General features: G+C 37.5%; 1 protein-coding gene across 2 annotated transcripts; it reads left to right on the top strand.

Moving 5' to 3' along the window:
* The first annotated feature begins 60,479 nt into the window (after window positions 1–60,479).
* nsmaf (neutral sphingomyelinase (N-SMase) activation associated factor) lies at window positions 60,480–130,663 on the top strand. 2 transcript variants are annotated; one of them, XM_039754556.1, is made up of 31 exons: window positions 60,486–60,798; window positions 64,492–64,572; window positions 65,084–65,162; window positions 66,951–67,018; window positions 67,100–67,136; window positions 68,222–68,272; window positions 68,863–68,934; window positions 73,070–73,117; window positions 73,222–73,274; window positions 75,819–75,948; window positions 76,075–76,146; window positions 78,839–78,947; window positions 85,472–85,648; window positions 87,081–87,160; window positions 89,895–89,985; window positions 96,883–96,946; window positions 102,388–102,439; window positions 103,910–104,030; window positions 105,554–105,685; window positions 108,483–108,525; window positions 110,835–111,001; window positions 114,249–114,360; window positions 115,184–115,242; window positions 115,321–115,388; window positions 115,833–115,900; window positions 116,611–116,734; window positions 123,940–124,020; window positions 125,462–125,612; window positions 128,100–128,202; window positions 128,944–129,053; window positions 130,272–130,663. In XM_039754556.1, the coding sequence occupies exons 1-31, from the start codon at window positions 60,761–60,763 to the stop codon at window positions 130,364–130,366; spliced, it is 2,736 nt and encodes a 911-aa protein (XP_039610490.1). In that variant the 5' UTR covers window positions 60,486–60,760; the 3' UTR covers window positions 130,367–130,663. The 2 variants fall into 2 exon arrangements, with proteins under 2 accessions (XP_039610491.1, XP_039610490.1); XM_039754557.1 differs by lacking the exons at window positions 123,940–124,020; window positions 125,462–125,612; window positions 128,100–128,202; window positions 128,944–129,053; window positions 130,272–130,663 and having other exon boundaries at window positions 60,480–60,798; window positions 116,625–116,733.
* The last annotated feature ends 13,516 nt before the right edge of the window (window positions 130,664–144,179 follow it).

Genomic DNA, 144,179 nt, shown 5'->3' with positions numbered 1-144,179 from the left:
TACTGTTCCTGTGTGGTTTCTCTTTCTTTTTTAGATTCACATCCCTGATGCAGCTTTATCAAATACACTGTAATTAGCCACATATCATTAATAAATTTAAAGTATTTCATTGTAATCAACCTGTTACAACATAAAGGTCCACGGAATGGCCAAACTATTCTGAATACCACAGCAGCTTTAGCATTGTTACTCTCAGAGCACCACTCAGTATATTTTAACCCTCTGTATCTGAATGTGGAATGTGGACATGGCCCGGATACAGACAAGCAGACATGTTCTTTTTCCACCACCACACATTTATTTACAAATATCCTATTTACAAAGTCCAAAAGTGCACACAAACCCCCCAAAGTCCAGGCCACACAACGCCTTTCTTCGGGCTGCCACCAAACTCTCCTCTGCTTCGTCCTGCTTCCACCCGACTCCAGCCTCGAATGAAGGGAGGCAGCCCCTTTTATCCGCACACAGATGAGCTTCAGGTGTTCCCCGCCAATCTCCCGCTGACTCGCCCCAGTGTGGCGGAAGTGCCGGCTGTTCTCCCGGAAGCTCTCCGGGTGTCCCTGCTTCTCTTCCCCCAGCACTTCCTGGTGTAGTGGAAGTGCTGAGGTCCAGGATTCCCAAAGCATTGGGGCGCCCCCTGGCGGTGACCACGGGCCCCTACAGGGCTGGGCTTCCAAGCCCTCTACACGTGGCCCCCAAAGAAACCAGGGTGGCGGCCCACGAAATGATCCAGGGTGGGCGTAGACCCTCTTCTGGTCCTTCAAGGTCGTCGCCCCTGGCATCCCTGACAGGAATCACAGCTCTACATTAGCTGATCGGAAAGTTCTATGGTGGGTTGTGTCAAAAGCACAAACGATTATCAGGATACAGCATCTACCCTGAAGAACATTTATAGCTCACGATGCCTCAGCCATATACACAGTCTATTTGAACTTCACACATTCGGCAAATGCTCCAGAGCCTTTTCTATAGGGACCACAAGGTTCAGAAACAAGTTTCATCCCAACAGGTACAAATGCACTCAATTAGTCCATCAAGTGTTCTTGGTAGAACTGGTTGCACTTAGAATTACAATTACCTCACTGTAAACTTGCTCTACAGTTGTAATGTTGCAGAACCTGAGCCACTTTATGAACCATTTACACTATCTGCACTATATGTATTTACAGGTGATGACGACTGGCTTCTAACTCAGTTTAGATTTCCAAGAGCTACCTTCTTGGAGCTCTTGATATCATTTCTTAAAATGAAATGCATTAAAATATGTATATTATATTATACAGAAACATTTTTTACTTAATTTAAATAATGCACACTGTTAATAATTAAACGTGTGGGCACGGTGGCGCAGCAATAATGATGAGCTGGCACCCTGTCCAGGGATTGGCACTGCTTCGCACTGTATGCTTGCTGGGTTCTGGATGGATAGATGGATGAATGGAATAATTAAACATGTACTACAAAGATATTTCAATGTTCCTTAAATGTTTTGAAGAATCTGTGTTGTAAGCTTACAGATGTTGTGACGTTTATTAAAGAACTTATTGTATGGCGATTGGTTACGTCGAGAAAGACAAGGAAGGACAGGAAAAGGGGGTTGGTACGTTTGAAAGAGACTGTACTGCTGCATTAAATTATTTCACCGAGAGTTGCAAACGTACCAGCAAGCATCTTGCAGGAGGCAGGAACAATCTCTGGATGGGACACCAGCTCATCGATACCACTGCGCAACCATGCCCCCATATTTAATACATGCTTTAATTAATTTCATCATGAACATAATATTAAGTATACGTATATCTTAGTATTTAAATTGTTCAGAGAGCTATAATATCATGAATGTAATGTATTCTGTGTCCTTTCAGTTTAAGAGAAAGCCTATTTAAGAAGCACATACTGATTCACAAACAAATAGCACATACAGTAAAAAGCATTTAATGTGCTACTTTAGTTACGATGGGATCTGAGAAACTCTAGTAAATTTAACATTGATTTTAAGATTAAGTTTACGATGCTCTACTTTAATGACAAAATAAACTACAAGATTAAAGAGGACATTTCAACCTTTTTTTTCCTCTGTACACTTGCTGAAATTCTTTTTTTCACATTCTTTTTGCCATTGTTTTTTAACTAAACACTGAACGGGGAATGTGATATTAATATTGATTTGCATATTAAAATATGACTGCGGTGGGCTGGCGCCCTGCCCGGGGTTTGTTTCCTGCCATGCGCCCTATGTTGGCTGGGATTGGCTCCAGCAGACCCCTGTGACCTTGTAGTTAGGTTATAGTGTGTTGGATAATGGATGGATAATAAAATATGATAAATTTTGGGAGGAGTCAGGGTGGGGCGGCAGGCACATGCACATGTGTTACTTTTCATGCTGACTGGAATTCATGGAGCTGAAATGTGTGGAAGTTTGCTTACGCACGGTTTTGTACATTTTTTGTGTGTACGCATATCTCCACTTTTATTCATATGCCATATTTTAGTGTGAGTTCTATGCACGGCCTTATGTATGAAGCCTCAGGTCTCTTAAGAAATGCATATTAACGCATCCTTGCACATTTGCAGAAGGTCTTAAAGGAAGAACTGGAACAAATGAAACAACTTGGAATTGTACAGCCTTCGGTGAGTGCATGGTGAAGTCCCATTTCGTGAAACCTGAGGCCTGTGCCAATGCACTGTAATGCTATTTGGTTTACATGATTCAGCTGCCAATTTCCAACGCCTGTTAGACAAATTGCTGCTGGGAGCAGAAACCTACAGTATGCTAGAGCCCAGAAAAGTCAGTTATAGCTAAGGAAGAGGTGCAGTACCTGGGTTACACTTTAGGGGTGGTATCATCCATCCTCAAGCTGATAAAGTGGCTGCCATCCAGAACTGTCTGTAGCCTGAAATTAATGACAGGTCTGGTCCTTTCTGGAACTGGTAGCATGGTATTGTCAGTTCATACCAGATTTTTGAAGTATTGCTGCACCCTTAACCGACCTACTGAAAAATAAGTCCCCAAGAAATATCAAGTGGACAGAGAAATGTGAATATGCTTTTAATACATTGAAAAAACTCTTCTGTGAAAAGTCACTGTCCCGACTTTAACAAACCTTTTGTTTTACAGGTTGATGCCTCAGGGTAAGGTTTGAGTACAGCCTTAACACTAGAATCCCTAGCCACATGAAATTTCTTTGCACTTCTCCATTAGTGTCTTTTGTTTTGTAAATGTGTCGAGCAGCACAAGCAGGCAAAAAGTACCCCAAGCTCAAGTCTTGTTTATCTTGGTTTGAGGTGCCTGAAGTTGTATAGGGTAAATAATATATTATTATTTGGAGCAAATGCACTTAATTGTATTCCATGTCTACAATGATGTATGTAAATGTAGGATGACACATATTACATGTCTACACATGTAGTTTGTCAGCATACCCTTATTGATCAAACACAGGAAGCTCTGCAGTCTACTTGTCACTTTACACTGTTGGGAGATAAGTAAATAAATCAAGGTAAATATGTAACTGCTTCTGCTATTTGACACATTTACAAAACAAAAGATGCTAATTGAGAGGTGCAAAGGAATTTTAGGTGGCCCGATATTACAAGTTTTTTCATAGGCTTCAGGGATTCTATTATTAATGCTGAGGGAAGAAGAAGAAAGGAGACCTATTTTGTTTATCAGTCGAAAGCTGTTTGATAGAGAAAAGAAATATGTGGTGTTGGAAAAGGAAAGACTATCTAGTAAACTGGCTATTGATAGTTTAAAATATTACCTTTTGTCAACAGAATTTGTTGTTGTGACTGACCATAGATCTTTGCAATGGATGTGACGCATAAGACTTTAAAATACACATGTGGCACGTTGGTATTTATTCTTCCAACGTTATAGATTTCAGGTGCGCTTTGTGTTGGAAAAGAAAAATCCCAGTCATGGTCCCAATCATGCAAACTGTAATCTTGAGGGGGAGGGTGTGTGGTAATATACGACTCCTTGTATTACCAGTTTAAGTTGAGGTAACATTAAACTGAACACTATTGTTCATAAGTGTAAAGGTACGCCAGGGTAAGGGAAGGGCCCTTGATTTTTGGGTGTTAAAGGAGCTGCTGCAGGAATGCAGGACTGTCTCCGTGGATGCACGCTGTGAGGCACAGTGGGTCTGGGCACACATGGAGTCGGTATAATGGCCAGTATGGGCTTCTCCACATGTGTTCAGCTTCACATGACTCTGTCCTCACAGCCTGCCCATCTCAGGCAGTTTAAGGTACGGTGCTCCTGGACAAAAAAAAGCTGCCATCTGGATTTATAATTGAGGTTGAGTCAGAGATGGGGGTCCCATATTCTAAGTAAGTAATGAGTACTTGCTGGAGTATCAGCAACTGGTGTGCTTAAGCTCAGCAGTTGGCTGTCCATAGAGCTTGTGCATGCACAGCAATGGTTTGATTTTAAATAGAAAAGTAAACGTTGCACATGGCGTGGACATGCCAACATCTACCTGGATAGGTGCGTGGGGCAGAGGTGGGGCGGCAGATTGGGTGGATAATCTTGCTGGTTATATTTAAGGAGTTGCTGACCAACAGAGGCTGTCAGTGGACCTAAAGGTGAGGTAGGATTAGAAGGATTAGAGCTATAGAAGGAGGAGTTGTTTTACTTGATGGCATTGTAAATATTTTCTTAATTCTTTTTGTACATATGTATCTCCGAGAGATGGTTTTGGTGGAGGTATATATACATTTTTGGCTTTGGGATAGTTTTTCTTTTGGGATTGGTGCAATTGTTTTTTCTTTTTGTATACCTGCATATATACATAAAGTAGATATTTCTTGTACATATTTTTATGTGATTTATTTTGTCTCTATTTTTTCTCCCTTTTGAGAAGTTACCTATACCAGAGACAAAGAAGGAATTCTGCCTTTTATTTTTGGAACTTGTGTATGTAGTTTTTGTATAGAGAACTGAGGAGTGCACTGTATATACTGTAAATACACACCTTTTTTTGATGGAGTGTCAGCGCAGAAAGACTGTGATACAAAGCTCACCTGACACTACTGTGTTTTTGTTGTACAACACTCTTGTAAATAAAGTTGCACCTTTCATCCTTCAATTATGGATCTGTGTCTCTTCTCTCCTCTGATCCTGTTTGGCAGATGTCCAGAGCATACGTTGGGACCACTTTCTCACTACACAGGATATCACACTGAGATGTTTTTTATAGTCAGCTTCTCAAGGTATTCCTGCTCCCTTGGGCAGATCTCAGCCACCAGAGACGCATTGCCTTCTGAGGTCCAGACCCTGGGATCGCTACACAGTATTTGAATGCATTTAAATGACAGTTATGCCAGACACTTTGAGATTAAGCAAAACCTTAGCTATTCTGCCACAGAAAACGTTGGGGAATGGTTTTAATGAGGATGAATCAGGAGATGAAACACAGTCCAAAGTCTTGCAAAGTTTCAAACCAAGAAGTCTAAGTGATCTGTTGTTAAGTCTAATTAAATAACCAGTGATCAAATTGAAAATAAAATTAAGCCCTAAGTCATAACCAGAAGGTTAATAAACAAGATGCACTCGCTACTAAAGATTTTTATTCAGACCTTGGATAACCAGGAAGTCTTTGAGCAGACCTCTATACTCTCTAACCTCATTACAGGATGAAACCTCTGGTCGTCTTGCATAGCAAGGCAGCTAGCAACAGTACACAACCTAAACTCAAAATGAGGGCACCCACATAAAACAAAATGGCATGATGTTAAAATATAATAAGTCATTGAATAAAAGCATTTACAAAAAATGTCATCAAAATGGGCTTTAGCCACCTTCAAATCTTTTACATGAACCAGAATGTCCAAGAAAAAAACAACAACCAAGCTATGTAACTATGTTTGTAGTTTCCACTTCTACAAGGTGTGATCAAAAGCAACCACAACAGCGCAAGTAAAGAAACTCACGAAAGAGGACTTCCAGAACTGCTTCAGAAAGAGACAAGAACGACGGGATATGTGTTTTTGAAACTGTACTGTGTAAAAAAAAGGATGACTCAATAGTAGGCTACATTACTTCCTCATCAATTGTCATCATAGCCATGAAGAAAAAAATGATAACAGATCAAGCAATGATTATATTCTTGAGTTACATTATTTGTAATTAGTCCTAGCAATTTTATTTCTCTACAGCCATCAGAAGAACACAAAGACAATAGCACTGTACCAATTTCAACAACAACAACAACATTTATTTATATAGCACATTTTTATACAAAAAAATGTAGCTCAAAGTGCTTTACATAATGAAGAATAGAAGAATAAAAGACACAGTTAGAAAATAAAATAAGTCAACATTAATTAACATAGAATAAGAGTAAGGTCCGATGGCCAGGGTGGACAGAAAAAACAAAAAAAAAAAACTCCAGGTGGCTGGGGAAAAAAATAAAATCTGTAGAGATTCCAGACCATGAGACCGCCCAGTCCCCTCTGGGCATTCTACCTCACATAAATGAAACAGTCCTCTTTGGATTTAGGGTTCTCACGGAAGAACTTGATGATGATGGTCACGTAGACTTCTGGCTTTCAGTCCATCAATGTTGGAGCATCATGATGCTTTGAGTAGGTGGTGGTGGCACAGGCCGCCACCACAAAAAAAACGGACAAAGAAACGGAAGAGAGAGTAGGGGTCAGTACGGGTTTTAGAGTCACCATGAATAGTTATTATGAAGAATTGAACATACAGAGTATCAGGATTAAGTTAAAGTGAAGTTATGAGAAGGCCATATTAAAGTAATGTGTTTTCAGCAGTGTTTTAAACTGCTCCACTGTATCAGCCTGGTGAATTCCTATTGGCAGGCTATTCCAGATTTTAGGTGCATAACAGCAGAAGGCCGCCTCACCACTTCTTTTAAGTTTTGCTTTTGTAATTGTAAGGAGACACTCATTTGAGGATCTGAGGTTACGATATGGAATATAACGTGTCAGGCATTCTGATATATAAGATGGAGCGAGATTATTTAAGGCTTTATAAACCATAAGCAGAATTTTAAAGTCAATTCTGAAAGACACAAGTAACCAGTGTAGTGACATCAAAACTGGAGAAAACTGTTCCTTGACCATCCCATCAGATTCATCACTTTTTATATGTTGAAAAATTAAGTAAAATGGTAATTTATTACATTTTACTTATCACTGTACTTTCTTTTTGTGGTGTAATGAGTTTTATTAAAAAAAAGTATTATACGTTTGCGTTTTAAATGTTCCAACTATAATGTTTTCATTAAAATAGGCAGATATGTTTTAATAGCTCATCTTTCAAATCCAAAACAAAAGGTATAAAACCACTCTTACTGTTGTAATATTTATTATAGTGCTCATTTTTATAATTTTGACATACACGTAATTTGTCCTTGCATGTCTGAATACTTACATTGGTATTTTGTATTCTGTATTTTGGATTGTGAGTTTTTATATCATGACATTCTTTATGAAATTTACACTAGATATGCCTATTGCTGGTCACGGGACATATTTTGTCATTGTGCCCCACCTATAAAAGATGCACAAATCTTGGCACATGTGTATTTGATCTCTTTGTTTTCAATGCCTGTTTCCTACCATGAATCCAACTACTCCAGTTGCACTTCCGCCTCCTAGTTACACCTTTTCATTTCTGCTTGTGGGCTTTACCTCACAATTATTAACACTCACATGATAAATATTTCTCATTGTAACACAATTATTTGCATATGCTTCTCTTGCCAATTACCTTTCCAAACTCAGAGAATTTAACCTTTCTTCTGGTAAACATGTTTCTGAAAGTGAATGTTTGCAGTCTACAAGTGTATATAAAATTGTGCCTGACACTGCAAACATTAGTATGCCTGCCTCTAATAAAGGTGAATGCAATATGGTAAATGTAGTAACTTATGGGGTGGCTGTAAAATGGTAGCAAATATAGAACATTTCCTTTTCCACTCTTAGAATGGAGGAAGATACTCACAAAGAACCATCATATCATTTCTGCTGCAACTGTGAAAGTCCCACTAATTCCACTCCAGTTGCTATTTAAATGTGACAGAGGCCAAATTCTGGCTTTCATTTGAAAACAGAGGAAGCATCTACAAAGATCAATTTCCTAATGCAAATGCTCAGATGATCACAACATTCCTTCTCCTGGTTTATATAATCACAAAATTTCGGATAATCACCAAATTTATGTTGATGACCTGAACGTACAGCAGCATAATCTCAGGAGTAGGAGGGCAATGCATTAAAAGTAACTTGTGTTGGGTAGTCTGATGACTTTTTAAAATAACGAGTAACCTAATGGAATATTTATTTTAATGAAGTAAAAACATCTGCATTATTGTTATCCCAGAAGTACTGGTATGCTGTTCCTTTGAAGGGCTCACTCGTACTGCCAAGCAGAAAAAAGTGTGCTGCATGCAATCCAGATACAGAAAAATATTAATAAATTGTCAGTTTAGTCTTCATCAAGTTATCTGCTTAAAGACATGTTGAAGCAGTGTGATTGGGATATGCAGTGGCCAGTGTTCATACTGTGAATCTTTAGAGGCTCAGTTCAGGAATGTAAAAAAGGGATGGAGCTTATTTATTTCACACTACATGAATGACTAAACACAGGAAAATGTTTGGCTGTTTTCTTGTCAGTCTAATGAAGGTTCATATATGGGTTCAGGATTTAATAACAAATGCTGGGCAGTCAAGTGTGTGAAATGTGCAGTTTTTCATACAAATAAAGAAAAAACATAACTATATAACATATTTAGTTACATTTTTAAGTAATGAGTATTGTAACTAAGCTACTACACTGTTAGAGAGAAACAGCCTCAAGGCTTGTTTTTAGATCCATAGTGGTCATTGATGATCTTTTTTTAAAAGCTTTTCTATCACATCTGAGTGTTTTACCAAAGGAGAATATGAGGTTTCTGCCTTAACCGGACTACTCACCTTATACCAGTTTTCAGTGTGCAGGTAAATGTACTCATTGATGCACTATTGTCAGTGCTTGGATGTTATGGGTGAATTGCTAATTGTAGTTTATATCTCTCCAATATAAAATTCTGAAACAAATATTCATTGAAGAATTAAAATCTATGTTGATGTCCACAAGCAGCTGGCATGACAACGACTTAATAACTTGCATTGGGCATCTGTTCTGTTGTCAGAATCAGGTGTAAAATTGAAAATATACAAGCTTGCCAATGCATTTTAAAAATGTGAGGTTTTCAAAATGTAAGACATTGCACAGCACTCTCTGAGATACCACAATGAAAACTGAATTTTTCCAAAAAATCTTGAGGAATAAATGTAGCAAAGTTCAACAAAATCAGTCCACTGAGTTCCGAGTTGTTGCGTTAAGACAGACAGATGGAGAAACAGACAGTATAACACACAAACATAATGATGACAATAGGTGGTCTTGAATTTTTCACAGACATACCTAAAAAAGATAGGAATGACCAATTAGGAATTATTGAGAACAATACTTTAGTTTCTGAACAATATTTTAGTTTATCAATATATGCTTTTTTTGCCATCTGTGACAGATGTTAATGATTAATTCCCGCATCTTCACTGCAGCTGCAAAATTATTCTAAAAACATCACTAAAAACAAAAGAATACCAAAATGTACCAAAAATACTGAAATGTACTGTACTGCTGCCCCATAAAGCTTTTCAGTTGGCTATACTTAATGAGTTTAATTATTATAAAAAAAATCATCTTTGGCGGTCTATTTTTCAAAAACACGGAATTGAATATCCAGACTTCTCTCTTTTAAGACTTCATGTCATGTGAGTTCTTTTGAAGCAAGGCATTTAACTGTCTAATGTGTTGTGGTGAAACTCAAATGAAAGCTCAGGTAGTTCTGTGGTATTCACTTTCTGAAATGCTATTCCTATGTTTGTGCAAATCTGTTTTAGTTTCTTTAATTAACTGAAGCTATTGTGTTTTCCACACTGCACTCAAACAATGGTATTCTCTTCCTTCTTTATGACATACATATTACAGATGTACGTTATGACCTATTTCTGTCATTTACCATTCAGTTTTCTTCATTCCATCTGTTTACTGCATTTGGTGCATTTCAACACAATATCTGATTGCTTTTGAGGTGTGAAGTTCTAAGCTGTTTTGTTAAGTAGTCCGATATAATGCCTGCTATGAAAAAACAAAGCCTGCTTTAATGACAGACTCTGCCTAAAATTTTCCTTGTACATTTATGAGCAATACAGTATATGTATAGTAACATGAATGCAATTGTATATAACTAACTTAATAAATCACATACAGCATTACACTTACACATAGAAAATGCAACATATAATTGTACAAACAACTGTGAGTGACAGAGTAGAGATTTAGATGTAAGGAAAAATACATGCATAATATATTATATACTTTAAAGCATATTGAATACCCACCGCACTGATAATACCATGCAAGCAGGGAAGATTGAAGAGTTTTCAAGTTTCCCTTATATACAGTATCATCCCGGGGACAAATAAAGATCTATCTATCTATCTATCTATCTATCTATCTATCTATCTATCTATCTATCTATCTATCTATCTATCTATCTATCTATCTATCTATCTATCTATCCTTACTGATATACATTAAGTATAGCATATTTAGTCTCATCAGGTTATTCAGATTTTTAGACATTTTTAAGAGTTTTACTTATCGTTTTGTTCTCTTTGTGTCTCTTCTTGTCCACCTTTTCCTTTTCTTCATCCCATCCCCTGCACTGGAAGTTTGTGTTTTCTTCCACATACAGTAAGTGACTACTACTGACTATTGCTTTATGTGGATAAAGCAGTAGTTCATGCTGACAAGTGGACTTTTGTCCTCTCTATACATGAAGAACAGTTCTGGGGAATATTACTGCAAGTCATCACTTTACATATCCTCTTTAATTCTGTTCCATGTCACATAAAGCAAATGGAAAAAAACATGTCTTTTAAATCATCATTTTAAATTTTCTGCTAAATGGGCCACTACCTTCATAAATACCCCATGACCATTATAAATATATTAGAACTTGACAATATTAATCCGATCAGTTATAATAATAGCAGAAAGATGATGATAATAAGGGAGCCTAATGTGTATGAAGTGCTTTTTAAATGGTTATATTATAGTATGCTATAATGTGAACTGACTTTCATTTGATAATTTATCCACTGGTTTCTTGTACTTTAATAGGAATAATCTATCCAGAAAATGATATGACTGCTCTCTGGACAGTTTAAATATATCAGATGGACGGCATTTTCGTTATTAAAAATGCTTCTTGGGTCTCCATATTTAGTAAGTGAACATTTAGACAACGTCCATTACATACCACATGCTATAGATATCCATGAATTAATGATGAACTAGAAACCGTCACTGAAGCAGTAAAACACTACTTATGAAAACAGCAAGCATAAGAAACTAAAAGAAATAAGCAGGAAATAACTTAACTAAAATATAACATATTTCAAATATGAAATAATTAGATGAATGAATGAAGCTGAGAAATAACATCAACAAAGTAAACTTGTATTGAAACTTCAAAACAAACTAAAAAAATCTAGAATTATAGAAAAAAATTCTTTGTCTGGGGTACATAAACATAGAAAAACACATATACAGTAAAAGTGTGGCCATGTCATGCATGTGTGTTAGAGGACTTCCTCACAGGTTCAGTCGAGGTAATGAGACGAGACAGGACGCTGCTGCTAACCTTGAGTTTTCCTTCTTTCCAAAGAGCCCCAAGAAGCAGCCCAAGGAAGGCATTTGACTCCACCCCTTCTGGTCTAACTGCCAAAAAACCCAAGGTGTCCTGGAAGGAGGCATCATTATTGGCTAGAGCAACCTCCTGGACAGAGCTCCACTAGAAGTGACTGCAACTCTCTACCCTTCTTTACGATGGGTACCCTTCTTTATGAACAAATTTTATTTTATTTTTTTCATTGTCCACAGACAATAAAAAGGACAACCCAGTTGGTGTCCCAAAGTTTCTTTTTGCTGTCTGGAGAATAGTCATTTCTGCCCCCGGCCACAGCCATTAACCAACAAACAAGGGATGGGCCAAGAAATAAAAACAAAAAAACATATAAACAAGGAAGTATGAAATAGAGTTGTAATTCGAAAAAGTACATAACTGAGTGTAAACAAAATACAGCCCCATAATGTCCATTATCTTGTGTTCTTGTTGTATCAAGCCCTTTTGTTTTGATGATGTGCTATATCCTAACAGATACCTGTTTCAAAAAGTTAACCCTGAGTTGTGTTAAGCCTTGAGTATTTTCTTCTGTAATGTTCAACTGTTTGGTAGTGTTGTACTGTTTAAAGTAGTCAACAGCCTTACTTGAGTAAAAGCAGAGATACCTTTCTGAAAAGTGTCCTGTGTTGGACTGCAGTTACAGTATACATATTTTGTGCTCTGTTGTTGTTTTTGTTAATTCTGAAAAATACTTTCTCATGTCTTGATGTTATTTCTGTTAAATGTACAGTATATATGACATTATAATGATATCTTTTTAAGTGTATTGATGTTCCAATGTTCTTTGTGGTTGGGGCCAAACAAAGATGAACTACCATGGCATCTCCACTCCTGGGCTCTCTCTGAGGCTAGTTAAACTAAGTGAATATTCCTGGAAATGAGAATCATTTGTTTTTTAAGGGGTTTGTAAGTTTTGCGTTTTCTGGCTTAGATTTTCTGGATTTCATTTTTACAAGTGAGAGGTCGCAGATCACCTTTTCTCTCATGGGGCTTTCTTTAAAGATCTTGCATTTTATAGTTGTTTTTCCTGCTCCTCAGTTTTCCAGATGAAGCAAGCAGGTTGACTTGGGACCTGGCTGAAGTTGAGGTTGCCTCTGTAGGACAGACCAAGTAAGCTTCTGACCTTCTTCCCAGCTTATTTTGCAGGCCTCATTCCTATTTTGTTCTGGAGGAAACTCCATTTAATAAAAAAGTAACTCAAGTAAAATTATGATTTGCCCATGAGCAAACTATTTAAGTAGAAATGTTTAGTTTTACCATGTATTTATGTACACGTACATGTAGGATCTCTCCTATTTTAAACACCAATCCATCTATCCTTTTTGGAAAACCACTTAGTAGTGGTGACTGAGTAGGGTCAGTGAAGAACCAGAACCTTCCCCAGGAGGCATCAGATGTAAGGCTGGAAACAGCCCTGGACAGGGAGCCAATCCATAGCTATGTCAACACACACACACACACACACACACACACACACACACACATATATCAGGGATCAATCTAACCTGCAGGTCTTTAGACTGTGGGAAGAAACCACAGCACCTAGACAAAACCCATGTAAACATGGGGCAATCATACAACCTCCACCATGTAGTAAGCATCCCAAGATGTGAACTCTAGTTTCCTTCTTGCAAGCCAGCAGTGCTACCACTGAGCCACCCCCTTGTTTTTATGTATAGTCAAAGTTTTTATAGACTTAAAATAATTTAGACTAGGCCTACCTTCTTTTTTCTTGTGATTTGTATTACAATCACTAGAATATGAGCCAAGTAACTGCAATTAGAAGCAGTGGCATTGAGCATAAACATACATCTTAATGATTATATGTTAATTTAATAGGTAGGCACTAATAGGATAGGAACACAATACTCTCCCACTTTTTGAAGGAAGTAATCCATTCCTGACAATCCCTTTGTAAAGTCAATTTTTGCAATGTGAACACTTAACTAAAATTAATTTTAATGGAAAAAAGTTTTTTTAGCATTCCCTGGTTTCAAAACTTGATCCCAATTTTTGTTCAAATAACGTTAAACTACATGAAGATTGTCAGAATTAGTTTAATTACCTAGACTTTATCATTTCTAGCTTCACATTCAAAGGAATGGCCTTTCAGTTTTTTCAGTTAGCTTTTTCAACTAATTCACAATCTTCTTTGAAGCTGTGACACCAGGTTATTGCTAACGGGCATGTGCCAAAATTTGTGAAAAGGTGAGTGCACCTCAGTATGTGAATGCACAAGCCTATCTTGGTGCAATCTGTGGATCAACCTGCCCTGTTCAACAGAAAACCGTGAGGACAGCATTGGAAAATAGCAGCATCACTCTAGCCGCTGTTGTAATAACTGACAATGGAGATTACGTGTCACCAATGTCCAACTCTGCTTCATTCTGCAGGCTGCAGTAAGGTGTACTTCAAGCATAAGCGTCGATAATCAGGAGTTACTACCAGTGGAGCGCCTTTGAAAATTATCTCAGATTTGTGATATACACACATTTTTTCAAAGAAAGGGAAGACTAACTTTGTAAAAAAAACCAACATTGTGTGTATTTGAGTAGCCCCACTGTTTCTGTTTAAATATTGAATTAGTTGATATGTCAAATACAATGTACTGTATATTGGAGCAAAAGTCAGTTTATGTTTGAAAGTGTAGTAAGCAGACAGAAAATTTTATATTGAAGTTAAGTACAAATTTAGTGCTAAGAGCATGAATCAATGCACCCAAGCTGCCTTGTGTCAACAATCCAGGCTGATTGTGATGATGTAATGGAGTACAGAATATTATCTTGGCACAATCTGGGACCATTAATACCAAGTAATCATTGCTTGAATGACATGGCCTATCTGAGTATTGTTGCTGACTATGTGAATCCCTTGAAGGCCACAATTCAACCATCTTCTAATGGCTACTTTCACCATGATAATGTGCCATGTCACAAAGCAAAAGTCATTTCAAACTGTCTTAAGAACATGACAATGAGTGCAGTGTTCTTCAGCGGCCTTTCCAGTCACCAGACCTGAATCCAGTAAAATACCTTTAGAATGAGGTAGAGTACAGAAGCTCTGAACCACACAGTGAAAAAAAATTATAGGATAACCCTTATCTCATACGTACGTGAAAAAATCTCGTACGTACAAGATACTTTCATGCGTGCGAGATGTTTTCCGCGTGAGATACTTTCACGTACGGATGAGATACTTTTACGTACGTACGAGATGTTTTCACGTACATACGCGATAAACTTAGATTAAAATATTACAAAAGTGTGCTTCGGGGCTTCCTAATTACGACTTACCAAGGCTGTGGCGCTTCAGTTTGACGTCACTTCCAGCGCTTGTTGCGGTGATATAAAAAAGCAGATGGATGGGTTTTTATTTATTAAAGGAGTGTGGGATGGTTAGAGTTGGGTTTAACAGCAGCATGCAATACCTACGTCAGGTAATGCCCAGAACGTCAGTCACGAAATGCCCATCGCATACCCTATTACACTATGGTTAAGAGTAGGCTTGGAGGAGGGTAAGGGTTTAGTTTACAGGTATTCGTCTGCACCTCCTGGGAAACAATTTGGTGCGTACAACTTACCATCTCGTGCCCACCACTTACCATACCCTGCGCACCAGGTTCTTTAAAGTCGCACCTGCCAATATTGCGTGTGCGCTGCATACTTTCAGATGAGCACCAAATGCCGTTGCGTGCTAGTGTACATCATTTTCTGGAAACAGGACATATCACTGAACAGTCTGATGTTTTCCTCACACAGTTGCAGTCCACAGAAGTGAATATTGGCAAGGCAGGCTATGCATTCAAGCCCAGATCGTTAAATCCGTGAAGCAGCACCGCTAACCAATGCACTCATTTATAGTAAAAGGAAATTACATTAGTTAGCCATTTACTTTCTAGCCCGCAGCTTGTTATTCGCACAAGTTATGAAAGGAATTCATATTTCACTTATTTAGTGCGTGTGAAGTTTACCCAGTTCAATGCAGGTTCACTAATTTAATTCTCTGGTAAACCTGGCACACTCGATCGCATATCTGAACTAATGAACTGTGTGATTTAACGTGCATCTAAAGAGTTAAATCCAAATCGGGCCACTGTAAGTCCTGCTGTTTTCAGACAAGAAATGTACCCTTGTTAAAAAAGCCAAACTTGAATATCCTAGTGAAATCCACTGGCAAACCTGACACATCGGTCACCCGTTGCATCGTGCAAAACGATCTGCGATCTTTAAAAGTACAGCAGAGATCTAAATCGTGTTTCGGCGGATTTTTATTGTCACATATTTGACAAGATGGATCCCTAAGTTAAATGCCACTAAATACGTGAAATATGAACTCCTTTCGTAACTTGTGCGAATAACAAGCTGCGGGCTAGTAAGTAAATGGCTAACTAATGTAATTTCCTTTTACTATAAATTAGTGCATTGGTTAGCGGTGCTGCTTCGCAGATTTCATCAGACTGTTCAGTGATATGTCCTGTTTCCAGAAAATGATGTACAGTAGCACTAGATGGCATTTTGTGCTCATCTGAAAGAATGCAGTGCACACGCAGTATTGGCAGATGCGACCTTAAAAGTGCCTGGTGCGCAGGCTATGGTAAGTGGTGGGCACAAGATAGTAAGTTGTACGCACAAAAGTGTTTCCCAGGAAGAAAAAAAACACCAGATCTCTTCAGTTGCTCCGTACGAGTGTGCAGACGAATACCTGTAAACATATAGCACGTAACTAAACCGTTACCCTCCCACAAGCCTAATTTTAACCATAGTGTAACGGGGTATACGATGGGCATTTCGTGACTGACGTTCTGGGCATTACCTAACGTAGGTAATGCAAGCTGCTGTTAAACCCAACTCTAACCATCCCACACCCCTTTAATAAATTAAAGCCCATCCATCTGTTTTTTTAGCCCCATGGCCTTGGTAAGGTCATAATTTGGAAGCCCCGAAGCACACTTTTGTAATATTTTAATCTAAGTTTATCTCATACATACATGAAAGTATCTCGTGCGTACGTGAAAATATCTCGTACGTACGAGATGTTTTCACGTACGTACAAGATAAGGGTTATCCCATAATTTTTTTCACTGTGCGGTTCAGAGCTTCCGTAGAAGAGAGATTCACAGCATGAATATGCAGCTGACAAATCTGCAGAATTAAAATGAAGTAGACATGTCAACATAGATCAGAACCTTCAAGGAAAGTTTTCGGCATCTTGTAGAAACTGTACTATGAAGAACTGAAGTTATTTTGAGAGCAAAAGGAGTGAAACCATCACAAGAAGCCATATTTGACTTTATGATGTGGCACCATGCATGTTCTAAAGTATATACAATTCTTCTGATATAGGAAACCACATGAATGCAATTCAGGGCCCATACTACACATAATTGTTTCTAATCAGCAGATACTAGAATCTGGTGAGATTCTCCTCTAACTTTATGTTTCTCTGTCTCTAATATGGCTCAAAATCTGCTGTGATCTTTTGTTTAGCTTTAAGCAACACTGTTTCTTTTGTTTTCATTTATAGTGAGATGTGTAGCAGATTTAGATGTTAATATGTAGTGCCCCTGAAGCAGCCTCTGGTACTTTGTTCATAACCCCATTAGAAACATTGACCATACAGAGTACTTGAATTCATTATAGTTCCTCAGGTCTTCATTAAATAATTTCTCAAACTAATAAAATATAATATCAAATGTGATGTAAATAAAATAAAATACATTTCTGTTCTTTTATTAATTTTTTTTAAATGATTCATTATGAATAAAGAACATTATGTACCATTATGACATTAAATTATTAATGTTACTAGTATGGTATATGCAGATAAAAACACTACAGGAAACAGGATTAGCACCTAATAATAAATTTGGTAAAGTATAAAAGGTATAAATCAACTTAACAAAACCACCATATGTTTTTAAATTACTACAAAAAGATCTGACAGATTTTAAATGATGACTACATGAAACACAATAGACCTTTTCATGCAGCTGAAACATTTTAGTCAAAAGCTTTATCAGCAGTAGGCAGAAAAGGCTGACAATTTCAAAAAAGAACCATAATTATTGTGAAAGGAAAATGAACCAATTGATAAAGGACTGAAACAGGTATAACACTCTAAATTTCCACAAAAAATAAAAAAAGTTTTAAAAGAAAAAAACAGAAAGTGGACGTGACAAAATAAGTTTGATGAGCTAATATGCTAAAAGAGCACTAAATGAATTTAAACAACTATAATGTGCAAAATACCATAATGTAATGAATTATAATTACTTTTTATGGTTCTATTGTCGATTTTTTCTCAATAAAATAAAAATATGCACTTTGTAAAAACAAAAACAATATTATATGGGGATTTCAGTTAGCTAATAAATAATAATCAGATGTTTTGAAATTGTGGGTTCCTGGGACAATTGTTATGTATCATATGTAAACAATAGTCTGTTTGATTACTGCTGTGTTTCTGTTGTTCCTAGAAAAATCTCAAGGTTGTCATTCCAAGGCATTCAGTGACAGTGCCACCACCTGGTTTCGAGTGCATTTACCAGTAGATGATCCCAGAAGTGGTCTCCTGTACGCACATGCGTGACACAGGTTTAAAGTGAGCCTCTGACATCATCAAGCAGGGACCATATGCACAAAAGTACACGATTTCACAATATTTTACACAAGTTCACAATTTTTACAGTCTAAATTAAATTTGATGTCACTTCTCAGAATGAAGATTATATTTAAGAATAACCACATAAGTATTTTTCCTGATTTCTCTCCTTCAACAGCTGCTAAACGTGGCACATTTTACAGCATTAAACAGCACGTACACAAAGCCAAAATCAGATACAACCTCTTGTGTCCTGCTAAATTGAGAGTGGATATTCAAGACAAGCTCTACATTTTTAGGTCTCTGGATGAAGCAGAAAAAGAACTAAGAAAACTGAGCCAGACACTTTTTGAAATACAATTGTGAGTAAAATAGTGTCCTGGCAATGCAAAGAAGATTTTACCTGCAATTTGGTTTATTCGCATTCGCATTATTATACATTCTGTTTCCTTCTCGGCTCTTTTTACGTTTTAATTACAATTATATATTTTTTTCTTTTCGCTCCAAAGGGGACTGTTTAACATCACACCATTGGTTTATTGTATTAGTATTACCATACATTATCTGCTTCTCCAAGGATACTGTTTAACATCATTTCATGGGTTTATTCTTTCAGGACTGTTTTAAGATTGAACTCTAGGTTTATGGTATTTGGCCTGTATTGCCAATAGATATCTTTACTTTAATCCTTCCACACTACTGCTGGGGGGCTTGCTTCATTTTTTGCTCTGTCTCTAGGTATGTCATAGGGCTGGGACTTTGTGAAGTGTGATCTAGGCTCATATGAAGGGTGGCAAAATGGGGGGGGGCTGAAGGGGGGGAGGAGAGCAAGCTATTTTTAATTTATCCTTTTTACCCCCACAATTGTAAGTGCCAACACAACAATAGGCTTCATAGCAAAAACTCTTGGCAAAATTGGAAATTAAGGTTAAAGCTATCTTATGTAATAACGTACCACCTTAATTTAAAACAATAAAATCTCAACAAAAGTTCAATGTGGCAATGTGTCTATGACCAAACTGTGAACTTTGTGAGCTGGAATGTCAAAGGTATCAATCACAAATTAAAGAGAAAGAAAGTATTCTCTTACCCAAGAAGTCTTCATGCCAAGACAGTATTTTAACAGGAGACCAACTTATTAAGTAAGGATCAGTTTTGGTTGCAAAGAGATTGGAATGGCCAAATATTCCACTCCAGCTATACAAAGAAAACTGAAGGTGTGGGAATTTTAATAGACAGAACAGTTTCATTTGTAGTATCAGATGTAGTATCTGTATTGCAATATGTGATCATTATGGATAATTTATTTAATTGTAAAGTGATTCTGATTTACATCTACACACCCAATGTGGATCAGAAAGACTTCATCCAAAACGTATCTGCATTCATTCCTAATGCGAACATTCATGGCCGGAAACTTTAACTGTGTTTTAATACCAGACCTGGATAGGTCTTCTGACACAGGGGCAATAATATCAAACACAGTAAAAACATTTACACAGTGTCACAGACGTGCGCATGGGAGGCAGCTAAAGGGCTTGAATATTGACCAGGGGGTGGCGAGGTGCACTGACTTTTTCTCTCAATGCTCTGCAGACCATTCACAGGAAATTCCACACAGTTCTGGCAGTCGTGATGATGTCACTTCCTGCCCAACCAACGTCACTTTCTGTTTCCGGCGCCTGTGATGATGTCACTTCCAGTTCCATTGCCCATGATGACATCACTTCTGGTTCTGCCACCCATGATGACTTCACTTAATGTCCAGACCTTTAAAGTCGCCATCTTTGCCACATATCATCAGTTCTGTTTTGGACTTTGAACAAGACAAAACTCTACAAAATCCAAAATTTTCCAGCCAGGGCATAATATACGGGTGGCTACCCCAAAACTTTTTTGTACATTCTTGTGACAACAGTTTGTAATTGATCATATCTTATCAGACCCTTGGAGGTTTCTAAATCCAAACTCAAGAACATATTCCTTCTTCTCACCAGTACATCATTGTTACTCAAGAATTGATTATTTCATTGTACATTACAATTTTTTGCCCACAATCAAATACAAGTACAACACTATTGTTATCTCCAATCATGCCCCCTGATTATGGAGCTCAAATCGTTATGCCCTACATACTCATCTCGCAGCAGGCGTCTTAATCGCCTGGTATTAGCTGATGAGAACTCTATAGAATTTATATCCAAGCAAATTGATTTTTTTTAGAGACAAATACATCCTCAGAGGTCTCTGCAGGAATACTCTGGGAAACTCTGAAGGCATTTTTAATAGGACAGATTATTTCATATCTCTCCCACAAAAATAAATCAGAAAATAAGAAGGCATCAGAGTTAATCAGTGAAATTACCAGAATAGATCAAAAACACACTAGGTACCCAAATTAAGCACTTTACAGGAAAAGACAGTCTTTGCAATCAGAACTCAACTTCTTCACAACAAAAGAAACAGAACAACTCATACTTAATTTGTAACATTATTACTATGAACACAGAGTAGCTCAGCAAATCCACAAGCAGGGAGTTTGCATTGCAATACCAGTAACTACCAACACAGACAGAGGAAAAATCATTGACCATAAAAAAATTGAATGCACACATTTACTATAAGCCTTATATTCTACTCAGTTTAAAGAAGACAACACGCAATCTTATGTGTTTTTCAATGCATTACAGATACCATAACTAGATGCTGTCAGTGCAGAGGAATTGGATAAACCTCTAACACTCTCAGAATTACTAGACACTGTAAACTCACTTCAGATTAGGAAAGCAGCAGGCTCTGATGGCTACCCTGCCGAACTTTATAAAACATTTTCAATCAAGTTAGCTCCCCTTTATTAGCAACATTTATAGAAGCCAGAAACAATCAAATTCTACCTCAAACTTTTTGCCAAGTATTAATTAACATATTTTCTAAGAAAAACAAGGATTTATAACAATGTGCATCATAAAGACCAAACTTCTGAATAATGGCGTTAAGATACTCTCCAAAGTTCTAGCTAGAAGGATTGAGAAAGTGCTTCCTTTGGTAATATCACAAGCCCAAACTGCACTAACGTCTAACAGATTTAATATGCTGGTTTGTCCACAGTCTGCTGCCATAAGCAAATCATTGGTTACCCAAAGCAGAGAAGTTTCGCAACTGTGCTATGCCATGAAACCATCAAATTATTAGAGGTTAAGTAACTGTTGAGTTGGGAGCCTACAACACACTCAAGAACTTTTGATAGAAAAGGTGAGTGAGAAATAGGCCACACATTTTTAAGACAGTCAGCATCAAGGGGTGGTTAACACAAACCCAATGTCAAGGGATGTATTTGTTATTGTTGTAAAAGTTGGGATTATGGCATGAAGGCTGGATTTAAGATGTGTGGTGGGGATAGGATCCAGTACACAAGTAGTTGGCCTCATCTTACAAAGTAGGTCATTAACAAATACAGATATGACTGATGAAAATTTACAAAAATACTGGATGGAGTGTGAAAGATGTAATTGGTTGATGGATTTGTGTTAATTGAATTATTCAATTTTTAATTTTACTATGGACAAAGTGGATTTTTTCACAACTTCAGTAGAGGAGGTAATTGGACCAGATGTAGATAGAGGTAGTTTATTAACTACAGAGAACAAAACCCTCAGGTTATCATAGCCATGTCTTGTTATTCTGCCATAATGCATGTTCTTGGCTGCAGTTATTGCATCTCTAAAAGCCCTTTGATGGTCAGAGAAAGCCTGGATGTGTATGGTGAGGACAGACTTACGTGATATTCATTCAAGGTGTCAGCCAGACTGTAATTCTAAATTACACCATGGAGCTGAACACTTAAGAGAAGTCTGCTTATTTTTTAAAGGAAATGTTTTATCTAGTGCTGAATGAAGGGCTGAGTTATATGCAGAGAGAGCAGGGGAAAACAGAAAAAGATCAGAAATGGATCCAGCAAGGAGAGAGGGACAAATATTGTTAATTTTTCTGAAAGACAATTGAAATTTACAGGTAATAAAGAGGTAATGAGACAATGAAAAGTACTGCTTTATGATCAGAGGGTCCAAAATCACTGCTATAAGTGATGCCAACAGATAAGCCAGATATATAGGGTGGTCCACATCTAATTATGCAATTTTCATTATGCTACAACTTATTAAGTTTATTACATAGAAAATCACCCAAAAAATCCCATGCCATCGAGAAGTGTGCGAACTGACAACATGAAGAATTGTCTTTGCACCAGAGTGGAATCGTCCCTGCATAAATCAAAGTCATCCAGACAATCTGGATCTGCATAATTAGATCTGGACAACCCTGTACATATCAGGTCTAATATATGACCTCCCCAGAGTGGGCAGGAAAATCATGCAAAATGAGACCTTTTATTGGCTAACTGAACAGATTTCAATATGCAAGCATTTGAGTCAGCTCAGGCACCTTCTTTAGGCAAGATGTTGAAATCACCAAGAAGAATGACTCTCTGGGAAAGGGAACTTAAATGGGTTAATAGTTCAGTCAGATCAAATAAGAAAGACCCATTTTATTTTGGGGGATGATAGAGAACAACAAGTCAGATAGGACCAGATTTTGTTATTAGTTTAAGAACCAGACACTTGAAAGACAATGGACAATCAAATTGGATTCTTTTGATTTTTAACCCAGATATAACACTTACTGTGAACCCTCCACCTTGTCTTCAGCTGCAAACCACTGTGAAATAAATATATCTGGATGGTGTCAACTCCATAAGAGACATAAATTGGTTTGGTTTTTGCTAAATTTCTGTTAAGCATAGCATATCACGGTTGTAGTCTATAATGAATTCTGATAGCACCAATGTTTTGCCATTAAGGAATCTTGTGTTAAACAATGCAATATTACATAGTGAGGATTTATAACCAGAGTTTATTTTAGCATATTACAAATTTGGCACCCTGACCCCCTTATTGTCAAACCCATGAGTAGGACAGCATATTCCTGAACCAATGATAGATAGATAGATAGATAGATAGATAGATAGATAGATAGATAGATAGATAGATAGATAGATAGATAGATAGATAGATACTTTATTAATCCCCAAGGGGAAATTCACATACTCCAGCAGCAGCATACTGATAAAAAAAACAATATTAAATTAAAGAGTGATAAAAATGCAGGTATAACAGTCAGTAACTTTGTATAATGTTAACATTTACCCCCCGGGGTAGAATTGAAGAATCGCATGCTGTGGGGAAGGAACGATCTCCTCAGTCTGGCAGTGGAGCAGGACAGTGATAACAGTCTGTCACTGAAGGTGCTCCTCTGTCTGGAGATGACACTGTTCAGTGGATGCAATGGATTCTCCATGATTGACAGAAGCCTGCTCAGCGCCCGTCACTCTGCCACAGATGTCAAACTGTCCAGCTCCGTGCCTACAATAGAGCCTGCCTTCCTCACCAATTTGTCCAGGCATGAGGCATCCCTCTTCTTTATGCTGCCTCCCCAGTACACCACCGCATAGAAGAGGGTGCTTGCCACAACTGTCTGATAGAACATCTGCAGCATCTTATTGCAGATGTTGAAGGACGCCAGCCTTTTAAGAAAGTATAGTCGGCTCTGTCCTTTCTTGCACAGAGAATCAGTATTGGCAGTCCAGTTCAATTTATCATCCAGCTGCAACTTTCCATTGGTGGTGACCTAACCTGAGATGCAAATATTTCGGGCACTGCACAATACCAGTGTCTTTTAGGACATTCCAGTCTGAACATATGCTCTGCCACAGGAGTATTTCAGCATAGCAGAAAGCCAAAACTTATCTGATAATAATAAAGCATTCTTCAGCAGCACAGCACAGCAAAGAAGGTGAGATGGGTGGGGTGGGGTGGCAAAAATGAGCAGCGATAGCAACACAGCAAAAATCCAGTAGAAGCACAGACTGATACCACTGGACGACTGATCCATTAAAAAAGCTGGAAATATTATAAGATGCACATGAAGATAATTATCAGAATTTAGATGTTCCAATGTAAAACCATATATACATATAACTGTGGGTATTACAGGTGTGCTCTACCACCACATGCCAGATGGGTGTGAACATCCGGTTGGACACATATAAAGGAAATCTCCAACAATCCAGTATATCCATTTTAATTAAGAAAACAGAATATTCCCAGTTCCGAGATCTCCACGATACAAAGAAAATGTTCACAAATCAGGAATCAGGCAGGAGCAGGCAGTCAAAAGAAAGTTTCATCCAGTGAAACACAAAAAGATTCAAATCAGTTGTCCCTGAGACTGTGAACTAAGTCAAGGCAAAGCCCTGTGGTATAGCGGGTCCACAGCTCCCGTTAAAAGGGACACTTTTAAAATAAATAATCACTGTACTCGTGGCTTAGCAAGGGGACGTGGTGGTGTGGCCTAAATGTTCCTGAGGAGTTTGTGACGTGGGTGTTTCTCACCTAAGTGCACAGATGAGAAATGGTCCGCATCTGTAATTGTTCCCAGGAGCTGCTGATTGCCATGACTGCCACAACCTCTTCATAAATAGAAGTGCGAGTCAGCTAAAGGAGAGAAATGAAAGAAAGAAACGGAGGTTGCAGGAGTGTGGAGGGAGAAAGAAGGCAGGAAGCAGCAGCAGCAGCAGCAGGAGAAAGCCAGTGCAGGAGAGCAAGCGACTGCAGCTGACCATGAAGCTTGGGTGTTTGGCCCAAACCCGAGGAGCAGAAGTAGTGGTTGCTCCCGCTGAGTTTATTTTGAAGAGCGGGAGTGACCGGAAGGCAGATGACTATCCACGTAAGGCCGCGGAAGGCAGCGGGAGTCAGGACTTGGGATGTGCATTCCCCAGCATGGGCGCCCTGGTCGCTGTGGAACCCAAGTCGCTGTTTGGAGGAGCCTAATGTAGCCAGAGGTCGGTGAGGCAATCAGAACAGCCGAAGCAGGCAGAGCAGGTCAGCTGCAGCTAGGGTGACTCCCCTGTTGCGGGGCCCATTTGGTAGAAGCAGGGGATCCGCCAGCAGTAGTAGAAGGATGCACCAGATTGTTAAAAGGATAGCTTCCAGCCGTTATTTTAACCTCGTTGTTTTAAAGATTTTTTCTAATAGATTTTAACCTCCACTTTTCACTTCTGTTTTTACTGGATTATTTATTTAATGAATTTGATGGTACTGCACTAATTATTTGGACACTTTGTTTTTATTGTTGTTGTTTTTAATAAAAGCACTTGACACTTTTGTGCACCATCTCCTTGCTCCATTGTTGTGCCTCACTGCGAGCTCATCGGTGACATTACCAATGGCGTTGGGTTCAAGGGCTCCCGGACAGAAGAAAGGAGCATGCAGCGAACCCACATCGTCACAAGCCCATATAAAATAAATCCAAAAAATCAAAATGGAAAGTAATCAATTGCATCCATGAACTATACATACAGTAAGAGAAAGTGAAAGTAGTGCAAAAAATGCAAGGTTAATAAATTAAAAAAAAGTGCTGTTAACAGGGTGGAGTATCAGCAACGTGCGTGCGACAGCATTCCTGTATTTTAGGCTTCGCAGTAATGAATAGGCATCCCACCCAGGGTTTGCTCCTAACTCAGACTCGTTAGTTCCAGGGTTATCTTTGGTTCCTCCATTATTGAGATTATTGTCTGTAACGCAGTATTATTGTTTCAGGAGAATTTCTAGAGTACTTATTTTTCTGAAAACAAATAGTTGCTATTCCTAAAACCGGTAAGTTGCAGAAAGAACTTATGCCCATCTAGCCAGCCACAGTTACTGCATTTTGATAACACAATTTTTCATTGGAAAATCTAAATCTGTAACTCCAGCTCAGGGATGAGAATAAAAGCTACTTGATTTCTGTTTCTGATATAATTTTGTTGTAGTTTTACTCCAGTCTCAGTTGCACAAATTAGTGACTTGGAAATATACCACATGGAAAAAAGAGACAACTTATCTAGTGTATCCTCTCATTAACAGAGTAGATAATTACAAGATATTCAGATTTAAGCAGTAGTGTTGATGGCAGCTGCTCCCAAAACAATTCCTCAAGAGGGTTTAATATCTTTATCTGTTGAAGTGATTAAGGCATCAAAACCATGTCAAGATCATAGTATGATTAATACCTTCAAGGGTGGGAATTCGCTGCTGGGAGGCACATTCATGCCACAAAAGCTATAGAACTGTCTACTTGATATTTTAATAGGTAATTTAATTTTGGTTAAAATTCATGGATTATTTTACTTGAACCAAAGGGGCCTGAACAGCTCCACACACAAAGCATAGTTGGAGAGAGGTTGATATGCTATATTTTAAAATGGGATTTCTCCAATATGTTCCAAAACACAAAAAAGCAGTACATTAAAATAAATGCCCCCGAACCTGAATTGTATTAAGTGTTTTTGGAGAATTTAATGTTGTGCTTCAAAAATAAATTAATAAACCATACTATAGAAGGATTTTTCAACACAGAATAAGTAAAAATGTAGAATATTTTTTTATTTGTGTACTTTAGGTATTATCTTTAACAACAGATACATTAATATGACAATATTTCACAACTTCTAAAATTCAGCCAATCTATTTATAACATTTGAGTATTAATAAATGTATTAAAAAAGTTGGGTTTCATTTGACCTGGGGAAGCACACAAGAGTTAGGGAGGCATACGTATATGTAGGTTAGGTTTTAGGACAGGTCAGGTATATAATTTCACATAAAAGTACGGAATGGACAATAGTGTTAATAAAAATATACAAGACAGTAGGTTTGCAAAATACTTAGTGGTAATCAAGGGTCCTGTTTGTGCTCTATTATTAGACTCTGCTACTATATAATATACAACTAGGTATGTGTAATGCTATCACTTATGATATGCATATTTTATACAGTCAAATCACAGCATACACAGATACACAATTTCCAGAAAAAAGCAACACTACCTTGTTGTTCTGGCTAGCACCACAGAGATTGGTCACTTTTCAAAATGTATATGCAGTTTTTTACAGGACAACACAGGCTGCCAACTCACTCACTATAGCACATTTATCCTTGAGTGCTGGAGGAGGTTAGTGAGTACATATTGTGAGATCCTGGCACCCCTGGTACACCACAATGGGTGCTCGACAATCCCCCAACTGCTCTGCGCACTGAAACTGTCCTAAAACCGGCAGGGGTGGTTGTCCGCTGATGGTTCAACTGCAAGTTTGTAAGATCACCGTGTAAAGTGTCTGTTGCCTGATGGATTATACAGGGAACATGTTAAACCGGCCACTGACCTGGCCTTGCTCTCTTTCTGCCTTCTCTCTTATGCAGAAAGGATATCTGTTCTTTTAATCTGAGAAGGGAGCTAATGCTGAATGACCACCAACATCACTGCTTGTGTGCTATGTGTGCTTAAGTGACAGCTCTCATTTGAATAAATGCTTTGAGAATGTTCCTGTCTTCACAACAATAAAGCTGATTTTCTCGGAAACCTGGACTCACCTCCAGGTTCTCTCTTGTGCAAGTCTATGACCCACACAGCACAATACATAAACCCTTGAAAAAATTTCTGCACACTGGGAAAATTCCTAAAGACTGCAGGCTAGGTAATTTTGACCTCTTGTATAAAAATGGTGATTGGGGTAATCCAGGTAAATATAGGCCTATAAGCATAATGTGTATCACAGGTAAATTAATGGAAACTATTATTAGTGAAGGCTCCAGCAGCAAATAGCAAGCAGAGGAGTTTTAGCAAATACTCAAAATGGGTTTAGATGGCAAAAGCAGTGTTTTCTATGGGGAAGAAACAAATGCATACAATAAGATAGGTGTATATGAAATTATTAACTGGATTTTCAGAAGGTATGGTTGATAGAAAGTAAGGTTAATAAGGTACCACATGAAAGGCTAGTGATCAAACTAAAAGAAGTGGTAATTTATGGCATGGTCTGCAGGTGGGTACAAAATTGCAGCTTAAACACAGGAAGCAAAGGACTACGGTGAGGGGACCTTTTTCAGAATTAGGTGATGTTAAAAGTGGTGTCCCTTGTGAATCAGTGCTGGGGCAGCTGCTCTTTTTAATGTACATAGACAATCTAGACAACAATGCAGTTATTCAGCTGGCTACATTTGCAGATGGTACCAAACTAGCTGGGAGAGCAGCTGATGTAAAATCAGATAAATTGTTACTGAGGGACTTGGACAGCCTACAGTCTTGGGAAGATTTGTGGCAGATGAAATTTAATATAAGCAAAAGTATTACACATACGAAGTAAAAATGGTTAGATTTGAATACACAATGGGAGGTCTCAAACTTCAAATTACATCTTATGAAAAGGGTCATCACTATCTTCCTTCAGGCAGTGTACAGAAGTGATCAAGAAAGTTAATAGCACAAGTAAAGGGAGGTTCTGCTTATGCACTAGTCAGGACCTGGAATACTGTGTAGAATTCTTGTCTCCATGTTACATAAAGGACATAGCAACACAAGACAAAGTCCAGAAAAGAACAACTAGATGGCGCCCATTGTGGCTGATGTCTTTGTGTACTCCTTCTGCAACCATCTTTATTCGTTTGTCTTAGTAGTTGTTTTTAAATTTTTAGATGTGTGTACCTCATCTGCACTGAACACTTATGGGACACAGGGAACATTGTTAGTGACTGGTAATCAACAACCTCACAATATTATTCTTAACTTGCTGGGTCAGGACTATTTCCTCCAATGGAAGAAAAATGCCTAGTGAAAAATATAGTCAGAGGAAAGAGTGAGGACAGAGAGGTGGGTTACATGCTAAGCTGAAGGCTAGGGCCAGCAGATCAACTCTCCACAGCCATCTGCTTGCTAATGTTTGATCTCGTGAAAATAAGAACCAGGATTACATCCTGGCGAGAAGTGAGAGACTGTGCTACATGCTGATCTTCACTGAAACCTAGTTATCCAGACAATATCCTGGAATCAGCTGTTCACCTGCATACTCGCTTCATTCATTGCAGGGACTGCATGGCGGTATCTGGCAAACTCAAAGGTGAGAGAATTTGCCTTTATATTAACATCTGATAGTGCTCAGAGGTGCAGACTGTCAGTAGTAGAGTACTGTACCTAATGCTGAAATGCAGACCCTTTTGTTTACCCGAGGGGTTTACTGCTGTGTTCATTCTGTCTGTTTACATTCCTCCTTATGCAGACCCCAGTGCTACCATGGGGACATTGTATTAGGTTATAAACACACAAGAAAACAAACACGCTGATGCAGTATTTATAGTGGCTGGTGACATTAACCACTGTAACATAAGGACTGTGATGCCAGCACACCAACAGCACATTACTTTTCCTACACAGGAGAAAATCTCACTGGATCATTGGGAATTGTCTCTGTATTCCACTATCCGGTACAAAGGAGGCTCCTCAAACAAGTTCCCACTGTAAGGAAAACAGTTAAAGTGTGGACAGAAGAATCTGAGCAGCAGCTTCAGGACTTTCTCAGTGTACTCACTGGGATGTTTTTAAGACAGTTGCCATGAATGAGGATGGCACTGTTAACCTGGAGGAATACAGTTTAGTAGTTTCCAGCTAGATAAGCAGTTGCACTGATTTTATTGTGCCCTTCAAACACATCTGGTCATATCTAAGCAATAAACTATGGATTCATTCCGAGGTCCGCCCCACGCTTCATTCTCACTCCAAGGCATATGACTCGGGCAATGCCAGCGAGTACAAAAAATCTAGATATGATCTACGCAGAGCTTGAAATACAGGCTTAAACTCGAAGGTCACTACACTACTGCTGACTTGGAGTATGTGGCAGGGATTGGGAAATATCACAGATTACAGAGACAGAAGTAGAGGGTTGACTACTGACAGCCATTTCTCTTTGAATGAGTTCAACGAATTCTATGCTCACTTTCAGGCCCACAACAATGAGTTAAATGGCCAGATTTCACACAAATGTTTGTTATGTTCTTTACTTTGGCCACTAGGTGGAGATAGTGAAGAGGGATAAGAGAGTGTTACGAAAACGAGAGAGTTCGGAGGACTAATTGTTTTTCCTGTTGTTGCTTCCAGCTCTTGAATTAAAGCTTTAACTTTTGGCACTGAGTCCCTTCATTTTATCCTCTGACAACTTAACAAATTGGCGACAATATACTTACTTGCTTCTTTGCACTTTGAGCTACTGTTTGTATGAAAATGTGCTATATAAATAAATGTTGTTGTTGTTGTTCTACTGGTCTACAATGGCTGTTGCTGCTACTCCTTTTCCTCCAACATTTCTGCCATGTCCGGGTGAACCTGCTGTACAGTTCGAAATGTGTCTGAAAATGTTCAGTAACTACATGCTGGTTCTTGGTGCATCAGGAGATGAATGGCCAGAAGCACACAAGAAGGCTCTTCTCCATCATTGTCTGGTAACAGAAGGTCAGAGATTGTTTTACACGCTTCCAAATCAAAGTATGTCCATGGAGGATGCCATTACGGCTTTACGAGCTAACTTTGCTCCACGGAGAAATGTTGTTGCTGAGCAGCATGCTTTTAGAAAACACACTCAGGCTGCTAATGAAACCATTTCACAGTATGTAGCCGCACTATGTGACTTGGCAGTTAAATGTGAGTTTGACACTAAACTGGATGAAATGTTACGAGATCAGTTGGTGGAACACGTGATAAGTCATCTCATACGCGAAAGCTTACTTTTAGAAGCTAACTTGACTTTGGATAAAGCTATTACGATTGCTACACAAATTGAAGCTGCTGGTGAGTAGGCAAAGTTTATTTCGGGAGATGGACCAGTGCCAGTACAAACTTCACACACTAAACCTGCGTCTGCTGCTGGCCGCCGCTGCAATAGACCTTTCAAGCCTCCACGAGTTTCACAACCTAAAGCTACTGCGCCTCCTGCAGCCTCTGTTCGTACTTGCTATCGCTGCGGATCTGAAAAGCATCTTGCAAATGATAAAAACTGTCCTGCTGCTTCTGCTAAATGTAAAAACTGTCAAAAGACTGGTCATTTTGCTTGGGTTTGCCGTTCTCCACAAACATGCTCTGTGCAAGAAATTGCCTTACCTGAGCTTCAGATCCTTTACTTAAGTGAACATTCAGCAGCCGATAGACTCCGTTGCAGTGTCAAAATGAAAACGTCAACTGCTACTGCGCTCATAGATCTAACTGTGGATTCTGGATCATCTGTATCCATTTTGCCTAAATGTATATATGATGCAAACTTTCAAGGAGAACCTTTACTGCCACCTTCAGTTAAGCTAGGGACTTATTCACGTTCTCCATTCCCTGTGCTTGGTTGCTTACCTGTTACTGTGTCCAAAGATGATGTTACATGCTCTACTTCAGTCTTCATAGTGGAGTATGGGACTGCTTTGTTAAAAATGGTTTTAATAAAGGGTCTACATTTGTGTTTTAATGGCAGTACTGTCTTACCATGTGCTACCACAAACTCTATTCCTGTCATGCGTCTTTCTACAGCTCCATACATAAAGTTAAAGTATTAGACTCTGTTACCCCAGTACGACAAAAATGACGTCGTTTACCACTGTCAATTCGGCATGATGTCAGTGCAAAGCTAAATCGCCTTCTTCAAGCAGGTATTATTGAAAGCATTGATGCCTCTCCCTGGGTCTAGCCCATTGTTGTGGTCCAAAAGTGGACTGGAGATATCCGTATGTGTGTTGACTTGCGAGAACCAAATAAAGCTATTATTACAGACAGCTTTCCTCTTCCTCACATTGATGAAATGCTCTCATTGCTGAGAGGAACAACAGTGTTCTCCACTATTGATTTAGAAAATGCATACTTTCAGCTTTTGCTTCACGAAGAGAGCCGTGATCTGACTGCTTTTATTACTCATGAAGGACTGTTCAGGTTCTGCCGGGTGCCATATGGGTTAGCAACTGCTCCATCTGCTTTTCAAAAGATGCTCGCTACAATCTTGCAGGGGTTGCCAAATGCTGCAAACTACTTAGATGATATAATTTTGTGGGGACGAGCACAAGCTGACCATGATCAGACACTTCAAGCAGTTCTTAAACACATAAAAGATACAGGATTGCAGTTAAATGAATCAAAATGTCATTTTAATCAGTCCAGTCTGCGTTTTCTGGGTCATACTGTTACAGCACAAGGGATAAAACCTGATCAAGAGCATTGTGCTGCACTTCTTCATGCTCCAAGTCCAACTGATGTTACCAAGTTACGTTCATTCCTTGGATTTGCATCTTGGTATAATAAGTTTATCCCAAATTTTGCCACTATTGTAGAACCCTTACACGCCTGCCTCCGCCAAGATACGCAGTTTTCCTGGCCTGAAGAAGCTCAACACAGCTTTCTGTCAGTGAAACAGTTGCTAATTGACAGTCCAGCTCTGGTCTTATTTGACCCTGATTTGCCTACTATAGGTTCCACTGACTTGTCTGATTATGGGCTCGGAGCTGTCCTTGCTCAAGTCCAACCTGACCATACGGAGCGGACTGTTGCCTTTGTGTCTAGGACTCTTACTGCTGCTGAAAGGAAATATTTTACAGTAGAAAAAGAAGCTCTTGGAAATGTGTGGGCTGTTGAAAAATGGAGGACTTACTTGTGGGGTCGTAAATTTGTCCTCCGTACTGATCATCAAGCGTTGACCACTCTACTCTCCTCAAAAGGGACTGATTGTGCAGGCATGCGGATTGCATGCTAGGCAGCACGACTGTTTCAACTTTACTGTTGCTTACCATCCTGGGTCACAGAATTACATTGCTGATTGTCTCTCTCGCTTGCCCTTACCTGCTGCTGCTGAGGACATTTCTGCAACTGAAACTGAGTTTGTGGCAATGTTGTCTCCTTCTCTGACTGTCCTCTCACCTGGTAAGTTTGCTTCTGCTTCTGCCTCTTGCAGTGAGTTGTCTGCTCTGCGAAATCAGATTACCTGTGGTTGGCCTTCTTCTCTTAATGCAGTTGACACAGTTCTGAGTCCATATCTCAGATTACAAGATGAATTTAGTGCACAAAACGAGTTTGTGTTCCGTGGTTTCCATCTCATTGCTCCTGTTTCTCTGTGCCATACCTTGGTAGTGCTTGCTCATGAAGGTCATCAAGGCATTGTGAGAACTAAACAGCGTCTGCGTGAGCTATACTGGTGGCCAGGTATAGATGATATGGTTGCAGCTCAAGTTAAAAATTGTCTGTTGTTCCAGTCATCGGACAAGACAGCTAATCCTTCTGCTGCACCTTTACAACCTGTTCCATTTCCATTTGAACCCTGGCAAAAGTTGGCCATAGATATAGTGGGTCCATTTGAAACAGCTGTCTGGAATTGTCGTTATGCTATAACCCTATTGATTATCATAGCAAGTGGCCAGAAGTCGCCTTCACTGCTTCTGTCACTACTCAGAATGTTATAGATTTCCTCACTTCGGTCTTTAGCAGATTTGGAAATCCACATGCCATAGTGTCAGATAATGGATGTCAATTCACAACAACAGACTTTGCAGCATTTCTGAAAGAAAGAAATATACAACACGTGCATACTTCAGTATACCATTCAGCTGCAAATGGTGCCATTGAAATATGTCATTGTGTTCTCTGCATCCAATCTGCTATCTTACAAGCCAAAACAATTCCTTCAGGTATATCGTGCAACACCACATGCTACTACTGGAGTTTCTCCTTTTGAATTGCTTCATGGCCCGAAAATGCAAACACGCCTCAATGTCCTTCCTCCTCCTATTGCTTGCAAGGCCGATAATGATACTGTTGGTAAGAGAGTTTCTTCCCTTCAACAGAAAATGTATAGATACCAGACATGGTGCACAGATTCCTGTTTTTCAAAAAGGGGACAAGGTGCGTATTCGGAATCCAATACATGTTCCAAAAGCACACCCAAGATTTTCAGAGCCTGTGGAAATTACAAAAAATATTGGTCCATGTACTTACCTTTTGGCAGATGGAAAAAAATGGCATTCTTCCCATTTATCTAAGTCAAATACATCTGTGCCAAGTGATGCCTCAGGGAATGCTACAGTGGAATTACCACCCCAGTCTACATTGACATCAATACCTGGGGTTTCTGACATTCCTCCAGCTCGTAAAGAAGATACCCTCATTGGCTTGAGGACTTTGTTACATAGATTTGAATGTTTGATGTAATTCAGTGATCATTAGAATGCTAGTGATGTTTACCTACTGTAATTGTACTATTCTTAAGTAAAGGGGGAATATGTTATGTTCTTTACTTTGGCCACTAGGTGGAGATAGTGAAGAGGGATAAGAGACTGTTACGAAAACGAGAGAGTTCAGAGGACTAATTGTTTTTCCTGTTGTTGTTTCCAGTTCTTGAACTTTTGGCACTGAGCCTCTTCATTTTATCCTCTGACAACTTAACAATGTTACAAGGTTTTTCTTAATGCAATACTATAGACACATGGAGTAAACAGCCAGCTAAAGGCCTACTTTCTCATGTATGACTGATACAGTAAAAGAAGGCCATGAATAACTCCGTATAGTGACTATGGAATGACAATGCATAGCTAAATGGCCGTGCTGCTTCACATAAAGCTGTATTATTATCAGTGTTGAGGGCACTGTAACAAGCAAAGGCAACTACCCGGTGATATAAGAGGGCCAGAATGTTGAGCTGAAAAACATGGGTGTATGCTGAAGGATTTGATACCAAAACCAAATAAACAATTACTCCCTGAACAGCTTCATCAATGGCACTTACTGGTAAAGAAAGTATGGGCTACTAAAGGACATTACTGTTAAAAAGGTGGACTTTCAAAAAAGCAAAGAACACATGCATATGAACTAATCAAAAATGAATATATTGACTTACATTTAACCTGTTGAATTTCATGAAAACTACTACAATTTAGTATATAAGGAGCAAATGTAGAATTTCAGTTTGTAAAGACATTGTTGCAAATAGAGAATGAAGTGGCTTTGACAAGAAAACAGCCATCAGCTGCAAGCCAGTATCTAAAGCAGAGGAGGATGAAAGAAGAGCCTAATGCCACTGATGCATCTAGATGTCTGTCTTGCCCTTTTGGGAAGTATCCTCAAATATTTAGCTGCATGTGTTGATTAAACATAAAGCTTTGCTAGTATTTGTGAGAATGTTAATTCTGAATTCTTTTGAAAAAATTATCAAGACTATATTTGAATAGGAGTATATAAGCTCTTGTCTGTCATTACTTTCTTGTCTTGGGTACTATGAGAAGTACAGTCATTACGTTTAAGGAGTCTGAGAGGTGTGACTCTGTGTGCTTACAGGGTGAAGGTCAGGTCACCATGGGGTCTGGAGGTAGGAGTCTCAGATAAGGTACTATCCCTGGTAAGTGGGGTGCTAATTAATTATGGGAGATAAACAGAGAAACACCACTGCGATGACTCATATTTAGCTCAACATTTATAAGAACAAATTTTAGAACGCAACACTCTCTTCAGTACACTTCTAGTTTTTATAAACTTTTGACTAAAGTAGTAGGGCTTTGAGATACAGCATAACTGTTCATCCGTCTCTTTCCCACAGCTAAGCATTCAAGAAAGGGTAAGCTGACTGTGATGTCACACAAAAATCCCACACTGTTGCATTAAATGAAAAAGGCTGTAAAATGAAGACATTCAGAAAACCTTTAAATGAACAAAGAGCAGCCAGCTTCTTTTGTGTTATACATTTGTCTCCTATGTCTTGTATTCCAGCTTTCCTGTTACTATATAATCAGCTATCATATTTCTATAATCTATGTGTACATGAATAGATTGTATAATTCTGTTATTTTAATTACCTTGACATAGGTCTAACGGCCTGGGAAGCCCCATCTACAGAGAAAGGTATGGAAATAACATGTTCCCCCTACTGAAAAATCTAATTAATTATTTGCACTGCAATTGATGCATTGTTCTTTCTTTCACATTTTCCAACATTTATATATACAGTATTTATTATATTTGAGATACAGTAGTTTTGTCATGTGTGCATCTGTTAAGTACTGTTTAATTATTGTAGTTTTAACAGAATATCAATAATGATTAATTACTTTAATTGAGTGTAATATATTTTCTGATGTGGTGAATCATCCCAAAGGTTACACACACAGACAAACATACACACACAGACAACACACACGCGCACACACACACACACACACACTAACACCTCAAGACGGTCATAGTAATGAACTTAGAGCTGCTCGAAATTATATTTAAGAATGTGATACCTCAGAATTAAAAAATCTTCTACAGTATGTATTGATATGTGCTATATGTTCTCTAGATTGTTGTGTGTGGAGATAAGATCAGCCAAGGGTGCCAAAATATGTTGTCACTAGCAATATTGTAATAATTAAGTTTGCATGAAGTGCTAGGCACTTTACATTAGAATCACCGTTATGATTATAATCAATACGCATTAATATGAGCCAGATTCTACACAAAGGTTGTTAAATGAGCATCTAAATATAATTAGTCTATTCCGCACATATTTTAAATAAAAAGTTTTAAAATGATCTTTATGGTATGTATGAGAATTTTAAATGGCTGAAGAAACAATCTTAAAGTTGAAGGTCAAGATACTTATGTGGGCGAGGGTGACTAATGCTGACATTTGAAGTGCATGGCTCTTTTAATTATAAACTGTCAAGTGGAATATTTCTGAAATCTGAAACAATCAAAATACTCAACCTAAAATCACAACTGAGATATTTTTAACATAATTAAGCAAATAACTCTGCTTACTGACTAATCCAACATAATCAGTGAAATCTTTTGAGTTTAGAAAATCATGCCAATCAAAATGAAAATGGTATTGCTACTTTAAACAAAATATTTTAGCCAAATAAGCTTTTGTTAGTAATTATGTGTCAATTTGCCCAAAATACTTTTTATTTTCATGAAGGCCCTAGCTTATCCAGGCTGCCTCAAGCACAAGGCAGCTGACAATTTTGAATGGGGTGCAATTCTAAGACACAATTACACACACACAACTATAAACACTCATACTTGGCCAATATAGAATTACCAATTAACCCAATTAAACAACTAGGCACAGGCACCAGGCTAGAAGTCAAAACCTGTGTCCTGGGCTGTTAGGCAAAAACACTAACTGCTTTACCACTAGGGATGCTAATATAATAGATATTCATGTACTGTAGCAATCATTAAATTAGTAAAAAAAAAAACAAAAAAAACATAATTGCTAATGAGGTAATCAACCTAATTTTAAACTGGTGAGGTTTATTTTGATAATTGCTGTGACAAATGTCCCAATATAAAACTTGAGCTGTAATTTCTTTTTCTAACCCTCTTATAAACTTAACAGTCACAGGAAGCTGATGCATATAAAAACAGCATTGGGTACAAGGCACAAACCAATAATGGATGAGGTGACAGACTAGAAGATAAGGTTAGGTACTTTTAGCTGTGGACAATGGGTGTCCCTCAGAACTCAGTCCTTAGATAGGCCCCTTGTCCCCACTCCCACTTGGTAGTCTCCACCCTCTTTTTACTTTCACCTCTAGGCTTCTCTCCAATCACTCCGTTACTTTTCATATCACTCTGAAGACAAGCTGTTCATGAAACTTGGGATACTGGTCTGTCTGTTGTTCTGGAAATTGCGGGTTAGGGTTAGAACATAAGGAATTTGACAAATGAGAGGAGAACATTCTGTCTATTAAGCTTATTTGTTTATCTAATAGCTAGGCTGGCCCAATTCCTCATCCAGATACTTCTTAAAGGTTGTCAAGGTTTCTGCTTCAACTACAAGTCTCAGTAGTTGGTTCCAGATTCCCACATCTCTTTGCCTAAAGAAGTGTTTTCTGTCTTTAGTTAATAATGTACTTCTCCTTAATTGCCACTGGTGTTCTCAAATTGAACATTAAATTCAAATAATTCTGCTGGATCAATTTTATCAATACCTTTGAAAAGTTTGAAGACCTATCAGAGCACACACTCCTGCACATACCAACAATCACTTATACAGTGTCAATCGTGAGTTCCCAATCCAGGGGAGAGAGAAAAAAGTGGGGTAACTGAAGAAAGAAACAAACCTACCCACACTTATTGAACTTGCCAGGATTCTACTCTAGTCTTCAGCAGCTATGAGGCAACTGCACTAAAAACTGCATTTGCAACATACTGTAAAATTACATGTTTTCATGTCACCAAAATATAATGTACAAGATGAGTATTATATTGTTATAAATACGTATGAAAATGAACTGAAAATAAAGCTTTTTTTTTTAAGCAGAAAAAAACTATTGAAACAACATATTATAAAATGTAATACTAACAAGAAATTCAGCCTGATTTATACTGTTTATTTTTATATGCTACTTGTAACATATATAATAATCGTTACATTACATTTATTTTGTAGAAATGCAATTTTCAGTAAGACTCTTTCATCTCTTAAATTATGATTTTAATGTTCATATACCTCAGAACCTATTAAATAAATCAATTAAATGGAAAAATTAGGTACAGAAAAATAATAAATTGCTTTGACTGTAATTGAATAAGAAAAATAATGATTCGACTTTAGATATTTTTGCCCCAAATTTCATTTCATAAACTGCAGGCTACTGCCATCTGGTGTGATTCTTAAGAAATTCTGTGAATTGAAAATAACATTCCGAAAAAAGCTGATGTACTACAATCTGACAAGTGTATTTTGTTAGATATAATTTTGTTTTGTATTGCACTTTGCAATCCAGCTCAGTGTTGTGTGCTACTAGTGACTTGTGTGTGCTTTTTTTGAGGGGTTGGCTTATTGTTTTAAGTTTTGGTGGAGTTGCAACAAAGTACAGATGAACTGATTAGTGTGTGTTGGAATGTGAAATCATATTATTTATTTTCTTTGGTTCAGTTCAATGACAAATCATTTTTTTTAATATTTGAAAGGGTGCAAAGTTGTTTAAAGAAGAAAATTTTCCTTATTTTACTTAGAGAAAAGCCACGCAAAATGACACCTTTTATTCGCTAACTAAAAAGATTACAATATGCAAGCTTTTGAGGCAACTCAGGCCCCTTCTTCAGGCAAGATGTATAGATTACAGCTTGCATATTGTAATCTTTTTAGTTAGCCAATAAAAGGTGCCATTTTGCTTGGCTTTTCTCTACATTCATAATGGCTAACACGGTACAACAACCTAGTACTTATTTTACACTAGCAAAATACTAGCGCTTCGCAGCGGTGAAGTACTGCCTTAAAATTTTTATTAGGAAGAAAATTAAACCTTTTTAAACTGAGGGAAAATATACCAATAATTATTTGTTAAGGATCTCTTTGTATACCACATTGTCAGTTCGGCCCTCCGGTTGTAATATGACCAAGCTGTGCACTGAGCTTACTCTTGAGCATGCAACATACAGTTGGCCATGTAAAAAGTTGCTGCTGTCATAATTGGTTTGAGTTTCATGGTTTGTTTCAATTACGACAGTATTTGCAGGACTTGTGTTGAAGTGACATTCGGCATCTGTCAAGCGTTATAAGCATACAACCAGTTTCATCGATAACTTCACATCCAGCTTTTGAGAGTTTAAACATTCATAAACATCAAACTGTCCACTACTGAAATTGTCACCTGTGAATCCAAGATGTTTAAGAGGCATTGGCGGTTGTTGAAAGGTGTAAAATATTTGGCCATTTCGGTACACTTGAAAGCGACAATCGAACAATTCACCGGCAGTCATCAACTCACATGCAGAACCATAGGTGAAGGGCTTAAGCATTTCACTCTCTATAGTGCTCCTGTGTAGTATAATTATCTCCTGTACCGTCATCAGTCCACACCTTGAACCTGTCCCAGTCATTCAATACATTAGACACAATGTTCCTCCGGATATCAAGAGTGAGTCTGATATGGCCGTGCAATATGTAACAAAGAGAATGGAAAAGGCAGGTGCCATCTCCGGGCATGGAAACCGCTCGGTAGGTGACAGTTCTTTGATCGATGGTGATCACCTCGATAGACATGTTAATGGGGGTACGGTTGGAACGATAAAGGAAATGGGTACCTGAACAATGTAAAGTAAGTCTAAAATACTTACACAATAACTATAATCGTAATAAGCGAACAATAAAACGCGGAGAAGCCGTGGATTAAATAAAAAGGCTGTAGTTATCAGCAGGGAGACGTGAATCCTGTGGCGAAGCAAGGAAGGGAATGTAGAGACCAGAGCAACAGAAGGCCTTATATAGGCAGGCAGCCAACAACGTGGCAGGCGTTGGGATGGGGGACCCAACGCCGCCTCACACGGTGACCGAGCTGCAGGCTATGGACGTATATATATGTACGTAAGTAGGATTCAGTTAGCGTTGGGAACCCACGTACCAAATTTGTTGAAGATGGGCCCATAAGTAACAAAGACCGTTGGAAAGTTCAATATGGTGGCTGACAGTGGCGTCATACCACCGAAATAAGTACTGTCACAAGAACGAGACATTGACAGATAAAGAGTTGGGGCAGCCACCCGTATATTGTGGTATCCTGGCTGCAAAAGTCGTTTTTCTTAGTAAAATATAGGGCACTGAAGTGCATACAACCGAGTCCAAAACAAGACTGAGGAAACAAAGGAAAAGGGGCAGGTTTTAAAGGGGGAGACAGGAAGTGAGGTCGTATGGATCTGGCACGTGGTCTTCCACCATTGGCTCAGAGGCGGAGGTGACATCAGAGGGACTGGAGCTGGTGTGGCCGACTTCCATTGGCTCAGTCCCGGAAGTGATGTCAGGAGATCCAGGTGAAATCCCCCGGGGATGGTCTACAGGCAAGGGAGAAAAGAGTCAGTGCACTCTGCCACACCCGGCATGCCTCCAACTGCCTTCACTCAAGCCCTTTAGCTGCCTCCCATGCGCGTGTGTGACAAGGCCCCCTTAGCCCAGACCCGGCGGGTCGGGCGACCCTAACCGAGAGGTCGTGAACCCGAAAGAGCATCAGCGTTGGCGTGGAGAGCGCCCCGACGATGAACGAGCGAAAACTTGTACGGCTGCAGGTCAAGAAACCACCGGGTGACCCGCGGATTCGACTCCTTGTGGAGGGCCATCCACTGTAGGGGTGCATGGTCCGTGACAAGGGTGAATTCCCGCCCAACAGGTAGTACCTCAGCTGAGTAATCGCCCATTTAATCGCCAGAGCCTCCCTCTCCACCGCAGCATACCTGGTCTCCCGGTCCAACAGTTTCCGCTCAGGAACATGATGGGGTGCTCCACACCATCGACGCTTTGGCTCAGCACGGCCCAGGCCTGTGTCCGAAGCGTCCGTCTGGAGGATGAAAGGCAAAGAAAAGTTAGGTGCCATCAAAACAGGTGTGGACGTAAGGGCCTGCTTTAAGTCACCAAATGCAGCGCCTGTTTTTTCAGTCCATGCCACAATGTTCGGGGCCCTCTTCTTTGTTAAATCAGTCAACGCGCCGCTCTCTCCAAAACCGGGTACAAACCGGCGGTAGTACCCGCTAACCGAAAGGCTTGGACCTGCCGCTTGGTTCATGGACGGGCCATTTCAGAATGGCATCAATTTTGGAGCACTGTGGCCTTACGGTACCCGACCCACCAGGTAGCCTAAATATTTGGCCTCGCTTAATCCGAAGAAGCATTTCCTGGGATTAATCCGGAGCCCGGCCTCACCAAGTGTCCGTAATACCGCTTGGACATGCTGTAGGTGTTCCTTCCATGTGCTGGAATAGATGACCACGTCATCCAGGTAGGCAGCACTGTATGAGTTATGAGGCCGAAGCACTTTGTCCACCAGACGCTGAAAGGTTGCTGGAGCCCCGTGTAACCCAAATGGAAGGACACGATACTGCCAGTGTCCGCTAGGGGTACTAAAACCGGGTTTTACCTTCGGAGTCCGTTAAAGGAACCTGCCAGTACCCTTTCGTCATGTCAAGTGTGGTCAGGTATTGAGCCTGTCCAAGCCTCTCGAGGAGGTCGTCCACGCGTGGCATTGGATAAGCATCAAATTGGGAGACTTGATTAAGCCGACGGAAGTCATTGCAGAACCTCCAACTTCCGCCAGGCTTACCGACGAGCACAATGGGGCTGGACCAGGGACTATAACTTTCCTCAATCACACCTAGCTCCAGCATGCGCTTGATCTCAAGCTCCACTTCAGCCTTTTTTGCCTCGGGAAGACGATACGGGCGTTCTCGGACAACAACCCCGGGCTCTGTCACGATGTTGTGCTCAATCAGAGAGGTCCTTCCGGGGTTCTCACTGACTACCTCCCAACGGTCCGGATAACTGTTTCCAGCTCCTGCCGCTGTCTGGGACTTAAGTCCGGGCCGAAGTTAAGGTCGTGTGTGTGAGCGAAGAGTGAGCGGGGCTGGCCGGAGGAGGGATCGGGGTCCCTGTCCTTCCACGGTTTCAGCAGGTTCACATGATAAACCGCTCCTTTGGCCGACGATTGGGTTGACTCACCAAATAGTCGACCAGTCCCTTCCTCTCCTTAACTTCAGTAGGGGCCCTGCCAGTGGGCAAGCAATTTAGAGTGGGAGGTAGGCACTAGGACCATGACCCGATCTCCGGGCGGAACTCCCAAGAGACGTGCGCGGTTGTAGTACCGGCCTGTGCTGCTTGAGCCTCCTCCATGTGACTTTTAAGGACAGGCCGAATCTTTCCAAATCTCCAGTATGTTTGTGGAGGGAAGAGCCTCTTCTTCCCAGCCTTCTTTCAAAATATCTAATATGCCCCGAGGTTGTCGCCCGTACAGTAGTTCAAAGGGGAGAACCCCGTGGAGGCTTGTGGGACTTCCGATAGGCAAAAGGACGAGGGGAGGAGCTGATCCCAGTTCCTTCCATCCTCGCTGACCACCTTACGCAGCATTTGCTTGAGAGTTTGATTAAACCTCTCTACTAATCCGCCGGTTTGAGGATGATACACGAGGTCTTTAAATGCTTTATTTTCAGTAATCTGGCAGTCTCCTTGAACGTTTCCGAGGTGAAGGGGGTCCCCTGGTCTGTCAAGACTTCTTTGGGGATCCCCACGCGCGCGAATACCCCTAGTAATTCCCGTGCGATGGCTTTAGAGGTAGCTGAGCGCAACGGAACAGCTTCGGGTATCGTGTAGCGTAATCCACGAGGACTAAAATGTACTTGTGTCCTCGGGCTGAGGGCTCCAGGGTCCCACCAGGTCGACCCGATTCTGTGGAAGGGAACGCCAATCAGTGGAATAGGAATGAGAGGAGCACGGTCCCTCCTAGGAATTTGTCGCAGTTGACACTCCGGGCAGGAAGCGCAAAAGCGGCTAACCTCCTCATTAATTCCTGGCCAGTAGAAACGGAGCTTGATCCGCTCCAGAGTTTTTTCGGTGCCCAGGTGGCCACCTAGGAGGTGGGCGTGTGCTAGCTCACAGACCTGCCGCCGGAAGGTACGCGGCACTAGCAGCAGCCTCGTCTCCTGCCCGTCATGCATTGCTACACGGTAAAGGAGGTCATTATCTAGCACAAAGTAGGGGCCCTGTGGCATCGACTGATTAGTGCGCTGGCCATTGACAAGGACCACTGCATTTTTTACAAACTTCAGGGAGTCATCATTCCATTGCTCCCTCCTAAAAGAAGCCGGCGCTTTAAATTGGAACCGCAACACGGAGAGAGGGTCAGCGTCGACCTCAATGGGCGTGGTTTCCTCCCGCTCCGCGCGGCGTTGGTGGATGACGTGTTAGCCCGCGGCGGCCGGAGTTGCCACGCCAGTCAGGGCGACTGCCGTCTCTCTCTGCCGGCTGATTACACGGCGTGGAGGCAGCTTGAGACGGGTTATCTCCGTCCATAACGAGGCCCAAATTAACCCCGGAGTGGTATGTGTCTCACCGCTTTTGATTTTAGACCAGTCCGCCCTAGTATCACCGGGTGTGGAGGATCAGGTAGGACGCTACGGTGAGTTTACTGAACTGACCCTCCGTAACTGATGACACAGCGGCGGACCTGTACCAGCGGATGTCTCCGTGGACACAGGTTATACCGGTCTTAAATTTAGCCACTGTTGCGGTTGCACAAAGCGGCGGGCAACAATGAAATGTTGCTGCCGGAGTCGAACAAACCTGTGGTCTTGTGTCCGCTGGACGATCACCACGCCAGTATGTGGGACCGCCAACGGATTAGCCAGAGCACACCAACCCTCCTCACCCTCCACCTGCATTCCTCCTTGCCTCCAAGCGGTTTGCGCGCTGCCCCGGACGCCATACGGCTCCGGATTGTACAGGGTGGGGCTAGGTCTTGGAACGCACTCGCTGAGTTTGACATGAGGACGGTTCTGCTCCCCAGAGTGTGAGGCCGCCCTCTGCGCTCCATAAGCTCTATGAGCTCAGACATGTTCTTAAACGCTGCCCCAAACCGGCTGGGTGAAGCCACGGGAAGCGCTTCCAGGAGCAGATAGCAAGCTACCTGCTCTATTATTTGGTAGGGCGTGTTTTCAAATGGCCGTAGCCAATGCCCTACCATTGCCCATAAGGACCAGGCTTGTTTGTTGGTTGGCCGTCAGGGTCCAACCTCCATTTTTATTTTATTCACCTGCCAGTCTGGGGCACCCCTAGGTGGTAAATGGGGCTTTGGTTTCGCAGGGAGGCAGGCACTCCTCCCCAAGAGAGCATACTGAGTCCCTTTGCCTCCCTCCAGGGCAGCCCAATTCTGTGAGCCCCACCCGCACACTCCCTGGCCACTCCAGATGGCTAGTTATGAGTGCGGAGCGGAGCCCGCACCGGTCACGCCAACCACGGGCACCCTCCCCGCCTGAATACTCGGCCCCGGCACGCTCCCACCTGGGTATATTGCAGGTCCTGTCCCCTTCTCCTCCGGGACTTCTCCATCCTGCCGACTACGCCACTGTCACAAGAACGAGACATTGACAGATAAAGAGTTGGGGCAGCCACCCGTATATTGTGGTATCCTGGCTGCAAAAGTCGTTTTTCTTAGTAAAATATAGGGCACTGAAGTGCATACAACCGAGTCCAAAACAAGACTGAGGAAACAAAGGAAAAGGGGCAGGTTTTAAAGGGGGAGACAGGAAGTGAGGTCGTATGGATCTGGCACGTGGTCTTCCACCATTGGCTCAGTAGCGGAGGTGACATCAGAGGGACTGGAGCTGGTGTGGCCGACTTCCATTGGCTCAGTCCCGGAAGTGATGTCAGGAGATCCAGGTGAAATCCCCCGGGGATGGTCTACAGGCAAGGGAGAAAAAGAGTCAGTGCACTCTGCCACACCCCGGCATGCCTCCGAACTGCCTTCACTCAAGCCCTTTAGCTGCCTCCCATGCGCACGTGTGTGACAGTACGTACATTGGTTTTGGTTAGCACAGGAAAGCCGCCTACCAAATTTCGTGAAGATGGGGTCAGCCTTCTACCTACACGGGAAGTTGGAGAATTAGTGATGTTGGAAAGTTCAATATGGCGGCCGACAGTGGCGTCATACCACCGAAATAAGTATGTACATCAATTTCGGTTAGCGTGGGGAAGCCGCCTACCAAATTTCGTGAAGATGGGGCCATAAATAAGAAAGTTCAACATGGCGGACATTGTCGACTGTTATGACCGTTACGTGTAGAATTTCGATATCAAACCTGCTTAACTTTTGTAAGTAAGCTGTAAGGAATAAGCCTGCCAAATTTCAGCCTTCTACCTACACGGGAAGTTGGAGAATTAGTGAGTGAGTGAGTGAGTGAGTGAGTGAGTGAGTGAGTGAGTGAGTGAGTGAGTGAGTGAGTGAGTGAGTGAGTGAGCGAGTCAGTCAGTCAGTCAGTCAGTCAGTCAGTTAGTGAGGGCTTTGCCTTTTATTAGTATAGATACTAATTAATGCTGCAATAGTAATATATATATATACAGAAGTAGAAGAATTGCAGAATACTGTCTGTTCGGTTATTAGAGTTTTATTTTCTCAATGCATGAAGAATTTAGGAAAGTTAAAGATCCAATTTTTTCAACTGTGTACACTCTTAAAGTTACTGCTCCATTTCATATATGAATAGTGTTCATGCTGAAAAAATACTTTCATGTAGATTTGTTTTTATTTTTGCTGAATGTTTTGATCATAGCAAAACACAGTCAGACTTGTTTAATCTAATTCAGGGTCATGAGGGGCTTGAGACTGTCTTAACAACATTGGGATTATGGCAGCAATCAACCCCTGAATGGAGCGCCAGTCCTTTGTAGAATCCACATGTACTCACTTATATACTGTATAGACTCAAATAGGGTCAAATTGGAAATATCCAGAGAAAATCTCTACTGTGATAGACAGAGGACATTTAGACCTCTGACAAAGTAATACAACAACCAGGTAAGAGATCCAAATACAGCAGCTCTAACCATTGCATTGCCAAAGTTAGAAAAGTTCATGTTAAGTTTTAGTGTTCCTCTGCAGTGTTTTTCCAACTACATCAGAAATATTCAGTTCCTATGATTTTTTTGTATTCAGGTCTCCACAACATACTCTTGTTTAATTAGTTGATACATTAAAACTGGCTGGAAGTGTTTCTATTTTACAAAATATACAGTGCCTTTGGAGAGTATTCAGACAACTTCAATTTTTTCATATTTTGCAATTTTGCAGCCTTATGCTAAAATTATGTATTTTGTCCGCCATCAAACTACACATAATATCCAGAATGATAATGTATATCCAGGATTTTAGGAATTTTTCACATTTATTAAAAATAAAAAACTGAAATCTTACAATGACATAATTATTCAGACCAAGGACACTTGAAATTTCAATCAGATGCATTTCATTCTATTGATTATTACTGAAATGTTTCAGCACCTTGTTTGGAGTCCACCTGTGATCAATTCCATTAATTGTTCACAATTAGGAAAGCCACATCCCTGCCTATAGAAGCTTCCACATTTGACAATGTGTATTAGAGCAAAAAGCAAGCCATGAGCATAAAGGGATTGCCTGCAGACCTTAGAGGTGGATTGTGTCAAGGCACAGACCTGAGGAAGGCTCCAAAAACTTTTGCACCATTTAAGGTTCTCAAGAACACAGTGGCCTCCATAATTCTTAAATGGAATAAGCCCAGCCAGAGCTCAGACTGGAACCCAACTGGAGATCTCCAGAGAGACCAGTATTGCAAGCGTATTCTTAGTTTAACTATTTTGTGCACTTTTCTAAAGTAAGCATGGTATTCTGGGTGCCTTTTTAGGGTTTTTCAGACACAAGGAATCAATTTCTGCAGTTTTGTTTTTGCCCAAAGGTTTTATTAACACTAGAATCCCTGAAGCCTATGAAGAAAACGTAATCCCAGCCCACCTTAAATTCCTCTCCATCAGCGTGTTTTGTTTTGTAAATGTGTCAATCAGCACAAGCAGCAAGCAGCCAGCTGTCCCTGTCAAACCAAGGCTCCTTATCTGTGTTTGAGCTGCCTGGAGTTGTAAATAATACAGTATATCGTTATTTGGAATACAGTACACGCATTTCATGTGTGTTCTGTGTCTACAAAGATCTGGGTAAGTATAGGATGAAAGGAATAAATGCGAGGCAAGAAATGCTGAACACATACCTTAAGCAGAAACTTTTTCCATGTTATATTAATAATGACGTGAAGTGTATAATGTGTGAAGACATTCAATCATTCAATTTACATGTTGCTGTCAACGACTTACAAACCCAAGCTCAAAAGCTCATACGTATTCCTGGATGATGGAGAGGTACAGTATGAGCTACTGCCTTATAACTGAAAGGTTGCAGGTTCAAGTTCCGGGACACCATGTTTTGAGTAGTGAGCTGCTATTATTATTATTATTATTATTACTATAATATAATAAAAACATACATTTGATTTGAGTCTGTAACACCGTAACTGTAACACTGTATATTTTGGATACTTGTAAAAGTTAGCGCTTTTTTTATAATTCAGTTTTATTCTCTCAGTGACGTTCACGTAGTACAACGAACTTGCCTTTCCCTCTCTGAGTTGATGTGGCTTATCTACATTCTTTTCACAAGATCAACGATGACCATAGTTGGTACTGTGATTGATGCCTGCTCAGAACTATTTGTTGTACTAGCAATCAAAGATACAATGTCCTGTGACCACTATCAGACTGGACAAAAGCAGAACCATGACAACAGACAGCTTCTTCACAGCACTTTTGCTGGTTAATAGACTACTGAACTGCAATGCAACACTGCTTGGCACCATAATTAAAATGGGACTTCTCCCTGCAGCTAAAGTTTTGAACAATTCGCCACGCTAGTGTTTAGATCTGGCAGTGTTATGCTGACAATGTATGTGACCAAAAAGAAGAAGCCTTTGATTTCAGTCTGTAATACCTGGTGTAAAGTTTTGCTACCTGCAAAAGATATCGTTGAAAGCAGACACACAAACGCTGGTGAATCGTGTCTGCTTGGTATCTTGTTGTCATTTGAATTTTTTGTTATTCAGTATTATTCTTGAATAAAAACACACTTGTTTCATTATACCTTTTCAAAAGTGTTTATTTTATATTCCAATAATCATTTGGATGAGATTGAATCTATCTCTGCCTCACTTGCACACACACACACACACACACACATTCATACATGAAAACGAATGTCACTATTTGAAAATGCTATGCCATTTGAAATTGAGTTTTCATTTGAACATGGTTTTTTATTTGATCTTGCCTGTACTGTAAGAAGTCTGTCTGCATTTTCAGTATCATGCACCATAACGCGGAGTACACTGGGTTCTTGGTCCCCTCACTGACCAATGCCCATCTTGCCTAGTTACTTAGTTTGGCTGGATGGCCAATTCTAGGATGAGTTACGGTGGTTCCAAACATCTTTCATTTCATAGTTATTGAGACCACTGTGCTTCTGGGAGCACTCAAAGGTTTTGAAATAATTTTATACCCTTGCCCTGATCTATGCCTTACCTTGATTTGATTATGGAGGTCTACAGAGAGTTCCTTCAACTTCATGGTTTTGTTCTTGTCCTGACTTTCAATGTGAATTGTGGCACCTTATATATAGTGTGGGTCTTACTAAATGATTTCCAATCAATTGAATTTGCCACCAGGGGCATCTAGTCGAGTTCTAGACACATCTCCAGGAGAATTTAAACAAACAATGAAACTGACTACAACTTCAAGTGCCACAGAAAGGGTCTGCATACTTCTATAAATGAGAGATCTCAGTATTTGACTTTTGTTAAATTTTAAAACCTTTCTAAAAAACCGTTGTCACTTTGTTATTATTGGTTATTGAATGTTGTGCATTGATGGGCAAAAATGGAAAATGTATAAATTTAAAATTAAATCTATAACACAATAAAGTATGTACAAAGTGAAGGCGTCTCTTTGAATCTACTGCATTTTAATACTTTTGTGACTGTATTCTAGTACAATATGTTAATAGATTTTCATTTAGTATATTTTTATTGCATTAGTCAACTGATATCAATCTCTCTCTGTCTCTCTCTCTCACTCACTCCCTCTTATGACTGATCATCCACGATTCCTTCCACACAGCTCTAGTGATATTTTTTTCTGCTGCACCCCCTGCCTGCACATTCATGCTATCAGCTCTGCTCCACTCCATTCACATGGAGTCAGAGGCAACACCATTACACTCAGTTTCTACAACTCTGTGAGCTGAGTTGATTCAAGCCAAAGTCTTTCCCAAGATCACCAACAGCCATGTACTAAGGCCAATGGATTTAAGCAGAGTAGTCACATACATTCTTCTTTATAATTGTGTGATGTCTTCATCTTTCAGTCACTCACACACCACCTGCATGTGCATGGCTTCTTGGCATGGCTCTGTCCTTTCTGACAGCAGCTGTTTACCAGATCCATGTGGCTCCAAATTTTCATGCAAAAAATACTAATAATGATACAACATTCTCCAACCCACTTAATTTAATTAATGGTTGCTTGGGTTGGCAGAGCTTATCTCGACAGCATTGGGTACAAAGCAGGAACCAACACTGGATGATATACCAGTCCAAAATGGAGCCCACTTATGCACACCCATATCCAAACTAAGGGTAATTTTAAGTTGCTAATAAGCCTAACTGACATGACTTTGGGAATGGAGGAGGTAACCTGGAGTAGCAAGAGAAAAGCACATATAGACTGGGGAACAATTTGCAAACTTCACACAGACAAACTACTGGGTGTAGGATTTGAAACCATTATGCTGTTCAGCAGGTATCAATCACATTCCCACCCTGTTAGTTTTATAGTTTTTTTAAATGTCTTTCTTTCCTAATTTGGCAAACATATGTTACATTCATCTTAAGATTTGGCCATTTATTTTGATTCTTATTTTAAAAGTTATCTGACCAAACATTGTATTGAATTCCAAATGGTGCAGTCGTCACAACTGTTCTACTCCATTTAAAGTTCACTTGCACTGCCAGAAATTGCAACATCACTGAGGTGGAATTTGATTTTCACCAAAATTGAAATGCATAATGCTTACGGCAGGTGACCTGTCTTTCAGCAGCCCATTGGATGAATCTTACCAGTACACATCATTCACAAGCAAATAATAGTCCAGTAGGGGCAGTCTTCATTGAGCCACTCATAATTCTGCTGATCTTTCAAATGCCTTTAAAATGGCTGTTGGTTTAATATGTATAACATCTGTGTTCAAATGCAGAAATTGCTCTTTGCTTGTGCAATACTAAAGAGTAAGTTCATAACAGTGTTTTTGTTGTATATTTTATCAATTTAGTAACAATGTGTTTCTTTGTGTATACATAGTATTATATTTTTATAGTGTTAATTCACATTGTGTGTGTTCCAAGATTGTTATTTCTTTTTGCTTGCTGAACCTCATTAAGCTGAGATTTCACCAACAAGCCAGTAATATGATAAGCTAATTTTCAGGGTTTTTGCTGAATCAATGATTTAACATGTTTTCCAACCACACTCCGTAATTAAACAGTCTGTGGTTAAAAACAATGCATTGTTTTAAGTTAACTGTCAGTAAAGTTTTGTAATTTGGCTTCCTCTGGCAAAGTTTACAATCACAGCCTGAGTAAAACAGCAATTAGCAACAGTAAATAGAACAATAAGTATAAAGTGATGTCACACTAACATTAAATGGCATAAGACCAACAATTAGTCACTCTCTGTGTGACTTTAGCCTGAAATGAATCTGAATATGATGCCTCAGAATTCAAAGGCTTGTATGGTGTCCAAAGACATTTTTCTACAGTGGTCAGTTTAGTTTCAGTTTGGAACAAAGTGAAGAAAACACTCAGTGCAAAGAACGCCTGGGGTTGTACTAGGGACCATGCTGGCTGGAGAAAAGCTTACCAATAAAGAAATTAGAGAAAAAAGTGCACAGTGACAAATGACTGCAAGAAAATCCACACAATAACAAATACGCTCACATTCAATATGCCAACTTGCCTTTTCAGCCAGGAATTTGCATGCAAAACTTTCCAGTACAGTTTATGGTTTTATTTTCCTATCTCCAATAGTTGCCAAAGTGCAAGAATTTTAATTTAGTAGACACTTACAAAAGAAACAAAAAGGTTTGTCTGCACAATAAAATGTTATTAACTTTTATTCTTGTGCCTTCTAATGACATGATTGCTCCAGAGCTGGAGACGTACAAATCAAGATATATCCTGCTTAATCACCACCTGCAACAGTAAATATCAACAGATGGATGGGTGCCACTTTTAGACTTTTTGTAAATGATTGTACATTCAGTGGTAATATTTTGTAAATTGCAAAGTATACATTAACCTTTTTACTTACATGAATTTATGTTTTCTCTCCATTGTGTATAATGTTTCTTCTTGTGTTGCAATTTTTTTTTTTTTTTATTTAAAAAAATATATCTTTCTAGTCCCCTCTAGGTTTTGAATGTTGCAATGCAGAAACATTTAATCGTCAAGCAGGCTGAGAAGACTAAATATGCATGATGCGCATCGCTATGCTCAAAAACATCGCCAGGACACTACAGCCAAAATTTGAGGAATGCTGGTATTCTGTACCAGTGCATACTGACCCACTGCAAGGACTAGTATTATGCCAATTCATATGTGTGTACTGTATATGTAATGGAGAAATTATTACTAATGTGAGATTACGTTACCTTAAATGTTTTAAAATTACGCCAAGCACTTGTCATTGCACAATTTTGTCCCACACTTGAGCCAGAAACCATGGTCATAAGTTGCTAAATGCTGGAGTCATGGGTTAAAGAGCTAACAATTGCACATTTATGGGACATTTTTGGAAAACACTTTAATCCTACCTATCTTCCTGCCTCAATTCAGGCTCAGTTAAACAAGATCTTCAAACAGGTGTGGAACAACTCCCAACATGAAAGTATCCACACTATCAGTGACTTCTTGACAATGGAGTATATGACACTTAAAATTGGTTATTTATTGCAACAAAAATCTGAATATGTGCCTGAGAACTATGTGTATGTAACAATTTGCATCAAACTTGGTATAAAGAGAACTATACCTTCCTTGTGTTGCAGTTTCTATTTTCTCCAGAAACATCCTCTCAAACCATGCCATGCAGTATTGGCAGCAGTGCTAACATTGCTCCACCCTGATGCTCTAATGATCTGATATATACCGTATGAGAAAAAACACATTGTAGAAATATCACTTACTGTTTTATAAGTGTAGGTTGTTTCTGGTGTGTGTTTTTGCAAAATGTTTTGATTACATTTATTTGTAAGTATTTATGATGAAGGTGTTTGGCATGAGGACAAAGATTTTATACAAGTTCCACTGTTTGATTAAAATGAACATTTATGGTGAAATAGTTTCTCATCATTAAAACAGAGTACTGTGGAAATGATTAATATTCATACCTTTAAACTTTACAAATTCAAAATGATACAATGATTTTATGCCACAATTTATGTCCCTATTGGAGTCAAAATAAATTCTGGAATTATTAAAGATGGCATTTACGTAATTTCTAAGAGACTGTTGATTTTAATTAGACATTTTTTCTATTGAAAGTTGAAATTTATTCTATTAAAATAGGCTAATGACAAGCAGAATAATGAAAAATAAAAAAGTACAATATACTATATTTTGACATGGTCTGCTCCACCTTGTGCCAAATGAATTTGGAGCACAAGGTAAACAATTGAAAGGGGAAATGACAACTCTGCATTCCTTAAAGTCTATTCTATTTTCCTTTCAGGAAGGAGCCAGAGGTGTGTCATTCCAGACACGGCCAAAGGGACCCAATACTGCAAAGGTCAAGAAGGGGAATTCCCTGTGCACACACATGTCCCAAGCTGGATATAAAGTTGAATGCGAGCACTGAAAAAGTCAGTTCTCACAGACCACTGTAAAGAGCAGAATTCAGTCTGAGATACTGCTTTAGGTACCATTTTAGTTCTTTATTTAGAGGCATTGTCTAATGACTCTGCTGTGAAGCAGACATGAAATGATTGAGAAATTATGCAAATACACACATTCAGCATGCCTGAATTTAAGAGATATATTCATGTTATAGTCTTCAGGTTTACTAAGCCCCTCAGAGTGGCCATAATGTGCAGTACCCCATTTTCCTAAAGAAACCACAGAGCATGCTTTATAGAATGAATGAATATGGTGACAAAGCATTTACATTAATGATGTAAAGCAGTTTCTAAAGGAACTACCATTTATCCGCCCTTGTATTTTCAATACACACTTTTTCCACTCCAGGAGATTATTCCAGAGGCTGCATTTAATTGCCTTACTTGATTTTAATCTAGGTTTTTGTTTTTTACTTTTATTTTATTAATCGGCTTTCCCTGTTTCATTGACTGCACCTTCAAAAACATATATTGCAGAACTCTTAGATCCCCTTAAATTCTAAAATATGCATACTTCTGCTAGTTAATTCACAATAGTCTATTCAGTTTCTGTTTTTTCACTTCCTTTTAATTTACTTCCTTGCAAGTAATATTAAATTCTTAATTGATTTGACATACAGACAGTAGAATGAATAACAGTAAAAGTAAATGCTTTATAATCATTAAAAAACCTGTTTGAATAGAACCTTTCTACCTCTGCAGAACCTGGGCTGGAATAAAGGCAAGACGGACAGAGGGAGAAACAACACTGCCATGTATTGAAATGGGATCATTCACACGATTATTGCAAACAAGACCTGAAATTGCAATCTGTATTAATAAGCCCAACTAGTTTTGCAGCCAACACCAAAAGAATGCATACATCTCCATTAACTAAAACAATCCATCCATTTTCTTAACCTGCTTTAGGGTCATGGGAAGAAGAAACTATTCTGGCAGTGTTGGGTACAAGGATGGGAAAACACCTGAATAGAATACCAGTCTATCACATTGTACACTGACATTTGCACATAGTGGACTAACGTAGTGTGGCAAATTAACCTTACACACATGCCTTTGAGTCTAAAAAGGAGTATGTACAGACTCATATCTAATAATTACTGAGATTGGAACAGAACCCAGTCCACCTGAGCTTTGAGGGGGAATTCTGTAATCACTAAAACTAGTACAGCAATGCTGTATGTCGCTAACAGATACTAGATATTTTACTTAGTTCTTCATTAGTATATCTTTAGGCAAGTTTATTAAATCTTTACAGGTAATATTTCATAATAAGGTTCTATGCATTATATTACATAATCTATTTGTGTTCGCAATTGACATTAAAAGTGCTTGTCATATAGTAAACATGCTCTCACCTATGTATGAAATGAAAAGTATTGCTATACAATTAAGGAAGGGAATATTGTTTATGATACTGCACTTCTTTTTCTGCCACTAGGGGTCTGCATTGCATTACAGTCTGTTAACTCTAAAACCAAAAATACTGAATTCCTGAGATAGCTTATATGTTTAGGACAAATTATAGCTAAAAAATAAACATATACTTCATGTTGAATATATTAATTAAAATAAACATAGATAGATGTTATTAATTAAAAATGTTCCTTTGGCCATGTGAATACAAGGGTATTTAAATTCCATGTGGTAGTGTACAATATAATATAATATAATATAATATAATATAATATAATATAATATAATATAATATAATATAATATAATATAATATTTTGTACAATTACAGTCTTTACTTTTAAAGCTATAAAAGGGTTGTTCTTCCACCTACCTTAATGACCTGATTATTCTGTACACCCCAGGCTAAAATAGGAAGGAGACTGCTGGCTCCAAAACTGTGGAATGGTTTACCCCTGAATGTTAGGATGGAAACCTCATAGCCTGTTTTTAAATCACCCCTTAAAACTTACTTTATTCCCTGGCTTTTAACTCAGTTTGAGAATTGTTTGTTCACTATTTGTCCTAATTTTAAAATTGTCTATCATTTGTTTTGTTCATTGTTATTTAAATTCTTACTTTTTTGTATTACCTGGTACATGGTTTGTACAGCCCTTTAAGTTCAACTCCTTAATGTAGGGTACCATTGTGATGGTGAAGTGCTGTCATCACAATTAATCATCATATGACAATAAGAATAAAAAAAGATAGCTGATAATATAATTTAAGTAACACAGGATAAAGTTGTACTTTGGCAATTTTTTATGGTGACAAAAACATTCTGTACCCTTTTGAAGGGGTGCCAGGCTGGCAAGAGGTTATCAGAGATAAGGGCACTCATAGAATGGCACAAGAGAAGAGCAGGCCCCAATAATGGAAGGAGAAAAAAACTCTGTGTATGGCAGTGCTGGAATTCAGTAAGCACCAGGAAGCACAACATCCTTTATGTGTGAACTGCATGAAAATGAGAGACATATGACCTAGGCAGAGGTTGTCAATGCTCAAACATGATGTTAGACAGCAGGCATTCCAGCAATTTGTAAGGATGTGTGACTTTTTTTTCTAAAATATTGAATAAAGCTAGAGGAAAATTATCAGAAGTGGTAACACTGCCCGATGGCCAACAGATGCATGATCTCAAAGGGGAACACATACTGTATGACAGTAATGTCCCTTTAACAAAGCAGGTGATTGACCAATAATGAGATTATAGAAATTATTTTTGAATTTTCAGTAACAACATGCTGAAACATGTGATTGTGGTGGGTTTCCCCTACAGTAACAGCAAGCTACTATATACTGTAGATAGATTAGATTACTGTATTTCCTTTTGGATTTAAGCAAGGGAGGGTGGCTAGTGTTTTTTTATCATTGGGTCTCCCATTTTATCTTTTGTGAGTTTATGATGTGAATGTATGATGTAAGCATAGAATAAACAATCTGCGTTGTTATTTGTTATTTATTTCTGTGAGCCCTAGAAGCGAACATTTAGTAAAAATTTAACAAATTTCAAGCCCAAGGTTATGGACCAAAAAAAAGTAATTACTAAAAGGGTGAAACATTAACTCATTAAACAATCCTAAGTCATAACAAAAATGTCTTTGTTGACAGATGATTATTTCTTCACCTTAATCATGAAATAATAGAGACATTTTCTGCTGTTTTCTTTGTAGCATACTTGAGAATGTGCTATATATTATATTTTGGCTCTAATTACATAGATAACAGTAGGTTTATCTCTTGCATTTCTCTGCTGAATATGTGCAAATATAAACTTATAATGAGAGATAATACAGATTAACTATTTGTTTAGTGATAATACCTGTATTTTCTGTGTAATTGTTATCTACCAATGTTTTCTAATGAACTAACTGACAGCAATACACAATGATCTTATATCTCATTTTAGTTTTTTTTTAGACTAGGTCCTTCTAAGAGATTTTATGTGTGACTTTGTGAAAATTTTATAAGGCACACTTAAAGGGGCCTTCATACAGAACAAAAAAGGGGGAAGTTAGAGAACCCATGCAGTGGCACTAGAAGTTTTTTTTTAAGAAAGGAGTGCTGCTGGTAACAGAAAGTGAAATTTTGATGTCAATAGATGTTGACATGACTGGCAGAAATATGGTCAACTTTGACTTTGTCTATGTAAGTTATGAACTGAACATATGCACAAAAATCACGTTCATACAACACATTTATAGTGTCTTGTTTTACACAAACTTCCCACAAACTTATAATAATAATAATAATAATAATAATAATAACAACTTGTTCACTATGAAAGGCATCTCCACTACAAAAAAAGTAAAAATAAATAATAAAAAAAAAGATTATGACATCTTAGCAAAATCACAAATTAAAGAGGTCACTGCATGCAGAAGCAGTAACCAGTACAGATTTGTAGGGCCCTATGAACTCTGTTTATTTTTTCTCATTTTCACTAAAAAAAAGTATCTATATAAAAAGAGAATGAGAAAGAGAGAGAGAGAAATCCACAGAGGGAGAAAATGAATCACATATCTTCAAATAGTCTTTTATTCCTGAGCCTTTGACACCTGTCAGGTATCATCATCAGAGGAAAATGATTTGACATACAGGAATCAAGTCAATAAATAGCAAATGAGGAAGGGGGACAGGTGATGGTAAGAGGGGTGGATTAGGGAGGTGGAGTTCAGAGGGTGTTAGTCTTCAAGTCTTTTTTTTTTATTTGGATGTTCTTCTTTTTAAACTTACATATGCTGGGCTTGATTTTATATATATACAGGAAGATTCACTCAAAAGAGGCCCCAAATATTCTGTAATAACTCTCACTAGGATGAAGCAATCTGAACGAAAGTGCAAAGTGCTCCTTAGTATATGGAGCTTCGAAGAAGCTGGGATGTTCCTGCATCAGAGCGATGAGGTGGACGCCAGATAGCCATTGCGACTTTTAACCTCCATTTTCAACTTCTGGGTGCATACCGACCATATCCCTTTGCTCAGTTGCTCGACTTCTCATCATGATGGTGGTGTACAGTATTGATCAGCGCATCTTCATGGTGCGAACCTATTGGGTCACCCATTCGTTTAAACAATGTCAGTTTCAACTGGATGATCGTGAGTTAATGGAAGGCTACTTCCAGCAAGATAGAGCAAGGTGTCACACATCGGCAAGGAACATGGCAGAAACATGTCCTTCTTTGACAACAGGGTAAGTTTAAAGGGGCAATGGCCACCACGGTTGTCAGATCTAACACCACCAGACTTCTTCCTTGTGGTATGTTCAAAGGAAAAGTGTATCGTACAAGCCTGATGTGATCTGACCTCCACGTTGAATGCATCCGTCACTCCTACTGCAGACCTCACCATTGTCACACTTCCCTCGTACATATCCTGTACACTCCCGACTTCCTCATATTATACTACAACTCTTCTCGAGGCATTCTGTCATATGTTTTCTCCAGGTCCACAAAAACATAATGCAACAGCTTCTGGCCTTCGTTGTATTACTCCATCAACACCCTCAGAGCAAACACTGCATCTGTTGTGCTCTTTCTTGGCATGAAACCATACTGCTGCTCACTAATCATCACCTCTCTTCTTACCTGAGCTTCCACTACTCTTTCCCATAACTTCATGCTGTAGCTCATCAATTTTTTTATCCCACTGTAGTTACTACAGCTCTGCAAATTCCCCTTATTCTTAAACATCGGTACCAGTACATTTCTTCTCCTCAGGCATCCTCTCACTTTTCAAGATTCATTAAACAATCTAGTTAAAAACCCCACTGCCATCTTTCCTAAACACCTCCATGCTTCCACAGGTATGTCATCTGGACCAACGGCCTTTCCATTTTTCATCCTCTTCATAGCTGTCCTTACTTCCTAACCTAATCCTATGCACTTCCTGATTCATTATCTCCGCATCATCCAACCTTCTCTCTCTCTTATTCTCTTCATTCATCAGCCTTTTGAAGTACTCTTTCCATCTTCTCAACACAATCTTCTCACTGGAGGAGACTTCCTAATGTTTGAACAAAATTTAACCTTAACATGTTTCCAACTGTGTCCCTGTGTTCTTGATGAACTCATTTTGAAGTAATAATCTCGATCTACTGTACTAATTTCTTTCATAATTTTGGATACTTCATACATGTCAAATCTTCTTTAGCATACACTGAAAAGACTCAGCTCTTGTAATCTTTCCTTATACAGGTAACTCTGAGAATCAACCTGGTCACTCGTCGGCTTTAATAGCACATCATAACGCTTCAGCATAAAATACTTGAACTGGTTTCACCAAATTGTCAAGGTATTAATTAATGTATATGTGAGTATAGTCTGTGAAGTGCTGGCTGTGCTCTTGATTTGGATTATGTGGGTTTGATAAATAAATCGTGAAGGTTTATTAAGATTCAATTAAGCTTCCTTAATATAAGGTGTTGTTACCTGGTAGTTATTCCTAAAATAGGTTATGCATGCAATAAAGTGTTACTAATTTTGACCAACGGATGTGCATGTTAATACAATTACGTAAAACCAACTGGTAAAAGCTTGGCATTTTTGTGTTGGGAGTGTAACTTCATTAACATAAGGTGACCAGAATTTTTTGGGCCAATCCAGGGACATGGTGGGGCTACTCCCATGTTCCATGATTGAAGTTCTCTCACCACTACCGATGAAAAACTTTGAGTTGCACAAGCTGCAGATCACAACAGAAGCATGCGGGGTCGGACGCAAATACGAAAATTCACGTTGAAGCCTATCATTGAACTGACACTTCCTTTTAGCACTCATGTTGAATCACAGGGATCACTGCGCCAAAATGTAGAAACAACAGCTGGAAGAAAAGAGCCGCCACGCTTCTCTCGCATCCAGAAGCAAGCCACGCGTAGACACAGCCACAGGCAGAGGCAGAGCACGGCGTGCCTCTCTTAGAATCTACAGATCACGAGTAGGGACTCTAAACACTACAGAGTACAAAGCGAAAGCTTATCACGTGATTTTTTGCCAAAAATGCAGGATGCGGTAAAGCATAATCGCCGTCAAAACACCGCGCATGCGCGCCGAGTTCAAATTATCGTGGTGATGAGATACATTCAAAAAAGTGAACCAGCTGAAACGGGGACATGTTTATGAGTGGGGACAGTTGTCCGAAAACGGGGACGGATGGTCACCTTAATTAACAGCATATCACTAATGCATTTACAAGATAACATGACTATGATATACCAGTATACATTTAACTCCTTAACAGCCCAATATTACAAATAAACATTTGTCACTGCAGTAGCTAAGTCACTTTTGAATTGCTTTCTACGACATACTACGCATTACATTTAGTTGATAATGAATGGATTTAAAATTGTATATCCGTTTTTTTTTACTATTATTGAAAATATGGATTACGCAGATGTGACTTATGCCGTCTCAAGTATATTTCCCGTTGTAGCTCACCAGCACATAATGTGCACTAAAGCTGAAAACTCATTTGTGAATAAATGACGTTATCTTACTTCAAATGCTTTTTTTCCGACTTGTTTTTAATATGCACTTCTTTCCCATCTTCTGGCTCAGAACTGCGCATTCTCAGGCTGGCTAACGGGAAAGCCTCGCGCATAACTTGGCTGCTTGCACTTTTAACTTTTCTATCATAAACACTTCAGCCAGTAGCCGGCTCTCATTAAGCGGTTCATTTCCTTATTTACTTTGTGAACTCCGTTTACAGATGCCCGTGGTTGCGTCCAATGGCTTTTGTAAAGAAGAAGCTGGGAACCAAGGAAAGGTTTGGACACGTTTTATATTGGGTTATTTAGGTTTGTATTTAACTTTTGCAAATTTCCCTTTGCATCGCCCTGTGGGAAGGCAAGATCAAGGGTTTGACAGTCGAGCTCGGCGGCCGCGTGACCGCTCTACTTCCGGATGGAGTGCTGTGAGTTCGAGCTGAAAAATACTCGGCCCTCCTGGACTGTCGGGCAACAGCAGGCCAGCGGGGGTATTTGCGCGACAGAAGGATGTGCTGTAGGTTAATGTCATCATCAAAAAGAAGTATTCGTATTTCAGCCGAGACGTCTGTTTGTACAAGCTCAGCCACGATAAGCTCTTTGCTGAATAACGTTTGCGTTTATTGGACAGCAGTCACCTGCTGTACCGGCAAGAAACACTCGAATTCAACAATTTCCTGACAGCTGTTATATTGAAAATCTTAGTATGATACAATATATTGCTAAACATGAGGCGTTTTGTAGTTAAATTTTTATATCGTATTTTCGGTATGAGCGCAATTATAGAGATCTCCCATGAATAATTTAGATATTTCAGACAAATAGTACATTGGACTTATGCGGATAACCCAGATGTTAACCACGCATAAGCTTGTCCAGCGGCATGTGAAATCTGAGTACATATGACCTGCAAATTCCGATTATCCTCTAATTCTTTACAAATCCAATTCACTGTGCTTTTTAACTATTACATATAATACGAATGTTATTTTATAACTAAAAATGAATCTTATGTGAAAGTCCTAGTTTGGCTTCAGACTTCCCCTTGACTTTCACTTCATTTTTGTTTGTTTTCCTAAATCTGAACAAAGCCTAATAGATGTAAGGTTTGAATGCATGTTATTTTTTAAATCAAGCAACAGTGACAAATTACAGGTTCCTTTTTAAAATCAAACGTTTGCGATAATGATAAATTGGGACCTCCTTTTGGAGTTTTCCATAAAATACTATCCAATGCAGTCATAAAAGTATTTGTCCCCACTTTAAACATATGCCGCATAATTGCAAGATTTTTGGAATCTTATGCAAACTATCTTCAGTGCTTTTTATGGTGAAATTATCAATTTAAATTTTTTTGCCTTTTTTAGAACTGTTCCACAGTTCATGATTAGTTTTCATTTATGTGGTGTTGGGTGTGCATAGACAGAAAACTAATCTTATGTACTGAAATTAAGGCATAATAAATACACCTGACCCTTTTTAAAAAATACCTTTGTGCTCTTTGAAGGTTAGAAGTGGACAGTATACATCTGACTGTACAGTTCATAATAGATTATTTTTATGTCATTGTTCTTTATATTAGAAATAAACTGCTTGATTATCCTTAATTTTGAATATGTATGTGTAGTAGAGGTACTAGTAATCGTAGTAGTATTGTGACTTGTACAGTGTACAATAAAAGTCACACATCACCAAGCTCTGGCACCATGATTAAGTGATTAACTATAATGTATGCTACCCTGCTTAATCCATACCAGGGTTGTGGGGTTTGCTGGAGCCTATCCCGGCTTACACAGGGCTCAAGGCAGGAGCAAACCCAATTCACCTAATATGTATGTCTTTGGACGATGGGAGGAAACCCATGCAAACACAGGCAGAACATGCAAATTCCGTGCCGGGTGGAATCCTGGTCTCCTTACTGTGAGACAGCAGTACTGCCACTGGCCACCCATTTACATACTGGGTTTGTTAAATATTTCATATGAATGTAAGTAGCATCTACATTTACCATACTGTAGAGATGAGTTAATTTTCTGTATCTTTGTTTTTAAGTTTTTTGCCAACTTTTTTATTTGTTTAATGTTACTTTAGCCAGTGGTTTTCATGTTTAGTCATGGGGCCCACTGAAGCTGCAGGTTTTCTTCCCCAACTGTTTTAAAATCAGTGAGTCATTTTTACCTGTATATACTGTACATTATCTCATTGTGTAGTTCGCCTACACTTGTAAAAAAAATATATAATTGTGTTTTGCTATGGATTTGAATGCTTAACTCTGTGTTGTGATTTTATTTTTGAATAGTTTTGTTTTATGTAACAGTTGCTCTGTTAATGTATCCAAATACGGTACTGAAAATTGTTACTGTGCCTTTCAGAATACGGAAAGTGAGCTGGGCGCAGCTAATTAAACACCCATCCATCCATCCATTATCCAACCCGCTATATCCTAACTACAGGGTCATGGGGATCTGCTGGAGCCAATCCCAGGCAACACAGGGCACAAGGAAGGAAACAAACCCCTGGAAGGGCGCCGGCCCACTGCAGCTAATTAAGCATAACATTACAAATATTCTTTTTTTTTTTTTTTTTAATTTTTATTTATTAATTTTATTACAATCAATACATAGCAATCAAGTTTTTACAAAAAAAGAATTATGCTAAGAACAGATCGATCCCCACCCTTGAGAGAGAGAGCAAGCCAAACGGTGTAAAATTTAAGGCTTGTAAAAATACCTAAATTAATAAATTCTCTGTGCTTTATAAACTTATTTTAAAATATTACTGATTACATCCTGCCATGTTTTGAAAAAAGTCTGTACAGATCCTCTAACTGAGTATTTGATTTTTTCCAATTTTAAATAATATAACACATCAGTTTCCCACTGACTTAAAAGAGGAGAGTTTGGGTTCTTCCAGTTTATCAGAATAAGTCTGCGTGCCAACAGTGTAGTGAATGCAATCACAATTTGTTTGTCCTTCTCCACTTTAAGACCCTCTGGAAGAACCCCAAACAAACATTACAAATATTCATTCATTCATTACAAATATTCAGTCATCTTAATATAATTCTAGTCGAAATATGAGGCACAAGGTTAGAGTCAACCCCACACATGGCATAATTCCATTGAGGTCCAAACACATGCACAGATTCATACAGGGAAGATTTACAATCCTCACTTAACCTGCTATGCATATCTTTTAAGATGTGGGAAGGAAACCAGAGTATCCAGAGGAAAATCAATGTGGACAGAGAGAGAATGTGCAAAGTCTACACAGGTAGTGAATGGGCTTAGAATTTAAACCTGGGACACTATTTTATATGAAAGTAAATGGCAAATCCCCATTCCTTTTTGTCCCACATATTTAGAAGCTGTCTGCCATGAACACTTACATTGTTATATTACATTTATGTCTTTACCATGGCATCCCATCCAGGACTGGTTCTTGTCTTATACTCCATGTTTCCTGGACAAGTGCTTGAACAGTTTGCCTTTAGCCATATAATTGACTAAGTAAATTATGAAAGAATGTTTGAATTAAATTTGTTAAAGCATTTATGTAAAGCAACCTGAAAGGCAATAATGGACAGTTTACATATCTCTCCAATTTGAGCATAGGCAGGTTTTAATGACTTGCCTGGTTCAAACACTAATCTGCTCTGGGTTGTCCTGCAAAACACTTCAGCCCCTGTGGTAAACATTTGTGCCTTCCAGTGATATTCTTGCTAATAGTGCTAAAGCAGACAGATAAATGGATGACAATACAGTGGGTCTATGTGGAGAAAATTATTTCTAAAGCACATTTTGTAAACACTTAGACTATATCTGCATGATACTTAATCACCTAGTAGTAGGAAAGGTTCCCTTTGGAAAAGGGACACAATATAATGTTGAATCATTTTAAAATATTCTTAATATTTTGTTGTATATTTTTGGTCTTCTGATTTTATTAAAAAGTGTTGTTTTCATTTTTTTTAGATTTTCTCTATTGCTTCTTGACCTTGAAGAATTTTACTTTGAGCAGCATACAGCTTACCAAGTCAACAAAAGTGATAAAAGGTGTTTTGAACATGATATTCAAACTTTAGTTTAAGTCCTTGGCAAGAGGCTCCCGTTTGCTGTTTTATACAACTATGAGTTTAAATAATTAAATAACATTTGAATAAGAAGAAAATTGAATATAAAGATTTTTCAGAGTTTAAAATATTTATAAAAAGCAAAAATAGTCAAAAGTACAATTAACTGATTTTTTGTGCATTAAGTAATATAGTGAAAGGTTCAGTTTTTTCACAAAACTAAGTATTCAATATCTGCAGATAATACCAACGGTATTTTAATGTTACTTTTTTCAAATGTTGCATAATTCATGTTGGGTAATTAATATTCCATTTACTAGCTAGATTTTCAGTTTGTCACCTATTAATAATAAGTTAAACTCTGTTAATAGATTGTTATAATAGATTATTAGCAATATTTAATAGTAGCTTTAACTTCACCAATTTAAAATGATTAAAAAATAAATCTTTTTTTTTTTAACTAGACCTTAATGATAGGCATATTTTTGTTTCAGAAAAATAAGAGGATCTTTGAAAATTTGCTCTAAATCTGTCATTTTTGACCCTGAGTCATTAACAGAGGCAATTTTAAAGGTATGTGATATTATTTAAAATATTGTTTTCTGTATGCATGTCTGAGTCCAATCTGAAAAGTAAAAATTACTTTTATTTATTTCATGCTCAGGGGTCACTGGGTTGTATGTAAGAGAGTGCTTCACTTGTGCAATAGATCATAGTTGAAATAATTATGCAAATTATACTGCTTTAACGGTGCTGCAGTCCTCTCCGTCTTAAAGTATTAGAGCATATTTTCATCATGAGAAGACAACTGGTAGTTCAAAAAGGGTGTGGTTTTAGGACCCATGCCCATACTCATTTAGAATGATCACCTCCTACTAGAGAAGATACAGAAAATGTAGATAATCTTGTATTTGGTCAGTATTCCCTCTAGTGTATAACCCATAAAGCTCAAGTAAACTGGAATGGAAATAACACATAGTATTTTTAGTTAAAAAGTGATCATTGCAGATCACTGCTTCTAGAGTGATACTTTCCTCTTCTACCTTTCACAAATTGCTGGCTTTAAGTACAAAGTAGGAGTGACTAATTAATGTAGTTATGCTAGCTTGGATGCTAGTAGGTTCATTGGTATTTTGAAAGTTGCTTTCAGATTGATGGAACTTCCTGTGTATTAGCATTAGTGAACGACAAAGACACAAGCCTCCTAAGCACAGTTCATAATGCATCAATTGTCAAATGTTTTTGTCATAGGAAATTGTGCTGTGGTAGCCTACAATAGCATAATGGGTATGTACATTATGTGGATCAGCCATTGACGTTCTACCCTCTTTTGGGCAAACAGCAAAAAATGTCACAAGAAAATTGCATAAAGAAACATGCTTCTACTGTCCTAATTGCAGCATTTAGTTGTGCGTTAGTGACTGTTTCAAAACATATATGAAGGACGTGTACTAAATCTTTATCATTACAGCAGTGGATACTCTACCTTTCCTACTGAATTTATGTTGATGTTTTGGCATTTATAGGTTTCTGTTACACATAACACTTTTTCTTGTTGAAAAAATGTAGTGTTTTTGGCTATTTTTTACGGGTAAACATAATACTAAGGAGTGGGCACTGAGAAGTCTTTTATGAACATTTGCTGAATATTTTGACATTATATACTTTATACAAGGTTCCTTCCAATCAAGAACAACTGCTATACAAAAATTTTCACATACAAAAAAAAATACCCTTTTCTTTTGTAAAGAAGCTGTATTTTTATGGTTACAAAGTTGGAGTCTGGGATAATTTTTAAACATGCAGCTTCAGTGCCAAAACCCAGTCATATTCACAGTCATTCTAAGTATACCTCACTGCTGCCTCATTCTGATGCTACATTAACTGCATGTCCTCATGGCTGCATACTGAAAGGGGTGGAGCTAAATCCACAGGCTGTACTTCTGTGTTGCAATGGTTCACTCAGCTTTTCTTGTTTGTTGCTCACAAGTCTCCTTGTGTTATCCTCAGCATCTTAGCTCCAAAAATGACTGTGAAATAGTTGGAAAAGAAAGATTGAAAAGACCATTCCTTTTAATGTTTTAATGTGAAACTTAAAGTGATAAAGCCAAGGTAGTCAGCTTTATTAAACAGTATTTAATTAAAAGGGGATTTGTTTTAATGACTAATGTTATCATTAAATTAATTATATCAATTTTCATGTATTTCCATGTTATTTGAACAAAGATGGTCTGATTGGAATTGAAATTGTAATTTTTCATTTAAATTAATGTTAAATAGGCATTAGTAAGGTGTGAAGCCACCCATCAAATCTGCTTGAATGTTTCCAGTTATGTTTGATATTGTATGTATTTTTTAAAGATACCACTAAGAGACTGCATTAGGATTGAAGAAAAAGAGCACTATAGTGGCCTTAATCCTTTTGAAGGGTAAGTTTGATTTAAATATTTAGCATATTGTTGTGTTTATGTATTTGATTCTGATGTATATGTTGTTTGTTTGTGTTGTAGAGACATATCAGATGGATTCTCTATTTTATGTAACCAGGTAAGATATTTAATTACTTGATTTGTGCTGTATGGACACAGCCTTCTGAGTATCACGGCATCAAACTAGTGTGTTCTCCATGGTTCATTCCTGCCCTGTACCTGATGTAGCTGAGAGAGCTTCAGTTTTCTATGGCTCCACATTGAAAATCAGTTTGAGAACATAGAAGAATAGGTTTATTTTCTGTATATCAAATTATCATTTGTTTTGTGTTCAATTAAAACAGCAATTTTTATACTCAGTCCTGGGGCTCCATGTGGTTGCCAGATTTTGTTTCAATCAACATCTATTTTACACCCAGGGGGCATTTTTCAGCAGTCTCCACCTGTGGTGGGATACCCCTAAATAAAGCCTTATTATTCAAAAACTAAAGGCATGACAGTAGATAACTTCTCAAATGTGATCGAATATGTGTTTGTGTCAAATTCCTTTACTTGGAAAATACTACTAAACTAGGAACAAAAAAATAGGCGCTCACCGTAATATTCTCAAAAGTTTGTTGCCTGACACAGTATATCTCATGTATAAGTAATGCCAGGGCAGTTTTTTCTCCTCTGAGGCGATCCCAAATGTGTCAACTGTACCTGTCTAAAGTTTCATGTTGGTAACACAAACAAAGCTTTTAGTACCCAAGTACCCCCCTACCCCACCTACACATTTAAATTAAACTATTTACATTGTTTGCTCCTGCTTTAAATAATGCATTTTTTCAGTATGTACACTGCCAGCTGTGTCTCATTATATCCATATATGGGCATCTGTGTATCTTTGGAGATGTCACAGTCGCTGCCATCAAATGGTATAAAGTTGGCGAGTATGTGACCTACAGTATTGAGTCAGCGCTAATGACCTGGAAATGTAGAATAAGAAAAGAGGAAGTGACCCTCTAATTAAAGAGGTAAAATAGCTCACTGATTGTGAAAATGGTTGGAACAAAAACATGCAGCCCCATGGGGTCCTGAGAACCTCTGATTTAAGAAACTGTACTGTACATCTCTTTTAAATATGTATTTTGAATGCATTTTTCAGAACAATTTTCAATCAAATATTTCCAGTTTAACCATTTGTTTTTAATCTTAATTTAGGTTTTTTTCATCAAAGAACACAATATTGTGGCTCCTTTTAAAATCCAAAGAGTGAGTTTGTGTGATTTTTTTTTTTTTTTGCTTTAAAATAATAAAATTGAGGATATCAGTATAACTATGTACTGTAGGTATTTGTTTAAATATGTTGGGTAGGGAGTATTTCACATTATTGATAATGAAAAAAAATAAAATGTAATAATTCATTATAAACAGTAGAATGTTCACGTCTTAATCATAATGAATGTGAAAAATATAAAGAAGGTTATAAGTAAACATGTGGTTATATATGTAATATGTTTATAGAGTTGGTGCATGATGGTTTGGTAATTAGTACTGTTGTTTTATAGTTTTAGTGGCCTTGATATGAATTCTAGCCTTGGGCACTGCCTTTGTAGAGTTTGCAGATTATCTATGGTTTTATTCCCACATCCTAAATGTATGTAAGTTATGTTAATTATCAACTTTATATTTGTCCTTTATGAATAACTGTGAGTGTGTTAGTATGCCAGGCAATAATGTCCTTTGTAGGGTTGGTTCCCATCTTGCATCCAGCGATGCTAAGACCTTAGAACTGGATAAGTAGGTTTATAATGAATTATGGATATTTTGTATTAATATTTTATTTTTATGATATAATTTAGGGAAAACATGAGTTTTTGTTTCAACTAGAGGCTTCCAGAAAAACAGAGGATGTTGTTCAGATATTATTACAGGTAAAGTAATGTACTGTACTGCACATTTAAAGAGTACATATTGTTTTGATGGATTACTGTTATACAGTATATTTCTTTATAAAGAATGGTTTAATTGGGTTTTGGCCATCTCAGTGCCCTGACTGGAGTTCAGTTTTTAATCAGTTGTCTGAACTGGAGAGAGCAGTGCACAATTGCAAACCTAGGTCTATCAGGAGTTTTAAATTGTTCTGCTTGAAGCAGTTGGTTCAAGATGCCCTTATATCACGCTTTATAGAAAGAGACTTGGCTGTCATCCTGGACAGGGTGCCTGTCTGTTCTCAGGATGCAGACATGTTCAACATGTATAATTATCCAAGCAAAAAGTACTAAAGCAGACATATATATTAATAGAATGAAACTGCACAAATCATTAAAGAGCAAAAACAACAACAACATTTATTTTTTAGCACATTTTCATGTAAATGATTTAGCTCAAAGTGCTTTACAGGATGAAGAAAGAGAAAAAAGACAAAACAAGCCAAATCAAAATTCAGCACAGCATGAAATATATAAAATATTCCCTGTTGCTTTGAGAGATGGTGGGGGACAGAGAGACGGAAACAATATAGGACAAAAGATCTTTTTGGTAAGATGATTCATAATGGTATTTGCCAGTCTGAGCTTTATTTCATAATAAATATTTAATAATGTTCCTATTGCTGGGCACCCGGCCACTCATTCGCTCTGTCTGCTGTCACTTGAAATGAGAATGTTACGTAGTAAGATTATCTTTGTTTCCTTAGATGGCTAACAAGAGCAATCCTTAAGATCTTAGGACAGTGAGGACAGGTGGTTCTGTTTGGGAATCTCTTTTAAAGTAAGCCTTGTCTTTGAATCTCCTCTTCTAGACACCCAGGCTTCTCAGATCAGTGCAGCTGGGAGTAGAGGACTTGAGTAATGAGTTTAGATGCAATGGTCACGCCAGTTTAGCTGCTTTTGTAGGATTATGGCTTCAATGCTGGATGTCTTTGTGAGACAGCAGTCCTCCCAGTTTATACAAAGAATCTTTGGAAGCAGCACTGATGAAAAATCTGTGGAGTTTTATAAGAGTTGTAGGTTACCAAAGTCTTTACCATACAAGAGAGTAGTGACTTAGAAGGTTTTATAGATGATTTCCTTCTTGAGGTCATGGTTCTTAAATATCCATTAGGATATTTTCGGAAAGAGATGCTGTCACAACTGATGCAGGATTTTACTTCCCTTCTCAGTAGCTGCCTTTTGGGGTGGTTGGCAGTCAGGCTGCAGAAACTGTTCTATAACATCCAGAGTAGAACAGAGATGATGCTTGCCAGTTATATTCCTATGATGAGGAACTGTCCTAGTCTCTTGAAGGTATCAGCAAAGGGATTCATTGCAATATGTGGCTCCTTTTGTGAAGTGGGCAATGCCAAGTCATCGGCATACTAAAGGTTGATGGTTGTCATTGTATTAACATGTTTTTGCTTTATGAACATTGTATTTAATTGTGATGCCACATGTAGTATCGTTAAAGCAGAGATACAGAAAATGTAGAAGTGAATGTTTTAAAGTGTCTGCACAGTGAAATAACCCAGTTTGAGCCCTGTTCTGATTCAGTGGCCTCCGAATGGTGATAAAAGTGTTAGGACATCCAAGTCTAGACAGAGTCTTTCAAAGCTGTACGCCTTGATTTCCTTCAAATGTTTCATGACTGTAGGGTTCAATAGATTATCCATAGAGATGTTTTCTGAATGCATTGAAACACCTAAACTACAGTATGTCATCTGTCACTTAGGATTTGCAATTCATCAGTTGTTTGAAGTTGTTATTTCAGTGCTTTAAAACAACAGTATTATCTTTGTAAAGGATATATTCCTTGCACCAGAAAGAAGTGGGACTACTTCAGATCATTCCTTTTAGAATCTCTGTCATTTGGAAGGAGGTGATCAGAATAATTTTGTGTCTCCTTAGCTTTCTTCTTCCAAATTTATTTGTATTTCCAATATTCTTTGAATGTGCTTCAGTTTTCAGATGCTGTTGTTTCTCACATATCTAGCATCTTGATTTAGCACAAGGAAGACAAATAGTACTTGAGTAACTGAGTAAGTTTGTGGAGCATTTTTCTAACTAAACATGAAAAAAGGAAATATCTTTCATAAATTAGTTGTGAATATAAAAATACACAAACAGCCATCAAATCCACAGCTCAAACACATGACATTATTCCAACATTGTCTATAGATTAGTATTAGAAAATGTTTAATTAGTGTGTACATGTATCAGAATGTGTTCATCACCTAGAAGGCATCTTCTGTGGTATCTTTAACACATTCTTGCCTGATGATACAGTGCCTATCTACTTTTAAGATATTACATTTTTAAGAGAAAAGAGCATTTTAATTTTCATTGAGCATTTGTTTTTTGTATTTTCGGATAGGAAGAAGAATAACTTAACTGATTCATATAAAGTTTTGTAAACAACTTGCACTTGTTACACTTGAGAGCTTATTAGCCTTTTGGTGAATTCTATTTATATTTGCACTTTTAAAGTTGAATTTTTTTTAAAGCCAGTACCAACAACATCCAAACCACTGTTTAGAATTTTAGTAAAACTGTCAAAAGGATGTGGATGAAAGTTCAATCCAAAGCTTGAGTTTTGAGCTTTCAAAGTAACATTTTTTTTCAAACACAGTAGTAACAGCAATTAAAAATGATAAAAAAACATTGACTACATTTTATGTCTTTATGAAATTATTTGGATGTCTCTTTTTTCATGGTAGGTTCAGCATTTTTAATTTAAAAACAACAGCCTACTTTGAGTTTTGAACTCAGAATATTCAGTTTATAAGTTGGTGGTGCTAGCCTCAAAGACCATGCCAAATGCATTAAAGAAAGTGTGTGCTTATACTACTCCTTCTTCTTTAATTCTCAGCAACTTAAAATAAACAAATTATGAGTAAAGGAATTCAAATCCATGAAGTTATAGGTAGATTGATTCATTAATTAATTGTTCCTATTTTGGCCAAATAGTCCAAATATTTCACACTTTTAATTACATTAAAAATATGATTTTTTTTAAATAGATTTACCTTTAAAGTGGATGAAAATGTTTAAAGTAAGCATCAATGATACTGCATCTTTCATTTATTTTGGTAAATTCACATTGTACTACTCATGTTGCAAGACATCCAAGGAAAAGAGCACATTACTTCATAGATAGAGTCCATCCTCATCTTGCTCAGGTCAAGATTTCAAGGCTCTGCAGAGGGTGCTGAAGGCAGCTTAGAATATTACTGGCGACCTTTTGTTCAAGACATACAGTATACTGTATAATGCTTGCTGCCTTAAAAAGGCAAACATTATTGAATACCTCAGACTTCTTCCATAATTACTTTTCTCACTACCTGTCTAGCATATGGTACAGAACCAGTAGATTCAGGTTTCAATCCACAAGTCATGTATGTCTGTAGTACTAGGGTGTTGTACTGTGTTAGCCATTATGAATGTAGTGCAACGTCAAGCAAAATGACACCTTTTATTGGCTAACTAAAAAGATTACATCTTGCCTGAAGAAGGGGCCTGAGTTGTCTCGAAAGCTTAGCCAATAAAAAGTGTCATTTTTCTTGACTTCTCACTAAATCCACATGTCATAAGTTACTTAACAGCCATTCAAAATAAGAAATATTATAACAAATACTCTGTGTGCGTGTACATGTACTGTACATGGGTAATGTGTGTGTGTGTGTAATTATTATTGCTTTACTAGCTTTCTCTGCAAAATAACTACAGTTCTACCAAGATCCTGTCTTTTTAAGTATTTTTTTTATTTTTATATTTGTGGCTTATGTCTTTTGTATTTTACATTTTTGTTTTGTAGGTTTTTTAGTGTCATTATTAATATAGTTTATGCCTTTTTTAAGATTTTGACAGTCCCTTCAATTACTTTGTTTTTGTCTTCAAGATACAGTGCTTGCAGTTGTTTTCCAGTTTTTTGTTTCAGTTCTTCTAGCAATCATTACTTTTTTTATGCCTTGTTTCTCTTATTATTAGTGCGTTTCTCCCCGCTTTATCTGAAATGCTTTCTGTTGCTGTTCTTCTCATGAATTCTTTGCCATTACCTTCATGTTAACTACGTATAATCTTTTTTGTTATCTAGCTTCATAGAGCATCCTGTCTTGAAAAGCTTGGGGATCAAACTGCAATGGTAAATATATGTGCTGCTGTAATTTAGTTATTTAAATACAAATGTTTTAAAAATATTTTTAAGATTAATTTTGACGTATGTTTTTTCTTCATTTTTATTTGTAGGTTACAGCCAATTTGCAGTCTCGTTTAGCCCGAACATCTTTTGATAAAAACAGGTAATGCTGATTAATTTAATTAAGTAGAAGAGCAATATTTTAATTATAATTTAATAATTTACATTTATATAGCGCTTTTCAAGGCACTCAAAGCGCTTTACATACAAGGGGGGGGATCTCCTCAACCACCACCAGTGTGCAGCATCCACCTGGATGATGCGACGGCAGCCATAGTGCGCCAGAACGCCCACCACACACCAGCTTACTGGTGGAGAGGAGACAGAGTGATGAAGCCAATCAGTGTATGGGGATGATTAGGAGGCCATGACGGTCAGAGGCCAATGGGCAAATCTGGCCAGGATGCCGGGGTAACACCCCTACACTTTCCGAAAGACATCCTGGGATTTTTAATGACCACAGACAGTCAGGACCTCGGTTTTAACGTCTCATCCGAAAGACGGTGCTTTTTTTCAGTATAGCGTCCCCATCACTATACTGGGGCATTAGGACCCACACAGACCACAGGGTGAGCACCCCCTGCTGGCCTCACTAACACCTCTTCCAGCAGCAACCTAGTTTTTCCCAGAAGGTCTCCCATTCAGGTACTGACCAGGCTCAACCCTGCTTAGCTTCCGTGGGCAACCAGTCTAGGGCTACAGGGTGATATGGCTGCTGGATAATATTTTAATTACTTCAGCAGATAAATATTTTGCAGGTGTTTCTTGTTGTCTTTGTTTCTTCAGGGTGGTATTTTAAGTAATTTATACTGTACAGCATTTGATACATAGTTTTGAACTAGCTATAGTATTTTGTAATCTGTATATTGTAAGTAACAGAATCAGTATAAGTACATTATTAATTGCAACCAACTTCACATTTTCTGAGACTTGTGTGCATATTTATATACTGCTGTACTTTTTTCCTGATTTGTGCTGCTGCAAATTTGTTCATAATTATAATAATTGCACCTTGGTTTAACAGTTCTAATGTTTCATTGTAGAAAAATTCCAAACTTGTGAATGACGCTGCCCTGAAAAGCATAAACCATGTCTTTTTACATACTGATTTCCTTTAGGATTTTCAACCTTTAAATTCTGTGACTGACTGACTGACTGACTTCTATGGTGCCATTTGTTACGAAGATCATAAGAATTACAATTAAATGTTTGATTCATTCTGCATTTTCACACCTAATACTGTACATCTCTCATTCATTGCAATAATTACTTAACATTTTTGAGATGTATGACTCAGTTGATCGAGCTGCCCTGTGGGACATCCTGAGGGTTCGCGGGATCTCCTCGAGGTTGGTGGCTATCATTGTCGGCCTGTACACTGGTACTGTGTGTGCTGTGCAGAGTGGAGGCAGGGCCTCTGCGACTTTCCCAGTTGATTCTGGGGTTCGTCAGGGGAGTGTTCTTGCTCCTATTCTGTTCAATGTTTGTATGGACTGGGTGTTGGGCAAGGTCGTGGGGTCCAGTAGCTGTGGGGCATCTGTTGGTGAAGAAAGATTCATGGATCTTGACTTTGCTGACAATGCTGTGATCTTTGCGGAGTCAATGGAGGCTCTGATCGGGGTGCTTGAGAGACTGAGCGAGGAGTCTGAGTGTCTAGGCTTGCAAGTGTCCTGGATAAAAACCAAGATCCAGGTCTTTAATGACCTCTTGGGCACAGCCATCAGCAGTGTGTCTGTTTGCGGAGAGAGTATTGACCTTGTCGAGAGGTTTACTTACCATGGCAGTGACATTCATGTCTCTGGTGACTCTTCCTATGAAGTCAGTAGACGGATTGGGAGAACATTGGGGGTCATGAGGTCACTGGAAAGGGGTGTGTGACGCTCCCGATATCTATGCAAAAGAACAAAGGTCCAAGTCTTTAGAGTCCTAGTGCTATCTGCCTTGCTATATGGTTGCGAGACATGGACACTATCCAGTGATCTGAGATGAAGACTGGACTCCTTTGGTACTGTGTCTCTCCAAAAAGTCCTTGGGTACTGTTAGTTTGACTTTGCGCTGAAGGAGCGGTTGCTCATGGAGTCCCGAATGAGGCACATTACCTGCATTGTGAGGGAGCGTCAGTTACGGCACTATGGCCATGTGGCGCGTTTCCCCAATGGTGATCCATCTCGTAAGATCCTCATTGTTGGGGACCCGAGTGGCAGATAGAGGGTCATTCATGGAGGGTGGGGACTGGATCGTGTGTCTGCCTGGGGGGTTGCCAACTGGGATCCCGAGTTGTTTCGTCGTGTAGTGGGTGCGGCAACGTACTGTACTAGTGCATGCGGCAACGTACTGTACTAGTGCATGTTCCCCAACTTGACTTGACTTGAATATTTCTTTTGTTAATTACTGATTTGTAACCACATATCTTTTTAGTCTTTCCTCTGTGATCTTTGGCTGTTTACCATTTGATCAGTTTTTTTTAATTACTGAAATTGAGAAATTTGAATATAACTGAGCACATGGTGTATTTTTAAGGCTTAACACAACCTAATATTGTCCTTGATACTCTGTTATAGCTGTTTGCATATTCACTGCAACAACGCCACAGTTACAATGGATATGTTATCTTTTTTTCCTCACTGTGTTTCTTCTATTATTTTAGTTTTGAAAACATTTCTGAGAATCCACATATGGAATGTGAAGCTGAAATGGTAACACCTTTAGTTACGAATCCTGGGCATTTGTGCATTACTAACCGAAACCTCTATTTTCAACCACTCAATGGATATCCTGTAAGTTATATTTTATATTATACAGGTTACTGACATTCTTTAAAACAAATCAATCAGAATAACTAGAGCTTTAGAGGGCCTCACTGGTGTATATAAAAGTGTAAATTTCTGTGTTTTACATTATAGGAACCAGTTGTACGCATAAAACTGGAGAATGTGATGCGTATTTTTAAAAGAAGACATGGACTGAGACCTTTGGTGAGTACCTAGATAATAGGTTACAATATTTAGATTTACATTTTAAAACCTCATATTAAATGTTGTATTGTAAGAGATCAAAGTCATAGGCTAATTCAGCTTACATCTTGTTACTGTATTTCATTTTGGAATCAAACTGGAAGAACCTGATTGAATATTAAAATTCTTTCCACAATCATTATTGTTCCTTTTTGAAAAAGCGGTGACATTTAGTCTCAGTCTATATTTTACCCCCAACTGTGTGTCAACAGTTGCAAATGTACCCAAATAGTTTGCTGTGCTATAGTCATGTCTTTGGGTTAGATTTTAATGATCCAACCCTAGAGAAATTTGATCTGATCTGACGCCTTACTACTCACAGAAAGATTGAGGAACCCAATGTACTACCTAACACACAGTTCTTTTGTGCTAATATTAATACAATGGTTGTTTTGTTCAGCTAAATGCAATTTAAGAAATAACCACTGGAATAGGTAAATCAAGATTTTAGGAAGAGCAAAATCACAAAGCATAACACTTCAGTTAAGGAAGTTAATAACTTACCTTGAATGTTTTGGCCTTGGATAATTTTACTCTAATTTTGTTCTTGGATAGACCTACATAAATTATATTGTTTGAAGTTTGGGGTTAGCTGTGCTTATTTAAATCTATTTAATGTGAATCCATTTACTTCGGGTAAATTTTACTAGCAATAATTTACAGGGGTGGGCAAAAGTAGGTTTACAGTCGTTTGTATGGAAAAAGGTAATGCCTACTACAGTCAAGCACACTATGATAATAATAAGAAGAAGACAAATAAGAAGTCAAATAATATAAATAAATAATAAATAAATAAATAATAATACAAAAATAAATTTTGTGTTTTGCATACTCACAACTGTAAACCTACTTTGCAGCCCCAAAACCCCGTTTAAGCCCCATCTTAAATGTTGATGATATATCTGGCATACACAAGTGCAAAGCACTTTCATATGTCAATCTTTACTGTTGTGCTTAAAGTATACTTATCCAATTTCTTCTCTTACCCATCTATTCTTTTTCTTAACTTTTTCATAATCTGCATTATTTAAGTATATGGTTTCAATAAACTTATCAATAAGCTTATCAAATCAGCCAGAATGCAATTTAGGAACCAGTCCTGGTTGGAGCTAAAGTTAAATTTGAACATGTTTAATTGCAGATTTAGTTTAAATGATTTTTTACCTAAATATAAAACAACTAACTCATTTTGCAAACAGGCATTTATTCATTTACAACTGAAAACACTTAGCCAAAAAACATTACATAACCAATGAGTAAGAAGAAAAGGCATGTTATACAATATATTTAAGTGATTGCATTTATTAGTTTTGCCTCAGTATGCGGAGAACAATACAAATTTCCGTACTGGATCGGTCGAGCCTCTGGTTAACAACCGCCACCAGTACAGTTAGCCAACAGGGTGCTGGCGGAAATTGGGTTACTGTTGGCCGAAGAAGAAGAGGGAGACATGCTGGAGGCAGGAGGAGAAGAGGAAGGTAAAGAGTGTGACCTGAATACCTCAGTATACAGTAATGCCCAACACAATTCTTGGTTCAAATAAAAGATATTTATTTGTCAACCACTTGTTTTCAACAATCACTTGATAAAAGATTAATGCCAAAATTACAAATCAGATCAATTTCTTCCTCCTTCCTTTCTCCAAGAGTTTGTCACATAAGGGAGTCTGAGTCTGGAGTCAGTGGGTTCCTTTTCACTTAAAAATCGGGATTGCTTTCCATGTCATCGTACCGCATGTCAGGAACACTTCCTGGTCACATGAAAACCAATATGATCCTCCTCCAGCAATGCCCACTAGTGGTACCCAAGGACCTTGACAGGACTGTGCTTCTACTCTCCAATCCCTACGCAATCCTGCTGGTGTTCTGATTGGGATCAGCCTCAAGGAACACTGCCAGTGAGTTATGAACTGCTCCCGGTATCCATGTTCACCCAGTCCATGTATTACAGTTCAATCCCAGCCTGGAAAAATATAGGGCATTCCAGCAGGGTTGTGTTTTCACTCCTATAATCCTTCCATTATGACATCCTGGCCAGGCAGGAACACAGTCTCCATTCTGGTCTGGTCTGCCTGTCTGTCTTCCATGGCACTTACAAAGCTTTCAACGTAAACAGCTTGTCTTTGGGTTTGCTGTAAGTAAAAATTGGTCTTGGTTCATTGGCATGGCAGTAGCTGCTCACGAGATTGACTAGCCCTTTATTTTGAATTAACCTAAAATTGAATCATTTACAGAACACTCTTATTTCAATTCATGGGTGCAAGTAGTTGTATTTTTTGCTGGCACCATTGAATGCTATGGAGTAACTAATATTGTCCGTCATACACATATTGATACGTCATAGAGTCACACTGTACCACCCTAAGTATTTCATGTCTAAAATGTGTGAATGGATTATGCAATATCTCTTTTGTTTCTAATTTCATTTTTGTTCAATTAATCATGGTGGGCTTCCATATTATTAAAAGTATACTGAGTAATGAATTTAAAATGTTATAGATTTAAAAGGTCATTATTGTCACATGTACGGAGTACAGTGAAATTCTTACTTGCATATGATAATCAACATATTATTTTACCTTCTGGATAAATGCTTGTAAAACAGAATTGTCAATTTAAATGTATTGTATAATTAAACTGTGTGCTGTTTTTAGGGTATTGAAATATTTTGCACTGAAGATGACTTGTGTTCTGATATATACTTGAAATTTTACAAAGCAGAAGATCGTGATGAGCTATATTACTACATTGCTTCAATTCTAGGTTAGTTATTTTATTTATATTGATGTGTCTAAACATTTAACAGATTTTAGCACTCCTTTTCAAAATTGTTTTCCTTTTACTGGTATAAAGCCAAAAAAAACTGCACCTTGCAATTCCCAAGTTCTGAAAAATAAAGCATAAAGAACTGGATTTAAATAAGAGAAAAACCTTCCTGAGTCTAAGGCTGGGGTGGGCAAAGTCATTTCTGGTGGGCAGCAGGTACTGCAGATTTTTGTTACAAACCAGCTGCTTAATAAGAAACACTTATTGCTCAAGAAACACTTCTGCTTCATTTTAGTTGTCTCGCTTATTAAGATTTTGAACCCTTATTACTTATTTTAGTCTTAAACAGCTGTATTCTTGGTTTTCAATTGCTCCTAAATTTCTTCATTTAGCTTGTTTCAATTTACACCTGTGTGTATTTATTCTGCACTATTTGGTTTAATTAAATACTTGGAAGGAAAGTGAATAAAAAAAGTAAGGACTGAGAATTACTCATCTGTTTTAGACTTCAAGTCATTTGGATGATATATCCTTAAAAAGGATCAAAGTCTATGATTTGAGAATGATCTAACATGGCAGAGTTAAACCACTAACAAGCTATGAAATTAAATTATTGGCAAAGATTTATTTCTTATTAAGCAACTGGGTTGGAACAAAAACCTGCAGCCACTGTGGCCATCTAGGACTGACTTTGCTCATCCCTGGCCTAATCTAGAATGTGGTGACTGTTGAAGGACTGCCCTCTTCAAGTTAATTAAAAGATTTTTGATTTGATTTAGGTCAGTTGTCTGACTAAGCCACTCGGAGACATTCGCCTTCCTAAAATTTACCGACTATACAGTTGCTTTGCAAGTGTCATTGCCATACTGAAAGGTAAACCATCTTCCCATTTTCAACCTCCTGGCTATCTGTCCTGACAAGTGTAGGAATAGTGTCCTTTAGATGGTAGGGTGTATCAGATTTTGTTTTTTCACACATCCCATTTTTCATTTCTGACAAATTTAAATTTCGGTCTCATGTAACCCTAGCACATTTTGCCACTTGGCCATGGAATCTTTAAGGTCATTTTTAGCAAAGCATACACAAGATTTTATGTGCTTTTTTCTAGCCCTTGTTTTTGTAGCCTCCCTGGTCAGCCTTCTTCTTGCTGAAGCAATCAATTTGTAGGGATGGCCAGATTTCTGCAAGGTCTGTGTGGCACCAGATACTTTCCACTTGTCAATGATGGAGTTAGCAATGGTCGTTGGGATCCTTATTACTGCTGAAAATTTGTCTCATTGCCTTATTTGAGACTTTCCACAGCTTTATCTTGAAGTATTTTTGAAAGTGTTTTTCTACCCATTGTTTATTTTTTGTTTTGAAATGCACTTCCAAGCTGTAAAATCTTTTGGAACCAGGTATTGTTATTTAGGACTAATCAAAATCACCACAGCTGATTATAGGTGGGAGCAAATTAGTTTGCTGTTTGATTTTAGATCTGATTGCATGTACTTACAAATGTAATTATAGGGGGTCAGAGGGTATTCACTTATCTAAAAAAAATCAAGTAAGCCTAATTAAATTTGTTTTATTTTCAGTGTGTCATCCCAGAAAGGTGCACATCTTTGAATTGGGGTGGTGACTTTAAATTGCTATTGTTTTTGATATTTTTTTTTTTATCGATCAGTACTAAGCAAAACAAATTAGTGGTAAAATGTAAATTTCACCATCTTTATACACATAGAAAACTGTGTTGATTATATTAGCTCCTTATAAAATGCCTTTGCTTTTAGTTTTGCAAAATGCTTTTTTTTATTTTAGAATAATTGTGGATTCAGGTTCCATTTCTAAAAGTTGTTATAAAGCAACGATTCATTGATATGCATTATTGATTTTTCTCTCAATCAAAGTTTAACAGTTAAACTGATATTGAATTAAAAACTATTCATAGATTTGCTTTCATGTCAGACTTAAAAGTTGGATTTTAATAAACTAAAAAACTAGTTTTAAACTAACAATATGAAATCATACATATTTCGGTAAATATTTGGTCAATTTAGTCAAAATTGCTTTTGCATTTGGATTAACATTAAATAACCTGTGATGCCGGTGTCAGTTTGTGTTTAGCCATATTAGATGTTTAGGCATGTTTCTATCCCTGTACTTTGTAGTTATTTTAATTGGCTACATTTGAAGACTGTGAAATTGCAGAAGTAGTCATTTTGTTAGTGCACATTGTCAGACACAGCAATATTACTACTCATTATCTCTGCTGTGTGCACCTCCTTGTGGGCCATTACAGTTGTGAAGTTACTACAAAAAAGCGTGGACAGACAGACATTTTAAGAGTTATACTAATGAACATTGGTTTGCCTTCAAAAACTACGTGACTGATGTAAATTTAGTATTTGTAGATTCGTATTCAGTATGTTATTCTGCCTGTATTATCCTATCTCACTGAAGCCATATGTTCAAGATGTATGTCTCGAGAAATCCGTTTGCTTAAAACTCTATATATTGTGGAACTGGACCCGGACACAGACAGGCGGACATCGTTTCTTCACCCAACACACGTTTTATTTACAAATATATTTACAATATTTTAAGTGCACACCCAGTGCCTCCAGCACCGATCCCCCAAAGTCCAGGCCTCACAGTCATAAATTGCCTTCCTTCTGGCCGCCACCACTCCTCTCTCGAGCTCCGTCCTCTTCCACCCGACTTTTGCTCTCGAATGCAGGGAGGCGGCCCCTTTTATACCACCCCGGGTAGGCTTCAGCTGCTTTCTGGCACTCCTCCTTGGACATGCCCCCATGTGGCGGAAGTGCCGGCTGCGCGCCCGGAAGCCCTCCGGGTGTCCCCATTCTTCTTCCCCCCAGCACTTCCTGGTGTGGTGGAAGTGCTGGGCTCCAGGGTTCTTCAGGCACCGGGGCGCCGCCTGGCTGTGGCCACGGGCCCCTACAGGGTTGGACTTCCAAGCCCTCTACCCGTGGCCCCCAACACAACCAGTGCGGTCGCCCCCTCGCGGTCTGGAGGAGGCAGAAGCCCTCCTCCGGTCCTTCTGGGCGTCCCGGCTGGGGGTGGAGCCTGCGACAATATTAATAAGATTTAGAACACTTCAGCTTTTCTAGTTTTTCTTTAAATTTATACAGTTAAAATGCTATGAATGACCTAAAATGATAAAGAGGTAAGCAGTAAACTGCCAGAGGTTTAAATGTAAAGTTTAGTTTAGCAAAAACTGAAAAACATAAAATATCAGAATATTACAAATGGGCCTTCCGGGAACAACTAATAGGTTACAACCAACTGATCTTCTACATCAATTAAAGTAAATTAAGCTTTGCAAAATGAAGCAAACAATTTGCACAGTTGTACCAACTTCTTTTGATTACTTCAGAACCGTCTGTTTGTCTTAAAGCACAGTTGGAACTGACTGTGTTACTACACCCTGTGAAGTACTACTTGAACAATATTCCAGTGATAATGGCAAGAAAACTGCAATTAACAAATTCTCTTCACAATAGAAACTGAGACTTTCTTTTTTCGACCACTGTTAAGCTGTGCTTGAAGCTGTTGTGCTGTGATGCAATTATCACACAAGTTGGTACATATACTATATGCACCAACTTGTGTGATAATTGCATCACAGCACAGCAGCTTCAAACACAGCTTTAGAGTGGTCGAAAAAGCAAGTATCATACACACTGAAGCTATGGTGTAAGTTCCACTATGGTGGAACTACCCTAGACCATATCAGCTTGGTGTCATTTATAAAGTACCACCCTCATAATTGGATATTTGGCTGGAAGTAAGCTATTTGCATTAACAAAGTGGTGTACCCACTTAAGTGACCACTGATTTTATGTTTTAAATTTTCCCTCTTTTATTTTTATGTGCCTGTTGGCTAAGGCAAACAAGCTGACCAGCACCATAAGTATCTCATAGAAAATTTTAACTGTGGCAACTAGTATGTATCTAGTTGGATAAAGGCTAAATAATGATCCTAAAAGAAGAAGAGCAGCAGAAGATGATTAATAAATTCTTATAAAGGTTGCCAGATCTGATTTGTGCAAAACATTAATGAACATGATTGCTATATGAACAGCCTAATTTGTATGAACAGTGAGGTTATGGTAGACTAAAGTACTAAGGCTTCAGACAGGATTTAAAATCTGAGACAGATGGGACATCTCTTATGATTTAAAGCAGATAATTCCACTGTTTTAGGGTATTGTTAGCTTAAGGGTTGACCTGATGTAATTTTGTTTATCATTATAGTTATTTGATGTTACTCTTAGAAGATTGACATATTATGATAATTTTCATTCCCTATTGTATTTACTGGTATGTTTTGTTAAGTAATTATGGTCAAAATCATGAAACTGTTTCTATACTATTAAGATTTTGAAATCAGTCCTTAACTCAACAGAAGCCAGAATAGTGACTTAAGAACAAAAGTTATATGGTTGTACTACCTAGTCTTGGTAATGGTAGGTTGGGCATGTATGCATTAACTTTTCTGTATCTTGTATATTAAGAAAACATCTTAATTGCCTTGCATTTCTTAGCTTGAAAAAGCAGATTTTAGAAAGTCAAGTAGTAAGTGCTAAAAGACAGATTATCATTAAAGATAATACCTACCTTTGCCTTTTTGTCTTCTAATATATAACAGTATAACAATTTAGCAGATGTTATTAAACAAATCTTGCAGATAAATGTGCCAGAGCCATGGCTACACCACTTGATCTAAATGAAGTGCTTTCGTCAGCTGAGGTAAAGAAGGTGTTGTTTGATGTATTATCTTTTGTTTCATCTGTAGTTATCATGGATGTTTTTTTGGTTGCTTGATTACATGTGTCTATTCCTAATACCTAAAAACAAGTTGGATAAATATTTGCATTCATTATTGACTTAATCCTTTAGACATACTGAGCAGGTAAGATTTTATAAGTGTGGCACAAACTTGCTGGTCTATCTTTATTCCAGTGTGTTATAATTGTTACAAATTAGCTAAAGATTGATGACTTTGCAATTGGGATACATCAATAGCAATGGATATCCGAAATTCTGCAGCTGTAAAAGATTTCTTTAAAAATTTTAAGTGCTCATGATGAATGCACACACTGCACCATTACAATATCACCCCAGACCTTCATTTACATCTGATATAAAGTGATCATGAACTTAGTGTTTTTGCCATATCCAAGTCTTTCTATCAGTATGAACTGGCATGAATCAGGAATCAATAGATGTTTTTTCAGGTCCTCCACTTTCTTGTATTTTTGTTGCCTAGGTCACTGAGTCCATGTCTTTTTGTTTTATTTTGGAAGAGTTTCTTTGATTGTTGGTTTGCCTCCGAAGATTAAAACCCATTACACATTTTGAAATGTCTCCTTTGATACCATATAAATACTGCTCTGCTAGTTTGCCCGCTGTAAAATTCCTGTAATTTTGTACAAGTTGTGAGTTTCAGTCAGCTGTTTTCACCAGTAGTTTGTTTCTGACCACAGAACTGCAGTTGGTTGACCTTTCTGTGGTTGGTGGTTCATTTTCGATTCACTTGTCACAGTGTATTGTTGGAGAAAACCTCAGTATATTCTTAATTCTCTGATAACAGTATACTCCATGAAATTAAATTTTTTAATCTTGTTAATTTAACTATGAATTTTATAACATTGTTTATTTAGATAGCATTGCCTACATATACTATATGATATGTAACTAATTGACAAATTAGTTATGTGGGAAGGAAGGGTAGGGTTGTCTAACTGAATGGCAAATTAATGTATATAGACTGTAGAAGGACAAAGTTAACCACTAGTTATTAGTGGATAACCACAGCTGGTAAACACCCCTTTAAATAAAAAGGGGTACCTTTTCCCTACAGATTACTTGGTTCAGCAAATTAATTCAAAACATGCTTTGATGCCTTTTGGCCAGTGTCAGATAAAATATCTTAAAATTAATTCTACTTTATTGGTCCTTAGAAGAAGTAAAAAATTAGAACTTAGAATTAAGGTAATTTTAAATTGGTATAGAACATTGATGCCTTTCTTCAACATCATTTAAAGTGATTTTCTGAAAATACTTGGCTGCTGTTTTAAGGCTCACTTTCTTTTATGTTTTACCTTCAGTGAGCTATAAATTGAACATGCAGTAAGTATTTAAAAAGATCTGAATCACTTTCCTCTAATGCATAATTATTATGTGTAATAATTTATAAAGCTCTTATTCAAATTTCTAATTATTTCTTCCTATTAAGTTAAAAGGATATTGTTCATCATGCATTGTGGACAACACTGGTCAGTGGGTGTAGTAGCATTTAATACCAATCACATTGTTCTTTGTATATATTTATTTGTTTTTTTGTTACTAGTACAGTATATGTACGAATTTGTGAAAGTCTTTTTAACTGGTAGGTCCTATTTATTTTATATAGCAATATAAATGATTGTATACAAATGTGCAAAGCTAAATAAGATGATACCTTTTTATTATTTGGTGTCTATTCTATCTAGTAGATTTTTTTTTTCCTCCAACAGAAGATCACATGGGAGATTATACAGCTGAAAACCTTATGTTGCAGTGGCAGAAAGGACACATAACTAATTACCAGTATCTGTTACACCTTAACAACTTAGCTGATAGGAGCTGCAATGACCTTTCCCAATACCCTGTGTTTCCTTGGGTAATAGCTGACTATAACAGTCCAAAGCTTGGTAAGTAAATACGTTTTTGAAACCAGTATGTTGCAAGTTACCTTAAGATTTGACTCTAACCACCCTGACATTACCACTTACAAACTAAACTGTTTGTTTAACAGTGTTTATAAGCTTGCAGTGGTCAATTGTTGATCATGCTTGTTTGTATTTTCAAAGTTTATTTATAATTAAAGTGTTATACTGCACAGAATGTTTTTAAAACAATTTTATTTGCAAATAATTTATTACAGAATTATTTGAATTTACTAAAGGGATAATTAAGTAAATTAAGTATTTTATGCACTCCTCATTTTTCAATTAACAGTTATATAATAAAGTAGTTTCCTCCTTCCTGATATCCTCTATTTTTATATATGTCACAATGAATTGTTTCAGATCAGAATATAATATACAGTAATAGGTTAAGGGAACTAGTGTAAATGTATAACAGAATTCCTAAATTGCTACTTAATGTACAGTTATCCAACATGCATATTTCTTGTCTGAAGAGGTAATTGTCCCCTTAGTCACTCACTGAAATAGCTGACCATAGTTCCTTAAAAATTAGATTCAGCTGACTGTATGCAGCTAAGACCCATTGCTGCAGTCTGTGTTGAATATAAATGCCACCACATGTGAGTGGTTTAGTTTCTAGAAGAACACTATGCCTCAGTCAAGGGTAGTTCCAGTGATCTAACAGTTATCAAAAAGGGTTACCAAGCCATTTCTTACCCTCTGGGATTCCCTCCCACCACAGTTAGGGTCACTAATTCCAAATGGATAATGGTGGTTAGTCCTTCTAGGAATGACTGGGTTATCAAAAAGACACCAGTGATGACTCATTCAAGAAGTCGCAGAGGATCTCAGAAGAACAACCAAAGAACTGCAGGTCATTCTAACTTTAGTGAAGGTCAGTGTTGGAATTGACTGAATAAAAGTGAGATTCATGGGAGAGAAGCAACGCAGAAACTCCGACAAATCATTTGTTTTCTCTCATTTTTCAAAGAAACACTTGGATAATTTTTATGTAGGTAAAATATGTGTACACTAACATACATTAGTGTTTTTATTTGATCTTTAAAAGGCTTGGCCCATATTTAACTTACTGGTAAGTTTCTACAGGTTATTTTACTTGTGTTGCTGCTCATGACACTACTTAAAAGAAATTTTATATTTTTTGATAGACTGAGCTTTAAGTCACTAAAAAAATACAAATTTAAACAATTTAATATTTTTATTCTATCAAAACAAATGTATGCTATTTATGATTTTGTCTTGCATCTAGAAAAAGTGATTTTATAAGAAAAAAATATATTTTCTCAGTTGTATTTAATTTAGGCATCATTATAAAATGAAAGCATGACATATATTTAATTGGTCAGGTTATTGATTGCTATGCACATGCATTTTTTGTATTTTTATACTACATCTCTGCTTTATTTTGAAACAGATTTGATGAATCCTGAAACATTCAGAGACCTGAGCAAACCAGTTGGTGCACTGAGTAAAGAAAGACTTGAGAGGCTATTGGTGTGTACAGTAATGTAATTTTTTTTTATTGTGGATAGGACATTTTTATTTGCAAAGTTCAATTTTAAGCAGTAATAATCCTTTAGTGGTAAGAGTAGCATGATGATGACACCCTCACTTTATCAAATTGTTCCTCAATAAAATATAATTATAAGCCAAAAATACTAATAAAAGGTAGTGAAGTCCAATGTTAGAAAATACATTTTTAATTTAACCCGTAGGACATTTCAGAGTATATGACAGTAAAATAAATATGAACTCTTACAGAACCAGTGATTTAAAACCAGTAATTTAAAACCTGTTTATTTGTATATTAAAGGTTTTAATTCTTCTTTTGGGATTTATTTTAACAGTAATTTGTATTAAATTATATTTACACTTAAGAATTGTTCTTTCTATATTTATTTTATCAATATCTTAATATTTTTATGACAAAAGCTCTTTGCTCTGCTTCTTCCCCTAATGACTAGAATACTTGCATGTTCCCAGCCATCTTTAACTATGAAGATATAACACTGGTCTGTTAATTAAATTATACTATCCTTACACTATCTAACCTCACTACTACTTGGTAAACATACTTTGAAGAAGTGGATAAAATAATAATCTTTTTTTTAGAAAACCAAGAGGTAAAGAGTGACTGTTTGATGATTACCATAGAGTTATCTGTCACACCAAATGGGATGATATTATGCAATTTACACTTACTGTACAATGTATTAATTAGAACATTGGACAATCAGACATGTTTTGACGAGACCTGGTCATTAATTCCAGAAGCCTGTCTATCCTATTTACATAGCTTGTCCAAAATAACATCAAGTCAAGACTTAAAGGTCACTAAAGTCCAAATCCCATACTACTTGGTAATTTTTTTTTTTTTTACGTCTGTGGTTCTTTGCATGAAAAAAGCTGTCTAACATTTGTGCAAATTCTGCCTTTAACACGTTATCAACATGTCCCATGATCTTGTTGCAGAGTGTATTCTTAAGTAACACCTGTGATCCACTGTACTAATTCTTTTGATACTTTTATTTAACTTTTCGCTCATGTCACCTCTTAATCTCTGTTTGCTTAAAAAAAATTAACTCCTTCAGTCCCTCCTAATAGCTCATACTTCTTAATTCTGAAATTAGCCTAGTCTTGACTTTCTGTAGTGCTGCTATGTCTTTTTTGTAATATGGGCACCAGAACATTACACAGTACTTCAGGTGAGGCCTCACTAGTACACTCACAAGTAGTAAGCATAACCTCTTTTGACTTGTATTCTAAACACTGTAAAGTTTCACCTAACATCCTTTTAGCCTTCTTGACCACTTCTGTACACTGTCTGGATGTAGATACTTATGAGTCCAGTATTAACTTTTAGATCCTTTTAATAAGGTGCACTTTCAAAATCCAGATCTGCCACTGTGTATTACAATGTAACATGTCTACTTCCTATGTGTAATACATTTCATTTTCTTAATTTAAATTTTATCTATCACAAATCTGCCTAAGTCTTTTTACTATCCAAGTCCTTTTGTAACAATTCTGAAGATTCTACATTAAATGCCCTTCCACATAGTTTGCTTTCATCTACAAATTGTTGATGTGGAAGTATTTCTTTTTTAGCTATTCTTATAGGTAATTTTTCAAGATACAGTGTGTACTTTAGTTCATTAACATGATTGTTTTATTTAATTTTTATATTACAACTGTACACAGAATTTCTATGATTTAATATTCTCCATTGGTACTGTTTTTAATGTGTGACAACATTTTAAATGAGTTACGTTGGCACTGTTAAAAAGGCTTAATCTGGTTAGTACTATGTTACATTTTACAATTAATTTTTTTTAAACATTTTAAATAATCATGATGATCTTTCTATGTAATTGTACTTTATGTAATACATGCTGAAGTATTCAGTATTTAAAATATGTCCACTGCAGTTTCACACTACATTTTACAAAGTATAATAACTCTGTTGATTTTAATTAAAGTATGCATTTTGCACTTATCACAGTAATGCAATGTTTCTATTAATATACTTTCTCTTTGCTTACTCTGGTAAGAATCGTGATAACAACATGCTCTGCTGGACATTTAGGCCGCCCTGTCCTTACCATCTATTTTTTTTAAATGTAAATTCTAAACAGTGGTGTAACAGTCCATGCATTCATTCCAAACTGTTCATCACAGCTATTCATTAACAATGATATAGCCTCATAAATTTTTAACTGTTCTGTGCCTATGAAATTTATTCACCCCTTGGTAATTTTCATATTTTATTATTATACAACATTCAACCATAGCAAATTTAATTTGGCATTTTTGACATTGATCAACAGATAAAGACACTCTGCAAGTAATGCCCAATAATAAATTGAAGCCACTTCTAAAGCACTCCCTGCCAGTTGAGTCAGAATCATTCAATCTGTTTTTCCTAATTGGTTATTTTACCATAAAACATGCTTGTATTGTTACAGATTTTCAAAAAGAAGTTATGCGGATTTTCTCTGGGTAAAGATCAATGACTAAAATAATAACTAGAGGTTGTGAATTGCCCCTAGATTTAATGTGCAGATTACCAGTAATATGATGAGGAAGCTAATTAGTTATGATTATTTACTGTTCTTTGTGCACTAGAGTAAACGGAGTTAAATGAAATAATAATATGAATACATTTTTATTTCTCAACTGTTGAACAGTTTGCAGATTGTCTGTTATAAATAGATATTTTCATTCACAGGATCGTTACAGAGATATGCCAGAACCAAAGTTCATGTATGGAAGTCATTATTCATCTCCAGGATATGTACTGTTCTACCTTGTAAGAGTTGGTATGTTCATATTTTTGTACCGCATGTGTCTGCATGGGTTTTCTTCCAAGTACACTGGTGTTTTTCCCACATCCTTAAAAATGTGCTGTTAAAGGTGATTGGCATTTGAGTGTGAATGTGTGTGTGTCAGTGAATCTTGTGATGGACTGGTGTCCTGTCCTGCCTGTTCTGCACACATTGCTTCTCAAGAGGCTCCACTCCCCAGTACCCCCGACCCCAAATTTGATTTAATATTACTGTCTAATACATTTTACCTACAACTAAGGCAATATGAAATCATCATGAGACACACAATGGCTACAAATCTAAGGTGCATACTTAGTATGATATCATAAAATGAATTAAAATTGTATTAGGTCTTCTGAAAGATATCCATCTAATTTATCTTTTAATATAATATTTGTAAATATTTATTTTAGCAAAATAAATGAGTTCATTTCAGTCTATGAACAAGTACATTTAATACATAGCAGGTATGTTGTCTCATGTACAATTAAGAATTTAAGCATGTTTCCTAAAAGGTATGCCGCATTTCACACAAGTCACTTATTGATCAATGTTTAAATTTCACTCTTAATTTTCACTGATTTCAGATGAACCGATAAGTTTCTGTTTAGATAAATGTGCATTTCTGTTACCAGGACATTTAGTGGCAAATTTACCTTAACCTTGGGTGACCTAATGACACAAAAACATGTTGTTTTTTTATTTATTTATAAATATAATATATATATAAATAAATAAATGCATATGTATACATGCAAAATTGACTCACTAACAAACAAAACTATTTCCTGTTTAGGTGGAAAGCTAATAATACAGTATTTAGGGGTAAAAAAAAAATACCCCAAAATCTAAAAAATGCCTTCATGGATTGAAAAAAAAAAATTAGCCACCATGTTTATTTGCTGATATTTGTCATTAGTAATGCTCTAGGAAGTGGGGAATTCTAATGCCCCATGTGTCCTGTTTCACCACAATGCCGGCAGCAATCTCCCAGAAATATGGGGTGTGCCAGGCAAATGTAAGCTATCTGCTGAAGCGAAGTGAAAGACGCAAAGCTCAAAGAAGATGCATTTAACAAGTGCTTGCCAGGCACTGTGGCTGTGTGTAGTTAATTGTGTGCATCTTATCAAGTAAGACATGTATTCATTATCAAGCTTGGATCACAAAGTTGCACAGGAGAGTTCAGCAGGTTTTAAAAGGGCCACCGCGTCCCCCTGCGGCAGTGGTCACACAAGATATCACCGCTCCCCCAACACAACGTGATGCAAATGGCAAGGCAGGGACTAATTACCAGTGAACTGCTCCAGACAATTCATCAGCACTCACAAATTTTAAAATAAGAGCATCAATAAAAGAACTGTGATTTCAAAAGGTAATAACTGCTTTTGTTTTTTTTTTTATTTCCTCAACCACTTTGGGATAACAGTTTTATTGTCTTGCTGGATTATGGGGTTTATTTTAGAGCAGTATTCCTTTTTATTTGTGGCCTTGAGACCCAGTTTTACCTTTTTAAGTTCTTTGACTACACACAGACAGCATTGCGGAGTGGGCAAAATTTCTCCCTTCATGAATTGAGTATGATTTGAAGAGCAGGGATAGGAGTGGCTCTCCTTGGTGAAACGAACACAGAAACAGAGAAAAATATCATGCAGCATTGTCCATATCTTCAACAAACCAGGGGTATGTAACATGTGACAATAAATCTTAGAAAACTGAATACACTACATGTTTTAACAGCGTGTAGCCTTGCATTTTATTTTATTTTATTTTATTTTTTTAATAAATACTGTTGTCCATCTGCATATTGTTAAGTTTACAATATCAAAGATCAGTTTTACGCTCTTATTAAAGTTAAAAAACAAAAGAAAAAAATAGGGTCAAGAGACAATTGCGAGAATGAAGTGAGATTTATTTTTTATTTCTTTTTTTCTATAGCAGATAAAGATGCTACTTTCAAGATTGTGATAAGCAGAGAACAAGACAGTGCTTTTGATACAGTAAAAATAATTAGTAAGGGTTTTTTTTTTTTTTTTTGCAGACATTTGTTCAAATCCACTGTATACCAGTGGGGGTACTAATTTTAGGCTTTGATAATAACGGCGAGTCAAGATTTTTAGCAGTTTCTATCTTTTTAATGAACCAACTGTATATCACCTTTTTTACATAGTAATTCTGATATATTTCGATTAATCAATTGCACTATAACTGAGGCCCATTGACTTCAAACATTTCACAGGCTCTTACCGTGTGTGTATGTGAGTGGGGTTGAGTTGCTATGCAAAATGTAAATAAAAACAGAATGATATGTAGATCTCACACACCCATATTTTATTTACAGTGGAACATATAATACATTTCAAATGTGGGAAGTGAGAAACTGTACTATTTTAAGAAAAAAAAATCAAATTTTGAATTTTATCGCAGCACCACATCCCAGAAAAGTTGGGAGAAAGCTATGTTTAACACTGTGTAGCATACCTTCTTCTTTTAACAACAGTCTATAAATGTCTGGGAAATGAGGAGACTAGTTGCTGGACTTCTGGGAGAGGAATTTTGTCCTATTCTTGTTTGAAATTAGATTGTAGCTGCTCAAGAGTCCTGGGTCTTTGTCTTATTTTTTCGTTTCATAATGTGCCAAATGTTTTCAGTTGGTAAAAGGTCTGGACAGCAGGCGTGCCCTGAAATGCACATCATCTGGATAGGAGCATATGTTGTTCTAAAACTTGTCTATACCTTTCAGCATTGCTAGTGCCTTTCTAGATGTGCAAGCTGACAATTCCATAGGTACTAATGCACCCCCATACCATCAGAGATGCAAGCTTTTGAACTGAGCACTGATAACAAGCCAGATGGTCTCTATCCTCTTTAGTCTGGAGGACTCGGCATCCATGTTTTCCAACAATCTGGCTGATCCATCAATCATTAACCACATGAAACTGTAATATAGCCAGTTGATGTGATAGGGTAAATCACTACCTTTAATAGAAAATTACAGCATTATATAAAAAAGTCTGAATGGTGTCCCTTCTACAAATAATGAATAATAATATGTCTTATAGTGCATACATAGTATATATAGTAAGTTTAATTAGCATTACGCATTAATTAGCACAATTAACACAATGTATTTGTCATTAAGGTTAACATGTGCTCGCACAAGCTGAGTACCAAAGGTAATTTCTACAGTCAGTTACCACAGAACACCAGTTAGCTTGCAATGTAGTAAATTCTCACACACAAATTTTGGTAAGAGCCATTCGTATAATAATATGTAAATGCCAGTATTAGTGTAGACTGTAAGTATCAATTGATTAATCATGTCTTTGTGTACAATAAGTAGGTGCTCTATTAGTCTTTCCTGCTTCTAGCATTAATTCTGTAAAGAGGGTTGAGTCAGATGATTACTATTGAGCAATACATGGAACATTAGTTTATTGACCATTTTAGTTGGATATGATTACATAGGTTTATAGTAAAGAAAATGGCATTTCTGGAAATATGTTAGGCCAAGTTTAATAAGTTTATGTTCTTTAATTTGCCTTTGTTTTGTAATCAAGTTCTTTAAATCATATGGAAGATATGAGCAGGTTTAACACGTCAGCATCTTCAGTCCTGCTCAAAGTGGCACTCAACAGGTAGTCGCCACTATAACTTTCATTCCATTCTTTAATACTTGACTGTTCCAAAAGAAAGTAACATCTGCTGTATGGTATGTTTTAAAAGTAATGTGAAACAAATTAGGAAAAATGTGCTTGATTTTGCTTTATTCTGACATTTATTTTCAGTATTATTAAACACTTTTCATAGCTACAAGTTGATGACTGATTTTTTTTTAAACAGGATGTATTAGTTATTCCTGGCAAAGTAGGCGATTGCTGTTATAGTAGGCATTGTTTCCAAGACATTGTATCCCCCCTTCTCCCCCTTAAACAAATCTCATTTTTTGTTTTGTTAATACAACTAAGGATAGTCACAATGCTAAATAAACAGATACAGTACATACAGTAAGTGAATAATAATAGTCACATTTTATTTCATTAACCATTATAACTCATCAATTACCAGTCTGTATAAAATGTATTACGCATGTAATTAGCAGTAATAAATTTGTCAGTAAAAGTAATGAGACTCAGGACATATATTACTTTATTTTTTTTTTGTTTTTATGTCATGTTATGAAGTCTTGTTTTATAATATGCATACTTGTTAATAGCAGCTTACAATAAGTTAAAGTGTTACCCATATATGAAGTAAAAATTCTTATACAGTGGTGTGAAAAACTATTTGAAAAAAATCCAAACCTACATGGCCCTGTGTGAAAAAGTAATTGCCCCCTGAACCTAATAACTGGTTGGGCCACCCTTAGCAGCAATAACTGCAATCAAGCGTTTGCGATAACTTGCAATGAGTCTTTACAGCTCTGGAGGAATTTTGGCCCACTCATCTTTGCAGAATTGTTGTAATTCAGCTTTATTTGAGAGTTTTCTAGCATGAACCGCCTTTTTAAGGTCATGCCATAGCATATCAATGGGATTCAGGTCAGGACTTTGACTAGGCCACTCCAAAGTCTTCATTTTGTTTTTCCTCAGCCATTCAGAGGTGGATTTGCTGGTGTGTTTTGGGTCATTGTCCTGTTCCAGCACCCAAGATCGCTTCAGCTTGAGTTGACGAACAGATGGCCGGACATTCTCCTTCAGGATTGTTTGGTAGACAGTAGAATTCATGGTTCCATCTATCACAGCAAACCTTCCAGGTCCTGAAGCAGCATAACAACCCCAGACCATCACACTACCACCACCATATTTTACTGTTGGTATGATGTTCTTTTCTGAAATGCTGTGTTCCTTTTACGCCAGATGTAATGGGACATTTGCCTTCCAAAAAGTTCAACTTTTGTCTCATCAGTCCACAAGGTATGTTCCCAAAAGTCTTGGCAATCATTGAGATGTTTCTTAGCAAAATTAAGACAAGCCCTAATGTTCTTTTTGCTTAACAGTGGTTTGCGTCTTGGAAATCTGCCATGCAGGCCGTTTTGCCCAGTCTTTTCTTATGGTGGAGTTGTGAACACTGACCTTAATTGAGACAAGTGAGGCCTGCAGTTCTTTAGACGTTGTCCTGGGGTCTTTTGTGACCTCTTGGATGAGTCGTCTCTGCGCTCTTGGGGTAATTTTGGTCGGCCGGCTACTCCTGGGAAGGTTCACCACTGTTCCATGTTTTTGCCATTTGTGGATAATGGCTCTCACTGTAGTTCGCTGGAGTCCCAAAGCTTTAGAAATGGCTTTATAACCTTTACCAGACTGATAGATCTCAATTACTTCTGTTCTCATTTGTTCCTCAATTTCTTTGGATCTTGGCATGATGTCTAGCTTTTGAGGTGCTTTTGGTCTACTTCTCTGTGTCAGGCAGCTCCTATTTAAGTGATTTCTTGATTGAAACAGGTGTGGCAGTAATCAGGCCTGGAGGTGGCTACGGAAATTGAACTCAGGTGTGATACACCACAGTTAGGTTATTTTTTAACAAGGGGGCAATTACTTTTTCACACAGGGTCATGTAGGTTTGGGTTTTTTTTTCTCCCTAAATAATAAAAACAATCATTTAAAAACTGCATTTTGTGTTTACTTGTGTTATATTTGACTAATGGTTAAATGTGTTTGATGATCAGAAACCTTTTGTGTGACAAACATGCAAAAGAATAAGAAATCAGGAAGGGGGCAAATAGTTTTTCACACCACTGTATTTATAATAGTTTTTGTGATACCGCTGCTTAAAATTTTTTGTATAAATCAGAGAAACCATATTACACCTACTGTGATATCTGTACATTTGCAATGCTGAACAAATTATTCTGCATCTAATTTCACAGTGTTTCTTTGTTCTGTTTTGTATAAAATATTTTGCTCCAGCTGTATACTCTTACCAGATAAAACTCAATAGTGTTTTAGTAACCTGCTATTCCAAAAAAAATATACTTGTGTGAGCAATACAGCAGTACAAGCATCATGTTCAAAAAGTGTGTACTTAAATGTAGATCTGTCTTGAAACACATATAGTACAAACATCAGAATTAAAAGCATGGTAAGTACAGGGAATTTTATGAAGGAGCAGTACAACAACAGAAAACCCTTAAAGTTACAAGAAGCAATAAATACCCTTTTTCCAAAGGAACTGTAGAAATTAAACCCTGACACTCAGATATGGAGCAGTAGAACCAGCATGTGTGTCACCAGTTATTTAAAGTGTAGCAGAAATAAAATATTACAATTCATTCATAAATAGTATTTCTAATCATAACAATTATATTCATTTATTGTACATTATTCATTTGTACTGCAGTACTGTATCACAATGTGTATTTCCCTTACTCCCATGAAATCTACTCTACTCATGTCACTTTATAGCACATCATTTTTGGCCTCATTTTTCATTAACCCTAATTGTTCATTACTGTATATGTCTTGGCTTCACAGTTTGTCATCATTATACAGTTTTCTTACCTCAGTACATGTCTTCAGCACCCCCAGAGAAACTTGGAATATCCACCTGATCAACTTCACTTTATTTTCTGGCCTATAGCTTTCTCCCTTGGTGCCAAATGAAAGTGGAATGCAGCACAGCTTATGCAGCATCTTCAATAAAGGTCTTACCTTAATTGCCGCCCTTTAGTTGACACTGTTATCTGCATTCGTCAGGCAAATCTAATCATCACACTTTTCCCCAGAACAGCTACGTAATTCCTTGCTGTGCTAGATTTTGAGATATATGTAGTATTTATTTGTTTAAAATTCCAAGGTTTAGAAGTATTTCTACATATGTAATAATAAGCACATTTAATATGTTTATATTTTACTACATTTATTTTAATGTTTGTTTTTGTTTTGTTTTTTTTTTTAGCTCCAGAGCACATGCTGTGTTTACAAAATGGCCGGTATGATCATGCAGACAGAATGTTTAACAGGTATGCTGAAAATTCTTTATTAATTAATCATCAATTAAATGTAAATAGCAGATCTCAATGTGTAGAATATATGTGACCAGGTTTTTTAGTTGCTCAAATTGAAGTGCTTTAGGTGAATAAATGTTGTTCAGCTACTCCCAGAGAATTACATGAAGCACTGTTGATGATATATTTTGACTCTTTCATATACATACAAAGTCATACATAGATTCAGGAAGTATTCAGGCCCCTTCACTTTTATCACACTTTTATTATTTTGTTGGTTAAATTTGAAAAATATAAATAAGCCATCCTTGTTATTAATCAACATTAAAGATCCCATAATGACAAAGTGAAAACATATTTTCAGGAACATTTGCAAAATTATTAAAAATCAAAAATTGAAATCTCTCATTCATGTAAATATTCAAACCCTTTTGTTGCAGTGTTCCTGATTGTGGTTAGGTACATACTGTTTGCTTTAATTATCTTTGAGATGTGTCAACAACTTGATTGGAGCCCACCTGCGGCAAATTGAATTGATTGGACATATTTTATAAAGGCACACACTTGTGTTTATTTGGTCCCACAATTCACACTGCATGTAAGAATAAGAAAAACAAGCCAAGGAAATATATGTAACCACCATAATCCAATTGTGGTGAGGCACAGATCAGGGCAAGGGTATATAAAACCATTTCTACAGGGAGTGCAGAATTATTAGGCAAGTTGTATTTTTGAGGATTAATTTTAATATGGAACAAACACAGTGCTATCAGTCAATCCAAAATGTTAATAAACCTGAAACCTGAATGTTTCACAACGGAAATGTGAGTGTGAACATCATCGGGGAATACATATGTGCGCACAATTATTAGGCAACTATTAGTGTGCAGATTTATTATGCAACTAAAGGAAAAATGAAAATTTTCCCATCTCACTTGTTTATTTTCATCTGTTATAGTGAGAATAATAAACAAACACCTCAAAATTACAAATAAACATCTCTGACATTTCGAAAAAAATAAATCAATCAATCAATGACCAATATAGCCACCCTTCTTTCCAATAACAGTCATAAGCCTTTCCATTCATGGAGTCTGTCAGTTTCTTGATCTGTTGACGATCAGCTTTTTGTGAAGCAGTGACTACAGCCTCCCAGACACTCTTCAGAGAGGTGTATTGTTTTTCTCCCCCGTAAATCTAGCGTTTAAGAAGTGCCCACAAGTTCTCGATAGGGTTTAGGTCAGATGAGGAAGGGGGGCCATGTCATTATTCCTTCATCTTTAAGGCCTTTACTGGCTGGCCACGCAGTGGAGAACTTCGATGCAAGTGATGGAGCATTGGCCTGCATAAAAATCATGGTCTTTTTCCTGTATCACTGTTTGAAGAAAGTGTCTTCAAAAAACTGGCAGTAGGTTTGGGAGTTGATTTTGAGTTCATCTTCAATGCAAAAGGTCCAACTAGCTCATCTTTAAAAATACCAGCTCATACCAGTACCCCACCTCCACGTTGTAGTGGAGCTCTGTGCCCATTACTGATCCACAGGTCCATCCATCTGGTCCATCAAGAGTCACTCTCATCTCATCGGTCCATAAAACCTTTGAAAAAAATCTGTCTTCAGATATTTCTTGGCCCAGTTTTGACGTTTCAACTTATGTTTCTTGTTCAGTGGTGGTTGGGTTTCAGCCCTCCTTACCTTGGCCATGTCTTTGAGCACTGAACACCTTGTACTTCTGGGCACTCCAGGTAGGTTGCAGCTCTGGAATATGAAAGTACTGGAGGATAATGGGTTCCTGGTAGCTTCACGTTTGATTCTTCTCAAATCTTTGGCAGCTAATTTGCGTCTTTTGTTCTCAACACGTTTCTTGCGACCCTGTTGACTATTTGCAACAAAATGTTTGATGGTTCTGTGATCACACACCAATATCTTAGCAATTCCAAAAGTGCTGCATCCCTCTGAAAGACTTTTTACAATTTTTGACTTTTCAGAGTCAGTTAAATCTCTTTTTTGGCCCATTTTGCCTGAGGAAAACTAGCTGCCTAATAATTCTGCACACCTTGATATACGGTGTTGATCTCCTTAGGCCACACCCTCCCTCATTACACAAATACACATCACCTGGCGTGCTTAAATCCAATAAGCATTCAAGTTAATACAGCTTGGAGTTGGAATATACGCATTAAAAATGATGATATGGTCAAAATACTCACTTGCCCAATAATTGTGCACACAGTGTATAGCTTTGAATGTTCCCAGCAGCACAGTGGCCTCACTAATTGTGAAATGGAAGAAGTTTGAAACCACCTAAACTATTTTTAGAATTGGCTGTCCGGGCAAATTTAGTGACCAAAGGGCCTTGGTCAGGGAGTTCTCTACTGCGATAAGAGAGCCTTTCAAAAGGATGACAATCTTAGCAGCACTCCATCAATCAGATGGATATGACAGCCCACTCTTATTTTGTCAAATGGCATTTAAAGGGCTGTGAGTGATAAAAGATTCTTCGGTCTGATGAGACAAAAATCAGCTCTTTGGGCAGAACTGCAGACACTATGTCCGGTGAAGACCAAGCACCTGTCCAATACAATCCTTACAGTGAATCATAATAGTGGCAGCTTCAAGTCATGGGGGTGCTTCTCAGCAGCACAGACAGCAACACTGGTTAGAATTAAGAGAAGCATATATGTTGCCAAAAACACAGAGGCTATTGAAGAAGACCTTCTCCAGTACCCACTCTGGATAGGGTACTAATCTGTTCTGAGGTAGACTAATTAAAATTGGATTAATGTGCACTCATCTATATCATCTATAATAGTCTGCACATCTTCAAAATGTGAGAGGAAGATCTCAGTACACTGAGAAAACCCCACAGAGACAGTAGGAAAATGTGTATATTCCATAGAGACTGTGGTGAAAACAAAATTTGAAAGGTGTATCTACATGCTGCTCTCAATACAAATATAGACAGGGACAAATATGTTGGTGCCTTTACAGCTCTTTGAAAATGTGCTGTATGCCTCCTGTGATGTGATTAGCAATTGTCCCATGTATACCTGCATGCCTTTGATATGTCACTGAGTAAAGCAAAGCAAGTGTAATGAGAGATAAAGTACCGGTAATGCTTATTCTGCAAAGATATTCTAAAATGGCCTGCACACATTTGTTGGTATCCCTAGAAAAGATAATTTCTCTGCTGGTAGTGTTTATTATTCCCTCGTAAGTTAACAACGCTTTATTAAAGAATAAGAATCCTCATAGTCAAGGTATATGCTATGTGCATTTGGAGGGCAATTTTATATAATAGAATAATTAGAAACAACTCAGAAATATTATTGCAGTCAAATTTGCAAGAAAATAAGAAAACTATATACCGTGTGTGTTTGTACAGTATATGTATAGATAAGGTATATTCAATTACAATTTCAGTTGGGCCAGATTTTCAAACCAAGAAATTTAGCTGGGCCAGACATTTTCAGCAGCAGGTAATGGCAAATTTGAAGTCAACACAAATGATGTATTTATAAACAAATAATATTTATTCATTGTTTCCCTTTTACTTCTGGTCACATCTGACACAGGCACGTCAAAATTGTATTAAAAAAAACAACAAAAAAGAATCTGAACACGATCTGAGGTAGTAGCAAAAAAAAAAAAAAAAACATTTTGCTCACATCTGACCCAGGCACATCTTAAAGGGCATAAAATCAAAAAAGTGCACAGTATTCACAATCACATTCGTTTCCCTTTGAAATATGAGATCCTCCCCAGTTTAAATGGGTGGTCATGACAGACAAAGGATTTTTTTTTCATAGAATTTGAACTATTTCATTCACACGATTTTAAGTACTCATAAGACAAAGGTTAAATTTGAGTTCCACAACAAAGCCTTTCCTGTTGAAATTGTTTCCCCGCATCCCCCAGAAAAAAACTACTGAGTAAATGTTTAAGAGCAAGGCACCACGTATGGCACGAAAGTGGATTAGTACATTTATTTTAATGACTTGTCTTTAAAAGGTCATTGTACAGAGTTCTTGGGTGTCAAGCAATGAATTACTAATTATAATTATTACTATCATTATTTGTTTTACTAAATCTTATTTTCCATGTTTCTTTGTTGATGAGCTCCTGTTTGGTTTTTGAATTTATTGGTAACAGAACATATAGTGCACACGCCAAAACGACTGAAGTAACAACTAACAAAAAGGCATTTTTGATACCATTTTAACAAAGTTTACTATCTGCCGTAAATCACAGAGCACCCAAATAAAACATTCTGTAATACACCTTCAACATTAAAATGCAGACTTCATCACTTTGTTGTGTGTGATGAAACAACAAGCAGGCGACTGCTCGTACATATTTACTGATGGACAGGCCGGCATTTTGCATGCATGGAGTATGTGTTAAATCAAACGAGAAATGGTATGCGAAGATGTGTGAACACAAGGAGATTGGTGATGGGCAGATGAATTTTAAATGTTTGGCATGCCTACCTTTTCTTTTGTCATATTCAGCTCTTCTTTCATTATTCTGGCACAAGAATAAACAGCCTGTCATTGAAATTCACCATTTGGATTACATGGCCATCCCATCAGCAGCACAGTGTACTTAGAAATATTTTCCTGCCCATGTCTTCAAGTCTAATGTCATTTTTGCCGCTACTCCCTCGTGCTCAGTGTGAGATATAAACCAGCCTTTATACGGCTCAGGGATATACACGGGGGAGCTGTATACACATGGCACATCCCTTAACACTAAAAAAAAAAACACTAAAAACACTTTTGCATCTGTTACAATATAATTAAAGTTTCAATGATTTAATTCACAAATGGCAAACTAGGTAGAAATGATAATCGCCAAAGCCTATTTTTGATTGCATTTGAGACCATTTTAGTTGCAGTCTGGAGCCCTGGCATTACCATGGGTTGGACCACTCGGAGGTTGCTTGTGTGCCACCTTCTGAATAGGCCTAATGTAGAGCCTTAAAGATAAAAAGACACTTAAACAGTGACCAAATTCAAACAAGTATTATAATTGGGGAATATTAAAATCCTATTAGTAAGTATATTAGTATTCAAATTTTTTTCTTCCTTAAATGAAAGGAGAACATTAGTGCAGTCCAAAATAAAAAAATATTGATTGTACTGTACATATTTGCAGACTTCCAGGCAGAAGTATTGTTCTGTACCACAAAGAGATAGATAAGTGGTTCTTTCAAGAGAAGCATGGTACTTTACCACAAATAGACATACTGAAATAAGGACCATACCCCAAACGGTACCTAAATATGAACTATAAACAAGAATGATATAAAGAGAGTGGTGCATTATTTTTAATATTAATACAAGAAAGTTTAGAATTTCTTTACCGTTTCTTATTTCCTTGGTGGCTTTACTTCATGTTGTATGCAGTGTAGGTGGTGTTTATTAAATAGGCTTATATTAATTTGAATATTATTCAGCATTGCAGAGACCTGGAAGAACTGTTTGGAAGGTGCCACAGACTTCAAAGAGGTAAAGTATATTTTGGGTCCTGCTTGTTGAAAATGTAATCAGTGCTTACTTTGAGAACTCTTGTATTCTGAAGTGTGTTTTTTAACTTAAGACTGAAGGAATAAAAGGACACAGCTTTTTTTCAGCTCATTGTAACTTTTCTTTACATTTTCTTCCTTGGGAAACATAATCTAAATATTTATGTGTTTATAGTTCACCACGAATTTAAGCATCATAATCATTACATATATCAAGACGTGGGTATATTGTCTTAAAGCTATATATCTTATCTTCACAAAAACCATCCTTGGTCAATTTATATAAGACACCCAGTGTTTGTGAAATTAATGGATTTCTGTTTTTGATTTCCATTTACATGCTGCTGAAGAACACAGTATTGTTTTTGGAACTCTTTAACTTTAATTTCACATCAGTAGCACTGTTTTTCCCTGTTGTTTTGAATGCCATTTGGACTTTAATGCTAAGATTCAGACAGGGACACCAGAATTTCATTTCATTGATCAATGAGGGGAAATTTGCTTGCCGCCTTTGCATGTGTAGACCATTCAGTCTATTAAGCTTATTTGTTTAGCTATTAGCTATGCTGTCCCAGTATCTCATCCAGATACTTCTTGAAGGTTGTCAAGGTTTCTGCTTTAATTACATGTCTTAGTTGTTTGTTCCAAAGTTCCATAACTCTGCAATCCTAAATTCACTTCCCTTTAATTTCCACTAGTGTCATCAAATATGTGATTCATCTATAAGTTGAAAGAATTTTGCTGGATCTACTTTATCAATGCCTTTGTGAGTTTTTAAGATCTGGACAAATTCTTTTCAGTGCTTGTTTCTCGTAGGACCGTGTCTTAATTTTGTATTTATAATTGGCATTCCTTTTGCACACACTTTGCACTTTTGTACATTAAACTGCATTTTACAAGTGTTTGCCCAATTCTGAAACTTGTCCATGTCTTTTACAGTTGTTTTTACTGCCTCCTCAGTGACTGCCATTCCTCTAATTTTGCAACATTTTTGTACTCTGAAATCTATATAATTATTATAAGTCAGAAAAACCAATGGACTCAAGACAGACCCTGAGGAACTCCACTGATGACCTCACTCCACACGGAGCATTCTTCTCTTATCTGTACTCTTTGTCTCTGGCCGGTTAACAAACAGATTTGTAGGTTGTGTGGAATATGGAAATCTGAGTGTCATTTATCACAGTTGTTAATTGTTACATTTTCTATGCCTGAGGATGCTTTCAAGATTAGTTTCCAATTTTACAACAGCATGCTAATTGCATTCAAAATTAATCTGTTGATTAAATTAATTAGTATGTTTTTTACTCATTTTCCCAAATAAAATGTACTGGTGTTAAAGTATTCGTAGATCATGACAATGATGAAAAAAATTAAAGCTTTTCCCTTGTTTTCAATCTGTTCATTGAAGGTTTTCTAGTTTGTCAAACATCTATACTGTTTTGTTCTTTAGCTTATCCCTGAATTTTATGGAACTGATTCCAGCTTCTTAGTGAATGATTTAAAACTGGATCTAGGCAAAAGACAAGGAGGGAAAATGGTCGATGATGTGCTTCTTCCACCATGGGCTAATGGTAAATATTGTGATAAAAAAAGTTTATAATGAATTCAAACACAGTTTTATATTTTTAAAAGTGTACAGTCATCATAGTGAAGGACCATGAGTAGTATTGCCCTTTAGACTCAGAATTAATATATGGTTTGAGTGCATTTCAACTAAAAGTGGCTAATTTTCTCTTTATTTTCTTTGATTTCTCCCACAATAAAAAGATCTGTTTACATATGTGTGAATTTGCATCCTTATATGTGTTTGTTCTGTATTTAGTGGGTGGCATAAACTATTCTTGAATTTTACCTTGTAGTTTGTAATATTATATTCCTGAGCTGGCAATGAGATTGTCCATTTAGCATTGTGTAGAGGATAATTTTGGTCTGTTCTGTGTATTGTATTTACCCCCATTTTATAACACCCATTGCATGCCCAACCTACCTGTAAAGGGGTCTCTCTCTGAATGACCTTTCTCAAGATTTGTTCCATTATTTTTTTTTATCCCTATAAGAGTATTTTTGGGAGTCAAGGCTTGAGGGCTGTCAAAAACAGGGTCTGTTAATGCCCATTGTGCCATTCCTTGTGTGATTTTGAGCTATGAAAAAACAAAACAAAAAAAAAAACAAAACAAATCTACTGTATAGGTAACTATAATTTGCCCAATAGTTTGTGTGTGGTGTGTGCCCTAGGGCCTTGGCTAGTTAATTCATCACGCCAGTTGCTTCCTAGAAAGATATCAATGCCATTTGAACAACAAATGTGATGTTGGGTAGTTATAAACAATGAAATATTTTATTACTTGACAAAGGTTGGAGAGTTTCCAGTGTATTTTCCAGTCTTATGCAATTGCTGAGCACTCGGAGTAGTGAGAAAAGGGCTATATAAATGCAAAGAATTATTATTATTATTATATACAAAAGACAATGTAGAGAAATATGAAAAGACGTAATATGTAGTAACCTACAAGTCAAAATTGCTTTGGCTAAAACATACTTTTTAAGTGTATATCCATGGCATAAGGGTGCAATAATATTCACTTCATGATGTCAGATTTTTCATTTTTGAGAAATATTTAAGTATTAGATTTCCTTATAATCAAAAATAGGTTAATATTTTCATTTTCTGGAAAGAGTACTGTCAGGTTGTCATACTTTTTGATTTTATGTTCTTCTTCATTGGTCAAATATATTTGTTTGGTAAGTATTTTAAATGCCTGGTAACATTAGAGGCACATTGCTGGGTAATTAAATACAATTAAAATAAGTACAATCGTATTGTCTTTCAGCAGGTCTGGGAGAACTTTATACCCATTCTGTGTTTCTCATACAAAAGCTGAACATTCTCATTAGTGGCTTCCCAGCACTGGAAAATATGTATTTTATTTTATACTGTTGTGTATAAAATATCTATTCCATTTTGGAATAAAAACAATATTAAAAATACCCCCTTGCCCAGAAATCATGTAAATAGTAATAATAATATTTATTTTAAAATGTATATAATTTAAATATTTTGTTTCTCCTAATTGTAGATGTTCTGTTTATTTAGACCCTAATGATTTCCTTCGTAAAAATCAAGAGGCTTTAGAGAGTCAATATGTTTCTGAGCATCTCCATGAATGGATTGACTTGATATTTGGCTATAAGCAAAGAGGAAGTGAAGCAGTTTCTGCACATAATGGTGAGTGTTTTAACAGATTTTTCCACTGAGCAGCCCCTTTCATTATATTAACGGTTACAAAGAAGTGTTCAAAAATATTTTTAAGACAGTTTAATCCTAGGAGAACAGGACTCGGTGTTTCATTTATACTAGCAGACCTCACATACTTTTTATGTGAATGAGGTAATGTGCACCTGAAATGCAAACAGATATAAAGGTATATTTTAAAGGTACATTATGAAGAATTGGTGCCACTTATGCAGTTTCAGATATGTTTTTCTTCACAAAGTACCGGTAATTTGTTTTACTTACACAAGTTAAGTATTTATACTCCTTTTCCTGTAAGGATACTGTATATGAGAGAGAAAATGAGAGGTATTTATATAAAGATCAGTGATGAACACAATAATAAGTTAATTTTGATTATTTTACTTCACCTGGAAATGCTAGATTTTTAGGTTAGTGATAAAAGTGTGATTCAGGTTTATGTACAAAATAATTACAATATTATTTACAACAGAAAGCATATAATCTTAAATGAACACAAGGATAAAAAAAATCAATACATCAAATGATTTGTTACTATATGGATTTTAAAAAAGCTTGATTCTGAAGGATTACCAGCTGTGCAGTTTTCTAGGATCTATTTACCAGGCTTTATGTTTCTTAACTAAGAGTGCTGTCAGATTATGTTTCCAGTGATTTTCAGTCACTGACTTCATTTACATAATCTTAGTGAGTCAGAGGCAATCATTGTACACTCGTTGTGATCACCAGTCATAAAATCAAACAGTGTGTGTGTGTGAGAGTTGACAACCAATGACTGCTCACCAGGACGTAAAATGTATATAATAAGGTTGCTTTTCACCAGGCAAACTGAAGAGAATCTTGTCTGTTTGATGCTGCATATTTTATGTATCACGACAAAGTCACTTTGAAGTCATTCCCTGGAATGACTTCTTGTTTTGGCAGTGACTGTCTAATTGCAACAGAGGCCCCGCGTGGAGATCCTTCTAGTAGCATCTTGTGTACTTGCATCCTGGAGTTTTTTGGAGGGTTTTTTTGCATTTGTGTCTTAAAGGGCCATGTCTCGTAGACGGCCTCTTTGCTAAGATCACTATTTTGGGAACAGTGTTGTCCCATGAATTTGTGGTGTAACATTACCTATTTCTCCCTACATTATATTTTTTCCTCTTTAATGCTAGTACCTGTGTTTGTTGACATTCTGGGGCAACCAGCACACACATCATGTTGCTGCATAAGCCTCATATATGATACCCCACCTGGTGTGGGTTTCTGTCCAGTTCTAGTGTCACTGTTCAGTAAGCATGATTTTCTCAGCTTAGTCAGCTTCAGTTGTTGCAAAAATAACAATTGTGAGGCAGATAAGTAAATTTTAAGTGGGCTACTTTTGGTTTAGCTTTCTTGTCCAGAGTGTATCCTTTTCATGTGTTTGTGCATTGAGTTATTGCTGCTTTAGAACACAGTCTGTGTTTTACAAAGTAAGCCAAAACTATTTTGCCAGTTTCTCCTCGCAAAACACACACAGAGGAGACTTTTAAATAACTTTTGTATCTTCCTTTGCAGAATGTTGTACCGATGCCACCATGATTAGTCTACTTAAAAACTTTACAGATCATGGTGGCATTTTAGTGAAATTTGTGGGAAGGGGCAGAAATGATTAGTCAATTAAGAAAATATAACTGGATTCATTTTTTGCATTGATTAGTTGATTATGTTAAATTATCAAGGCAGTGCCAGACTGGAGTATTGCAGCTATACCTGTTTGCTGTAATGGTGCTTATTGTACATGGCCACTTCCATAAATGTTGATCACACTTTTTATTTACAACTACACAAGCACAATATGTGTAACATTGTGGTTGCCATTCCAATCCTTTAGATGTAAAGTTATACTGCATGATTATTAAAGGTATTAAAGGCTGGATCTGGTTTTTGCTGCATTAACATGCTGTCTAGATTTTTTGGAGCTCTTCACCTTCCTACTTCCGTGCATTTGTGTTTATTTCTGGTTGGACTTATTGGAGAAATGCAAGGTCACCATTAATTTGGTACATGGTCTGCAATAAAGCAATTAAAGATAACCTGTATTATGTTTGTGGAAATAAGGAGTACACTAATGTATTATATATGTACTTTAATTTTTCTCCAAATGCACAAATTGCCTTTATAGCCGACGAGGTTACATTTTTTTATTTTTTTACAGTTGACTAAGTTGTAAGGTCAGCATTACATGACAACTTGGAGAATGCTGTAGCTCCATGTTTCTAGGGCAGTCTTGTTGATTTTCTAATTATGCTGTTACTTTGAGTTTCTGTTTTAAAACAACAAGATCATAATTGTTTTTGGAGATGGGATGGAAGAATGGACTAACACTTTTATAAAGCTGGCAATAGGTAGTCCTTAAGAGGATCATCGGTATAACTGCAGCCAAATCTAAATCTCCAACTGTGGCTGCACTTAACATGCTGCTCTGTCCCATGTTGCTCTTCCCTTGAGACGCTGTTTCTCTCAAACTCAGTCTTGCTCTATTCAGTTGGAATATAGCAGTAAAAATATATATATGCTTTTGTTCTGATCATCCTTTTATGCCCAGCATTAGCTTATTTTATGGTCATCTTCTGCACACGGCTCTGTCCCTTTTGACAGTCCACATGCACCTGAGCATCATGTGTCTCTGTCAGGTCCAGTCTATGATTACCTTCATTTTCGGTTAATAATTAGGTTAAAAAAACAGTGTACATAATATATGTATTAAGTGTCTATTTCACTTGTGCTGTTATATTTTTATCTGTAGTGTTTCATCCTTTGACATATGAAGGTGGAATGGACTGTGACAGGTAAAATCCAAACATTACTTACTTTGTATTCTTAAACACCAAAGATGAAAATTAATCTCCTTTGGTTTATACAGGCACATATTTGAAACATGTCTTTGAGCTTACCAAGATGAGTCCCTATTTATTTTTATCTGTAGATAATACGAGGGACATTCAATAATTTATCTACCTCAGGAGGAAAGAAAAGAGTTTTTCAAAAAATGTTTGTTTTATTTTTCAATATAGTCCCCTGATAGCTCCATACACTCATCCACTTTTCCTGCAATGACTTTAACCCCTTTGAAAAAAAAAATCTTCTGTTTGACCTTGAAACAAGGACGTCACAGCTGCCTTGACATCTTCATCACTTGAAAACCCTTGACCACGGATAGATTTCTTCAAAACTCAGAACACCAAATAATCTGAGTGAGCCAGGTCAGAACTGTAGGGTGGATGGTTCAACTGCTGGAACCCACATTCTTGGATAGCAGCCTGTGATTGACATGACAGGTGAACACGCCTGCTGAGAGTTTTCCTTGTCTTTTCTTCTTGATTGACTCCTACAAAGCGGACGTAACTCTCCCCAGTTATGGTTGTCTGGTTTGGCATGAACTCCAGAGGCAAAAGTCCTTCATTATCCCAGAAGACAGTTGCCATGACTTTGCCTGCAAGTTTTTCTGTCTGGAACTTTTTTGCGGTGGGGAATGACTTGTGTTTCCACTGCATTTACTCCATTTTGGACACATGATCTCTGTGATAGACCCAAGTCTCATATCCAGTCACCAAACAATGAAAAAATTCACTTGGTCTTCATGGAGCATCTCCAAGTTTTCCTGGCAGCACTGGAGCCTTGTGGCCTTCTGACATAGTTTCAGTATTCTTGAAAGCCATCTTTCACTGACTTTGATATGCCCAACTTTTCATGAATTATTTTACAAACTGTACCTGCCAAGATGCCCATTTCTTCATCTATTTGGGAAACCTTAATTAAAAAATTAAAGAAATTAAATCAAATCTTTGACATTATTGCAGATTTCTGTGGAAGTTGCTTCCACAGGCCATCCAGTGTGAGGGTTGTCTTCAATGACTCTCTACCCCACTTAAACTGCTTCCTCTAAAATTTTACTTAGTAGGATGATGGGGCAGACTCACCATAAACTGCAGTCATGCATTTTTCTTGTTTTGTGAGAAATTTTATCTCTGAATGTTGCTCCAAATGTAGTATTTTCTTACTTGATTCACATGAGGACTCTCCTGACATCCTGTCTGTTGGAATGTTAGACCTGTCATGACATTCCCAGAGTTGTTTCAACAACCTTGCTACTTTCTTTCATACTCGGGTAGTTAAATTACTGAACACCCCTTGTAATTATATACATTGTCAAGCACAATCCAGTTATAACTCCTGCACTCACCTACACTCACATGGGGTCCCGTTTGGAATTGATAGTTAACCTTAACATACCTATCTTTGAGAATGTAGGACGTGAACCAGATCACTCAGAGGAAAACCTATACAGACACACAGAGAACTTGTTATCTTAGCATAGATAATGCCTGGCTGTAGGATCTGAAATCATTATACTAGATCCTTGAGGCAGAGACATTTTTATGCATTTATTTTATTAATTTCCAGTTAATATTTATTATATCTGCTAGCCATCCCCTGTGGCTCCGCCCGCGTAGTAGTGAAACAGGACAGTGAAGAGGGCCCTGCCTGCCTCCCCACTCCTGATGTCACACTTCCCCTTCCCCTCGGCCCACAGCCTCTGTCTCGGATTAGCGCGAATATATCACTCCTGCACACAAACTATGATTCTTAGTGTGATGAGAGAAGTCGCAAAATCAACTGAAATGTTCAAGCAAATTATAGAAAAAAACCCGATCTAAATCTGTTAAGTAGTTCTCTCGTTCACTAGCTAAGCAGAGTTTAGGGTTATGCCCCGAGGCTGGTGTGTGAGTGAGGAGGGCCCCGCACCCCTCCCCGGAATGTTCAAGCAAATTATAGAATAAAAACAGATCTAAGTCCGTTAAGTAGCTCTCTTGTGAAAAGCAGACAGACACACAGACAGATGGATTTTATTTATATATATATATATATATATATATATATATATAAAGAGGGAGATAGTTGGATGGCATGCTTTATTTTTTCAAGAAATATTGTAACAGAAAATGTCAACAATTAACATGCTACAGATCTTTGCAGTAAAACTAGTAATATTTTAGTATTTTAAAATATGTATATTGTATATTTAATGACTCTGTAATTTGTTTAGTAATGTTTTTTCCAAATATTGAGGTTTTACTCTATTTTGTTCATTCTTTAGTATTGAAGATACTGACCAGAAGATTGCCATGCTTACACAAATTCTGGAGTTTGGACAAACTCCCAAGCAGCTTTTTAACACTCCCCATCCTCAAAGAATAACACCAAAGTTTCAAAGCTTCTCCAGCCCACCAAGCAGGAGTGCTTCTCAGTATGAATTATCTCCAGGTAATATACTGCAACTATTGTAATGTGAAGAATACTTTTGTGCACTTGATAGTATTTCTAATGCACCCAAGTAACAAAATACATTTCTGAATACAATATTTGAAGTTTTTTTTTTTTTTAACTTTTCTACCAAAGGCTAATATAGTTAGCAGGCAGTGTGATGTAATGAATTTAGGACTTCACATCCTGCTACTGACACTATGACCATGAGCAATTGACTTCACATGCCGGTGCATCAGTTGGAAATGCAACAGAAATGTAAACCGTTGTATCTTAAATGTTGTAAGTCACTTTAGATAAAGGCATCAGTGTTTGGTTAATAAGTAATAATATTACGTCAAGCAGAGCTGCTTACTCTTGAACATGCTATAAACATTGTAAATAAGTAAAACATTACTACTATATATATATATATATATATATACTGTATATATACAGTAATCCCTCCTCGATCGTGGGGGTTGCGTTCCAGAACCCCCCGCAATAGATAAAAATCCGCGAAGTAGAAACCATATGTTTGTATAGTTATTTTTATATATTGTAAGCCCTTATAAACTCTCCCACACTGTTAACATTATTAGAGCCCTCTAGACATGAAATAACACCCTTTAGTCAAAAGTTTACACTGTGCTCAATGACAAGACAGAGATGACAGTTCTTTCTCACAATCAAAAGAATGCAAATATATCTTCTTCTCTTCAGGAGCAGAGAATTTGAGAGAGAGAGAGCACTCGCAAAGAAAAGCAAACAATCAAAAAATTAATACGTGTGCTTTTAAGTTTGCCGAAGCACCGCAATAAAGCAGCATTTTTTAGAGGAGTGTCAGTATCTTCTAAGCAAACAGCCTCTGTGCAAACAGCCCCTCTGCTCACATCTCCTCCGTCAGGCACAGAGAACATCAGAGAGAGAGAGAGAGAGAGAGAGAGAGAGAGAGAGAGATTAAAGCAAACAATCAAAAAATCAATAAGTGTGCTTTTGGAAGCACCGCGATAAAGCGGCATTTCTTAGAGGTGCGTCCATATCCACTAGGCAAACAGCTTCTGTGCAAACAGCACCTCTGCTCACACCCTCCGTCAGGCGCAGAGAATGTCAGAGAGGGTGAGAGAGAGGCAGAGACAAGCAAACAATCAAGCACCGCGCGGGAAGCATTTCTTATAGCATTGAGGAGTTTTAGTTAATATGTAATACATGCTCTGATTGGGTAGCTTCTAAGCCATCCGCCAATAGCGTCCCTTGTATGAAATCAACTAGGCAAACAAACTGAGGAAGCAAGTACCATAAATTAAAAGACCCATTGTCCGCAGAAATCCGCAAATCAGCGAAAAATCCGTGATATATATTTAGATATGCTTACATTTAAAATCCGCGATAGAGTGAAGCCGCGAAAGTCGAAGCACGATATAGCGAGGGATTACTGTATATATATATATATATATATATATATATATATATATATATATATATATATATATATATATATATATATAAAACAGGAAAAGGGGAAAAGGTCAGAGGTAGCCACCCCATATCCTTGAAAAAGTTGGCTGTTTAAGTGAAAAAAAATAGTATTATGTATATACCCGACTGACAGGAAGAGGAGGGGTTGGAAAAGGAAATTAAATCTTTAGGAGGTAGGTTCTAAGAGGCCTCAAGCAGAAGTGACGGATGCATTCAGGGTGGAGGTGGGATTACATCAGGTATCGGCTCTGAGCCCTTTCGTATTTGCAATGATGATGGACAGGTTAACAGATGTGATTAGACAGGAGTCCCCAAGGACAATGATATTTGCTGATGACATTGTGATCTGTAGCAATAGTAGGGAGCAGGTTGAGGAGACCCTGGAGAGGTGGAGATATGCTCTAGAGAGGAGAGGAATAAAGGTCAGTAGGAATAACACAGGGTACATGTGTGTAAATGAGAGGGAGGTCAGTGGAATGGTGAGGACACAGGGAGTAGAGTTGGCGAAGGTGGATGGGTTTAAATACTTGGGATCAACAGTACAGAGTAATGGGGATTGTGGAAGAGAGGTGAAAAAAGAGAGCAGGCAGGGTGGAATGGGTGGAGAAGAGTGTCAGGAGTAATTTGTGACAGACGGGTATCAGCAAGAGTGAAAGGGAAGGTCTACAGGACGGTAGTGAGACCAGCTATGTTATATGGGCTGGAGATGGTGGCACTGACCAGAAAGCAGGACACAGCTCGAGGTAGCAGAGTTAAAGATGGTAAGATTTGCATTGGGTGTGACAAGGATGGATAGGACTAGAAATGAGGACATTAGAGGGTCAGCTCAGGTTGGATGGTTGGGAGGCAAAGTCAGAGAGGCGAGATTAAGCTGGTTTGGACATGTGCAGAGGAGAGATGCTGGGTATATTGGGAGAAGGATGCTAAGGATAGAGCTGACAGGGAAGAGGAAAAGAGGAAGCCTTAATAGGAGGTTTAAGGATTTGGTTAGAGAGGGACATGCAGGTTATGGGTGTAACAGAACAAGATGCAGATGACAAAAAGATGTGGAAGAAGATGATCCGCTGTGGCAACCCCGAACTGGAGCAGCCGAAAGAAGAAGAAGTTCTTGTGATGGTCTGCAGAGGGAAATAAATACAAATTTAATATGCCATGCCAATAAAAAAGTTTTCACATTGTATTGTTTTACAACATTGTATCATAGTGATTTTAATTTGGCTTCTTTTTGAACTGACTAAGTGAAAAATACTCTTTAATGTCAAAGTGAAAAAAGATCTTTGCAGAGTGTTATAAATTAAGTATAAAATACAAATTAATTCATGCATGGTCACTCCTTCATCCTTTTTATGAAATGATTTCAAATGAAATGTTTTGCTGAGCCAAGGTCTGTCCCTATAGCAATGAGCACAAAATGAAGCAATCTCCAGCCACTGTTAAAAAAAAAAACAAAAAAAAAACAGTGTTCCATTCCATATAAACGTAGTGTGGTGCTGAGCTGTTACCCGTTGTCCTAATCTGGGATCCTGAGGTGGTTCGTTGTGTGGTAAATGCGGCAATGTGCTATATCAGCGCATACACCCAACCAAACACCCAGCCAAATTAAATTTGATGTCATTCATTTTTGTTTACTGATGACATTCTCACTTAAACTGCTGTAAACATTTATTAAATAAAAACTTTCTAGCAACCAGCTAAATTCAAAGAATATTATGTACAAGTTTATAGATTAAAAAATATTAATATTTTATTATGTTCATTACTTACAACTTTTAATATTAATGTTGTTTAGTTTCTACAAGTGAGGATTCTTCATTTGAAGATCTGACTGAAGAAAGCCGAAAGCTAGCATGGAACAATATTTCTAAATTGAAACGGTCATCCATGCATAAAATACACAAAGAGTAAGTTTGCATTTATGCTGGTAATTGCTTAAATATAAAAGCAACTGTTTTAACATGAATAATATCAAGTGAACCACCACCAATACAAAATGTGCAATATACAACAAAACAGTGAAAAATGCAATTTCACAAAGTTAAACGTACCTCTCTGATGAGTAGATATGCTGGTATAAATACTAACAGAAAAACTGCTATATTGTACAATTTATTAAATATCACCTCTTGACATGAAGTATGTACAAAGTACCATTAGACATGTGTCTTGTATAACCTCCTCAGCATACTCCATCATTCATTTTACTGTCATTTTAATATCACTTTAATATTAGTCTTTTAAAATGTCCTAATTTCTGAAATATATGTTGTATTAATCTTCACAGTTGGCATCACTAGCATCTGTTTTTTTGGTTACCTCATTTTCACTCGGTCACAATCCCAATGTTATTAAGAAAGAGTTTTTTTTTTAATACCATTCTTCATAATTTCTAAGTGGCCCTTTGCTCCTAACTGAAAAATGAAATACATTTAAGAGAATAATTTATGTTTTCTTAGTAGAGAAAAGCCAAGCAAAATGACACCTTTTATTGGCTAACTAAAAAGATTACAATATGCAAGCTTTCGAGGCAACTCAGACCCCTTCTTCAGGCATTTTGCTTGGCTTTTCTCTACATTCATAATGGCTAACACGGTACAACAACCTAGTACTACTGTTTTCTTAGTAGTATTCTTCATGAATTACTTGTTTCATAAGTTAAGAACTTTGTATTGTTAGTAGCATACTGTTGGAATAATAATTTGTAAATTTTCTTTTGGTATCTTTTAGAGCAGTAACAGGAATAGCAGTTACGCGTAATGCTGCTACAGTTTTTACAACCTCTCAAGGTCAGTCCAAGTTATGTACATTTCTGTGGTATAGTTTGCTTTACTTTTTAAATATTTATAAATGCCTTTATACTTCAGATTCAGCATTGAAGATGTTTTCATGTGAATCCAACACTTTGCAAAGAAGCATTTCCTTTTCTAACATGGTGAGTACAAAATCATTTTAATAGTTGAATAGTCTACTGTAAGTATAACGCATGGATGTATGCCAGCTCAATGTTTTTAAGATTGGTTTTCAAGGCAGGCAAGCTATGTGACTCTAACCAAGTCAATTTATCTGGCTGTGTTATTATTTAAACAATTTTATTATTGCTATCTGCATGCAGTTTGCCTTTTAATTGTGTTAACTATACTAAGATGTATAAAACTGTATAAAACCGGTTGTTGCTTTTAACAGTTTCTTTTTATATCTCACTTTAAGTTAGTATTAAGGCAGCTGATGCTACTGTTACAATTGTAGTGAAATAATAAGTAGTCCCTTTTCCTCTGAATGTTGCTTTGAAAAGTTTTAGTTTTTACATTTACCGCAGTTTCTGAAAAATTTACCATTTTTGCACCTTTCTTATTAAGCTGTGTACTTCTTTTATTAGCCCCTGTCCTCTTGTGTTGTACTTCCAGAAGACACCACTGTTGTTTGTTCATCATGGGATAACAAAATGTAAGTATGTTATTGTATATTTTACTCTTTTTAAACATTTATTTTGCACATTTTTTAACACAATATTATGCATATGTTCATGCAAAGTCTTGTACTTTTATAAACAAAACAAAGAGTAATACTTTTATATGTAATTTCTGGATTAATCTAGACATATGCTTCTTATTTACACTAAGGCATCTATCTCTGCAAAGAAGAGATTTGTCTCAGTGGTACAACAGGTGGAATGTTGTAGTATTCTGCATATCACCTTCAGCCGGCAAGCACTTTACAACCCAAATGCTTTTTTAAAAAGACTAAAGAGTTGGAAATTACTTGCAAGTTCCGAACTGTTAGCTGGATTGTCCGATATCTCCCATGCTAAGAAGTATGTTTGTAGTGTGCAGTCTGGCTTTATCATGCAGCAGATTGATTCCTTCTCAAATTAGCCCAGGTCATTTCTGGTTAATTGTTTGCTGCAAATGTTCTGAAACTATTTGACAATATTTAAAAACATTCTGCCATTTTTAACATAATGCAGAAACAGACACTGATGACCTGAAATACATATTCAACATATAAAAACTATATTAACAACTACAGTATGCGTTTTCATACAAGTCATACAAATTATGTTTAAATACTTTTTACTTTTTAGGTACTCTATGGTTGTATTTCATTTTGTATTCATTCATTTATATGTTTTTATTAATTATTGTTTTAATATTTAGATATTTTTATTCAGTTGCATATGGAAGAAGACAAAACACCCTCATGGGACATGATGATGCTGTGAGCAAAATTTGCTGGCGGGAAAATCAACTGTTCACTGCATCATGGGATTCAACAGTTAAGGTATGTGTAAAACTACCTTTTACTTTCAGTGCATTTCAGTATTACTTAATTTAGTACTAGAAATAAAGAAAAACATTAATTTTCACTTTATTTATAAATATGTACACTTTACAAAGTTCAATTCACTTACAAAGTACATCCATCCATTATCTAACCCGCTGAATCCGAATAGTCACGGGGGTCTGCTGGAGCTAATCCCAGCCATCACAGGGCACAAGGCAGGAAACAATCCTGGGCAGGGTCCCAACCCACCGCAGGACACACACAAACACACCCACACACCAAGCACACACTAGGGCCAATTTAGAATTGCCAATCCACCTAACCTGCATGTCTTTAGATTGTGGGAGGAAATCGGAGCGCCCGGAGGAAACCCACGCAGACACGGGAGAACATGCAAACTCCACGCAGGGAGGACCCGGGATGCGAACCCAGGTCTCCTCACTGCGAGGCAGCAGCGCTACCACTGCGCCACCGTGCCGCCCGTACAAAGTAAATATGTTAGTATATCTTATTTTTTGTTTGAACTAATGTATAAAAGAAACAAAGATAAAGACAAATCCTCCAACTTTCTCTCACCCTCCCTCCCTACAGCTCACATACTTACCGTAGATGTCAGCATTTGAAGTCCCACCTGGAATTACCTTGAGAGTCTGCAACACCTTTTAAAACTATAGGGCCTGTGGCCACAATCCATTTCCAGAGTCTGAAATGCCCTACAAAATGCCAGGACCTCTTGTTAGCATATGCCTTAACACTAGAATTACCAGAGTCTACGAAAAAACTCGTAGATTCGTCCCACCTTAAATCGCTTCTTAAAACCATTCTCACCTCTCCGTCAGCCTCCTTTGTCCTGTAAATGTGCCGATAAAAACAAACTGCAAGCAGGCGGCAATTCCATCCACCCACCGACTTAGAACGTGCACAAACTTCTCCCAGCTCATGCCTCAATTATCTGGGAGTGAAGTGGAGTTTTAGAGTGGAAATAATAGATTGTTATTTGGAACACACGCATTTTATGTGTGTTCCGTTTCTACAGTAATCTGTGTAAACACAATGTTAAAACAGAAACTTTTTCATATTTTAGTAGTAATTGTTACAAAATATAGGGATAAACTATAAAATGTGTGAAGCCTGAAGGCCAAAGATCAAATAAACACTTTCCTAAAAGGTTCAAGAGTTTTACAACAGCTTCTGTGGTGTACAGGTAAGATTTCGTCACTTAGAGCGCAGCAGACTTGCTGTACCTCAAGAGATCTGAGATCGATTCCCTGCCAGGGAGAAAATTTATTTATTTATTTATTTTTAACCTTCGTTCTGCCTGCCTGAACTCCCTGTCTATCTATATAGTAATAACAATAATTGTATTATTATATAGGAGCTACCATATAGTGCCTTTCCTTCCTATCTATCTATATATCTATCCCCTTAGCTGTTTTTTTATATATCTATTATACGGCGCCTTCCCTGTTTATTTATATATCAAGTGCCTTCTCTGCCTGTCTGTCTGTCTGATTGCATATAGCACTGAACTTACTGCTCTGTACTATTTTGTCCTCTGCATGTCCTGGAGTACAAAAGAAACAGCACCATACAGCAACATGTGTGAACTGGCAAGATCGGGGAAAAAAACACGCGGTCACTGATTACAAACCGCAAGGTGAATGAAAGAGACAATATATGTAAAAACATCATTGCACTAATGCAATATTATTTGAAAATGAACAGCGTCAGATCGGGTTTGAATATGCGCCCGATCTGACGTTGTTCGTTTTCAAATAATATTGCATGTACTGTGCGTTGAAACTGCTGCACTGAATAAGCTGACGCCTTCTGTAACAGCGTCGGTGTGTATTCAAACCTGATCTGACGCTGTTCGTTTTCAAATAATATTGCACGTACTTAACTATCTTAGAATAAAAACATACATTTGATTTCAGTCAGTCTGTAAGAGCCAGTGTAAATGCATGATAATTGTAAAGGTTAGCTTTTTTTTTTTATTCAATTCCATTCTCTCAGTCACGTTCACAATCCCACCCCCTCTGACACTGCTGTTTTCACAGAAAGACGCGCTATAACTCGAATGTTATTTATATAGGGAAGAAAGTACAGTATCAGGTGCTCATTCAGTGTAATAGGAACCATAGCACAGAAAGATGTGTACACTGCAACAAGTACACATGTCGTAAATGTAGGAAGGGTGTGTGGGAATTGTTAATATTTGAATGTGATGATTTTATATAGCACGGATTGGAAATCGGCAGTTCTTAGCATTGCACCACGCAAGCTGTTGTATCAACCACCTACTGTAACTTGCTTTATTTTTTCTTCACTTATAGTCTAGAATAAAAGTGCACTTGTTTTGTTATACTTGTACACCAACATATGTTCCTGTGTTTGAGCGACACGGGAATGCTCAAAAAATAGACGTGTAATGCCACGAAAAGTGCACACAGGCACTTCAGTTTGCAAGCGTTGGTACGAGAATGCAGTCACAAGTACGCTCTGCAGTACGCTGCAGAGCTATTGCGCATCTTTATGTGAAAACAGCAGTGCCAGATGGGGATTGTAGGGAAGGATCCTGAAAATGACTGAGAGAATGAAAAGTGAATAAAAAAAACTAACCTTTACAAGTATCATAAATTACACTGGCTGTTACACACTGAAATCAAATGTATGTTTTTTTTCTAAAATAGCAAGAATAAGAGCAATTTACTTCTCAAAACTGAGTCATGCAGGATCGAACTCATGACCTTTTGATTACTAGTCAGCAGCTGATACCATCACGCTACCATGGCAGTTGTAGTAAGTATGTGTCAATGTGGCATGCTAAGGCGGCTTTTTTTCTACAGTTATATTTTTGAATAGAAGCATACTTGTTCTGTTGTTTTTGTACCTTTTGTGAAAGTGTTTCTTTGATATTTGGACTTCAGGCTTCATACATTATATAGTTTATGCCTACATTTTGTCATTTACTACTACAATATGAAAAATGTTTCTGTTTTAAAATTGTGTTTACACGGATTACTGTAGAAACGGAAAACACGTGAAATGCGTGTATTCCAAATAATGATTTATTATTTCCACTCTAAAACTCCACTTCACTCCCAGATAATCAATCAAGGCATGAGCTGGGAGACGTTTGTGCACGTTCTAAGTCGATGGGGGATGGAATAGCCGGCTACTTGCAGATTTTCTTTATCAGCACATTTAGATTAACAAAAGACGCTGGGGGAGAGGTGAGAACGGTTTTAAGAAGCGATATAAGGTGGGACGGATCTACGAGTTTTTTCGTAGCCTCTGGTAATTCTAGTGTTAGATAGATAGATAGATAGATAGATAGATAGATAGATAGATAGATAGATACTTTATTAATCCCAAGGGGAAATTCACATAATCCAGCAGCAGTATACAGATACAAAGAAACAATATTAAATTAAATAGTAATAAAAATGAAAAAATTAAAATAAAATTAATGTTAGCATTTACTCCCCCGGGTCGCATAGTGTGGGGGAGGAACGATCTCCTCAGTCTGTCAGTGGAGCAGGACAGTGACAAAAGTCTGTCACTGAAGCTACTCCTCTGCCTGGAGATGACACTGTTCAGTGGATGCAGTGGATTATTCATGATTGACAGGAGTTTGCTTAATGCCCGTCGCTCTGCCACAGATGTTAAACTGTCCAACTTTAATCCTACAATAGAGCCTGCCTTCTTAACAAGTTTGTCCAGGCGTGAGGCGTCTTTCATCTTTATGCTGCCACCCCAGCACACCACCGCGTAGAAGAGGGCACTCGCCACAACCGTCTGGTAGAACATCTGCAGCATCTTACTGCAGGTGTTGAAGGATGCCAACCTTCTCAGAAAGTATAGTCTGCTCTGACCTTTCTTACATAGAGCATCAGTATTGGCAGGATCCCTGAAATCGCATCACTCCTGATCCCTGTTTATAAATAAAAAATATATGTAGCACTAAGAGAATTTGGGACAATTATCTGGATAACAGGCAAGAATTTATCATCCATCCACAGGGTGGTTCTGCTGATATCACATGGCCTAGAAAAATCCAGATGTCTTCAATGTCTTCTACCTGTACCTCATGATCTCTTCTGCCATTTTGGTATCCCAGTCTCTGGGGGTTCCTGTGTACTTACAATACTATCTAGTCTGACTCTTGCTTACTATGTCTTTTCCCTCAGTATAAGTCCCTCAGTGACTTGTTTGTATATTTTGTGCAAACGTAATGCTTCTGGTAACAAGCTAGTATTTAAGCAGTTACATTGCCTTAATTGTGATAAAGATAACAAACACCAGCAGACATGAACATTTATAGTACGTGTATATTGTGAAAAATGAAGTGTTCTGGGGCCAAGGAATAAAGATATAGTGAAATATGGCCCACAACTTTAACTAATTATTAACCTTATTATTATGTATCTGGTTTGCATTTTCTGTGTCAAAGAAAGTTTAACTAGTGAATTAAATATGAAATTAAACATTCTTGGGGTAATTATTGAGTGGCTCTATTCTGGTTTTCAATCTGAAAATGAGCAAAATGAAGTTCTAATGAATCAGTTTTTGGAGACAGACAAATCATCAGGTGTAACTTTTCTAGGCATAGGAGTAAGAAATATCCAGGTAGAAATAATTTTATGACCGCTCTCCAAATTTTATGTCCTCACGTACCTGTTGATGGAGCTTAACATGTCTGATTTAGCACTGTTGACCAGGATGTTTTATTCGACATTTGGTATGTTTATCAGAATAATGTCATATGAATGAATTTCATATAAGTAGAGAAGGCACAGTAGAACCAGCATTTAAGCTTGCTTGGTTTGAATCCGAGACAAGTGAATTTCAATATACTCATTGAACAGTGTTATATATACAAAAATGACTGAATTGAATATGTTCAAGGACTTTTCGCTTTTTCTTAAAGCCATCATGATTTATTTTTCTCCATTCATTGTAGGTTTGTTACTACTTTTTACAGACAAGCTTATTATAAGGATAATCTTTGTGGTCAATATGGTGGACTGCTTCCCTATTTATAGATAGTTCCAACTAGGCCTGGGTAAAAATATAGATTTTCTGATCAATTGTCATTTTTCATTTATATGTAGATTTTTGCTTATCTTCGTTTTGGTTGCTAATGTGCCTGTTAAAGCTTCCTGCAGAAAAAGCAGTTTACTACTGCGTAAACAATGGTGTGTAGCTTGGAAGTTAATTATAGTTGTAACACAACAAATTTGAGAAATCACCTATCCCCATGTCAAGCAGAAATGTTGTCTCAGTCGACATCCAAAGGAGGAGAACCTAAACAATCTACAGTGGATATGGCGTTTAGCTTCCAGCTTCCTTTTAGTCTGGTTTCAGAGCACAGCTGTAAAAATTCCCTGCTTTGGGTAACTAATGATTTGCTTATGGCAACAGACTCTGGACAAACCAGTATGTTAATTTCTTTAGATCACTGTCAGACATGATATTATTATAGTATTATTATCTACTATCCAGAATGGAGAACATGCTGGGTATATCTGGCACTGCCCTCCAGTGGTTTAAATCATATCTCACTGACAGGGACTGGGTTATCATTTTTATGCAGATGATACTCAGCTCTATTTCAATGTTAAAATTAAAACTTCATCAGAGCTTTCTCAGCTTACTACTTGCCTCAGTGAAATTAAAACCTGGATGAAGCAGAACCCTTTAAAATTAAATTGCAACAAAACTGAACTCCTGCAAGTTGGCACTAAAGTACAACTTAGGAAAATGAGCTCCTTTTTAATCACTCTTGACAGTGATCTTATCCAACCTTCTTCTAATACAAGGAATCTTGGTGTCATTTTTGATTCCCCCCTTTCCTATTCCAGCAATTTCAAGAAATTTTCCTACTTTCACCTATGTAACATAACATGTTTTATCACATACTGCATCGGTTATAGTAACTACCTGCTGGCAGGTGCCACTTCTAAGATAGTGTTGAGTAAATTAAAAATAACAAATAATAAAACAGATTTGCAGATGCAGTACATGTAGATATAGCTAATGTGTAAGATGCATAAATGAAAAATTATCACGGGAGAGCTTTAAACCTAGCAGACCTTGAATGTGTATATGAAACCTAGTGTAAGTATAATTGTTAGACATGGTAATACATAAAAAAGATAGTGGTCCAAAATGACTTGGAATGAAAATCTAGTTCTAGGATATGGGAATACATTTTGGTTATTTTCTATTGTTTACGATAGGAATTGCTAAATAATATATAAAGAGTAGAAGGCCTTTACCTGATAATGGGTGAAAGATGAAAACTAATTACAAATGTTATAAAGATCGTTAAATAGAACACCAAAGTTACACATGCCACATCTGAAGAACATGTGTCAGGATTGATTCAAGAAAGATGTAATGTTTTAGATTTATTTTCTATTTATTTATATACATTACAAATTGTGAATTCAGCTTCCGTCATTGTGTTATTATGGAATGTAGTTTATTTAAAAATTATCCCCCAAAGACTTTCTATCGTATCTAATGTAGCAATGAAAGAATCAGGCTGAGGTGGCTTATTAGGATAGTCAATCACTGCAAATACCTTCTGTGGGACAGATTTGCGATTTGTGAGTGACTGTATTAATAATTCTCTGGTGAAGAACATAATATGTACTGTAGTTATATTAAAAACAGACCAGAATAGGGCCGACATGGTGGCGCAGTGGTAGCACTGCTGGCTCACAGTAGGGAGACCAGGGTTCGTGCCTCACTGGAGTTTACATATTCTCTTCATTTCCATGTGTTTTCCTCTGGGAGCTCTGGTTTCCTTCCACAGTCCAAAAACATGCAAGTTAGGTGAATTGTCGTTGATAAATTAGTCCTAGTGCATGGCTGTTAGTATATGAGTGTGTGTTTATTCACCAGGAGTTGTTACTTAATTAGGCCCTACGATTACTGGGATAGTGGGTTAGAAAGATGAATGGATGCAGCTGCCTGTTCGGAGTTATCACATGATCTCTCATAGTTTACCTTAAACTCAGTGAAATATGCATTTTCAGTTGTGTAATAAGGCATTTATGAACCAATTTGTAAAGTTGTTTTAGCTTAAGTTTTTTTTTTTTTTTTTACTTCCATTAACAATTTAGATACTTAATACTCAAATTTAATTTTCATGTATGTTTTATCTGCAGTGTATTTATTTATTTTAACAGGTTTGGAAGTGTGTTCCTGTAGATATTTCAAGTAAAAGAGATCAGTGTGAGCTTTTGGCAGAGCTGGAACATGATGCAGGTGTAAGTTAACATTTTATATTAAAGCCACTGCTTGTGGTTTTTTGTTTTTTTTTATGAAAAGGGCACAAAAATATACTTGAGGATTAAAGGGTTTATTTCAGTCTTTGAAATGTCAAACTTTTGCGAGTTGTGGATTTTTTTTGTATTGTTTTCCTGATTAGTGATTAACTTTGGCACTGTTTGAGGCAAACTATTCACTTATTCACAAACTCTGAACAATGATTAGGAAGAGATGACAATAGCAAAAACAGAAACAAAATTCCATCTTCTACAGGATTTCTGGTGTTGCCCTTTTTTAGAGGTTTAGAATTTGGCAGTTGGGGAAAAGAAACTTGGGGAGTAAAGCTACTCCTCTAGGATTTTATAATAAATGTACTGTTTAGGACTTGACACGATGACTGTCTGTTTCAGTTGCATGCAGATGCAGTATAATATTCAATCTGTGTGGAAAATATGTAGGACGTTTTTCAATTTTTTTTATGGCTGCCAAACCTTCACACATAGTTACTACTTTTTTTATTAAAACACATGCATTTAACATTCTATTGTTACAAATACAAATGTGTTTATGTAGTTTTTGTGCTTCTAATGTTTGCAAATATTTCCTTTAAAAATGTATTTTTATTTGCCAGTTTGCATAAGCACAGTGTTGATTGGTGATTCTGTATTGGCCCTGTCTGGAAAAAAATTCAAGTTCAGATTTGTACAGAGCACATTGAAATACTTATAACATACGTGAACAACATGTAACACACATATGGGTGTTCTCTGAAAAACTAGTATCTTGTGGAAAGCTGGTTACTGCATGGCATTTGATATCATAAAAGAAGGCTGTGCCTTCCTGCAACCGTATAATAAAAATGTTAATTTGTAAACCGATACAATTGTCGAGCGATATATAGAGTAAACAATTGCTGTAACAAAGGATGTGATAAATTACTGTAGTTGAGTCAAAAACAGATAGGATCTCCACATACCCCCAGATATGGTTTTATTACTACCTGTATAAACATTGTTGATTGTAATACAGACCAGTTTCTAATATACTGCATAATGAAATGATAATATCTTATTTAGAAAACAAACAGGGATCACTACATGAGATTTCTACTGTTCCATTTTGAATGTTACTATTTATGTGTACTTTGTGATGGGTTGTTGTTAATATCATTTTTGCTTTATTCCCACTGTTTATCTTGATTCTGCAAATATAAATAACATAGGCTAAAGAAAGAATGTTTAAATGTAAATGGAAAAAAGAGCCACATAGAAATTATGCAGACTTAAAAGCTTTATAAATTAATAGTACATAAGCTTAATAAATTTCCAGACCAAAGGAATGATCTGAACATTTTTATTGCTTTAAATTATATTACATAATAATATATGTTGATATTTGAACAGTATAACTGAGTTTCAGCTTTGTTTTACCACGTTACAGGTCAATACCATCAGTCTGAATTCTGCAGGCACCATGTTAGTGTCAGGGACCAAGGAAGGAACTCTTAGCATATGGGACATCACAGCATTTAGTGTGCTACGTCAAATTCTAGGCCACTCTGGTGAAGTATATGATGTGGCTTTCAGCCCTGGTATGTTAATTTATGAGTTTAGTTAAACTACTTCTGGTTTTAAAGATAGATGTTGTTTATTTAAGATGTGGAGTTGGATTTCATTTATCTAAGCCATACCCTGAATATGGTTCTCAATTATGAAAAGTTTCCACTTTACCAAAATGGCTGATTTAAATAAATTATCAGTTATCACAAAATAACAAATCTATAAACATATATTTATATAAATTTACATCCCACCTGTACTTCTCAGCATACACAAATGATCTTGGGATCATACAATAGATTAGTAAATTTTGAAAATATGGGAAATGTCTTATTTCCAATGAAAACATTATGGGGTGAATGGATATTTCAAAATATGTAGTCACTGAAATACACAATGATTAGGATATTTGGATAACTCTTAAAAAATAACTTGTATGTTGTAAGCAAAGCAGCTATCACATATTGTTTGCTGACTAGAGTGTCACATACTTCTCCAGCAGCCCTAGCAGCTCACCTAACACAGAATACAACTACTGAGTTGCTTGCCCTGGCTACCCTACTTCTTTATGTATTTGATCATTGCTGAAAGTTGCTTAGATTTTGTCCTTTCTGCAGCCATAACCGTGATTGGCTGACTGGGAATATTAAACATGTGTAAAATGACTTGCTACTGTAATGTGTTTAAATCTTAATTGACTCAATGCTAGTTGACATCCTCAACTGCATTCTTTTTGCCATATAATTTTGAAAAACTGTCCCATGCCTTTCCTATTCATTAGCATTATCTATTGACCCTGATTTGGTGAAAATCAAGGGAAGTCTTCATTGTGCCTCAGTTTTTTTTACTTTGTTCAGTATATCAGGCTCATTTACACTGAAAAGTAAGATCTAGTTCAAATGCTGGAATTAAGTATAAACATTTACAATCTAGATCCAATATATTGTTTCATATCTGATTAATTTTATATGACAGTGTAAACACCGCATAACATGTCAATCAGGCCTTCACCCTTCTAGAGCTTCTTCATTCATAGTTTTGTTTACAAAACGTCCTTTTAGTGATAGCATTCCTCATAACATGGTGACATGCCACAGTATTAAATGGGTTACTATATTTTCAAACATAAACCATTTACTAAGAATTGACTGATGTTGTCTGCTTTTTAAATGTGACCATTTCTGTGTGAATTAAAAATCAAAATCTTTATTGTCATTGTAGCAATGAGACATTGTACAATGAAAATTTTAGGTGCAATTTTCCCGTGCAGAAAAAATAAAATAAAAATAAAAACAAAACACAACTAGTCAGGTTACAACTAATATAAGGGAATAAAATAAGTATCTAAAATTGTCCATAACAGCAGAACAATGTTTTCCACTCATACATACATACATACATACATACATTATATTGCACTTGTCCCTTATCTAATGTTAACTTAGAATGAAGGCGCACTCGGTCAGATTGACCACTTAGCAGCATTCAGCATGGTGATGGCTGAAGGATAGGAACTGTTTCTCAGTCTATTTGTCTTTGTCTTTATGGATCTGAAACGTCTGCCTGAAGGCAGGCGTTCAAACAATGCATGTCCTGGGTGTGATGGGTCCTGAAGTATTTTCTTGACGTTCCTGAGACAACAGGATCTATGTAGACTGTTTGACTAATGTTAGGTAGATTGCCCAGAGGGGACTGGGCGGTCTCTTGGTCTGGAACCCCTACAGATTTTATTTTTTTCTCCAGCCTTTGGAGTTTTTTTTTTTTGTTTTTTCTGTCCACCCTGGCCATCGGACCTTACTCTTATTCTATGTTAATTAATGTTGACTTATGTTTATTTTTTATTGTGTCTTCTATTTTTCTATTCATTTTGTAAAGCACTTTGAGCTACATTTTTTTTGTATGAATATGTGCTATATAAATAAATGTTGGTTGATTGATTGATAGTTCTTCTAGTGAGGGGAAAGGACAGTCGACTATCCGCTGGGTAACCTTAATGACCCTGTGGATCTCTTTCTTCTGTACTACTGTGCAGCTGGAGAACCACACGGAGACCATAGACCAGGATGCTCTCTACTGTGCAGTGGTAAAAGGACACTAGCAGTTTCTCAGGGATGTTGTTCTTCCTGAGAACCCTCAGGAAGTAGAGTCTCTTTTGGACCTTCTTCACTACCTCAGCAGTGTGTGTTCCCCAGGTCAAGTCCTCCCTAATGGTGACTCCCAAGAATTTTTTTAAGAGAGACAACCTATTGTTTGTGTGTCCAGAGTTTTAGCAAAGTCTTTGGACTAAAGGACATACCCCAATTTGACAAACTAAGGGAATTCAATTTCTTTGTTACTTTGTGAAAAAACATTTGATGACAGTAGTGGTAAAGTAAGACAAAGTACATGTGAAGCTCTTTTAAACCTCAAATATGAGTGAATAAATGTCATACCTTTCTATATTTTTGCTCAGCAAAATTAATTTTGATTTTATACATTTGACCCTTTCTCATCTGTCTTATTTTTAATTTGACATGCAGACAGCAGACATGTCCTTAGCACTGGAGATGACAAATTCTTGAAGGTGGTTGATGTACAAAGTGGAATGCTGATTTCATCAGTTGCATCAGAGCAGGTTCAGAGGTAAACAGTCTTTTTAACTGTGGTGCATTTATGTGAAAGTTTAATATGCACGTTTGTAGCAGCAGTATTGTTTTACCCAAACTTGATTCACCATGTTGTGTTGAGTACTTGAAATGTCAGTCAGTCATGTCAGTCATTATCCCCACCCTGCTATATCCTAACACAGGGTCACGGGGGTCTGTTGGAGCCAATCTCAGCCAACGCAGAGCGCAAGGCAGGAACAAACCCCGGGCAGGGCACCATCCCTCCCACACCCACACACCCACACACACACGGGACAATTTAGGATCGCCAATGCACCTAACCTGGATGTCTTTGGACTGTGGGAGGAAACTGGAGCACTGGAAACCCACGCCGACACGGGGAGAACATGCAAACTCGACGCTGGGAGGACCCGGGAAGCGAGCTATTTAAAAATGTTCTGAAGAAAAAGATAACTTGTCTGCTTTAAATATGTGTGTCATGGACTCCTCTGTCTCATACATTGTACCTAACCTATTGAGCATTATTTATTGTGAACATGATTACAGGTCATGTACTGCATAGTAGCCATCTTTTTGACCACCTGCTATTGTTAACATACATTTCTGCTAGGTACAGTTATATCATATAAAACTGAAGTAACATTAGTATGTGCTGTCTAAGAATAGTCATTTAGCAACATTATTATTGTTTAATATTATAATATAATGACATGTATTACTTTTTAACACTTTCAGTTTCTAATATATTTGTTAACAGATGTTTCTTATGGGACGGAAACACAGTTCTTTCTGGAAGTCAGTCTGGAAACCTCTTCGTGTGGGATATTATTTCTGGAAAAATTATTAATAAGATCCCTGGACATTCAGGTATGAAGATAATGGAATAGATATTAAATAGATATTTTTGATTTTAGTATATTTCTTCTTGTATAGTTTGTAGTATTCATCTCACAGATACTAATGAATTTTGTCCTAAATGTTATCTTTAATATGAGATTAATTATGTAGTGTATAATTATTAAAAAAAAAAAAAAAAGACTTCATAATAAGTTTAAAATAGACTTTTTATCACATAAGTCAATTCTAGCAGAATTTGTATTTAGAATATGAGTATATTCGTTATTTGAAAGTGGAGCTGGGAAGTGGTGAATAGAACTTAAATCAGTGTAAAACAGAAACACACATAAAATATATCATTTTTACAGGAATATTCAGAGTTACTTTAACAGTTATGTAAATACCAGACTTACTGAAGTCTCTAGCTATACAGGAGAATAAAAATGATTCTGGCATCATACAAATTCTAGACGTAAATGGGCCTCCATGCACACATGCTTCATATATAAAGAGGATCTCCTTCAAATATAAAGCATTTGGCTAACCACCCATTCCTTTGGTGATTTCCTTCAGAATTTCCCCATGGGATTAATTAGGTTTATCTAATCTAATTTAGTAGTGCACAGCTAACAGACAAACATCCAAGACTATGGGAATGGTGTGTTAAATGATGCAACACGTCCAATTCTGGTAATGCTGCCCTATTATCCTTTAGCTTACTTGGAGTTAGTCCCATGTCCTAACGTGTTCAGAATGTTTCTTCTTTTATGGGTAAGGTGTTTGTCTGAACATGTCACTTCCTGTACTACTTTTGAGCCCCTGAAATAAAGGGATTGTGTTAAAAAAAAATGCTTTAGTTGCCTCACATTTTTATGCAATCTTTTTGTTCGACCCACTGAATTAAAGCTGAAAGTTTGCACTTCAATTGCATCTGAGTTGTTTCATTTAAAATTCTTTATGGTAATGTACAGAACCAAAACTAGAAAAAAGTTGTCTCTGTCCAAATATTTATGAACCTAACTGTATGTTATATGAACCTCTTCTATATCTTAAGTGATATTAAATAATAATAACCGCTGGATATCAAAGTTAACAGAGAACAAAAAAGTAACACCCATCCCAATATTTGTTGCTATACTTTCTGGTAGACCAAGCAATGAAAATCACACCAACGACAAAGTGAGTACATGTTATGCTTGCTTGCTTTTGTGCATTTTCATTTATGAAATTTGTCTTTTTCTCTTTCAGGGGCTGTTACAGCGATGTGGATGAACGAGCAATGCAGTAGTTTTATAACTGGTGGGGAGGACAAGCAAATCATCTTTTGGAAAGTGCAATATTAAGTCTTGATGTGCCTTTTTTGCGGTTGTTAATTTTGATGCAGTTTTCAAGAATAATATTATTAGCACACTTGTAATATTTCTTATTCCATGCCTCTCCCTTAGACAATATGGAAGTAAGCTCTTTTCTGCACTAGATTAAAGGACAGGTTAAGGATGATCACGCAATTTTAGAGAGACATTTGCTTTATTTGTACATATCATGCTTTTATTAAGCAAAATCTATATTATTTTTTGTACTTCTACAAAGATTTGGTGGGCTGGCGCCCTGCCCGGGGTTTGTTTCCTGCCTTGTGCCTTGTGTTGGCTGGGATTGGCTCCAGCAGACCCCCGTGACCCCGTAGTTAGGATTTAGTGGGTTGGATAATGGATGGATGGACTTCTACAAAGAAGTGCTTTCATATTTATAATTGTTTATTTTATTATTTTATATGATAGTAAAAAAAAAAAAAAATCAGTATTTGGAGGATACATCTGTTAATATGTATTCAGATCATCAACCAAGAGGCTTTAAAGAATATATTTAAAAGCGCAGAGTATATTTGGTTTTGTTTTCTTTAGAAAATTTGAACTTGTGTTAGGTATTTTTTCATCATGTTATTTGTGTACATTTATACATGCAAAACTATTTTTTTCTTTTTGCTTTGTTAAAATTTACATTTTCAAAGATCTGTATGCAATCCTTCTTCTATGTGTGTGAGAATAGTTTGGACACAACCTGCATGTGCAAAGTAAGCTTCAAGGTGATACCTTGCATACTAAAAGGAGGTCAGAGATTACAACTCTTTTTAAATGAAGTATTCAAGTTAGAAACTTTGTTTGTATTGATGTTTAATTTTACTTTTTTGTATTGGACACAAATATACTTCAGCTTCTTATGATGCAAGTCCTCCAAGACCATTAAACCTAATGTTTTAAAACTTTAATTAAGTTGATTTACAAGAGACCATATGCTACTTCCAACTCCAGTTTTTCTTCAAAACACTCCCAGCATCCAAGCCAAACACCCTACTCCTTTTTTTTTTCTTTTTTTTGGTGTCCAATCTGTCCAGTTCCATCATTTCTTTTCTCTTTGCTTTACTAGTACTCCTTCCTGTGGCTGTTGAATTTTTTGATCAGAAGCACATTGCTATTGTACTCTCAGTTTAACAAAGATGTCTGTCACCGTGCAAGTAACCCATTCACATTTTGAGATTTCCCTCCATCATTAATTATTTTTACACCTCTGCTTCATTTTATATTATTTAGATTGTCTGAAAATGCACAAACCCACTTAAAGTTGCTTTCCACTTTCTAGTATTATACAGTACAGTATATTATCATTAAAAACAGGGACATTGTGAGAAACTGTGCAGAACAAGCAACTTAATTATAAAGTAGTGGTGTGACAGAATAAACCGAGTCTTGATCCCGGCCTCAAGCAACAATAAACAAATGGATTGTTGGTTGTGCTAGCATTTGTATTCTGCTTTGCCAGTAGATTTTTTTTTATTTTAAGTTTGAAGCATGATATTAAAAAATCTTCCAAACAAAGCTGCAGAGTTTTGTAATATGCATGTGCATCTTTAAGTATAACTACCTCTTGTAGCATATTGAGTGTATAATATTGAAATTGTCTTTAAAAATACCAATATCAATAACAATTTGGTGTGGCAACATCATGCTCAGATCCAGTCCTCATCCTCTTCTCGTATGACAGTGTATCTGCTCCATTTCTACAAAAAGGTGGTCTTGTCAGTCAACCTGCTTATGGATTTTTAGTGAGGATATCATTGAAAAGACCGAATAAAATGAGTAAAGCACTTTGACCAACCACATTGAATAAGATTTTCTGCTTCACCACTGCTTGATTTCTGTAACACATTAGTAGTCTGGCATAACTGAACAATTGTGGATTTGCAGTGCTGGATATTTGGAGGAGATGGAGCAATATGTTGCATTTTTTCAGATTTTGCATTTTCCAAGAGAATATAAAGTCATAAATAAATATAATAGACCATATCAGACTTAAATGGTATATTTCCATATTCTACTTGTGTTTTAATGTTAGTGTGTTGAGTTGAGGCCACAGGGCTACCTGTTCAATTACTTTTAAGCCTGGTGATTAAGCCATCGACTGTGACGTTTGACCACATTATGTTCGGCGAGTGTCTGCTTGAGCTCCTTTTAGTCTGTGAGGCAGTAATGCTGGTGAAATTGTATGCAGTTTGAGTACAGGAATTGCCTCAATCCTCAAAAGCTTTTCAGCTGCTCCCTGTGTATTTTCTAATGCAAGCACTGATGTCTGTGGTGGGCCCCTCTTCTGGAAGGCTGGAATTTGTAGATGGAGGTGGGCAGTTTATAAAAGGACCTTACCCCACTTCTGTTTGGAGTTTGGCAAATTGACGCCACTGTGTAGGAGCTCTCTTAACAGAAACCAACAAATCAAGCAGTGTGGCCATCAGCCTGCTCTTCCTTTGTTTTGCTTTAAAGCTTTACTGACAGCAGAGCCTGGATGTTAGATAATAACAGCACTGCAAAATTGAAAAATAGCTGTGCTTTACTGTAGCACAATGGCATTTCCTGGTACTACATAGCACTTGGAGTCCAGTTCAGTTTTTGGCTGGAATGCCTTCTCTCAACTTTTTGCTTCTTTTCACAAGAATTTTTATTGCCATCTTCAGTTCAAACCTGTGCATTTTACATTAACAGAGGACTTTAAATTGGCCAGTCGTGAGTGAATGTGGTTTTTAGTACAATCGTGTCCTGCTGTGAATTGCTATCCCATCAAAGGTATAGCCAGTGTTGCTGCGATAGATGATCATTGAAAGATGATTAAAAGAATGAATTCTGAAATGGTCACCTTGTGAGTTTAAGTGTGCTTATAATAAACCTGATATTTGTACATGGGAGGGGCACAGAGACACAGTGCTAACTAAGTACTGCTGCCTCACAAACCCAGCATGCTACACTCAAATGCTGCCCTGATTGTTGTCTCTGAGAGGTTTGCATGCTCTCCCTGTGACTTTGTGGGATTTTTCCTCCCACATCCCCAGACATGTGCCTCTCATGTTAAGTGGTGACTCTAAAATGGTCCTTGTGAGTGAGGGAATGGGCCCAAGGCAGACTGACCACTATCTGGTGCCCAATTTGGCCAAAGCAGCCTTGAGCTGATTTGTGAATGTTCTCTTCTGTCTTCTGTGAAGCTCTGCGTAGCTGTGGTGTGTAGCACAATAAAAAGTGTCGGGACTAAATTATTTGGCTTTAATGGTGCAATGTAATTACCAAAAAGCAGTGCAAACTGGCGGCATCCCAGTCGTCCTCTAATTGATTATGTTCAGAAGGAATGTCCATAAATAGCAATAGAACTCCATTGATTTAAACGATACATCTTGTTTTTAATATTTGTGTTTTATTTATTCTTCACCAAATACTCCCATTTTGTTAAACTTTCAAAAACTTTTTTTTTCATTTTAATGTGTCTCTTTTTCCATGAAGTGTTTAATTTTTGTTAGTGAAGATCAAAAGATTTCATTGCATGTCATTTATATGTAAATATTATCGATCATGTGCATTATTATTTGAGTTTTTTTTTAAATAAAATAAAGACATTTCCATGCTGTATGCATGTATTTAAAAGTTGTGTAACTTGTATTGGTGTGCTCTATTCTTGTGTTCACGTATTGTTTTTCATTTGAACTGAAAAATATTACTAATATTAATTATACAACTATTTTGTAATCATTCCATTATAAAGAGCACTAACTTTTTAACCTTTTTTTGTATTTTTTTTCTGGGCCAAGCATTAAATAGTTTGAAAATGAGAATGAAAAACAATGCATGAATAAAAACTCAGGGAGCCAAATTCTCACACTAACGCACAAAATCCATGTAAGATATCCAGGGGTCAGCAATTTACAATTCAGCAGACACGTGTACTGTAGGGTCAGTATTGTCACCTGTGCGGGGACATTTGTACTTGCATGTGCTAATCAGCATGCAGCACGTTGTCACTTTCCAGCACCATGACAAGATAGTATGCTGTGTAACTACCTTACCTGAAAGTTCTCCAAATGCATTTATCAGAACACTTCCAGCGCGCAGTCATTGCTTGACCAGGCTAATACTGCAGTATGTAAAACGCACAATAATCCGATGCACGGCCATTTAGGTACAGGAATGGTTACTACTACTGTATATCATTTAAAATCAATATCCACAGCACATGCACTTTTTGGATTTCTTGATGTTCCGTTAGTGGATAAATGTCTTACTTGACATAGGTACCTTAAACTGTTAGCGCTAAAGTATTCCATGTCAGATTTTGAAACAACATGCCCCACATATTGCAGAAGTAAATGTTAGCATGCAGCCATACTGCACTTTCAGATGTCTGTTCTCGTATTTCATACAATAGCATGGACTTGAGAATAGTGATATACTCATGTAATAGAAGTTTCACGGTGTTTTATTTTTTGTTTTCCATGTAGTTATGTTTAACTAAATAATGTAAATGCCTGATAATGTGAAAATGACAAATAAAACATCACTTTAAACAACTGATACCACATACTGGGTGTTTCTTTTTCCTTTGACAGTTATGTATTTTATCAGGCATATTTGTCAAACAATTTCATCTTAACTGTCCTTTGACTATATAGCATTAGTTAGCTCTGGTGATTTGCAAACCGGGCCACCCTTGGACATTAACGTTGTTGTCTTGCTAGAAAACAGTCAGATTTTCATCCAGGATGGCCCAGTATTTTGCAGCATTCCTTTTAGCTTCTATCTTTACAAGATTTCGGGGGCCTGCTGCAAAGAAGTATCCCCACAGTGTGATGATGCTACCAACACGCTTCATGGTGGTCTTTTTGATAATGTTTAGTATTTGCTAACGCCAGACATGATATTTAGTCTTACAGCCAAAAAACTCAATTTTGGGCTCATCAGACCATAGAACCTTCTTCTAGCTGACTTCAGTCTGCCACTTGCCTTCTGACAAATTTTACTGAAGACATTGTGTGTGTTTTTTTTTTTGTTATAATTGCTTTCTCTTTACCACTCTTCCATTAAGCTGCAACCAGTGAAGCACCCAAGCAAGAGTTTTCTGCACAGTCCATCCAATCTAAGTCACTGTAGCTTGTAGTTCCTTCAGAGCTCTCATTGGTTTCTTGCTGGCTTTCTTGACTAGTTTTCTAGCATGATCACTCATCTGTTGTGGACAGTCTGCTCTAGGCAGATTTATAGCTCTGCCGTACGCTTTCCATTTCTTATTGGTCGATTAAACTGGACTCCAAGAGATATTCATGGACTTGGATAATTTCTTGTCTCCATCATCCCTTGACTTGTGATTTTTTAATCCCTATTTCACAGACTTGTTTGGATTATTCTTTTGTCTTCATTGTGTATATTAGGGCAACATACTGATTCACCCCAACTTGGATTTTACAGATAAGGTGGATTTAGACTAGAATCAACTGAACCCCAAACAGGTAAACTCCATTGAACAGTCATTCCTAATTACTTGTACCTTTCAGGCCTGATATCAGCCCAGCAGCTCTTCTCTGGACTGTTTCTAGCACTGCTATGTCCTTTTTGTAGCCTGGAGACTAAAACTGCATGAGGTACTCCAGATGAGGCCTGACCAGTGCGTTATAAAGCTTGAGCAGAACCTCCTTGGACTTGCTGTACTCCACACACCGTGCTATATAACCTCTCCTTCTGTTAGCCTCCTTAAAGGCTTCTGAACACTTTCTGGAAGTTGATAGTGTTGAGTCCACTTTGACTCCTAAATCCTACTCATAAGGTGAACTTTCGATTCTCAGCCCTCCTGTTGTGTATTCAAATCTAATATTTGTACTTCATAAGTGTAACACTTCACATTTATTTACATTATGCTGTCCAAGAACCTCTTTCATAATTTAGCTGATTCTGCATGATCTGCTCTTCTACCAAGCTTATCATCTGCAAACTTAACCAGCTTATTGATTATGTTCTTGTCCATCTTGTCTATCAAAAAGCACAGTGGCCTCAACACTGATAATGATAATAATTATAATAAGGTCATTACATCACCCAATTCTGAAAATGTTCCCCTCACCTTAACCCTTTGCTTCCTGCGGCTGAGCCAATTTTGTACCCACCTACAAGCCTGAATTTCACTCTGAATTTGCACTTCTTTATGTTCGATCACTAACCTCTCAAGTGGGACCTTATCAAAGGCCTTCTAAAAATTAAGGTAACTGATACCATACACACTTCTCTAATAATATTCTCTTGTTGCTTCATCATAGAAATCCAACATGTTAGTAAAATTTGACTTTCCCTGTATGAACCCATGCTGACCGTTCACTACCAGAACTGTCCTTTCTTCTCAATCTTCTACTTAATAAATCCTTCCACTTGTTTACCCGTGATACACGTCCTATAGAAATACAGTTGACGTCAGAAGTTTACATACACTTATGGTGAACTCACTTCATAATCCCTCGACAGATTTTATACTAACAAACTATAAATTTGGTATACAGTCTTGTCCTCGTTTATCACGGTTAATCAGTTCCAGACTGTACCGCGATAAATGAATTTCCGTGAAGTAGGATTCATTTATAAATCAAATATTTTTGCAGTTAGAGCACAGAAACCCTGTTAACAACCTTCTAAATATGTTTTTAACATTAATAGAGCCCTCTAGACATGAAATAACACCATTTAGTCGCCATTACACTCGTATTACCCAATATATTAGACAAAATAAGAGAAAATAAGACATATTAGATGTTACAAATATCATATTACCAGTAATCCCTCCTCGATCGCAGGGGTTGTGTTCCAGAACCCCCCGCGAAAGGTGAAAATCTGCGAAGTAAAAACCATACGTTTATATTGTTATTTTTATATTGTCAAGCTTGGGTCACAGATTTGCACAGAAACACAGGAGGTTGTAGAGACAGGGACTTTAAACACTGCAAACAAACATTTGTCTCTTTTTCAAAAGTTTAAACTGTGCTCTGTGGTAAAGAGGGTCCACAGCTCTCTCAGCAAAGGCCCATTTTAAATAAATAATCACCACGCTCGTGGCTTAGCGAGGGGGCATGGTGTCTGTAGCGGGTCTCAGGGCGATCTGCGGTGTGGGCGTTTCTCATGCAAGTGCACAGGTGAGGGACTGCCCACATCCGTGATTGTTCCTGGGGCTGCTAATGTGCTGCAGCTGCTATGCTCTCTCAATATAAAGAAGCGCGAGTCGGCTAGAAAGGGGAGACCAAAAAAGAGAGTAGAAAAAGAAAGGAAAGAGAAAGAAAGACGGAGGTGGCTTGAGAAAGCAGGACGCAGAGAGAGAGACGGTGAGCTGTACGGAAGCCTGGGTGTTACGCCGACACCCGGGAGTTGTAGTAGTGATCGCTCCCGCTGAGTGATTGAGTAGCGGGAGTGACTAGTGAAGGGTGACTGGCCACGTAAGGCTTTGGTGGTGGGTTCCCCAGCATGTGCGTCCTGGCCGTTGAGTGAAAAACAAGTCTCAGTTCTGGGATGAGTGCGCAACCGAAGCTAGGAACGGGAGGCCTCCAGACCTGTTTTGGATGTGAAAGAAGGTCAGCTGCAGAGAGAGCATCTTGCCTGCTGCAGGCCAAAAACGGGAGAAGTAGGTGAGATGCTAGTGTAAAAGAAGCACCGGACTTGTAATTGTTTTAAAGGACTGCTTCCAGTGGTGTTTTAATCTTGTCTTTTAAAGGATTGTTTTTGTTCTATTTATTGATTTTTAAACCTCCACATTTGCTTTAATGGATTATTTATTTATTGAAGATTGTTTTTTTAAGACACTGCACTTTACTTTGAACACTTTGTTTTGTTGGATAATAAATAAAAGCACTTTTGCACTTTTATACACCATCCCCTTGCTCCATTGTTATTGCCTCACTGTCTAGCTCATCGGTAACATTACCGATGGTGTAGCGTTCAAGGGCTCCCAGACAGCAGATGGGAGCATGGAGCCAAACCCGCATCATCACATGCTCCATGAGAAGACAGTTCCGTCTCACAATTAAAAGAATGCAAACATATCTTCCTCTTCAAAGGTGTGCGCGTCAGGAGCAGAGAATGTCAGAAAGAGAGTGAGAGAGACAGAGAGAGAAAAGCAAACAAAAAATCAGTAGGTGCTTTTTGGGCTTTTAAGTATGCGAAGCACCGCCCGACAAAGCAGCTACAAGGAAGGGAGCAATGTGGAGGTAGTCTTTCAGCATTTTTCAGAGGAGCGTCCGTATCCTCTAGGCCAGTGTGTGAACAGCTCCTCTGCTCACACCCCCTCCGTCAGGAGCAAATAATGTCAGAGAGAGACGGAGAGAGAAAAGCAAACAATCAAAAATTAATACGTGCTGTTCGGGCTTTTAAGTATGCGAAGCACCGTGCGAGAAGCATATAGTATATCATTGAGGAGTTTTATTTAATACGTAATACGTGCTCTGATTGGGTACCTTCTCAGCCATCCGCCAATAGCGTCCCTTGTATGAAATCAACTGGGCAAACCATCTGAGGGAGCATGTACCATAAATTAAAAGAGCCACTGCCCGCAGAAATCTGCGAACCAGCGAAAAATCTGTGATATATATTTAGATATGCGTACATATAAAATCTGCAATGGAGTGAAGCCACAAAAGTTGAAAGCGCGATATAGTGAGGGATCACTATATCGTTTTTCCAACAATGTTCACAGACCTCACAGTATTTTGGTTTTTACTGACCATATCACAATTCCAGTGGGTCACAAGTTTACGTACACTTGTTAATATTTAGTAGCATTGCCTTTAAATTATTTAACTTGAGCCAAACATTTTTAGTGGCCTTCCACAAGCTTCTTGCAATAAGTTGCTGGAATTCTGGTCCAGACAGAACTGGTGCAACTGGGGCAGTTTCTTAGGCTTCCTTGCTCACACATGCTTGTTCAGTTCTGCCCACAAATTTTTAATCGGATTGATGTCATGGATTTGAGATGGCCACACCAATACTTTGATATTGTTGTCCTTAAGTCATTTTGCCACAACTTTGGACATATGCTTGGGGTCATTGTCCATTCGGAGGACCAATTTGCAACTAAGCTTCAACTGCCTTGCTGAGTTCTTGAGATGCTAATGCAGTATATCTACAGTACATAACTTTCCATCCTCATGATGCCATCTATTTTGTAAAGTACAGCAAAGCCCAACAACAACATGATGCTCCCACCCCCATTCTTGACGGCGTGGAAGGGGTTCTTTGGCTCTCAAGCCTCACTGTTTTTCCTCCAAACATAATGATATTCATTATGGATAAACAGTTCAATCTTGAATCCATCAGACCAGAGGACGTTTCTCCAGAAGATTGTTGTCCCCATGTGCTATTGCAAACTGCAGTCTGGCCTTTTTATGGTGGCTTTGTAGCAATGGCTTCTTCCTTGCTGAGCAGCCTTTCAGGTTATGAGATATCAAACTTGTTTTACTGTGGATATAGATACTTGTCTGCCTGTTTCCTCCAGCTTCTTCACAACATCCTTTGCTGTTGTTCTGGGATTGATTTGCACTTCTGATGCCAAAGTCCGTTCTTGTCTAGTAGACAGAATGAGTCTCCTTCATAAACGGTATGATGGCTGTGTGGTCGCATGGTGTTTATGCTTGCTTATTGTTGTTTGTACAGATGAACGTGGAACCTTCATGCATTTAGAAATTGTTCCCAGGGATGAAACAGATCTGTGGAAGTCCTCAGTTTTCTTTCTGAGGTCTTGGCTGATTTTCTTTAGTTGTTCCCATTACGTCAAGCAAAGAGTTCGATGGTAGGTCTTAACATACATACACCCACATGTTGACTCCAATTAGACTAATCATCACTAACCGAACCTTGGATGTCACTGTCAGAGGCGAAGTCCCTTTACGCTGCGCCACGGCATGTAGTTCGTTTATTTGACAGCCTATAAATCGAAGTAATCTGTCAAATAAACAAACTACACGCGCCGCAGCATAAAGGGACTTCGCCTCTGACATCCGAGGTTCGATCCCCACGAAGGGTGGAGTGTGTACGCCTGATGAGCCCAAATAAGGGCAAAACACATGTTGTGTACTATTTGCATTATTTGACAGTAAACTATGTAACAGTCTATGAACTGTTTCTCACAACTGAAGAGGGCCCCATGGCAGATATCTGCGGACTGGTAGACCAACCACATGCGTTACCTGGTAGGTAACCACCCATACAATCAGATTGGGACTCAGAACACGGATGCTATATATATATATATATATATATATATATATATATATATATATATATACCGTATATCTTCCAATAGTAGCCCCGGCCTCGCAGACTGAATGGTGATGGGTAAACGGGGTTCATTTGGCAGTAAAATATGGTATGATACCGTATTTACGGTCACAAAATGTAGGCAACAACACCGGATGAACATTTCAGGATTTAATGAAATTATCAATACAGCAGTACAGTCTTATTAAAGCAGTATACGGTACTACCGTAAGCATGAAAAACAGGTACAGTAGACGTCAACTTTCTTGACAATGATGCCACCAGCAATGGCCTGCACCAGTCCGAATTTCACACGAAAGCACTCATCAGCCTGACAAGTCCCTTGCGGAACATAAGGAAATGCAATAAGCTCCAAACTCACGCATATACGTATACATACGACATGAGACTGGATAAGATACAATAAATTTGCCTCCACCAGGCAATCGTTTACTTCCGGCACCTTTTTCTGTCACCGTTTTCTCAATATCAGTCATCTGCTTGCGCCATTCTCGGATACGTTTTGGATCCACTCCAAAATATCGTGCAGCTTCTTCGCCTGAATGTTCTTTTGTGCATGTTACCGCACGGAGTTTGAATGCTAAATCAAATGACCGTTTCCTTCCCATCGCTCACACTACAAACACGGGCCACAAGAACACAGTGACACGAACAGACACCAGCACAACCCTTCCGAAGGCAAAAGTGTTAGTGGAGGTAAAGGTTAACAGGTCACCGAGGAAGAGTGCGCAGAGTTTTTCACGTGATCATGTACTGTCTGTCCCGCCACAATACAGCCCCTTCTTCCCTGGTCAAAGAGGATTAACGTGTCGAAGATGGCATTTTCATGTTCTTCCCGCCACCTCTGCCCACCCTGTGGGGTTATGATTGACGTGGAGACGAAAGACGACAAAACATTTTTGACACGAAAAGGTACTTACCGTATGATTCACTGCAGGAGGGCGGTAGCCCAGGTGGTACGAAAAGAGGATTAGCGTATGAAAAAGGCGGTGGTCATTGGAGATCGGCGTTTACTACAGACCGGCGCTTAAAGGAGACCGGCTACTATTAGAGACCGGCGTCTATTTGTCGCGACATCTCTTCAAACCCGGCGTTTATTGGAAACGGGCGTCAATAAGAAGCCGGCCACTACTAGAGGATATACGGTATACAGTAATCCCTCGCTATATCGCGCTTCGACTTTCGCGGCTTCACTCTATCGCGGATTTTATATGAAAGCATAACTAAATATATAACGCAGATTTTTCGCTGCTTTGCTTTGCCCAGTTGATTTCATACAAGGGACGCTATTGGCTGATGACTGAGAAGCTAACCAATCAGAGCACGCAGTTGTTCTCCTAACTGAGAAGCTAACCAATCAGAGCACGCAGTTAAGTTCCTGCGTGCTGAATGCAGTGTTAACCAGGAAGTCTCGTCTCGCTTATTCAGCATCAACGTGTTTCGCTGTGTAAAGAGTTAACTTTTGTGCTCTTTTGTGTTTATCTTTGTGCATAGTCAAGCCCTTCATTATGGCTCCAAAACGATCTGCTACTGCTTCAGGGGCCATGCCTAAGCGCCAACTGAAGATGTTAACGATTGCCGAAAAGGTAAACATTTTGGATTTGTTGAAGGCTACAATTCTTTTTATTTAAAAAGTAGGAAAAGAATATAAGATCTATGGCCGCAGTGTACTTTTAACCAGGGTGCAAAACGAGTTGTAAGTAGATGTAATAAGGCAGTAGTCTGGATGGAATCTGCTTTAGGGATTTGGATTAAAGACTGCCAGAAGAAGAACAACGGCAGTGCTACACAATCGCCTGAAGTGGCTCCTTTAAGGGCTGTAACGCTCTTCTTTGTTGTGCAGTAAAATTAAACTCATTGTTATCGGACAAGTCATCGTGTCATTGTTGGTGAGTAACCATAATTAATTTTCTACTTACAGTACTTAGTACATGTACGTACGTTTAGTGTCACTGTACACACATTTACTGTATACTATTTTTCTTGCATTGTACGTATTTATTGCTGGTGGCATGTCTATCGTAATGGCTGTAACATGTGATATCGGAGACACTCAATATCTTTAAAATAATATTTAGGTTTTACTGTATATAAACAGTGTGTTTATATACATCATTTCAATTAATCTTACCTAATATCTAAGAGAATACAAAGAGATTATGCCGTATAACTGCGGGGAATATTTATAAACAGTGTGGGAGAGTTTATAAGGGCTTAAAATATATTAAAATAACCATACAAGCATATAGTTTCTACTTTGCAGATTTCCACCTATCGCGTGGGTGTGGGGTTTCTGGAATGCAACCCCCGCGATCGAGGAGGATTACTGTATATATATATATATATATATATATATAGATAGATAGATAGATACTTTATTAATCCTAAGGGGAAATTCACATAATCCAGCAGCAGCATACTGATACGAAAAAAAAAATATATAAATTAAAGAGTAATAAAAATGCAGGTAAAAACAGATAATAACTTTGTATAATGTTAACGTTTACCCCCCGGGTCGAATTGAAGAGTCGCATAGTGTGGGGGAGGAATGATCTTCTCAGTCTGTCAGTGGAGCAGGACAGTGACAGCAGTCTTTCGCTGAAGCTGCTTCTCTGTCTGGAGATGATCCTGTTCAGTGGATTCTCCATGATTGACAGGGGCCTGCTCAGCGCCCGTCGCTCTGCCACGGATGTCAAACTGTCCAGCTCCGTGCCTACAATAGAGCCTGCCTTCCTCACCAGTTTGTCCAGGCGTGAGACGTACTTCTTCTTTATGCTGCCTCCCCAGCACACCACCACATAGAAGAGGGCACTCGCCACAACCATCTGATAGAACATCTGCAGCATCTTATTGCAGATGTTGAAGGACGCCAGCCTTCTAAGGAAGTATAGTCGGCTCTGACCTTTCTTACACAGAGCATGTATATACATATATATATAGTCACACACGTGATTAGCGGACAGTCAAAAGGCTGGAAGAACTGGAACTAGGCACATATGCTTTTCTCTCACTTCATCTACTGAAAAAGACCCAAATAAAATGCTCCTACCAGACCAAATGCTCCAGTATTCACCTCCATCCTGACAGTGTTGAAGACTTCTTTTCCGGCACCATGGAATTACCTCACTTCCAATGACCTCAGTTCCGTCCCTCTGCTTCTGATGTCATCTCCAGCCAGTGCATTCTACGATACCCTGCTATTGATGTCACTTCCTCCCTGTTATTTGTACTTCCCGTATTGACTGCATAAAAGCTTAGAGAATTCATGTTATTTTGTCGAATGTGTGAATAGTTTTTTGACCGTTTGACTGAACTGGAACCTACAGCCCCCAAAACTTAATCCGAGTCTCTGTGCTTTTCTTTGATTACATTATATATATATATATATATATATATATATATATATATACTGTGTATATATATATAGTATATATATATACTGTGTGTGTATATATATATATATATATATATATATATATATATATATAAACTGCTCAAAAAATTAAAGGAACACTTTGAAAACACATCAGATCTCAATGGGAAAAGAAAT

This window comes from Polypterus senegalus, chromosome 5 (genome assembly GCF_016835505.1).
Source record: "Polypterus senegalus isolate Bchr_013 chromosome 5, ASM1683550v1, whole genome shotgun sequence".
Taxonomy (NCBI): domain Eukaryota; kingdom Metazoa; phylum Chordata; class Cladistia; order Polypteriformes; family Polypteridae; genus Polypterus; species Polypterus senegalus.
Note: the sequence above shows the minus strand (reverse complement) of the source record. Positions and strands in the feature narration are given on the sequence as shown.

Excerpts from the sequence above, each read along its gene's own strand:
- nsmaf (XM_039754556.1), top strand. The coding sequence starts at position 60,761 with ATGGCTTTTGTAAAGAAGAAGCTGGGAACCAAGGAAAG. Across the intron at positions 60,799-64,491 it reads AAGCTGGGAACCAAGGAAAG|ATTTTCTCTATTGCTTCTTG; the intron begins GTTTGGACACGT and ends CATTTTTTTTAG. Across the intron at positions 114,361-115,183 it reads ATGCATAAAATACACAAAGA|AGCAGTAACAGGAATAGCAG; the intron begins GTAAGTTTGCAT and ends GGTATCTTTTAG.